This window comes from Magnolia sinica, chromosome 14 (assembly GCF_029962835.1).
Source record: "Magnolia sinica isolate HGM2019 chromosome 14, MsV1, whole genome shotgun sequence".
NCBI lineage: Eukaryota > Viridiplantae > Streptophyta > Magnoliopsida > Magnoliales > Magnoliaceae > Magnolia > Magnolia sinica.
The window spans coordinates 71403741-71547919 of record NC_080586.1 but is presented as its reverse complement, the minus strand read 5'-3'; the positions used below and the strand labels follow the sequence as shown (position 1 = coordinate 71547919).

Here is a 144179-nt window from a genome sequence, read left to right as displayed (position 1 = left end):
GTTCTCACATTGGCAAATAAATAGATGGAGACATGATGGTTAACTTGAGATATAGAATTTTCCTCTGTTCTTTGCCATCCATATACTACAAATAAATAGATTAGGGAGAAAACAAGTACAAATTCATTGGAAATCATGTGGCATTGGAGATTAGCATTAAGTCGACCGCAGATTAGCATCGAGTCGGACTAGGACTGATCCGAACATGCCTGACCCGACCTGAGTCTGGGTCTGGCCTAGACTAATCTGAACCGAGTCCAATCCGAACACAGGTAATGAGTCAAGTCGAGTTGGCACCGAGTCAAGTCAGGTGTAGCGGGTAGCCACCGGTTGAAATCACAGCCCAAAACCTGCGTGCGCCTGCTGGAATTGCAGCCTCTCCATCAACTATATGGCATCTCATATTTGAAACATTAAATCTGAGTTTTTTTAATCTTATATATATATATATATATATATATATATATATATATATATATATATATTGAAACAGATCAAAAGCTAAATTCGGGGTCCACATTCAAATCTCTAAGCCCTAAAATCCCTAATTTGTAAAATCCCTAATTTGTAAAATCAGAAAAACCCCAATTCAGGGTCCACATTCAAATCTTAAAATCCCCAAATCCCTAAATGAGGGTCCACATCAAATAAAAAATTCATAAATTACTAAATCCCCAAATTCATAAATCGGCATTGAGAGAGAGAGAGAGAGACTACCCATTGTTTTGAGGAGCTAGAGATCGTAGATGGTTCGCAGGATTTCCTCTCCTTCTTCTTCTTCTTCTTTTTTCAAGTGCTGGGATTTCAAAACCCTACCGAGAGAGAGAGAGAGAGGTGTTGGGAAACAGAGGGCCAAGCGCATTTGCTTGTGGGAGAGAGGTTGGAAAACCGTTGGCCGGGCGCGAGAGAGAGAGAGAGAGAGAGAGAGAGAGAGAGAGAGAGAGGGTTTGGGAGAGGGACGGGCGCGGGATTTGGGTTTTGAGGGATTTTGGTTTTGGGAGGGCCGGTTTTGAATTTTGGTTTTGGGAGGGGTTGGGTTTTAGGAAGCGGATTGCGTACTGAGTAACTCAGTACCCTTATTGTACTGAGTAAACTCCGTGGGGTCCACCTTGATTTATGTATTTTATCCATTCTGTCCATCCATTTTACCTGATAATTTTAGGGCTTGAACCAAAAAATGAAGTATATCCAAACCTCAATTGGACCACACCACAGGAAACAGTGTGAATTGAACATCTACCATTGAAAATTTCTTAGGGGCCACAGAAGTTTTGGATCAAGCTTGTTTTTGTGATTTCCCTTCATCCATGTTTTTGTGATCTGATGAATAGGTTGGATGAGAAATAAACATCATTGTGGACCCTATAAAGGTTTCAACGGTGGAAATCATTATTCCAACTGTTTCCTATGGTATGATCCACTTGATCTTTGGGTATGCTTAAATTTTTGTCTTAGCCCCTAAAATAAGATGGAAAAATGGATGGACGGCGTGGATAGACCAGAGACATTCACGGTGGGCGCAATAGAGTTTACTTAGTACGATAAGAGTGTACCGAGTAACTCAGTAGGCAATCCGATTTCTGTTTTTAAGTCTTGTGGGGCCCACCGTGATGTATGTTATTTATCCACTCCGTCCATTCATTTTAATGAATTATTTTAACCGTTGATCCAAAAAAGGAGTCAGATCCATGTGCCCCACCATGATGTATGTATTGTATCAACACTGTCCATTCATTTGGAGAGATCATTTTATGGGATGATCAAAAGAACGAGTCGGATCCAAATCTCAAGTGGCCCCACCACTGAAAACAGTGGGGACAGTGACACCCACCGTTGAGACTTTCCTAGGGCCACTATGATGTTTATTTGATATCTAACATGTTAATAAGTTTTTTTTTTTTTTTAAAAAAAAGACATGAATGAAGAGAAAAATCAAATATCAGCTTGATCCAAGACTTCTGTAGCTCTCTGAATTTTTTTTTTAGTTTGGGTCCGACATTGAATGGGTTGAGATCTATATATATGCCTTTGAACCCTGAAATCCAACCCAAATATCAGCTTGATCCAAGACATTGAATGCCCACCGTTGAAAACTGCCCGTGGACTGCTTTAATGTTTATTTACAATCAAACTATTGATATGGTCACACAAACCTGGAAGGGGAAACACGGATATAGGTTTGATTCAGAAATTTGTGGCCCACCATAAGTTTTTCATGGTTAATGAGCTTCATGTGATGTGGTCCACTTATGCTTCGATCTTATTTATTCATTCTAGAGATCATGCCCTATAATGAGCTGAAAAAACTGATGAACAAGATGGACATACAACATATACATCAAGGTGGGACCCAGGGAGCCTAACATCACCAAATTCTGTGGGTCCCTCCATTATGTATGTTTTGTACCCAAACCATCCATTCATTTGGAGAGACCATTTTAGGGTATCAGCCAAAGAATGAGTTAGATCCAAAGATCAAGTCACCCCATCACAGAAAATAGTGGAGAGAGTGACATCCACCATTAAAACTTTCTAAGCGCCATAAAAGTTTTAGATCAAGCTGATAATTGTGTTTTACTTTATTTAATATCTATTTTAGCTCATGAACAGGTCAGATCTCAAATAAACATCACGGTGACCTTAGAAAGGTTTCAACGGTGGGCCTCACTCTCTCCACTGTTTCTATGGTGGGGTCCACTAAATATTTTGATTTGCCTCATTATTTGGATCCTACTGTGAATTTATCTCTCCAATATAACACATTCATCATGATGAGACCCACCTGGATATAACACATTCATCATGATTCCCTTTTTCCTGTGGTGTGGTCCACTTGAACTTTAAATCTGGCTCATTTTTTGGCTCATGCCCTAAATTTCGGTCGGGATCTGGTATGGCTCTGTGGACCCCACCATGATGCGTGTAAAACATCTACCCCATCAGTCAGATGCACCATCCCATGGTGGGCCAGACCACATACAAAAGTTTAGAGGGGTTGCCCTCCATTAAAACATTCATAATTATTTTTTGGGCCCACATAGATGTGGTTCACAAATCCAGCGCATCCATTATGTGTGTGCCCCTTGGATGAGGGGTCATACCAAGTTTCAGACGCATCTAAATTTCAGGTGGGGCCCCACCAAGTGCACGGTTGATTTTTGGGATATTCCATAATTTAAAGGGGACCCATCAAATCCACGGTGTTGATGTTTGACACACATCATGGTGGGGCCAACACAGCTCGACCTCATGGGGAGTTCCCATGAGCTCCTCAAACAGGGTTGAACCAGACCCACTGATCATTCCACGAGCATACTCGTCAACTTTTGCAGCTAGTTCATGCATCGTCCCGCCAATCTGTTTTGTAACTCCCTGTAGAAGTTCCAGACACATCAAATTGTTAGTTGTACTTGTACCCAACCCCTGCAGGAGAGAGACTCAACAATGAGGTATAGCAGAAAATGAATCCCTGAATGAAAATGGAATCATTCGTAGTTGTCATGCATGACCGACAGAACCAGTTTCTGAATCCTTAACAATTCCCATCGTACATCAAAGCTCCATGGTCCACCATGTTTTTGTGCTACACCAGTGTCCATCAAGAACACCACATCCAAGTTGTTCATCAGGTGGGCCTTATCGGGACCTGAATTTTGGATCATACTAGTTTTTGGGGGTGGTGAACATGAGGGCCTGATGATCGGAGTGGATAGCACATGCTTTGTGGGCCTTACAAAGTTGGGGTGTTTTACTGGCTGCAAACAGCATGTCTTGATGGTAGCCGATTTGATCAGGTCTATGTAACACGTACTTCCATTAAGCCATGACTTGGGGCCATCTTGATGCATCTGTTGTATGTTGAAGCCTGTTAATCTATTTTGCCAGCTTATATTAAGTTATGGGTCCATAAATGAAATAGATCCAAAATTGTGAAGTGAACTGCATCACATGAACAATGATGATTGACCATTAAAAATTATTTCTTGTAGACCACGAAAGTTTTGCATTAAGCTGATTTTTATTTTTATTTTTCCTTTATCTCGTATAACCTTATCAATATGTTAAGTGGCAAATGAACATTTCAGTGAACCTTAGAAAGTTTTTAATAGTGAGAGTTTCATATGGTATGGTCTACTTGAGATTTGAATCTACTTTATTTTTAAGCTCATACACTTAAAATAAGCTGGCAAAACGTATAGACAACATATACATACATCAACGTGGGCCCCACAATCACAGTCAGAACTCACAGATACCTAACGGAATCCGTTCGTCTTTGATAAGACTATGGGCCATTAAATGAATAAGATTTTGAAAGTATCTATGAAATATTAATGATGGATATCCAAGGTTAAGGTTTTCATGTGGTGTGGTCCACCTAATATTTATATACCTATCATTTTTGGGCCCCACTATGATGTATGTTGTAAATCCACACCTTCCATCTACTTGGAGAGATCATTTTAGGACAATATCGAAAGATAAATCCAAAGCTCCAGTGGACCCAACACAAAAAACGGTGGGGACAGTGACACCCACCATTAAAAACTTCTAAAGGCCATGAAAGTTTTAGATCAAGTTTATATTTGTGTTTTACCTTATTTCATGTCTTTTTTAACTTTTGAATAGGTTGGATTTCAAAAAAAAAATTATGGTCATCCTTAGGATAGTTTCAACGGTGGGAATCACTTTCCCCAATGTGTTATGTGGTGAGGTCCACTACATCTTCTCATCTGCGTCATTCTCTGCCTCATGCCCTAAAATAATATCTCAAAATGGATGGACAATGTGGATACAACACATACATCATAGTGTTATGTGGTGACGTCACTTCAGTAGCCAACTCGCTACTCAACCTGGTAATAAGCCGCGCCCGCGCCCGTGAGAGAGCTGAGAACACACACACACACACACTCTCTCTCTCTCTGTGTGTGTGTGTGTGTCTCACACCCTCCCCCTCCTCTCGCTCTCTATCTTTCTCTGATCTCTCCACCCTGTCCTCTCAGTCTCTCTCGCAGCCTCTCTCTCTCTCTCTCTCTCTCTCTCTCTCTCTCTCTCTCGCACCCTCCCCCTCCTTTCGCTCTCTATCTCTCTCTGATCTCTCCGCCTTGTCCTCTCAGTCTCTCTCGTAGCCTCTCTCTCTCTCTCAACCTCTCTCAGTCTCTCACTCTCGCGCACCCTCTCTCTCTCTCTCAGTCCCTCCCTCTGTCTCTCTCTATCTCTCTTAGTGTTCTCTCTCTCACACATCCTCTCTCTCTATGTCTCTCTTGGTGGACCGTGATCGGGGCTCCAACTCAAACAGGTATCTCTCTCTCTCTCTCTCTCTCTCTCTCTCTCTCTCTCTCTCTCTCTCTCTCTCTCTCTCTCAATCTCAACACCGATTGAAACGATTTGGGGATTTAGGGATTTGGGGATTTGGGGATTTGGGGATTTAGGGATTTGGGGATTTAGGGATTTGGGGATTTATGTGGGCATTTCTATCTCCACTTTTTCATGCAGCCCACCTTGATGTATGTGTTGTATATCCATGCCATCTTTGTTTTGCCAGCCCATTTTAGGTATTGGCCCTGAAAATGAAGCCCATTGCACTATAGGAAACAGTGGAGATTGAATCCCCACAAATGAGAACTTCCTGCGGGCCACAGGAGTTTTGGATGGGAATCGGATTGTGTACTGAGTAATCTCTGTGGGGTCCACCTTGATTTATGTATTTTATCATCCCTGTCCATCCATTTTACAAGATAATTTTATGGCTTAAGCCCAAAAATGAAGCATATTCAAAGCTCAAGTGGACCACACCACAGGTAACAGTGTGAAATGATCCTCTACTGTTGAAAAACTTCCTGTAGAAGTCTTGGATCAAGCTGATATGCGTGTTTTCCTTTATTCATGTCTTTGTGATAATATGAATGGTTTGGATGATAAGCAAACTTCTCCGTGGGTCCTGGAAATGTTTCTAGAAAGTGAATATTGTCATTTTCACTGATTCTTGTGGCGTGGGATTTTAGGGTGGATTGTCCATTTATGTTTTTATAAAAGTGGTATCATATATGATTCAAATTGTTGGAGTCCATAACCAAAACAAAATTATTCAAATGATTAACAAGTTAAAAATCCCATTGTAAATGATTTTAAAATAAAAAAAATAAAAATCCCACAACTACAAACAGGTCCGTTATATGAACAGCTTGGATCATTGAAATATGACCTTGGATTCAATTTGTCAGTTAAGATTTGGATTTGACTCATCTTTTGGCTGATGCTATGAACCGAGCTGGAAAAATGGATGGACATTGTGGATATAAATTAGATACATCATGATGAAATTGGGGTCTTTTGGCTCATGCTATAGACTTAGTTGGAAAATTTTGGATGGACATTGTGGATATAAATCAGATACATCATGATGGAATTGGGGTCTTTTGGCTCATGCTATAAACTTGCTGGAAAAATGGATGGATAGTGTGGATATAAATTAGATTCATCATGATGGAATTGGGGTCACTAGCTAAACCATGTCCACTTTTGGAAGGTTGAGATAGTAAGTGAATTAGGTGGTGTTGCCAACACCATACTCAAAGGTAGTGTGTTAATGTCTTGGGCAATTTTGGGCTAAGGTGATGTATCTAACATCCACAACATCCACCTATTTTTTCAGCTCAAAGAAGCAGATTTGAAGCTCAAGAGTTGAAACCTTATATAGGGCCGTGAACATCATTATCACCATTACTTCCTATCCACAAAAGGCTGTGGAGGCTTTTGGTGCATTCTCTATCCATGAAAGACTCAGAAAATCAGCATTATACTTTTGCCAACATCATTATATAGGGCTGTACGAAGTGGCCCACAACGTGGCAAACGACAAGTCATTATACTTTTGTGGCTCCATGGAATATCTTTCTATGAAATTTTGTTCCAAACACCAACCACAACCGAAAGTTCTTGAAAAGGAAAATTCAAGGAAACCATACTTCATTGACTACCACTGGCTAAACCTTTATTTGGGAAAGAGAGTTTCATTGAGGCCTATTTTCTCTTCCTTCCTTACATTTCCTTGCAACAAATCCCAAAATCATGGAAATTTATTAGAGTGCACCCAAAAGTATTGCAATATGATTCATAGGGACCTTAGCCATTGGAATGTGGTGCCAAAAAAATGCACATGTCTAACTGTAGATGGGGAACACCCAAAAAGAAATGCCGATATGTTTTTATAAAACTAGGCCAGTTGCTTCCAACAATTTGAATCATATATGATCTAGCTCTATAAATGAGTTGTTATCAACATATGCTTCTACATGGTTAATTGCTTTGATTCTACATGGTTAGATTTTGAATTATGTTTATCTAAACATGGCAGCTTTAATCTCCCCCCAACAACAAATACATACTCGTCCACCATGAAAATTTCTTTCCATTCTTGTGGCTAGCAAGTAGGAAGAGGATTCTAACCCTCGACAATCTTCAAAAAAGAGGCATGATTCTTCCCACAACAACAACAACAACACCAGCAACAACAACAATGAAAACAACCACATAAAATGCCACAGCAAAAACGACAACAACAACAACAACAACTTATGACCTTGATGTTTATATGTCATCCAAACTATTTACGAGGTCATTACCACAGGGATAAAGTGAAAATACAAAAAATTTAGCCTGAAATTGCATGGCCATAGGAATGTTTCAACGGTTCTCACTGAATCCCTACTATTTCCAGTCGTGTGGCCCACTTGAGTTTTGGATCATCTCATTTTTGGCCAATTGTACAAAAATGAGCTCTTTAAACAGGTGAACGAAGTATATTTCCCACAAACATGGTGGTGGCCCCACCTAACATCCTTGCGCGAGAACTTCCTGCCAAAGCCGTTCGCAGGAAATCCACGGCCAGCTTAAGTAGACCATATCACGAGAAATAGTTGAGAAACAATTCTCACCGTTGAATCCTAGGGCCAACCATGATGTTTATTTGAAGGGAAAAATTTCGAGTCATGCATGCATTGGATGTACAAATATTGAATGCTTAATAACTAACTTAGCATTTGCATTTGACATGAGATATGTTTTCTAATGCCGACTTGTGACGTAGTTCGAAATTGATTCTTTAATTTGACTAATATGGATTTGCCTTGCATCTAAATTTGAATTTACATTATTTTTTTATTAGGCTATTGTTGATATGAAGAATGTATTTCTTGTAGCAAAATATTTGTAGGATAAGTTATTCATATATCATTTTCTTATCATAAATTATTCATATTACAGTTTCTTATCTTTAAGATTTAATTGTATTAGCTTGGAATTGATGGAGCAGACCTGGATGTGTGTCGAAGCTATCCGGATGACCGGGGGTCCCTGAAAGGTGGGAACCGCTGTTATGACCATGATGAAGCTGTCTATTTCCTATGGACAACATTGGAGTAGCCTGGCCATTTGGACAGGCCGTGTTTATATATTTGCTCAAAATTAATGGAGCAGACCCGGATGTGCGTCGGAGCTATCCAGATGAGCGGTGGTCCCTGGAAGGTGGGAACCACTGTTATGACCATGATGAAGCTGTCCATTTCCTATGGACAGCATTGGATTGGCCTGGCCATTTGGACAGGCCGTGTTTATGTATTTGCTTGAAATTAATGGAGCAGACCCGGATGTGCGTCGGAGCTATTTGGATGAGCGGGGGTCCCTCAAAGGTGGAAACTGCTGTTATGACCATGATGAAGCTATCAATTTCCTATGGACAGCATTGGAGGGACATGGCCAATTGGAGCAGGCCGTGTTTATATCTATATTTGCAGGGACCACACCCTTAACCTAAACCACACCCTAAACCTATAACCTAAACCTATTCTCAATTCCCTAAAGCTATAACCTATAACCTCAACCTAACCCTAAACCAAAACTTATAACCTAAACCTTAACATAAACATAAACCTAAACCTAAACCTATAACCTATAACCTATACTTATAACCTTAACCTAAACTATAACTTTAACCTATAACCTATACTTATAACCTTAACCTAAACTATAACCTTAACCTATAACCTATACTTATAACCTTAACCTAAATCTATTCTCAAATCCCAAAACCTATACTTATAATATAAACCTAGACCTAAACCTATAGCCTATAACCTAAACTTGAAAACCCAAACCTAAACAAGATCCCGAACCCGAACCCGTTTTCATAAACCTAAACCTATTCTCAAATTCCAAAACCTATACCTATGACCTAAACCTAGACCTTAACCTAAACATAAACATATACTTATAACTTATAACCTAAACCTAAACCTATAACCTATAAACTATAACCTATAACCTTAACCTAAACTTATAACCTTAATCTAAACCTATTCTCAAATCCCAAAACCTATACTTATAGCCGAAACCTAAACCTTAACATTAACCTTAACCTATAACCTATACTTACAACCTTAACCTAAACTTACAACCTTAACCTAAACCTATTCTCAAATCTCAAATCTTATACTTATAACCTAAACCTATACCTTAACCTTAACCTATAACCTATACTTATAACATTAACCTAAACCTAGACCTTAACCTAAACCTATAACCTAAACTTAAACCTAAACTTACAACCTAAACCTATTCTCAAATCCCAAAACCTATAACCTAAACATAAACCTTAACCTATAACCCAACTTAAACCTATACTTATAACCTAAACCTATTCTCAAATCCCAAAACCCATAACCTAAACCTAAACCTTAACTTAAACCTATAACCTATAACCTAAACCGAAACCTATAAGCTAAACCCGAACCCGAATCCCTAAACCTTAACCTAAACATATAACCTATACCTATAACCTAAGCCTATACCTAAACCTAAAACTTAAACCTAAACATAAACCTATAACTTAAACCTAAACCTATTGCCTATAACCTAAACCCTAACCTAACCCTATAACCCATAACCTATAACCTAAACCTATAACCTAAACTCAAATCCCTAAACCTTAACCCATAACCCAACCTAAACCTATACTTATAACCTAAAACTATTCTCATATCCCAAAACTTATAACCTAAACCTAACCTTTCCCTAAACCTATAACATACACTTATAACCTAAACCTAAATCTATAACCTAAACCTAAACCTAAACCTAAAACCTAAACCTAAACCTAAAACCTAAATGTATTCTCAAATCCCTAAACCTTAACCTATAACCCAACCTAAACCTATACTTATAACCTAAACCTATTCTCAAATCCCAAAACCCATAACCTACACCTAAACCTTAACCTAAACCTCTAACCTATAACTTAAACCCGAACCCGAACCCGAATTCCTAAACCTTAACCTAAACATATAACCTATAACCTATAACCTAAGCCTATACCTAAACCTAAAACCTAAACCTAAACCTATAACTTAAACCTAAACCTATAACCTATTCTCAAATCCCTAAACCTTAACCAATAACCCAACCTAAACCTATACTTATAGCCTAAAACTATTCTCAAATCTCAAAACCTATAACCTAAACCTAACTTTTCCCTAAACCTATAACCTACACTTATAACCTAAACCTAAATCTATAACCTAAACCTAAACCTAAAACCTAAATGTATTCTCAAATCCCTAAACCTTAACCTATAATCCAACCTAAACCTATACTTATAACCTAAACCTATTCTCAAATCCCAAAACCCATAACCTACACCTAAACTGTAACCTAAAACTACAACCTATAACCTAAACCGAAACCTATAACCTAAACCCAAACCCAAACCCGAACCCGAACCCGAATTCCTAAACCTTAACCTAAACATATAACCTATAACCTAAGCCTATACGTAAACGTAAAACCTAAACCTAAACCTAAACCTAAACCTATAACTTAAACCTAAACCTATAACCTATTCTCAAATCCCTAAACATTAACCTATAACCCAACCTAAACCTATACTTATAACCTAAAACTATTCCTAAACCTATAACCTACACTTATAAACTCAACTCCCTAAACCTTAACCTATAACCTATATCCTATATAACCTAAACGCAATTCCCTAAACCTTAACCCATAACCTAACCTAAACCTAAACCTATAACCTACACTTATAACCTAACTATAATCTAAACTTAAAACATAAGCCTAAAACCCAAACGTAAACCCGATTCCGAACCCGAACCCGATTTCCTAAACTTAAACCTCAACGTATTCTCAAATCCCTAAACCTAAACCTATACCCAATCCTAATCTCAACTCCCTAACCTAAACCTATACCTAAACTTGAAAACCCAAACCTAAACCCGATCCTGAACCCGAACCCGAACCCGATTTCCTAAACCTAAACCTTAACCTATTTTCAATTCCCTAAAGCTATAACCTATAACCTATAACCTAAACATAAACCTAACCTAAACCTATAACCTTAACCTAAACCTAAACCTAAACCTATAACCTAAACATAAACCTAAAATCTAAATGTATTCTCAAATCCTTAAACCTAAACCTACACCTAATCCTAATCTCAACTCCCTAACCTAAACCTAAACCCAAACTTGAAAATCCAAACCTAAACCCGATCCCAAACCCAAACCCAATTTCCAAAACCTAAACCTTAACCTATTCTCAATTCCCTAAAGCTATAACTTATAACCTAAACCTAAACCTATAACCTAAAACCTATACCTAAACCTAAAACCTAAATGTATTCTCAAATCCATAAACCTCAACCTACACCTAATCCTAATCTCAACTCCCTAACCTAAACATAAACCGAAACTTGAAAACTCAAACCTAAACACTATCCCAAACCCGAACCCGATTTCCTAAACCTTAACCTTAACCTATTCTCAATTCCCTAAAGCTATAACCTATAACCTAAACCTAAACCTATAACCTAAACCTATGACCTTAACCTAAACCTAAAACATAAACATAAACCTAAAACCTAAATGTATTCTCAAATCCCTAAACCTAAACCTACACCTAATCCTAATCTCAACTTCTTAGCCTAAACATAAACTTCAAAACCCAAACCTAAACTGGAACCCGAACCTGATTTCTTAAACCTAAACGTTAACCTATTTTTAATTCCCTAAAGCTATAACCTATAACCTATAACCTAAACCTAACCTAAACCAATAACCTAAACCTATAACATTAACTTAAACCTAAAACCTAAACCTAAACCTAAACCAAAACCTATAACCTTAACCTAAACCAAAACCTATAACCTAAATCTTAACCTATAACCTATAACCTATGACCCAATAACCTAAACTTATAATCTAAAACCTAAACCTATAACCTAAACCTATAAACTAAAACCTAAACCTAAACCTAAACCTAAAACCTAAATGTATTCTCAAATCCTAAAACCTAAACCTACACCTAATCCTAATCTCAACTCCCTAACCTAAACCTAAACCTAAACCTAAACTTGAAAACCCAAACCTAAACCCGATCCCGAACCCGAACCCGATTTCCTAAAACTAAACCTTAACCTATTCTCAATTTCCTAAAGTTATAACCTATAACCTATAACCTATAACCTAAACCTATAACCATAACCTAAACCTAAACGTAAAACCTAAATGTATTCTCAAATCTCCAAACCTAAACCTACACCTACTCCTAATCTCAACTCCCTAACCTAAACCTAAACCTAAACTTGAAAAACCAAACCTAAACCCGAACCCGATTTCCTAAACCTAAACCATAACCTATTCTCAATTCCCTAAAGCTATAACCTATAACCTAACTTAAACCTAAACCTATAACCAACACTTATAACTTAAACCTAAACCTATAACCTAAACCTAAAACCTAAATGTATTCTCAAATCCCTAAACCTACACCTAAACCTAATCCTAATCTCAACTCCTTAACCTAAACCTAAACTTGAAACCTCAAACCTAAACCCGAACCCGAACCGGATTTCCTAAACCTAAACCTTAACCTATTCTCAATTCCCTAAACCTTAACCTATAATCTAACTTAAACCTAAACCTATAACCTACACTTATAACCTAAACCTAAACCTATAACCTAAATGTAATCTCAAATCCCTAAACCTAAACTTACACCTAATCCTAATCTCAACTCCCTAACCTAAACCTAAACTTAAACTTTAAAACCAAAACCTAAACCCGATACCGAACCCGAATCAGAACTTGATTTCTTAAACCTAAACCTTAACCTATTCTCAATTCCCTAAAGCTATCACCTATAACCTAAACCTAAACCTATAACCTTAACCTAAACCAAAACCTATAACCTAAACATTAACCTATAACCTATAACATATAACCCATAACCTATAACCTAAACTTATAACCTATAGCCTAACCTTAATCTAAACCTAAAACCTAAACCTAAACCTATAAGTGTAGGTTATAGGTTTAGGTTTAGGTTAATGTTGTTTTTCTTTTCATTTGTCTAAATCACCTCTCATATGTTCTCTCTCTTTTCATTTATTTTTTTTTCCATACGATTGTTTGTGTTTGGATAGATGCAGTTTATGTTTGGATGAATGTAGTTTATGTCTGGATGAATTTACGTGGTTTGGGTTTAGATGGATGTGAATGTGAATATGATGAAATATATTATATAACAGGTGTATATCAGGAAGAATATGATGAATTATATTCTAACAGATGTATATCAGGAAGAATATGATGAATTATATTCTAAAAGGAAATTTAAGATGGAATATTTTAAAAAAATAAATGAGACGTTTTTTTAGCTACGAAAAGTTTCGTAGCTAAAAGTAAACTTTTATATTTTTTTAAAAAATTGTTTACAGCCATTAGCGGCGAAACTTTTCGTAGCCAAAAGTCTCTTCCACGTTTTTTAGCTACGAACATTTTCATAGCTAAAAGTATGAAAATTGTTTAACCCCTTTAGCGACAAAACTGTTCGTAGCTAAAAGTCAAGTAAACGGGCTATTATAACCTTTAGCAACGAACTATTTCGTTGCAAAAAGTATCATCAAAATTTTTCTTAAAAAATTGTTTACAGTCTTTAGCGATGAATATTTTCATCACTAAAAGTTTCATCCATGCTTTTTAGCTACGAAAATTTTCGTAGCTAAAAGTAAACCTTTCGATTTTCTTAAAAAATTGTTTACAGCATCTAGCGACGAAAATTTTCGTCGCTAAAAGCGATTTTTAGCTATGAATTTACAGTTTCGTCACTAAAAGTAAACTTTTAGCGACGAAACTTTTTTTCGTTGCTAAAAGTCACTTTTCGCAACGAAAAAAAAAATTGTCACTAAAAACCCTCTTTCTTGTAGTGCCTTCTATGCAGCTCGATACTCGATGCACCTCAAGCAGCACAATAGAGGGATTGGCTAGGGTTGTACATTGAGCCGAGTCGAGTTGAGGTGGACCAAGCTCGGCTTGGCTCGTCCATGCTATACTCGAGTTCGAGCTCGCCCTCGAGCTCAACATTGAAGCTTAGCTTGTTTGCCAAAGCTTTCGAGTCAAGCTAGTGGTTCGAGTCGAGTTGAGTTGAGTTTACCTCAATAGGGTAAGGGAAAGAAAAAGAGGGAATGGGGACGGGTAGGGTTTTTTAGTAAAAACTTTTAAGTTTTAACTTCTTTTTTTTAAAACTTTTATATATATATATATATATATAAAATATTTTTAATATTAATATAATATAATATATATATTATTAAAATATATTACTTGAGTCGAGTCGAGTCGAGTCAAGTTGAAATACACCATAGTCAAACTTGGCTTGAACTCAACTCAAGCTTTAGTAAACAAGCTTGACTCGCCTTGAGTCGGCCTTTCAAGCCGAGTCGAGCGAGCTTTTCGAGCTAGCTTGACTCGTGTACAGCCCGAGGATTGGCTACTCCTCCTTCCACCAGCCAATGGTGAATAGATGGTGCTTTGTGGACCCCATCATGATGTCTTTATTTCATCCATGTTGTCCATCTATTTTTCTAGATCATTTTATGATATTAAAGTAAAAAGAGGTATATCCCAATCTCGAGTGGACAACATTACATTAAATAGTGTTGAATGAACATTGTGTGGATCTAGTCGGATCGGATTGGTTTGGATTGACCACGATCAAAACTCGATTCGAAAACTGTCGGATCTGAATGGCCCTACTCGATATGCACCGATCCAGGCCATTGGTTCAGTTCAGAACGGGTCGGAACGGGTCTGGTCGAGTTGGATCTACCAGATCAGGTCAGACATGCCCAGCTCTAATCACAACAGATGATTCTGGCTATCCATTAGGCTAGGGCTAGTAGTGCCCGGCCCAAGTAATGTTATCCTAACCTGGCATGCTTGGCTTAATGTGTCTATGAATATCTAGTATATGGTTTGGGTGGAACCCAACTGTTGGGTCAACTGTGATATATGTGCTTTACATCTACACCGCACGTCCATCCATTTTGAAAGCTCATTTTAGGGCATGATGCCAAACATGAAGTAGATCCAAATCTTAGATGCAACAGTAGTGATTGAATCCCCATCATTAAAAACTTCATAGAGGCCACTATGGGCCATTGGAATGTTTATTTGTCATCCAACCTGTTGATAAGGTCACAAAGACCTAATGAAGAGACCACACAGATATCATTGATCCAAAACTTTGACCTAATGAAGAGACCACACTGATATCATTGATCCAAAACTTTGACCTAATGAAGAGACCACACAGATATCATTGATCCAAAACTTTTGTAGCCTATGAGAAGTTTTTAATGGTTGATTATCCCTATTTCCTATATTATGGTCCACTTTAGATTTGTATCTGCTTCATTTTTTGAATCATACCTTAAAATGAATTTTCAAGATGAATGAACTGGCTTGCTCTCTTCATCAACCCAATAATGCATTGCATAGCTTGGCCTCGCTTGTATATCAGAATTGCAACTCTTTCACCACTTGTTCCGGCACAAAATTGTCAGAATTTCTGCTGTCCACTATAATGTTAGACATCTCTCCTTGCAGTGAGCATTCAAGCATTGGCTGATTTATTTCTTTGACGTTATAGCTATAAAAGCTAGGGGTTATGGCATGTGCAACACAAGTGGAGAGAGTATGGCAAGAAAACAGAGAGAAGGATTTCAAGGTGGGCTACCATACACGCTTTTTATGTGATAGGACCCACTCGAGCTTTGGCCTCGCTTTTGGACCCACATCCTGACATGGGCCTGCACAACAAATGTATAGTATGGACGTCACAGATTCATTACTGTGCACCCGCACAGAGCCTTTAGCATATGTGCTCCCTGATGTCATGCCTTCCATGTGGCTACATGCTAGAAGAGAAGTATGGGCTACTCCCAAGAAGGAATTGAAAAGACAAATGCCCTCTGGTCGAAGGGCTACATGAAAGAAAAACTGAAGCTAGTTTTCCCTCGCAAAAATGTCCAAAAGTTGCAGCAATATAGGAAAAGGTTCTATGCGTCGAGCTCATGGGAACTTCCCATGAGCTTGAGCTGTGTGGGCCCCACTGTGATGTATGTCGAACATCAACACCGTGCATTTGATGGGTTCCCTTTAAATTATGGGATATCCCAAAAATCACCCGTATATGGAACTCAGGTGGGCCATACCATCTAAAATCATGTGAAGACATCCTAAAACATATAAAAGCACTTGGTGGGGCCCACATGAAATTTTGATGCATCTAAAACTTGGTCTAACCCCTCATCCAAGTGGGACACACATAATGGATGGGCTAGATTTGTGAACCACATCTCAGTGGGCCCAACAAATGATTATGAATGTTTTAATGGAGGGTAGCCCCTCTCAAATTTTGTATGTGGTGTGGCCCACACAAGTCACGGATTTACTTGATTTTTAAGCCCTAGGCCCACCATGGAATGGTGCATCCGATGATGGGGTAGATGTTCGACACGCATCACAGTGGGCCCACACAACTCAACCACACACACATATAAGATCCTTAATGTGAAATAGATGATCAATGGTAAAGCCCTGTAGCCTTTCAAAAATGTTGCCCACAACTATATTCATGCCAGAACTGATATTTTCTAGGATGGGGTGCTAATGTGAACCCGTTGCTGACGTTATGATTATGCGTAGTCTACAAACAGCTCGAATGACCAGTCCCTGCTCCTGCTCTTGTATTCCTTCACTTCTATTCACTGGGCCTATGGATTTAAGTAATGGTATTGGCGTGCGGTTCGCCTGGGAACGTAAACATATGCAACTCGCTCAAACTCTATCTTATTTGGTCACGTATCAATGTGGTGACCCGTTTAGTTTCGGACCAAAACCATAAGACTTGGATGATTCTGATTTTTAAAACCATGGTCTATATCGTTCTCTTACTATATTATTGTGTAGATCCCTTTGTTGGGCCCAGGTTATCCCACATGCCCAGGCAAAAGAGAAGAAAAAGAAAGAAAAATCTCTGCCTTTGGATTCTTTCATTGTTTGAATAGTTAGATGACCATCTTTATCTATCATGGTTCTTCATTGTGGCTTTTTGTGGCCCATTTCAAACTGAAATTTGTGAAAGAATCTAGATCATTGATTTGCTACTCAAATCATTCAGTTGGTGAAAGCTCCATTCACCTTTGCTTTTGGATTGTTTTCTACTAACCGTTGGAACGGAAGCCCTATTAGTCACAACCTTGAAGCAGTCTCCATAATATGGCTGGTGTAATGTGATTGGATCGCTTTAGGTTTTGTGCCCCACTATAATGGGCCTCGAGCCAAAAGACCGAACATGTCTTACGGTCCCAGCGATTTATCCCAATCATTCAATCAAGGGACCCATGATGCTTAATGTCATCTGTTGGCAACTTGATTCAAACATCCATTTGATTCGCAATAGCATGTACAAATCGGATGCTTGGCCCAATCCATCCATCATGGGTACAAATGAGTCATGACAGATGGTGATATTGATGGGCAAACGAACTATTGCCCTGGAAAGGGCTTGAGAGGTTACATAACAGAAGAGACCTCTGAGAGCTTTTTTTTGGAAAACCTCCTATAGATATCATTGCCAAAAACATTGTTGAACAAGAGGCAGAGGATGACCCCACAAAAAGACCGGGGCACCCAGCAAAGAACCGCATTCGGGCAGCACCCTGCGGCAAAATACAGGTCCGCCTATCATATCTATACAAAATTAAACTACCCAAAAAAACAAAACTACCGCCTGGGCGTGCCCAGCCCCATTTTGTCCAGACAAATGAGGCCCTTCACCTCTCGAGGAACGGAGTTAACGTTGGGAAAAAACGTGTAAGAGTGAGAAGCACTCCCGCATTTGGCCAACCTGTCAGCCGGTTCGTTGCCCTCACGCAGAATGTGCTAGAAGACTACCTCCCCCAACTGCCATCAACCCATGGATCCTGCCTATCCAATATTTCCATTTCCAACGAGGGAAGATATTATTGGTTCGGAATTGAATCGCCATCTTGGAGTCAGATTCAACAATCACTTTAGAAAAGCCCCACTCAAAACAGAGGAGAAGGCCGTCGAAAATGGCCCTGATTTCAGCCCGGGTGTTGGAAGCCATCCCGTACCCAGAACAGAAACCGAAGATGAACTCACACTTCAGGCCTCTGCAAAGACCACCTCCACCCACTAAACCCGGGTTACCCCGGGCCGATCCGTCGACATTCAACTTCACCCAATCCGACGGCGGGCTTCTCCACCTGACAATTCGAGAGTGCTGAGATGTAGCTTACGGTCCGATCGTCCGTATTCCCAAAAGATCCATAGCCCTGCTGTGCGTACCCTGAGGAGGGGAGGGAGTTGCCCATTTTTCTGAAATGATGTGAGCCCATCCTTTGATCCTTGCCACTTGTGTTTGGATAGAAGGGCAAGAACCTTCAAATTTCCTTGTTTCCTACCTCTCCAAAGCTCCCATATGATAAAAGCTGGGAGTAAATTACAAACGGTCCCAGCCTAGCCCCTAGGAGAGGGACTGCCCCACCAGTCTGTGAGCCTCTGAAGAACCGAGGAACCCCCCCAGCGAGGATTTTCCGAAAATAGCACCAAAAAGGTTCCAAACCGCTTTTGCCCAAGGGCAAAGAAGGAAGATATGAGCCACAGATTCCGACGCAGGGCCCTGTGGGGATATTTTGTCACAACAAACGCACCGAGATGCCAAATGAATGCCTTTACCTTGAACTGTATTGTCGACCAGGACCGCGCCCCTGATTGCTTTCCAGAGCAGCAAGGAGATCTTGGGGGGGAGATAAGCAGACCATACTCTTCTATGCCAGCTCACCCGAGGCCTAGGTATTCTATAGGAGAGCCAAGCCGATCTGATGGAGAAATTCCCATTGGCCTCCAATGGCCAACAGGGGGCCTCCGGGCCCTCAGATGTGCAAAATCCCCCGTGAAACGTGTAATCAATGAGATCCTGGGGGAGGAAGGAAAAAACAGCCTAAGGTGGGAGAGGCCCAACCTGTCCTAAACAGTCGCTAACTGCAAGGTCGGTAAGCCTGTTGCATTGAGTATACTGTTAGACATCTCTCCTTGCCCAGCCTGGCCCCACTAATGGGCCTACACCTGTTGCACCATCGGTTCCTGAGTAGAACCGTGTGTCTACCTCGATACCTTACGCTCCTCAATCTGCTCCTACAGATAGGTTGGAGCAGATGATACTACTGATGCAGCAGCAGCAACAGTTTTTGGCCACCATCGCAGGGGTCTTTGCCCAAAGCATGGGTGTGGCTCCGCCTGTGCAGCCTGCAAGCAATACAAGTGCTAGCGGCCTTTTTGAGCGATTCTAGTGCTTGTGGCCTCCCACCTTTGCGGGTACTCACCGACCCGAGGAGGTCGAGTATTTGCTTGACGACATCTCTAAGATGTTGAAGCAGCTGCACTGTACTGAGGCAGAGTAGGTTGAGCTAGTTACCTTCATGTTTGAGAAGGAGGACAATTTATGGTGGGACAACGTTCTCCGCACTGTTGTTGTCGGATACGTGTGGACGTGGGAGGCCTTCGAGATGCACTTCCACGAGAAATATTTTCCCCTCACGTACCACCATGAGAAGGAGAGTGAGTTCCTTCACTTCGACATGGAGGTATGATAGTGGCAGAGTACGAGAACAGGTTCACAGAGCTGGCTAGGTATGCATTGAGTATACTGTTAGACATCTCTCTTCATCACCGGCCCCACCGTCTGTCAGATTCGACCCTCCTCTGTTCGATCCGGCTCCTCCTCCGTCAGATCCAGCCCTACCCTGTCAAATCCAGCCCTCCCCACGCTCGTCCAATCTTCCCCAAGCCTGTCCGCACGTCCCTGCTACACCTGCGCACGTCCCCGCGCACGTCCGATCCCTGCTACGCCTGCATCCGCACCTACACACGTCTCTGCGCACGTCCGATCCCTGCTGCTTTCGATCCTTGCTGCACTGCTGTATCCGATCCTGCTGCATGATCTCCTGCTACAGCCGATCCCTGCTGCATTATCTCCTGCTCCATCCGATCTCTACTGCAACATCTACTACTACACCTACTGTTGCACGTCTTGCTCTGTTGATCTGTTGCTCTTTTGCTACATCTGATCCCTTTTGTTCTTTTGCTGGTTGATGTTCTGATCTTCAGCTGCAAGGTACTTTCTTCTTCAGCATCTTTTTTTTTTAAAATCTCGTCCTATCTATGGATAAAGACTCCTGTACAGAGGCCCCATGTAGTTTCGATGGCACCAACTACAATCTATGAGCCATCCACTTTCAAAGTTTTCTCAAGGGTCATGGTTTGTGAGGACTGATTGATAGATCTGTTACTGTCCCCGCTTCCACCGATGTCGACGGAATGGCTGATTGGGAAATGAAAAATGGACAGATTATTACCTGGTTTCTTGATTCCACCGATCAATCAATAGCTGTTGGCCTCACGCCACATCGTACTGGTAAGGCTATGTGGGAGCATCTCCAGACAATATATCAACAGAGTAATGCGGCTAGGTTATACCGCCTGGAACAAGATCTGGTTCACCTTACTCAGGGTGACAAAAGTATTCAATCTTTCTACTCTTCAAGGGTTACAATTTGGACAGAGATAGCTATGATGGATCTCGACTTTCCAAATGACTTTAAAATATTTCACACAATGTGCGAGAGTGCGCAAGTTCGACAGTTTCTTATGAAACTGCGTCCGAAATTTGAGCATTACAAGGCTGCTCTCCTGAACCATAGCCCAACTCTTTCAATGAATTTGGTTATTAATGATTTATTAACTGAGGAACAATGACTGCAGTTCTCTCAAGGGACATTTCAGGAACCATCTGACCTGGTACTTACTGTATCCACCTTTGCACCAAACCGTGGTTCCACTCCTTTAACTTGTTGCAGCTATAACAAAGTGGGACATATCGTCGCTCAATGCAAAGATTGGTGCGCGTATTATCGAAGGACTGGTCATGGTCTTCAAGACTGTCATTCACATGCCTACGCATCCTCATTCGGCCATGGACGTGGTGGTCGAGGTCGTGGTCATGCTCTTTCTGCTACTTCTGTGACTACTTCTTCCGAACATTCTGTTAGTGATACTGCATCCACTGGTTTTGTTGAAGGTCTTTCCTCACCTTTAACTCTTGCGATGCTCCAGCAGATCGTGCAGGCCCTTTCTGTGGCCGTATGTCAGGTATAACCATATCTTCTCCATGGTTCTTCGATTCTGGTGCTTCAAATTATATGACTGGTGATGTATCCCATCTTCACAATATTCGTCCCTACACTGGCAATCAAGCTATTTCTATTGCAGATGACACTAAACTACCAATTCAGTTCGTTGGTTCTTTAACTTTCTCTCCTTTTGACCATCGTCAGTTTACCCTTCGTAATGTGTTTCATGTTCTTAAACTCTCATCAAATTTAATTTATGTTGCTTAACTTACATCCAATGACTGCTTAGTCATATTTCTTCTAAATTATTATTTTGTGTAGGATCTGGCAACGGGGAAGGTACTTGGGAAGGGTAGGTGGCATGGATATTTGTACGTATTGGACTTTTACCCATCCGTTACTCTAGCTCGTTGTTTCTTCTCTCCCTCTTCCTCGGATATTTGTTCGGCAAATAAAATGTGGGAACTCTAGTACTTTCACCTAGGTCATCCACATTCTAATCGTTTGATTCAGCTCTTTTCTTCTGGCATGTTAGGGAATATTTCTCTTAATAAAAGTGATTTGGATTATTCTTGTTCTTTTTATTGCCTTTCAAAATGTAAGTGTATTCCCTTTCCTCTAAATACTACAAAATCATCATTTATGTTTGAACTAGTGCATACGAACGTTTGGGGCCCTTCCCCAATTATTTCTCTCTCTGGACTACAATATTATGTTATATTCATTGATGATTTCACCCATTACACCTAGATTTACTTTCTGCACTTATGTCACAGGTGTTTGAAAAATTCAAAATATTTCATTCAATGGTGAACACATAATTTCAAGTAAAAATTCAAACTCTCCGCTCTGACTCAGGGGGAGAGTATCTCTCCACAACTTTTTGTACATATCTTCAGGGTCATGAGATTATTCATCAGACCACCTGTTCTAATACTTCACAATAGAATGGGGTGGCTGAACGAAAAAATCGTCATATTATTGAAACTGTCAATACCTTAATGACAGCTATGAGGGTTCCTCGTTCCTTTTGGGCGGAAGCTATGATGCATTCAGTTTACTTGATTAATCGGTTGCCAACCACAGTCCTGAATAGTAAATCTCCCTACTTTGTTCTCACCGATTCTCTTCCTATATATTCCACATTTCGTATTTTTAGTTATGTATGTTATGTTCATCTGGCATCACGTGAACGTAACAAATTTTTTTCAAAATCAGTCAAATTTATGTACTTGGGATTTGGAGAAACTCAGAAGGGTTTTCGTTGCTATGATCCGGTCTCTCGTCATGTATGGGTATCACGACATATTATTTTTCTTGAGCATATTGTCATCCATTCATCTGTTCCTCCTTCGCCCACACTAGACTCTCCTGGTCTTACTATTTTTCCTAACATTTCGGTTGCCTCGAGTACCCCTCCTTGTCTATTGCAGGTTTATTCACGACGACCACGTACAGATCCATCACCTACTACTCTCCCTACTGTACCCGTAACTGATCCGGATCCTATCTTGGTACGTCGTTCCACTCGTGTACATCGACAGCCTGATCGCTTGATATACTCTATGTCTGCTATGAATACTACCTTGGATACTATATCTATTCCTACTTCATACCATCAGGCAGCCAGTCATGATTGCTGAAAGAAGGCTATGGCAGAAGAACTTGCAGCATTAAATAATAACCATACGTGGGACATTGTTACTCGACCTACTGGCCAACAATTAATTGATAGTAAATGGATTTATTCTGTGAAGCTCAAGTCTGACGGATCATTAGATCGATACAAAGCTCGGCTTGTCGCTCAGGGATACAAACTAAAACACAGAATTAATTATGATGAGACATTCGCTCCTGTGGCCAAAATGAAAATTGTTCGCACTCTTCTGGCAGTATCATCAATTCGCTCTTGGCCACTCACTCAGATGGACGTGAAAAATACTTTTCTTCATGGAGACCTCCAAAAAACAGTCTATTTGAAACCTCCTCCTGGATCTTTAATCTCTGCCAATAAAGTCTGTCGCCTGAAGAAAGCTCTATACGGTCTCAAACAAGCCCCTCGGGCATGATTCCAACATTTTCATAATGTTATTACAGGAGCTAGCTTTACTCAAAGTGGTCATGACACTACAAGAAATCCCTACTTTACAAATTTTCGTAGCTAAAAAGTATTAGCGACGAAAATTTTCGTCGCTAAAAAACCAACACAAAAGGTTTTTATCGACGAAAAATTTTAATCGTCGACAAAAGCAAGCTTTTTAGCAATGAATTTTTTCGTCACTAAAAAAACTTTTATCGATGAATTATTTCATCGCCAAAAAACTTTTACAAAACTTTTAGCGACAAATATTTTCGTCGCTAAAAAATAAATGTTAAACTTTTAGCGACGATAGATTTCGTTGCCAAAAAAAATTACAAAACTTTTGGCGACGAACATTTTCGTGGCTAAAAAATAAATGTTAAACTTTTATAGACAATAGTTTTCGTCGCTAAAAAATAAATGTTAAACTTTTAGCGATGATAGTTTTCGTCACTAAAAATAATTCCAAAATTTTCGTTGCTAAAAAAATACATAAAAAACTTTTATCGACGAAAATTTTCTTAAGTAAAAATATTTACAAAACTTTTACCTACGAAACTTTTCGTAGGTAAAAGTCTCTTTTTTAAAATTATAATCCAACACAAAATTCCTGATATACACCTGTTACAATAAATTTTATCATATTCATCCTGATATACACATGTTATATAATATATTTCATCATATTCACATTCACATCCATCTAAACCCAAACTAGTAAATCCATCCAAACATAAACTACATTCATCCAAACACAAACAATCTTATCTACATCACATTCATTCACGCATAAATACATATATATAAGCTTAACATCATAAACAAAAATACCCTAAACCTAAACCTTAACTTAAACCTAAAACCTAAAACCTATAACCTATAACCTAAACCTAAAACCTAAACCTTAACCTAAACCTAATCTATAACCTGTAAGTTTAGGTTTAGGAAATTGGGTTTGGGTTCGGGATCGGGTTTAGGTTTGGGTTTTCAAGTTTAGGTTTAGGTTAGGGAGTTGAGATTAGAATTAGGTATAGGTTTAGGTTTAGTGATTTGAGAATACGTTAAGGCTTAGGTTTAGGAAATCGGGTTCAAGTTATAGGTTTAGGTTTAGGTTAGGTTAGAGGTTAAGGTTTAGGAAATTGAGTTTAGGTTATAGGTTTAGGTTATAAGTTAAGGTTATAGGTTAAGGTTTAGGTTATAGGTTAAGTTTTAGGTTTAGGTTAAGGTTATATAGGTTTAGGTTATAGGTTTTGAGATTTGAGAATAGGTTTAGGTTAAGGTTATAAGTTTAGGTTTAAAAAATCGGTTTCGGGTTCGGGATCGGATTTAGGTTTGGGTTTTAGGTTAAGGTTATAAGTTTAGGTTTAGGAAATCGGGTTCGGGTTCGGGATCAGGTTTAGGTTTGGGTTTTCAAGTTTAGGTTTAGGTTTAGGTTTGGGAGTTGAGATTAGGATTAGGTGTAGGTTTAGGTTTAGGGATTTGAGAATACGTTAATTAAGGTTTAGGTTTAGCAAATCAGGTTCGGGTTATAGGTTTAGGTTTAGGTGTAATTTAGCTTTAGGGATTTGAGAATACGTTAATTAAGGTTTAAGTTTGGGAAATCAGGTTCGGGTTATAGGTTTAGGTTTAGGTTTGGTTATAGGTTAAGGTTTAGGAAATTGAGTTTAGGTTATAAGTTAAGGTTATTGGTTAAGGTTTAGGTTATAGGTTAAGTTTTAAGTTTAGGTTAAGGTTATATAGGTTTAGGTTATAGGTTTTTAGATTTGAGAATAGGTTTAGGTTAAGGTTATAAGTATAGGTTTAGGAAATCAGGTTCGGGTTCGGGTTTGAGATCGGGTTTAGATTTAGGTTTTAGGTTAAGGTTATAAGTTTAGGTTTAGGAAATCGGGTTCAGGTTCGAAATCGGGTTTAAGTTTGGGTTTTCAAGTTTAGGTTTAGGTTTAGGTTAGGGAGTTGAGATTAGGATTAGGTGTAGGTTTAGGTTTAGGGATTTGAGAATACGTTAAGATTTAGGTTTAGGAAATCGGGTTCAGGTTATAGGTTTAGGTTTAGGTTAGGTTATAGGTTAACGTTTAGGAAATTGAATTTAGGTTATAGGTTTAGGTTATAAGTTAAGGTTATAGGCTAAGGTTTGGGTTATAGGTTAAGTTTTAGGTTTAGGTTATGGTTATATAGGTTTAGGTTATAGGTTTTGAGATTTGAGAATAGGTTTGGGTTAAGGTTATAAGTTTAAGTTTAGGAAATTAGGTTCGGGTTCAGGATCGGGTTTAAGTTTGGGTTTTAGGTTAAGGTTATAAGTTTAGGTTTAGGAAATCGAGTTCGGGTTCGGGATCCGGTTTAGGTTTGGGTTTTCAAGTTTAGGTTTAGGTTTAGGTTAGGGAGTTGAGATTAGGATTAGGTGTAGGTTTCGGTTTAGGGATTTGAGAATACGTTGAGGTTTAGGTTTAGGAAGTCGGGTTCGGGTTATAAGTTTAGGTTTAGGTTAGGTTATAGGTTAAGGTTTAGGAAATTGAGTTTAGGTTATAAGTTTAGGTTATAAGTTAAGGTTATAGGTTAAGGTTTAGGTTATAGGTTAAGTTTTAGGTTTAGGTTAAGGTTATATAGGCTTAGGTTATAGGTTTTGAGATTTGAGATTAGGTTTAGGTTAAGGTTATAAGTTTAGGTTTAGGAAATCGAGTTCGGATTCGGGATCGGGTTTAGGTTTGGGTTTTAGGTTAAGGTTGTAAGTTTAGGTTTAGGAAATCGGGTTCGGGTTCGGGATCGGGTATAGGTTTGGGTTTTCAAGTTTAGGTTTAGGTTTAGGTTAGGGAGTTGAGATTAGGATTAGGTGTAGGTTTAAGTTTAGGGATTTAAGAATAAGTTAAGGTTTAGGTTTAAGAAATCGGGTTCGGGTTATAGGTTTAGGTTTAGGTTAGGTTATAGGTTAAGGTTTAGGAAATTGAGTTTAGGTTATAGGTTTAGGTTATTAGTTAAGGTTATAGGTTAAGGTTTAGGTTATAGGTTAAGTTTTAGGTTTAGGTTAAGGTTATTGGTTTAGGTTATAGGTTTTGGGATTTGAGAATAGGTTTAGGTTAAGGTTATAAGTTTAGGTTTAAGAAATTGGGTTCAGGTTCGAGATCAGGTTTAGGTTTGGGTTTTCAAGTTTAGGTTTAAGTTTAGGTTTAGGTTAAGGAGTTGAGATTAGGATTAGGTGTAGGTTTAGGTTTAGGGATTTGAGAATACGTTAATGTTTAGGTTTAGAAAATCGGGTTTGGGTTCGAGATCGGGTTTATGTTTGGGTTTTAGGTTTAGATTTAGGCTATAGGTTTATGTTATAGGTTATAAGTGTTGGTTTAGGTTTAGGTTTTAGGTTTAGGTTATAGCTTATAGGTTTAGGTTTAGGTTAAGGTTTAGGTTTAGGTTATAGTTTTTGGGATTTGAGAATAGGTCTAGGTTATAAGTATAGGTTTAGGTTTAGGTTTAGGTTTAGGTTTTATGTTTAGGTTAAGGTTATAGGTTTAGGTTATAGGTTTAGGTTTAGGTTATAAGTGTAGGTTATAAGTTTAGGTTTAGGTTAGGTTATAGGTTACGGTTTAGGGAATTGAGTTTAGGTTATATGTTAAGGTTTAGGTTTAGGTTATAGGTTTTGGGATTTGAGAATAGGTTTAGGTTAAGGTTATAAGTTTAGGTTTAGGAAATCAGGTTCGGGTTCGGGATCGGGTTTAGGTTTGGGTTTTCAAGTTTAGATTTAGGTTTAGGTTAGGGAGTTGAGATAAGGATTAGGTGTAAGTTTAGGCTTAGGTTTAGGTTTATGGATTTGAGAATACATTAAGGTTTAGGTTTAGGAAATCGGGTTCGGGTTCGAGATCGGGTTTACGTTTGGGTTTTAGGTTTAGGTTTAGGCTATAGGTTTAGGTTATAGGTTATAAGTGTAGGTTTAGGTTTAGGTTTTAGGTTATAGGTTATAAGTGTAGGTTTAGGTTTAGGTTTTAGGTTATAAGTGTTAGGTTATAGGTTTAGGTTTAGGTTAAGGTTTAGGTTTAGGTTATAGGTTTTGGGATTTGAGAATAGGTTTAGGTTATAAGTATAGGTTTATGTTAAGGTTAAGGTTATAGGTTTAGGTTTAGGTTAGGTTATAGGTTAAGGTTTAGTGAATTGAGTTTAGGTTTAGGTTAGGTTATAGGTTAAGGTTTAGGGAATTGAGTTTATGATTAGGTGTAGGTTAGAGAGTTGAGATTAGGATTAGGCGTAGGTTTAGGTTTAGGGACTTGAGAATACGTTAAGGTTTAGGTTTAGGAAATCGAGTTCGGGTTATAGGTTTAGGTTTAGGTTAGGTTATAGGTTAAGGTTTAGGAAATTAAGTTTAGGTTATATGTTAAGGTTTAGGTTTAGGTTTAGGTTTAGGTTTAGGTTATAGGTTTTGGGATTTGAGAATAGATTTAGGTTAAGGTTATAAGTTTAGGTTTAGGAAATCGGGTTCAGGTTCGGGATCGGGTTTAAGTTTGGGTTTTTAAGTTTAGGTTTAGGTTTAGGTTAGGGAGTTGAAATTAGTATTAGGTGTATGTTTAGGTTTAGGGATTTGAGAATACGTTAAGGTTTAGGTTTAGGAAATCGGGTTCGGGTTATAGGTTTAGGTTTAGGTTAGGTTATAGGTTAAGGTTTAGGAAATTGAGTTTAGGTTATAGGTTTAGGTTATAAGTTAAGGTTATAGGTTAAGGTTTAGGTTATAGGTTAAGTTTTAGGTTTAGGTTTAGGTTTAGGTTTAGGTTTAGGTTTAGGTTATAGGTTTTGGGATTTAAGAATAGGTTTAGGTTAGGTTGTAGGTTAGAGTTTAGGGAATTGAGTTTAGGGTATAGGTTTAGGTTTGGTTATATGTTTTGAGATTTGAGAATAGGTTCAGGTTATAAGTATAGGTTTAGGTTAGGTTGTAGGTTAGAGTTTAGGGAATTGAGTTTAGGTTATAGGTTTAGGTTATAGGTTTAGATTGTAGTTATAGGTTTTGAGATTTGAGAATAAGTTTAGGTTATAGGTTAAGGGTGTAGTCCCTGCAAATACAAATATAAACACGGCCTGTCCAAATGGTCAGGCCACTCCAATGTTGTCCATAGAAAATGGACAGCTTCATCATGGTCATAATAGCGATTCCCACGTTCTAGGGACCCCCGCTCAACATCCGGATAGCTCTGACACATATCCAGGTCTGCTCCATCAATTTCGAGCAAATACAGATATAAACACGGCCCGTCCAAATGGTCAGGCCACTCCAATGTTGTCCATAGGAAATGGACAGCTTCATCATGGTCATAACAGCGGTTCCCACCTTCCAGGGACCCCCGCTCAACATCCGGATGACTCTGACACACATCCGGGTCTGCTCCAACAAATTTGAGCTAATACATAAACACGGCCTATCTAAATGGCCAGGCCACTCCAATGCTGTCTATAGGAAATGGACAGCTTCATCATGGTCATAACAGCGGTTCCCACCTTCCAGGGACCCCCGCTCAACATCCGGATAGCTCCGACGCACATCTAGGTCTGTTCATTTAAATAAAATGGATTATCAAGATTATTTAAATAAAATCAGGTCCAATCAACAATTTGACCTGGAGGATTCTATTAGCATTGTTGATGACGACTCGAACCTTGTTTAAATCCAGGTTGCAATCTATGGCCACTGATACTATTTGTCTTTCTGTAAAGTTGGCGACGATTTCTGCATCAAACCCGGCCAAAGCAGCCCTAATGATAAAGAACATTTCTTTCCATGAATTCATTATCTCTCTCTCTTTTAATTTTTTAACTTTCCATTACAATAATAACTACCTGAAATCATGGCATTTTCCCAAGATAGAAGTCCAATCCATCCCACCTTGTGCACCTGTTAGGACAAGCAATTCAAACAACATCCTGCAACACATTTAAATGCCTAATCAGTCTCACTCCAGTCTTATATATTGAATGCCTAATGTATAGTCTCTTGAGTTGGGATCCTCCAATCTAGGAGATCTCTGCATTTGTGCTAGTTAACTATATGTTTGTTCGATCCCAAATGGCAATGATGCCAAAACGGATCCTTTTTTTTTTTTCTTTCTTTTCCTTCTATTTTTATTGGTAGTATAAGCATCTCATTAGCACCAAGCAAAAAGGATTTAGACCACAAAGCATAACAAGAAAGGGATGCCCCTTCTTGAAATTAATAAACAACACAACTTGACCCCAATCTAGGAATTGAAAGTTAACAAGAAAATACAACGGCAGACCACATTCAGTTGAAAAGCATCCAAAGTGTTAGTTGGGATCTTCCAATCTCAGAGGATCTCTGAATTTGTGCTAGCTAACTATTTATTTTTTGGATTCCAAATGGCAATAATGCCAAAACAGATCCTTTTTTTTTCTTTTCCTTTAATTTATTTATTTATTTTTATTGGCAGTATAAGCATCTCATTAGCACCAAACAAAAAGGAATTAAAAGGTAAAGCAACTGTACCATAAAGGCCTGTTTGGATTGAATGTAAACTAGAGGAATGCAAGGAAAGAAAACTTCATTGAGCAATACAACATTATTTAAACAAACATAGGGAATTCAAGTTCACAAAAAACTTCCCACCGTCCAAATCTTTTTAGTAAAAGACGTCTTTACTACAACTGAATATCAGATAAATGAAATGATGAATGTAGAGAGTTTCTTCTTCTTCTTTTCTTCTGCATTGAAGGAATTTCAGTTTAAGCCAAAGCTTGAATCCAAGGTTACTTCAAATATGAGGAATTTGAATTCACAAAAATATTGTTGCTTTGTGATTTTCTAAGTTGTGAATCAAATCTTTCTTAGTACAAGACTTCTTTAATACAATGGAATATCAAAGAAGTGAAAAGAAGAATGTATCCAATCAAGTTTCAAGCCAACTAGGAGCAGTCCCCTTATCAAGTTTAAATTGGGGTTTAACCATAATCCTTCGGGAACTAAATGAACGTAGTTGGACAAATGGTATGAAGATTACTGAAATAGTAAAACTTTTTGCTTTTTTTAATCCTGTAAATATGCCGACTGAAATACATACACCAGCACTTACCCAACTATCAGCAAAACCACTGCAATAACAAGATGGATGGACTAAATAAATGCAGCTAAAATCCCATGAATGGTGCAATCACTGCATGAAAACAATGCAATGATTGTACTCAATACTCACCTTGTTGGAATAGTATTGTACTCAATAGTCAATACCACTTTGTTCCACTCAAGGGCTCCTAACTTCTATAATGTGCAATGAAGTTAAATCAGAACATCAATTTCATCTCAAAACATGAAAGTTAGAAGCACTTTGTTGTTGCTAGAATTCAATTACGCTGGTTCATTGTAAGTGGTTCTCTAAAATGCACGAATGATTTTTGGGATATCCCACCTGAGTTCCGTATATGACCCATCAAATGCACAGTGTTGATGTTCACACAAATCACGGTGGGGCCCCCACAGCTCAACCTCGTGGGAAGTTCCCATGAGGTCGACCTCATAATACCATTTCCCATATATACCTATACATATATATAAGCACAATTTTGAAATGCTATCACTGTTGAAATTCATCCATATCCAGTGTAATATACTCTTTCTCCATTTACAGTAAGGATAAATTTAGGTACATTGAAGTGGAAGTTTAATAAGGCACGTACCTTGCAAATAGCATAAATTTCATCAAAAATGATAACATGCAGATCACTTTGATCACCTAAAACAAGGAAAGAAAGGAATACAAATTAGACTATCAAAACAAGCATGTATGGCATAGCCATCACTATAAAACATGACATTTCTCTAAGCAAAGCTGCTCACCCGGAGTCCGTTGGTCATTCTCAGCATCAGCAAACAGGTCCCTTACATTCTTTTCAGTCTTTCCAACATATTTACTTAGGACTTAAGGCCCATTAAACAAAAGGCTAACGGTTTGTTGAAAAAGGCCCATAGGATATTTTTCATTTTTAACTGTCCAAAAATATTCATACCCCTCCGGCGCTGGCAGCCCTTTCTGGAACAATCAAAACTTTAGCCTTCCTCAGAACATCAATTGCTTGCGGCGTACAGGGCATATTTGAACCTGGCACCCAGACAAGTATGTATTATTGGTAGAAAAGACAATTAAAAAAACACACACACACCGTGAGGCATTGATGGGTTTTAATGGAAAAGTCATGTACGTTTATAGATATCTGTTTTCAATCTCATTTGGAGTTTTGATGAGTTTTAGAATTTTATGATATTTAATAAAATCTGGTGCAACCAAACACACCGTAAGGCATTGAAAGGGGCACTCAGAAAATGACGTTTTGAATACTATTTTCATTCAGTAGAAAGAAGGACCAAACAGGATATTCCTATATCTCCACCATATATAATTTCTGACAGGAAAAATTAGCTGCAATTAGTCATTGAACACCACTAAATCATGCAACACAAAAGGAGATGAAAATGGTTTTAAGTAATGATTTTAGTCCAAAATAAATGATACAAAAAAAAAGCCTATGATACATCTAAATAGGTGCAATTTTGAACGATAATTTCAGCAGTTTAATTTGACTTCTAAATGCAACTTCTAAGTAATTTTTAAGAGACTGTGTATCATCCATCACACACTACCAGAGTATCAAAGTCTCTCTTTTTACCCAAACACCCTTTCCAAGAGCCTGTATTCCCACTATAATCCACAAATGTTGACAAAAGAGACACCCAAAGTCAAAAAAAGTGTGTGCGCATAAAAAATAGGGTGTAAATATCATTTTCCAAAAGTAAAAAAAAAGAGAGAAAAAGAAAAAGAAAAAATTCCCACCTTGCATTCCCATTTATCTGATTTCATGGCAGAGAGATTCTGCTGCTAGATTCTGACCGCCTTATGCCAGCAGCTCCCGTCGCGGGATTCCACGCCAGCCCCCAAACCCTATCAGTGTGGCCTTCCAGGTTCCGTATCTCCTTTGGTTCCATCACTCGGTTGAGGAACTCCATGAACGGCTCTTCTCTCAGGGATGGAATCGGATCGATTCCGCTCTTTCCGAGTTGATTCGATCATGAAAACGATAATGGATGACACTTCAAGCAAATAAACATATGTCGAAATATTTATGGAGAGAAATTAAAAACAAAAAAACATAAACACGACAAGCATTTATGATACAAAATCCTCAAATATCGTCATCTTTGTTTCACAAGAGAGATTGAAACAGCAAATCCCTAAATCCCCAAATCCCCAAATCGTATTGAGATTGAGAGAGATTGAGAGAGAGAGAGAGAGATACCTCACGGTCAATGACTGCAGAGGGCTACGGGATTCGGTGCGCCCCAGAGCTTGAGGATGCCGTAGATGTCGACAGGGTTATCGGAAGCTGCCGTGCTTGGGCCAGCACTCGCCCACGCCCACGGATCGGAGGACGGAGACGAGGGTCGGGAGGTTAGGATCGACGGATGAGAGCTCGCCACGTAGGAACGGGCGGGCTGCTGAGTGAGGGATTGGAGGTGTTTCTCCGAAGAAGGCATTCTCTTTTCTTGGAGGAGAAGCTGTGGATGAGACACGGGAAGAATGGGGATTTTTTTTTCCTTCTAGGAAAGGTTTGTCAGAAGAAGTGATTGTTTTCTGGAAAAGAGAGAGAGGCGAGGGAGTAGGACTGCCATTTGCGGAAACGGATTGGCTACTCCCCCCGCCACCAGCCAATGGCTGGTGGTCGGTGCTTTGTAGGCCCCACCATGATGTATATTTTTCATTCATGCCGTCCATCTATTTTTCTAGATCATTTTATTGCATAAAAGAAAAAAATGAGATATATCCCAATCTCAAGTGGACCACATTACAGGAAACAGTGTTGAATGAATTTCGACCATTAAAAACTTTTTAGGGGCATTAAAAGTTTTGGATCAAGCTGATTTTTGTTTTTTCCCTTCATATGGGCCTGTATGACCTAATCAACAGATTGGATGTCAAATAAAAAGTACAGTCAGCCTTAAGAGGGTTTTAATGGTGGATATCCAATCACTATTGTTTTCATGTGGTGTGGTCCACCTGAGATTTATATCCCTCTCATTTTTGGTATCAAGCCCTAATATGATATGTAAAAATGGATGGATGACATGGATGAAACACAGACATCATGGTGGGACCCATAGAGCATCGACCACTAGCCACGGGTATGGTGTCAGGGGGAGTAGCCAATCCGTTTTCCTCTTGGACATCATACGGTGACGACACCAAGTTTCGTGGGCCCCACTATGATGTATTTGTTATATCCACACCATCCATCCATTTTGAGATATCATTTTAAGTCATGAGCCAAAGAATGAGGCAAATAAAAATCAGTAGTGGACCCCACCATAGAAATCTCAGGTGCACTACACCACATGAAAATAATAGTAATTGGATATCCATCATTAAAATCCTCCTGAGGCTCACTATACTGTTTATTTCACATCCAATATGTTGATTAGGTCATACAAGGCCAGATGAAGGAAAAAAACAAAAATCAGCTTGATCCAAAATTTTTGTGGCCCCAAAATGGTATGACATTCAATATTGTACTGTTTATATTTTTTTAGATGTCTTCACATAGTTTTAGATGGTATGGCCCACCTGAGTTTCGTATACGGATGATTTTTGAGATATTTCATAACCTAAAGGGGAGACAACAAATGCACGGTGTTGATGTTCGACACACATCATGATAGGCCCCACAAAAATTACAGTAATTCTTAGGTTCTCGGGGTGTCAATAAGTTGGGTCACAATTTTGACCAGAATATTTGACCCGTTTTACATGTCTGGTCTATTCACTCTATTTTATTGATCATTACCCTCAATTTGACTAGTTACTCGCCTCGATCATGCTACAAATAAGAAAGATATTGGGCAAACAAGATTGATCAACAATTTAAGTGAATTCTGATTTAAACATCTAAGTTATTTACTCTTCAATCTGAACTGATTAGATTGTTTAAAAATGATTAAAGGTTCAATTAGTGGATGTGCCTAATAATTTAGTAATTTTATTTTTTGTCTCATGCCATAAGATAACCTTTAAAATAAATGGACGGCATGGATTAAACACATACATCATGGTGGGGCCCACACAGCACCAACCACCAGCCATTGGATAGTGTAGGGGGAGGAGTCGATCTGTTCCCCTTATTTGTGGTGTGGTCCATTTAATCTTTGGATATGATTCATTTTTTGGATAATTCTATAAAATGATCTCGAAAAATGGATGAACGGTGTGGGTTTATCCCAAATTTTTGGTAATGATTTCCACCGTTGATACCTTCCTTGGGCCCACAGTAATGTTTATTTGTCATCCAACATGTTCATAATATCAAAAAGATATGAATGAAAGGAAAACACAAACATCATCCTAAATTTGGGTCACACCACATAATATAATGGAGAGGGGTTTCCTTAAAACATTCATAATCATATATTGGGCCTGCCCAAATGTGATTCACATAACCAACCCACTCGTTATGTGTGTCCCACTTGGTTGAGGGGTTAGACCAAGTTTCAACCGCATCCAAAACTTATGTGGGCCCCACCAAGTGCTTTTATATTTTTTAGGATGTCTTCAATTAGTTTTATATGGTGTGGCCCACTTGAGTTTCATTTACCGATGATTTTTGAGATATCTCATAACCTAAAGGGGACATATCAAATCCACGGTGTTGATGTTCGACACACAGCATGATGAGGCCCACAAAACTTACTAACATCAATTCTTAGGTTCTCACGAGGTCAATAAGTTGGGTCACAATTTTGACCAGAATATTTGACCCATTTTACATGTCTGGTCCATTTACTCTATTTTACTGATCATTACCCTTAATTTGACTAGTTACTCGCCCCGATCATGCTACATATGAGAAATATATTGGGCAAACAAAATTGATCAACAATTTGAGTGAATTTTGATTTAAACATCTGAAGTTATTTACTCTTCAATCTAGACTGATCAGATTGTCCAAATCAATTAAAGGTTCAATTAGTGGATGTGCATAATAATTTGGTAATTTTATTTTTCACAGATAAATTTCAATTTCCTTTTAAAAATAACATTTTTTTTTTCAAAATGTATATTTTTTCTCTTTTAACAAAATATCATTTTTATGAAAAAATATTTCAAAAAATATTTAAAATACAAATTCTGAACTTTTATCTTCAAAATCTCAAAAATTTTCTCATATTTTAATTTTTTTCTCAAAAATTTCAAATTGCCGATTTTTTTCTTCAAAAGCATCATTTTATTCTCAAAATTTTTCTCAAACATTATTAAAATTTATAAACTTCTCAATATTCTTTTTCATGTGATATTACAAATCGTTTAAATATTACCTTTTAATTATATACACACACACACACACACACACACACACACACACACACACACACACACACACATTTTTACCCACAAAAATTTTTAAAAATTAACACATTTTTTCATTATTACCGACGGTTTTCAGCCGTCGGGAAAAACATATAAGAAACACTTTTACCAACGAAAATTTTCATCGGTAAAAGTCTTACCACGAACATTTCCTGGACAACATGAAATTTGTTTGGTTAAACTTCAAAACACCCTTTAGCAACGAAGATTTTTGTCGCTAAAGGTGGCTTTTAGCTACGAAATTTATTTCGTCGCTTAAAGGAAACTTCTCAATTTTTTTGTTTTTTTCAAAAATTCAAAACACCTTTTAGCGACAAAAATTTTCGTTGCTAAATGTGGCTTTTAGCTACAAAATTAATTTTGTCGCTAAAAGGAAACTTCTCGACTTTTGTCTTTTCAAAAATTCAAAACTCCCTTTAGCAACGAAAAGTTACGTCGCTAAAGGTGACTTTTAGCTACGAAATTTATTTCGTCGCTAAAAGGAAAACTTCTCGACTTTTTTGTTTTTTTTTTCAAAAATTCAAACACCCTTAAGCGACGAAAATTTTCTTCGCTAAATGTGGCTTTTTGCTAGAAATTAATTTTGTCGCTAGGAAACTTCTCGACTTTTTTGTTTTTTCAAAAATTCAAACACCCTTTAGCGACAAAAATTTCGTCGCTAAAGGTGACTTTTAGCTACGAAATTAATTTTATCGCTAAAAGGAAACTTCTCGATTTTTTTATTTTTTGAAAAATTTCAAACACCCTTTAGCGATGAAAATTTGTCACTAAAAGCCACCTTTAACTACGAAATTAATTTCGTTGCTAAAAGGAAACTTCTTGACTTTGTTTTTTCAAAAATTCTAAACACCCTTTAGCGACAAAAAGTTTCGTCGCTAAAGGTGGCTTTTAGCTACGAAATTAATTTCATCGCTAAAAGGAAACTTCTCAATTTTTTTATTTTTTTGAAAAATTCCAAACACCCTTTAGCGACGCAAATTTTCGTCGCTAAAGGTGGCTTTTAGCTATGAAATTAATTTCATCACTAAAAGGAAACTTCTCGATTTTTTATTTTTTTGAAAAATTTCAAACACCCTTTAGCGATGAAAATTTTCATCGCTAAAAGCCACCTTTAGCTACGAAATTAATTTCGTCGCTAAAAAGAAACTTCTCGACTTTTTGTTTTTTCAAAAATTCAAAACACCCTTTAACGATAAAAACTTTCGTCGCTAAACGTCAAAAAATTTCGTCGCTAAAAGTTTCGTCGGTAAAAACCCTCTTTTTTGTAATGTGATCTATCATTATTCTTGCGCATCTCTGAATATGGAATCGTCATTGTTCTCGTATATGTTGATGACCTACCTCTGAATGGTAGCGATGATATTGGCATCTCAGCTTTAAAGGAAGTTCTAAAGTCATCCTTCAAGATGAAGGACCTGGGTCATCTGACATACTTTCTTGGACTTGAATTTTCACGTTCTATACATGGAATCCTGGTCAGCTAACATAAATATACCAAGGATCTTCTCGCCTTGGCCTCCTTAACGGATCAGAAGACAATTCAGACTCCCCTGGAACTTGACGTTCAATATGGCCGTGACGATGGTGAACTCTTTGCAGATCCCACCTTATACCACCGTTTGGTTGAGAGTCTGGTTTACTTAAAATGACTCGTCCTGATATTGCCTACACTGTCCAAGTTGTCAGCCAATTTGTTTCTGCTCCTCGAACTCTTCATATGACTGCAGTATTGCGCATTTTACGGTATCTACGTGAAACTCTGGATCGATCTCTGTTCTTCTCATCCACGGCTCCTCTGGATCTTCGTGCTTATTCAAATGCTGACTGGGCCGGTTGTACTCTCACACAGATCTACCACTGGCTACTGTGTTTTTCTCGGTACTTCTCTCATCTCTTGGAAGTGTAAGAAGTAGGCCACTGTTTCCAAATCAAGCATGGAAGCCAAGTATAGAGCAATGTCAGCAGCTTGTAGTGAGATTATCTGGTTACGTGGATTCACTACAAGAAATGCCACCTTTAGTGACGAATATTTTTGTTGCTAAAAGACAAATTTTCGTAGCTAAAAGGTTTTAGCGATGAAAATTTTCGTCGCTACGTTCGTCACTAAAAAACCAACGCAAGAGGTTTTTATCGACGAAAATTTTAAATCATCGGCAAAGGCAAGTTTTTAGCGATGATTTTTTTCGTCACTAAAAATACTTGTAGCGACGAATTTTTTCGTCGCTAAACACTTCTACCGATGAAATCTTATTCGTAGGTAAAAATACTTACACAACTTTTAGCGGCAATAGTTTTCGTTGCTAATATTTATTACAAAACTTTTAACGACGAATATTTTCATCGCTAAAAATATGCACAAAACTTTTAGCGATGAATATTTTCGTCGCTAAAAAATAACATAAAACCTTTTAGCGACGATAGTTTTCGTCGCTAAAAGTAATTTAAAAACCTTTTAGTGACGATAGTTTTCGTTGCTGATATTTATTGCAAAACTTTTATCAATGATAGTTTTCGTTGCTAAAAATAATCACAAAACTTGTAGCGACAAAAATATTCGTTGTTAAAAAATTCATCAAACTTTTAGCGAAGAATATTTTCGTCGTTAAAAAATATGTAAAACCTTACAGAACTTTTACCTACGAAAAGTTTCATCGGTAAAAGTCTCTTTTAAAAAAAAATATTCCAGCACAAAATTCCGCACAAAATTCCTGATATACACCTGTTACAATATATTTCATCATATTCATCATGATATACACCTGTTATATAATATATTTCATCATATTCACATTCACATCCATCTAAACCCAAACTAGTAAATCCATCCAAACATAAACTGCATTCATCCAAACACAAACAATCTTATCCACAAAGATGAAGGCGGAGGTGGTAGGGCATCGGTGGGTAAGCATGCAGCGAGAGCATGAAACATCTTTGTAATCCTTCACTCATGCTCCACCCGCATCTCCTCCATCCTCCTCTCCTGCTCCTCCCTCTGCCTCGCCAGCTCCTCAATCATCTTCCTCTCCTGCTCCTCCCTCTGTTTGTTCAGCTCCTCCATCATCTTCCTCTCCTGCTCCTCCTTCTGCCTGTCCATCTCCTCTCTAATGTCATGGACGACGACCCATAGCTACTGAATCTCTCTCTCTGCAATATCAGCTCGGCGTACGGCGCTATCGCCAATGACAATGGACCGGCTGGAGGCAGCTCTAGCGAGTGCCATTAACTTGGTACCATGGCCAAGCCTATGCACATATCCAGAACGGGTGCCAAGCACCTGACTCAGGATCTCTGCCTCAGTCCGCTGAGTACCATTGGAAGTGGGCTGACTGTGTAAGGTGTACATCTCTTCCTGTAATGAAAACATATGAATTTTCATAATAAATGACATTATTATAATTCAATACAATTAAATTTTACAATGTAAGAATTTTTACCCAAATCTCGCTGGCTCTAGGATGTACCCAAGATCTCGTCGTCTGCCGACAGTGAGTCCCTCTGTACAAGTCTACTGGTCCGGGCTCGTGGCCAGTGACGGAATCTTGCTGCGCAATCGAAAGGACAATATAGTTAATATAAATGCATGGAAAGAATATATAAACGTAATAATTACCAGTAATTTCTTACCATATCGTGACGAAGTCGTACAAATGACTTCAAACCAGCTACGTGTTGTCAGAATTTATTTTGCTCCTCTTCTGAACACATTATTCATAATACATTGTTATTAATTGTAAATTTAATTATTACGTTAAGATATCGTAAATATGTAAATATTACCTGAAAAAAATCAGACGAAAATCTATCGCAGAGTATCTGCCAGTCCTCATGGGTCACATGCGGCGGTGCTGACTGTGTGGCTTCCTCGTGGTTCGCGCACCGCTTGTACCGCTGGTGTAACTTATTGCAATAATCCTTGAACTGCTCCTTGATCATGTCCATGCAAATACAGATACCGCAATATAAACACGACCTGTCCAAATGGCCAGGCCACTCCAATGCTGTCTATAGGAAATGACAGCTTCATCATGGTCACAAAGCGGTTCCCACCTTCCAGGGACCTCCGCTCATCTGGATAGCTCCGACGCACATCCGGGTATGCTCCATTAATTTCGAGCAAATACATAAACATGGCTTGTCCAAATGGTCAGGCCACTCCAATGTTGTTTATAGGAAATGACAGCTTCATCATGGTCATAACAGCGGTTCCCACCTTCTAGGGACCTCCGCTCATCCGAATAGCTCTGACGCACATTCGGGTTTGCTCCATTAATTCTAAGCTAATACAATTAAATCCTAAATTAGTTACTCATTCAAGGTTGGATGGATTGTAATACTTTCATATTTCCATTTAAACATTCACGCTGAAAATCCAGCAGCATCTCCCCATGCCTCTCTAGATAAGTTGATCTTACGTTACATTCTGATGCTAAAAATCTTTACATTACAATGTAAAGATATTTGGCATTGGATACAGAATGGAAGAAACATATCCAGAGAGAAACAAGGAGATAGACCGCGGATCAGGCATGAACATTTAAATAGATTATATGAAAGCATACTATCCATCTAACCTTGAACTATCCAAAATGGGACAATTTGAGCAATTTCTATGCCACCAAAAACACACCATATCTAGCCCCATAGAAATCCTCAAACGAGTAACTGATTATCTAACTTACAAATCACAATTACAAGTCACATGTATAAACTAATTAATCACAATAATAATTTAAGACAAAAATGTAATATCTTAAACTCAAATAAAAGACTTCAATTTGGAGGAGTGCATATATCACTATAGATCACTACTTTAGTCAAACACACCATTTCTAACAAGCTATGATGATAGTGATACAACGACAATGCTAATGAATGTGAATCTCTACTATATTTTTCTTTCGAGATCATCTAGTGTATATTTGGAGGAGTGCATAGATCACACCCATATGTAAATAATATCTAACATAAACTAGATTTTGACCCAACTACAACACAAACACTTTATGTCATCACTAGGGCAAAGGGTTGTGCCTCTAATACTTCTCATTATATTGAATCTCCTAGCTTTCTCTCTCTGTTTGTTTGTTTGTTGAATCTAACATAACCTATAATGTTTGTTTGTTTGTTGATGTATCTAACATAAACTTTTTAAGGTCCGCTATAATGTTTATTCACCTGATGAGGTCACACGTACGTGAATGATAGGAAAACAACAATATTAGCTTGTTCCAAAGTTTTTGTGGCTTAAGATACGTTTTAAATGATCAATCACCACTGTTTCTTATGGTGCAGTGCACTTGATATTTTAATAGGCTTAGATGGGATTAAGTGGGATGGAGTTTCATTTAGTCCCATGCAAATTTTATTAGGCATTTGGGGAGTATGGGAAGGGTTGGAATTAGGTGAGATGGAATTGCATTTGGTCAGTCAATCTGGAATAGCATTTCAGTTGTTTACCACAAATCGCGTGGCAATTTGTATGGCTTATCAGTGCATTCTAATGGTGTCAACATCAAATAAACTAAGGTCCCATAGAGACCAAAACCATGCTCCGTTCGGATGCACAAGCAAACTGGATTGTGCAGTTGCACTTTAGTCAAGAGGAAAGCACAGAAGGTAATGATGTTTCCTAGCATTTGAAATGAGGAAGTAGGCCACAAATTGTAGTAACGTTTCTTTCAAGTACAACTTGAAAATAGCATAAATGCAATTTGGAGCCCAGATCCTTGATTTTAATGTTAGGGAAATTCAATTGTTGGACCATAGTGACAAATCTCATTCTCAGAAAGCTCACAAGAGATTTCCAAAATTAGAAGTTTATCTTGGGACAAAATCGTAAAAATCTCACAAAAAAATAAAAAATAAAAGTATTTATTATTAGTTAGTAAATAATTTTAATTTTTTAATATAATTATATATAATGAACAATTAAATTTACAAACATTTTTCATGTTAACATTGGGTTAATTTTTTGAAAATTTAATACTTTTCAACTTGGAAAATCTCACGACATCATGGCAATAATATCATTAAAATTTTCATGTGCACAAATGGCAATGGATTTACAAAATCTCGACAGTATTTATCACAGGGTGCTAGACTATACTTGCAATTCAATTCAATTGTAATACAAACACACCCACAACAAATATATTCATTGATACAATCTAAATTGTAAAATCTGAGTTCTTAGAGCCGCCGAAAAAAAACCCATCAAAAAAGACAGTTAAGCTACTTCTTCTAACCAGTAATTAAAGAAAACTAAGAAATTTCAACTGCTGATGTAATGCACCTTCTATTTCAAACATTACGAAACATAATGTTTATAAAATTCTATTACATAATGGACAAAACACAACATTAAGACAAATGCATATGGAAATGGAGTTTTCTAAAAACAAATAAGCGCATCAGAGATCGTCTTGTTGAATTGGACTAGGTCAATTGCCATTCACAACCACACAAATGGCTGTACATTCAGTGAATCTGGACCTTCTATGTGGTGGGTACTACGTTGGATGGTTGGAAGTATAAAAACAACACTGATCTCAAAACCCCTGCATTCCAGTCAATGTCTTTTTACTTAACTATCAGTTTAAACACCAGAAACTGAACATTTGCATTTCCTTAACAATGATTTGGATATACTTCAAATTTTTTTCCAGATCATGCCCTAAAATGAGTTTTCAAAATAGATGGATGGTATGGGCATAAGGCACATACATCAAGATGGGCCTCACAACCAAGGATCCCACCCACCTCAGTGGATCCTCTATATATCCTCAGATCTCCAAAATCCTAAAATCCTCAAATTCCTAATTTATAAAATCAGAAAAACCCCAATTCGGGGTCCACATTCAAATCTGTAAGCCCTAAAATCCCTAATTTGTAAAATCCCTAATTTATAAAATCAGAAATCCCTAATTTGTAAAATCAAAAATCCCTAATTCTGGTTGGATCCTCAGATCCCCAAAATCCTCAAATCCTTAATTTGTAAAATCAGAAAAACCCCAATTCGGGGTCCACATTCAAATCTGTAAGCCTTAAAATCCCCAAATCCCTAAATGAGGGTCCACATCAAATCAAAAATCCATAAATTACTAAATCCCCAAATTCCTAAATCGGCATTGAGAGAGAGAGCGAGAGAGAGAGAGAGAGAGAGAGAGAGAGAGAGAGGATTAGGGCGAGAGAAAGAGGAGAGGGGGACGCGGATTAGCCACTGACAGATTTAGAGAGAGAGAGAGAGAGAGAGAGAGAGAGAGAGAGAGAGGATTAGGGCGAGAGAGGGAGGAGAGGGGGACACAGATTAGCTGCTGACGAGAGAGAGAGAGAGAGAGAGAGAGAGAGAGAGGATTAGGGCGAGAGAGAGAGAGTAGAGGCTCCCTGCCGGATGCGGATTACATACAGGGTTGAGTAGCGAGTTGGCTACTGAAGTGATGTCACCAAGTTCTGTGGGCCCCACGATGATGTATGTGTTGTATCCACACCGTCCATCCGTTTTGAGGTATTATTTTAGGGCATGACCCAAAGAATGAGGCAGATAAAAACATGTAGGGGACCTCACCACAGAAAACAGTGGAGAGAGTGATTCCCACCATTCAAACTATCCTAAGGCCCACCATAATTTTTATTTGAAATCCAACTTGTTCCAAAGTTAAAAAAGTCATGAAATAAGGTAAAACACAAATATCAGCTTGATCGAAAACTTTCGTGGCCCTTAGAAGTTTTTAATGGTGGGTGTCACTGTGATCCCCAACGTTTTCTGTGCTGGGGTCCACTGGATCTTTGGATTTAACTTTGGATATTGCCCTAAAATGATCTCTCCAGATAGATGGAAGGTGTGATATAAAACATACATCATGGTGGGGCCCAAAAATGAGAGGTATATAAATATCAGGTTGTCACGCCCCGAACTCGGAAACCGGGCTCACAAAATTTCCGATCGCCGAATCCGGCGCCGACAGCCTCCGTAGAACCCCATTTTCGGATCCCGGCACCCATTCACCAGGTTCCGATCCTGGAATACTACAAGGAGGATTTCAAGTCATCAGTCTGATTCATAATGAGCATAACAAAAGCATAACCCACAAACAATAACCACAAGAACACCACCACAAAATCCACTAAGATCAAAAACTTTTGAGTACAATGCGATAGAAAAGGAAAATACAATGTGATAAAAGAAACAAAACTCCAGAAGCTCGTCTGCACGGTCCAACTACGGCGAGACTATGGCTGCGACTGCGTCCTGGCGTCACCTGCACGCATCAATCGTGCATAAGCTTATGGAAAGCTTAGAGGGTGGTGTAAGTGTGTGCGCAATATAAACGTGCTCAAAATGCAAGGTCAGAGTGATGCGGAATCATGATGATGAGCACATAAATACAATCAGCCGTAGCAAGGCTATGCGGTGCAAGATATGAATGCTATCGGCCATAACACGGCCATGCGATGCAAGATGCAACTCAAGCATGCCAATCCTCAACATGTATCGGTACAGTTCTCATAATCATCAGGGTTCAATACACTCCAAATGGCACTTTCGCTCTGATAGTGACAGTCCAAATGAGCGTAAGAAACCTCACTATCCGCGACCAATAGTCGCCAATACCTATCCGCACGTCGATAGCGGACCCATTCGCGAGTGGTCAAACTCGGCCTAGTATTGCCCCTACCCTCGGGCGAGTAAGGCCACACTCCTTTCCAACCGACCACGACACGGTGGGAGACGCGGCCTCTGGTATTCGGCCCTCGTGCGCTCATATATCCACTCGGTCTCGACATTGGAGTCATCCTCTGGTACCATCGGGTTTAGGGATTTTCACCCGGGGACATCTATGGCGTCGCGATACTAGAATCAAATATTTTCGGTCTCCAATCCTGCCATCCACGATGTATCTGTGGAGGCCATGGCCCTGATGTCGCTAGGGCATATAGTAACTATAATCACACAAATGCAAGTGCATGAGTCACATTATCAATCATGCAACAGTCTGTATGTACCATGCACTTATATGGGGCAACTCCGCCTATCAGGGAGCCCATAAACAGTCTGCCCAAAGGCATATGCTATGATCGGTCACTCCTCACGTCAGGCATACATATGATGCGAATGATCATGAACCATGGATCTATACTAAACATGCATATAGGGATGGGCTCTGCGTATCACAGAAATGGGCCTAGACGGCCTGCAGAGTATAAGTATGGACCTATCAGTGGCCTTAAGGAGTGTGACAATGCGGACATTTAACCAACATTGTCCTTACAATGTGGACGTCAAACCAACATTGTTCCCAAGGCATAGCCCGCCCGTCAGTACCACTACACAACCATAGGAAATCACACATTGCAATGGACTAATATACATCTCATTGGGCCTCGACCCATAGTTCTCAGATACATCAAATGGGCCATCTCATATGGGCCTTATATAAATCAAGTGGGCCGCATTAGTGGGCCTTATGTACATTGCAATGGGTCATACTCCATGAGCCTTTGAAAACATCACAATGGGTCTCGTAACATGGCCCTTATATATATCAGAGTGGGCCTCGACAACGGGCCACCAATACGTCGAATGGGCCTAACCTCATGGGCCTTATATATATATCAAGGTGGGCCTCCCCAACGGCCAGAAATACATCAATATAGCTCCATCACATGGACCTAGGGCCCACCATAATATTTATTTGAAATCCAACCTATTCATAAGGTCACTTGAACCTTGGGTAAGGCCCATTTGAAATCCAACCTATTCATAAGGTCACTTGAACCTTGGGTAAGGCCCACTGAAATGTTCATTTGAAATCCAACTTATTCATAAGGTCACACGGGCCAGGGAGGAGGGGAACAACAATTTTCAGCTGATGTGGGCCGCCCTGGATTGGCCTGATTTTTGAGGGGGGGTCCATGTCAAATAGTGGCCCACCAAATGGGCGGCGTGGATACAAAATATACATCATGGTGGGGCCCACGGATGGAGCCGTGGGTCCCTGCCTCTTGGCCGCCCGCCCGTCAGAGCAGCAGCAGCAGCGCTGCTGCTTTAAAATTTATTTATTTATTTTTTTTTTTTTTTTTTTTGTTTTGGGGCCCACCGAGATGTGATTCACAATCCAGCCCGTCCATTATGAGGGTACAGACCAAGTGTCAGCTGCATCCAAATTTCAGGTAGGCCCCACCAAGTGCTTTTATATGTTTAGACATGTCTTCATATGATTTTAGATGGTGTGGCCCCCACGAGTTCCGTATAAGGCTGATTTTGAGAATATCCCATAATTTAAACCGTCAAACACAGTGTTGATGGTCGAAAGGAACCAATGTGGGGTCCACAACAGGGCCGTGAGCCCAGCCGCCGTCCGTCCGTCGATGTGGCGAGCCAGCCTGCGTCTGTCGTCGTGGCGGCTCTGCTTCTTTCTTTTTTTTTTTTTTGAAAAAGCAGGGATGAGATATATGTTAGGTGGGGCCCGCTTCAGTACAATCCACTCCATCCATTGGTTTCTGTGGCTTGATACCAACCCATAGAGTCCAATATTGAGCTTTTTCAGATGTACAGGAGCATCAGGGAGCAAATCAAAGGTAGGGACACTGTTTCCTATGGTACGGCCCGCCAGAAAATGGGATCCACTTCATTTTTCGACTCAACGCCTAAAATGAGTTGAGGAACAACATGGACGGCTCGGATCTTACATATACATCAAGGTGGGGCCTGCATGAGTGGCCCACCACTCCTTTCTTCTTCTTTTTTTTTTTTAAAAAAAAAAGCCCATTGTGGCAACGTCCAGCGTCCAGGGACGCTGGACGTTACATAATCACGTCATTGTGGTGGGCCCCACGTGGACGTGGCCCACCAAATATATATATATATATATATATATATATATATATATATATATATATATATATATATATATATATATATATATACATATACATTTAATATTTATCTTATATTGTATATATATATAAGTACATATTATATTATATATTATATACATATATTATATAATATATAACATACATATATATATATATACATATAAAAAGATGCATTGGACCCATCCCAACAGTAGGGGGGTGTGGATCATCACCTATAATAGAGTGGGCCACACCGTCTGATGTAGATGGACGGGGGAGATGTAATACATATCGGTGGGATCCACAACATTACAAGGAAAGAATGAGAGAGAGATAAAGAGAGAGATACACGGTGAGATAGAGGAACCCCGCCACTATGGGCCCTCTTGATTAAATCACATACATCCAAATGGGTCCCACCAACAAGTGGGCCCTAAAATTTAAATTAATGGAAAAACACCCACCTTATCTTCCTTCTCCTAGCTCCCTTGGACTCCTTAGCTCCTTACCTTCACTTTTAATGGAGATTGATGAAGGATGAATGGTTGAGATTGGAGATGAGAGGGTGGGCCACACTTGAAGTTGAGAGGGAGTGTTGGATGAGTGAAATTTCTCATGGGATTTGGAAAAATTGCTAGAGAATGAGAGGGAGAGATAGAAATAATGGATGGAGGGATGGGTGGAGTGATGGTTGTAAGAAAGAAGTGATGAGAGGTATGGTTTAGTTTGAAATTGGTGGAGAAGAGGGATGGTTGAGGTTGAAAATGAGAAAAGAGGAATGGTGAGGTGGAAAGATGGTGGACTTTTGGAAAAAGAGGGAATGGGTGAAGTACTTTGAGGTATGGTTGCATTTATGGTTAATTAGTGGGACTAATTGTGTAGAGATTCCCTCGAAATCCGTAACGCGCGGTGTTTCTTCGGAATAAACGCTAATCGGCATCTTCTTACCTGGGTATCGGTTCGGTGCGCAAGTCACGGCGTTGGAACCGCGGCGACGACGCGATCGTCAAGACATAAGTTTCAGATCGAGCCGACGTCGGTGCGCGGGACCTGGCTTAGGATCATGCGCAAACACCGAATTCAGTGCGAAGGTTACCGGAATTTGACCGGAAGGACCGCGGAAGCTAACAGAATGGTACGGATTAGGACACGGGTCTTACACAGGTGGACCACACCACATGAAAACAATAGTGATTGGATATCCATCATTAAATCCTCATAATGCCCATTGTACTGTTTATTTGGCATCCAATCTGTTTATTAGGTCATACAGGCCTAGATGAGGAGGAAAAACAAAAATCATCTCGATCTAAAACTTTTATGGCCCCCAGAATGTTTTAAATGGTTGACGCTCATTCAACACTATTTCCTGTAATGTGGTCCATTTCAGATTATGATATGCCTCATTTTTTGTCTCATGCAATAAGATGATCTTTAAAAATAGATGGGACGACATGGATTAAACACATACATCATGGTGGGGCCCACGCAGCACCAACCACCAGCCAATTGATGGTGTAGGGGGAGTAGCCAATCCGTTCCCCTTATTTGTGGTGTGGTCCATTTAATCTTTGGATATTATTCATTTTTTGGATAATTCTATAAAATGATCTCGAAAAATGGATGAACGGTGTGGGTTGATCCCAAATTTTCGGTAAATCCAAAACTCAAGTGGACCATGCCACACAAAACAGTGTGGAATAATGATTTCCACTGTTGATACCTTCCTTCGGCCCACAGTAATGTTTATTTGTCATCCAATATGTTCATAATATCAAAAAGATATGAATGAAGGGAAAACACAAAGATCAACTTGAGCAAAAACTTCTATGAATGTTATTTTTATTGGTGGATGTTCAATCCCCACTTTGTAGTCCACTTAAGCCTTAGACCCGCCCCATTTTTTAGTTAATATCTTAAAATGATCTGAGAAAAGTGTTGAATGGTGTGAAGAATGTCAATCCATGACTTGGGTGGGCCAAGAGCTTAAAAATAAAGTCAATCCATGACTTGGGTGGGCCACACCATATAATATAGTGGAGAGGGGTTTCCTTAAAACTTTCATAATCATATTTTGGGCCTACCTAAATGTGATTCACATATCTAACCCACTCATTATGTGTGTCCCACTTGGATGAGGGGTCAGACCTAGTTTCAGCCGCATTCAAAACTCATGTGGGGCCCGCCAAGTGCTTTTATTTTTTTTAGATGTCTTCACATAGTTTTAGATGGTATGGCCCACCTGAGTTTCATATACGGATGATTTTTGAGATATCTCATAAGCTAAAGGGGACACATCAAATGCACGGTGTTGATGTTCGACACACATCATGATGGGCCCCACAAAACTTACTAACATTAATTCTTAGGTTCTCAGGGTGTCAATAAGTTGGGTCACAATTTTGACCAGAATATTTGACCCATTTTACATGTCTGGTCCATTCACTCTATTTTACTGATCATTACCCTCAATTTGACTAGTTACTCGCCCCGATCATGCTACATATGAGAAAGATATTGGGCAAACAAGATTGATCAACAATTTGAGTGAATTCTGATTTAAACATCTGTTGCTATTTACTCTTCAATCTGGACTGATCAAATTGTCCAAAAATGGTTAAAGTTTGTTCATAATATCAAAAATATATGAATGAATAGAAAACACAAACATCAGCTTGATCCAAAACTTCTATGATCTCAAAGAAATTTTAAATGGTAGAGGTTCAATCAAACTATTTCCCATGGTGTGGTCCACTTGAGCTTTGGATATGCTTCCTTTTTGTTCTTTAGACCTCAAATTATCTGTTAACATGGATGAATGGAGTGGATAAAATACATAAATAATAGTGGACCCCACAGAGTTTACTCTGGTAAGGGTAACAAGTAACTCACCTAAATGTAGTGGAGAAGGGTTTCCTTAAAACATTCAGAATCATATATTGGGTCTGCCTAAATGTGATTCACATATCCAACCCACTCACTATGTGTGTCCCACTTGGATGAGGGGTCAGACCAAGTTTCAACTACATCCAAAACTCATGTGGGCCCCACCAAATGCTTTTATATTTTTTATGATGTCTTCACATAGTTTTAAATGTTATGGCACACTTGAGTTTCTTATACAAATGATTTTTGAGATATCTTATAACCTAAAGGGGACACATCAAATCTACGGTGTTGATGTTCGACACACATCATGATGGGGCCCACAAAACTTACTAACATCAATTCTTTGGTTCTCACAAGGTCAGTAAGTTGGGTCACAATTTTGACCAAAATATTTGGCCCATTTTACATGTCTGGTCCATTCACTCTATTTTACTGATCAATACTCTCAATTTGAGTAGTTACTCGCCTCAATCAAGCTACATATGAGAAAGATATTGGGCATACAATATCTCCGGACTTTATATCGAAAGTTCAGCTCGATTGACAGGACTGTCTAAGCAATCAGATGCAACTAAGAGTATTATAACTTTCAATGCTCCCAAAGCATATTGGAGGATTTTCTACTAGGCATATTACGATTATCAAAAGATTAAAATTAAAAAATAAAATAAAATAAAAATAAAAAAATTTAGAAAGAAAAATATTTGGGTGGTAAAGGGCCGGGTCTGGACCTGTCGGAGCCGATCCAAACAGAAAAACGGCTCAACCCGGTTTTGGATTTTGGACTGGTTCTTTTGTTGTAAGCCCGATGAAATCCAACGGGCCAACCTAGTCTGTTTCCACTGCTAAAAATTCATACCTGGTGAAGGAGACATTATCCTCACAGATGGCTGAGGATGAAGCACACGAATAACACAACCTTCACCAAAGAGCTTCTCTCCCTATGAAGGGGTGGAGAGTTTTCTGCCAAGCGTCGTATTTATAGAAGGTTGGTTGAAAAATAATCTCATGGGCTAGAAGTCTATGGTAATCTATGCATGCACATACTTTAATTTGTACTCGCTAAGGTATTGATCATCTATCAGGACTGTACATCCGTCCAAGTCCGTTCATGAGATAACTTGGACTTTAACATGAGGTTCTCTCACAAGCAATTACCTCTTGAAAGCAATGCTAAAAATGGTTCTCTCATAAGCAATTACCTCTTGAAAGCAATGCAAAAAATGGAGTCCACTAATTTTATAAAACATAAGAAAATTATAGTTTCAGTGACCAAGTGTCAATCTAAAGAAGATTACAAGAATAGAGCCTTCAAACACATGAAGTGATTTCTTAGTTTTGATGGCCACAAGGACAGGAAGTGGGATCAATCATTTAGAATGATTTCTTAGTGGTGAAAAACACATAATGGGCCCCACTACCTAGAAGGTTCTGATCGAGGAACACTAATGTCATGTTTATAATGGATATTCGCATGGATGATAATACTAATACTTTGGCAACAGATCAAATAAATCCTTTCAAAATATATTTTTACTAATGCTATTTGGCGCCGGTTTTGATTCGGCTAGTATTTTTGCATTTTGCTCCCTTTTTTTTGTTTAAATCGTACCAAATTAGTGCCAATAGGTGAGAAATGCTCGATTCTTCTTGTTTTTCCACCAAAATCAAGGATTTCAACCTTTGATTTCAAATTTTGAGGGCAAGTGATCCAATTTGGGAGAAATTGGTGAATTTGATTTTAACATCTGAAGTTATTTACTCTTCAATCTGAACAGATTAAATTGTCTAAAAAAAAGTTGATTAAAGTTTTAATTAGTGGATGTCCCTAATAATTTAGTAATTTTATTTTTCACAGATAAATTTCAATTTTCATTTAAAAATAACATTTTTTAAAATGTATATTTTTTTACTCTTTTAACAAAATATCATTTTTATTATATATTTCAAAAAAAATTAAAATACAAATTTTGAATTTTTATTTTCAAAATCTCAAAAAATATCTCATATTTTAATTTTTTTCTCAAAAATTTCAAAATTCCGATTTTTTTCTTCGAAAGCATCATTTTGTTTTCAAAATTTTTCTCAAAAAGTTAAAATTTCTAAACTTTTCAATATTCCTTTTCATATGATATTTTAAATCATTTAAATATTACCTTTTAATTATATATATAAAAAAATTTCAAGGTAGCAAGAAAATAATTTAGGTTAAAATACAACACTTTTGGCAACGAAACTTTTCGTTGCTAAAAATATTATTGCCGACGGTTTTAGTTCGTCGATGAAACTCGGCGCGAATATTTTCACACTAGTGGGGAAATTTGGCGCGGTAATACTACACTTTTGGCGACGAAATGTTTCGTCGCTAAAAATATTATTGCCGACAGTTTTGGTTCGCCAGTAAAAGTCATGACGAAAATTTTCAAGGCAGCGGGAAAATTTTCTAAATATACGCTTTTGGTGATGAAACTTTTCGTTGCTAAAAATATTATTGCCAATGATTTTGGTTCGTCGGTAAAACTCAACGCGAATATTTTCACGCCAGCGGAAAAATTTTCTAAGTTGATAATACAACACTTTTGGCGACGAAATGTTTCGTCGCTAAAAATATTATTATCGATGGTTTTGGTTCGTCGGTAAAAGTCATGGCGGAAATTTTCAAGGCAGCGGGAAAATTTTCAGTTAAAAATACACACTTTTGGCGACGAAACTTTTTGTCACTAAAAATATTGTTGCCAACGATTTTGTTTCGTTGGTAAAACTCAACGCGAAAATTTTCAAGCCAACGGGAAAATTCTCTTAGGTAAAAATAGAACACTTTTGGTGACGAAAATTGTCGTCGCTAAAAATATTATTACCGACAGTTTTGGTTCGTCGGTAAAAGTCAAGGCGAAAAATTGACATGAATAAACAACACTTTTGGCGACGAACAAGTTCATCGCTAAAATTAGATCTCTGTTTTTTAGCGATGAAATTGTTTGTCAGGAAAGCAACACTTTTGGCGACAAACAAGTTTGTCGCTAAAATTAGATCTCTGTTTTTTAGTGATGAAATTGTTTGTCAGGAAAGCTGTGTAAAATTTTGTTAGTTGAAAATACAACACTTTTGGCTACGAACGTTTTCATCGCTAAAAATATTGTTGCTGACGGTTTTGGTTCGTCGGTAAAAGTCATGGCGAAAACTGTGAAATAAATACACTTTTAGCGACGAATATCTACGTTGCTAAAATTACATGTCTGTTTTTTAGCGACGAAACTATTCGTCTGTAAAACTCTTTGAAATTTTCTATAAGTTAAAAATACAACACTTTTGGCGACGATCGTTTTCGTCGAGAAAAATATTATTGCCGACGGTTTTGGTTTGTCGATGAAAGTCGTGGCGAAAACTTTACGAAAGAAATACACAGCACTTTTAGCGACGAACATCTTCGTCACTAAAATTAGATGTCTGTTTTTTAGCGATGAAACTATTCATCAGTAAAACTCTTTGTGAAAAATTCTGTAAGTTAAAAATACAACACTTTTGGCGACGATTAGGTTTGGCGCGAAAATATTATTGCCAACGGTTTGGATCGTCGGTAAAAGTCTTAGCGAAACCTTTACGAAATAAATACACCACTTTTATCGACGAATGTCTTTGTCGTTAAAATTAGATCTCTATTCGTTAGCAACGAAACTATTCGTCGATAAAACTCCTTGTGCAAAATTGTCTACGTTAAAAATACAACACTTTGGCGATAAGGCTTCTTCACAAAAAATATTATTGCCGACAGTTTTGGTTCGTCGGTAAAAGTCATGGCGGACACTTAATGAAATAAATACACCACTTTTAGCGATGAACGTCTTCGTCGCTAAAACAATGTAAAAAATACAACACTTTTGGCGACGAAAGTTTTCGTTGCTAAAAATATTATTGCTGACGGTTTTGGTTCGTTAGTAAAAGTCATGATGATCGTTGGTAAAAGTCATGATGAAAATTTTGTGAACACTTTTGGCGACGAAAATTTTTGTCGGTAAAACAGTACTTTTAGCGACGAAATTTTTATCTAACTAGCTTATATAAAAATCAACCACCTTTGCAATAATCCTTTCTGAACTATACTCTTGAATCAGGTCTTGAAATGTCTGTAAATTTAAACCCTCAAGACTTAGTGCAATACTTGGCTTTATACATTCCAAGCATAACTCAACTTGCTCTTTTTCTTCTTTCGTCGGTAAAAAGTTCGTTGCTAAAAACGCCATTTCTTGTAGTGACTTCTTTCTGACTTGGGCGTTCATCTACAAGATCCTACTCCACTCCATGTAGATAATCTGAGTGCCGTTCAGATTGCCTCAAATCCGGTTTTTCATGAACGGACAAAGCATATTGAAGTTGACTGTCACTTCATCCGCGAGAAGTTTCAGTCTCAGATCATTTCGCTATCACATGTCGCATCCCATATCAGATTGCCGACATTCTCACGAAGTCCCTCAATTATGCACGACACTCATTTCTGGTCAGTAAACTATTACTTGTTGATGACAAGCATTAGTTTGAGGGAGAATGTTAGACAGGCCACATTCCTTGTATAGAAGATTTTGTATTTATCATCTTATCTTGTATAGTCGTTGTAAAACTCTATATATTCAACCATTTAGGGTTGTCTCAAACATGGAAAAGAAAAGGAGAATCATTATCCCTAAAGCCTTCATTGTTTTTGGTTTGTTTACATGTTCAGCTTCCCCCAGATGGCATCGACATCGATATTCTTCATGATGCTACACGGAGAGAAGCTCGTGGTGGTTGATGTCCCATCTTTGCCCTCTTTCAGCTCTCAAAAGAGAAGAAAAAGAAAGAAAAATCTCCGCCTTTGGATTCTTTCATTGTATGAATAGTTACATGACCATCTTTATCTATCATGGTTCTTCATTGTGGCTTTTTGTGGCCCATTTCAAACTAAAATTTGTGAAAGAATCTAGATCATTGATTTTCTACTCAAATCATTCGGTCGGTGAAAGCTCCATTCATCTTCGCTTTGGATTGTTTTCTACTAACCGTTGCGGGGGAGCCCTGTTAGTCACAAGCTTGAACTAGTCTCCATAATATGGCTGGCATACGGTGATTGGATCACTTTAGGATTTGTGCCCCACTGTAACGGGCCTCGAGCCAAAAGACTGAACATGTCTTGCGGTCCCAACAACTTATCCCGATTGTTCAATCAAGGAATCCATGATGCTGAATGTAGACTGTCGGCAACTTGATTCAACCATCCATTTGATTCACAACAGCATGTACAATCAGGTGCGTAGCCCAATCCATCTATCATGGGTACAAATCAGCCACAGCGGATCACCTTCCGATCAAGATAAGACAGTTTTAGGATAATCGTGTTCCGGTGATTAGAGCTGTCATCAGACCCATTATGCTGGGCCAAGACTTACAGCCTGTAGATGATATGGCTAGCAGGGCTGGGAATGATTTCTCTTGTTTATCAGGCCCACTGCGTGGGTTGGACCTACCTTGATCCAAACAATCCATTATCATTGGCGGGAACTAGGTTTGTTTTAGGATTGGGTGGGCCAGGCAATGTCATGGGCTGGCCATCAGTTATCGGGTGAGATCACACCTTATTTTTCAGAATTTTGTAGAGTTTTATGCAGTATTCGAAATGTGGTCATAATGGAAGATCATCGGCCATATTTTTTCTACAGTCCATTTGGAGGTCTGATTGATCAAAGATCAGACTGTTAGGATAGCCAGGTAAGACGGGCCCTGTATTTTAAACCTAAACATTCCAAGTACCGTCTAGATGGAGATAATGATGGGGCTTAAGAGGTCACATAACGGAAGATATGAGCATGGTCCATTCGCAGAAAGACCCATGAAATCAATGGTCTGGAAACCATACCACGTTTGGGGAGACATCATCATATTTAGAGGAGCTGCTTCGTTTTTACATATGAGCAGTGTATGGCATGAATCGTGGACGAACCGAAAGGGAACCATGTAAATCTGTGTTGTGGTTTGTATCTTTTTTTCTTTTCTTTTTCATCTTTTGATCGTTATTGTTGTGTGTGGTCAAGAAGGAATCCTTCTCCCAACAAAACCCTGACTCAACTCAGGGCCAAACAAGTCGGCTCGAGTCACCCAGCCATTTAACCATGGTCCCACCTATAAAATCAAGAAAATAGATCATACACAAAACTGCATTACAAGCCACAGGATTTTCAGTTTGTACAAGTGGGACCCACTTGACACCCCCCACCAGCTGAGTTTCAAGTCGAGTAACTGGGAGACTTGGTACTTGAAGTGACTCAAAGCCAACTCATGCAATGCAATCTAAGTTTTTTTTTTTTTTTTTCAAACAGTAACTACAAAAGCAAGAATCTCCATAAACAGAGAATATACTGTGCTCAGCGCAGATTGATGTTTTTATTATTATATGCCATACAAACTATTTGAAATATTTATTACTCTTCCAAATATTTCTAATTTATAATAATTAAATATCCATTCGATTGGAGTCCAAATCTTCGACTCAATTGAACCCACCTGAACATAAAGTCAAGCCGAGTTTTCGGGTTCTTAAACTATGATATGATGGTGCATGCAGGAGTGTTCTAGCGATCGAATGACGTTAGCTAGGCCACGAACATGTAAGAAGGCCCATCTACTCACCATGGGTCCAACCGGGTCGATGCCTCTATCCCGACGGACCCAACCCTGCGCAACCTAAGACCCAATGGGTACTTCACAGGGTTTGGATCCAGGTCTGCAAATATGGTACCTGGACCCAAAATGTAGCCTTCTTCAAGCAGGATCTGGGTATGGCACGCAAGGGACCGACCTGTGGACAGCTGTATGATTTATGATTTATAATAGATATTTGTAAAGTAATATCCAAACCTGACAAACACCTTGACTACGGCGTCCAAAGACTCATCAGAATCACTCACCAAGTCCCACTAATAATACAGACAGAAGCAGATTATACACACAACTCATGCTAGAGCTATCGTATCAAATGTTGTTCTTAATCATATGATGTGGAGTATCATCTCTTACTTGACATATTTTGTGAACCAGTCCAACATGTGCTGATGCGATTCTTCCGCCTTCTTCACAGCTGGTTCATCGTCAACATCATACCTCACTGTCCATCCATGTTCTGTCCCTGGGAAGATCTTCATGAAAGCACCCACCTGTCAAAAGGCCAGCAGTTCTCAGCTGTTGATTGAAGTAAACACATTTGAACACAATTTCTGGAAGTGGGAATGTTCATGAATGCAGTGATTGATATCAAGCTAATATTACACTTGTAGATTCATTATTTCAAGATCAGGTCGGGACACTAGTCAGATGGGCCACATTTAAATTAACAAATGCACAATTGTTAAAAACTGGAGGAAGTTTTCTAATCCATCTACTTGTTTCTAATATCATGGCATGCGTACCAAGTGGACCACCTCTATCCTCGGGCAGCAACATCTACATGGTGAGTTCCACCTGATGAATGGCTTGGATATTTCATGTCTGCCGCACTAGCACATGTGGTGGCGTGTGCATTAGCTGACTTGCACGCTCATGTGGATTTAGCAAAGCTCATATAAACTAACGGTGTTTAAGCAAATTGAGATTCAAAAGAGGCAGATGAATTGATTTTGCACATTTGGAGCTGTTTTGTATGAGAAATCTTTGAAACTACTTCGAGGAAAGAAACCAGCATACTAGGCTTAGATGTCAAAGCACATATGGTACCATTTAGAAGAGGGTACTGATTCTACAAACAAGCAAATTTGTGCACATGGTGATGGATCTAAATGTAGCCAGAATGGTTGAAAACTTTAACCCGTGTCCCATCCATAAGGTCTTGGTAGAGAGAGAGAGAGAGAGAGAGAGAGAGAGAGAGAGGGAGGGAGAGAGGGAGGGAGAGAGGGTCAAACTGACCTTAAGAAGATCCAACCCAAAACCTTACCTGACCTGAATTCCTCTCTACTTGACCTCAAACCACCCAACCTGACCCAAATACGCCTGATTATTCCCAACCCGATCTAACCCGACCGAATTTGCTCAACCTGAACACAACCCAGTTTCAAATTCGGTTAAGAGTTTTCAAACCCTACCCCAATCCAACCTGGCTCGAACTCGAACCCAAGTAGCAGCTCTAATAAGGTGGCATATCAAATCATTGGTCTGGATTTATCAACAGATTGCCAATGTGCACCGATTGCAGCCTTGAACAAAAACCTGACGAGACTTGGTAAAACTTCTCACAGAGTTGTGTTTCAATTATATGGAGAACACAGTATCAAGTTAATAGTGACCAATTGTGCATGTGTAAGGACTCTTGCCTTTACATCTCTGGATTTGGGACTTCTTCCGAACCACACCTGATCAAGGTTATTTGATTGTGGGACACTCCAGTATGTGGTACGGAAACTGGTAGAGGGTATGCTACTTCCTCCGACGCCGCGTATGCTAGGGGTAGGATCATGTGGGTCACTCCCAACACATCGACGAAGAATATGCAATATAGTTTTATACATGAATTGATGTAGTAATCTATATATGAAATGATGTTGTTATTATAGATTTGGCGTGCATTCTATTATTTTATTGCACAAATCAAATTACAAACCTCTACACCCTAAATATAAATTTAGGTTTCATCTTAATCAAACACTTAGAGAGATCCATAATTTCGGGTCGACAACAATAGCAATCCGGATTGCAAATGACCCACAATCAGGATTACAAAATTCAGAAGGGAAAACATAGGGTGTTTGGCTACTTAGGTAACACTGCTTCCAATCAAGTTCCTTGTGTGGGTAAAATGGTAACAGACTGAATGGGAGAGATCTGCAGTATTGTGGGCCCAGACTTTCTTTCTAGGAAAGGTGGTTTTTGGGAAATTCATACAGAAAGGGAATGCTGAATAGTATCTTCATTAAATCCCTCAAAAACCTTTGAAGCACCAGTGTCAGATGAGAGTCATGTGACACAACATGGGATCCATGTCATACATAAGCTTAGCAGTTTCAGGGTTTTGGTTTAGTGTCCATTTTAGCGGATATTCAGACCGTTGTTATAAATACTATGACACTTGGATCCCCTTCAAATCCCTCAAAGCAATGTTTAGACATGAAAAGGCATGTAGCTTGGCAATAACCAATATTCTGTCAAAAAATAGTTTAGTGATTATATATTTAAAAATTAATAAAATATGCTATAAATATTTTAATAATACATACATAGATGTGTTGTCATACTAGACCCATGCAGAGCACCCGTACCAGAGTAAAATAGGCGACATATACTGATGGCGGATAATATAGCATGCCAACTTCCATTCATCTGTAATTGATATTAGAAATGGTTCCAATCTATATAAAGGGGCTCGGTCATATCCACTGAGTTTCACCAAAACACATGATCAAACATAAGAGAAAAAAAAATGCTCAGCCTGCAATTGTAATTCTAAAAGCTTGGAGATCCCTTACCTCAGCTTTCACAGATAAAGCCTCCTCATACTGTTTCACCAGCTCTGGTGGAGTATTACTTTCATCAATCTCGGCAAGAAGTATGGCAATGTGAGTTTTAACCTCTGAAAACATACAAATCATTATTTATAACATATAAAAGGTAACAGATTAAAATAAAAAGAAAACCTCTAGTGAATCAGGATTCAACAGAAGCATAGGAGCTTAATGAAATTTACAAATGCTTTGAAGAGATATTATAAGTGAGTTTGTACAAGTGGGGCCCATCGTCTGGTGATCCAGACAATTATCTGACAGGCCACATAGACCACTCACCAAAAATCTCCCAGGCCCATCAGATCAGTGATCTAATCATGAACCCCACAGGCACAGCCTCAAGACGCAAAATGTACAACAACCATGATCATATGATTCCTCTGATTCGAAAGTGTTTGAGCAACTAGACACTTGCCTTTAATATCATCAACAGTGACCAAGGCAGGATGACAAAGCACTGCTGCATTGATGAGACTGTGCTTCCCTAATTCCACAACTACCTTTGCTGAGAAAAAGATGTAGGAAGTTGAATGTTAGCCATGACTAACAGTACTACTTGGAAAATAAAATACTAATAGTATTTTTAATGGGACATCTTTTTCTTTTTTGAAAAGTAATAGAGTTTATTAAGAGAGACTAGAGGCCAAGAAAAACAAAGAAACAAGCGGCAAACCAAGAAACAAGCGGCAAAATCAGGGCACCCACTCGGCCAATCCCTAATGAACATTTTAGCCCAATCAATAGTTCCCAAGAGAGCCGCTTCTACTCTGGAAACAATGATTATTCCTTTCACCCCACAGGGTGCAAAGAATGGCAAGCACAGTCACTCTCCACCTCAACCTTCCCTTCTTCCCGAATCCTACAACATGACATGAATGGAAGAGCCCCTCTATAGAGTTCGGCATCACCCAGAGAAAATTAAAATAAACCAGAATTCCAAACCAAACACCCCTAGCAAAGGGCAATGGATGAATACATGATCCACCAATTCCACATCTTTTTTGCACAGGAGGTAGATATTTGAAAGCGCCATAGCCCTTTTGCAAAGGTTGTCAACAGTAAGGATCCTGTTTCTGCCAACAAGCCAAGCGAAAGCTGCAACCTTGGGAGAGACTCCCTGATCCAGACATCTTCCCAATTGTTCCCCGTCCCCAACTGAGAATCCCACGCCCTTGAACACTTTGCTAGCCAAATAAGCGACAGCCTTCGAGAGGTTCAACGCACAATACAGGGAAGAATCCTTGGTCCACCATCCCTTGGAAGAGGTACCATATTTTCCACCAATGATGATTCTCCAAAGGCTGTCCTCTTCCACCCCAAATCTCCACACCCACTTCCCCAATAAGACTGAATTAACATTGTCCAGCCTTCTGATACCCGCACCTCCATTACTATAGCTCGTTGATGTGCTAAAATATTCCATAGAAGGAAGCTTGTATCAATGAAAGAGGCTACAAAAAAATCTCACCACCCCAGCAAAAGCCTACAGCCCCAATTGCAGATATTCCTTTACTTTTTAAAGCTGCAACAACTGCTTTTGCAGCTTCAGTTCCTTTATCCTGTAAGAATGTTATAAGGTGTTGGATGCTGAATTCTTATCATAATATTGCAATTAATTCATAGCAGAAGGATGCATCCTTGAAGGAATGAATACAGATAGCTGTGCCATGATAGGTGTACTTGAGTTACTGACACTGAAAAGCAAAATGCCTCTAGGTTAAAAAATAAATGAATCTTATCTTTTCTCTTAGCTAGACAATATTCAGATGGGGTTTTGAATAGCAAACTAATATTCAGATGATGGTTCCGCACATATCTAGTTTTTGTCTTTGTTTTTTTGTTTTTGTTTTTCCCGTAGTGCTATCACTTGAACACGCCTCAACCTAGAACGAACTCCAAAATATGTATGGAAGAAGGCTACAGTGACATCTTCAAATAGCAACGAATATCAACATGAGAAAAACCAAGGGACCATTTGGATAACTTCATGTCCAACACAGGCACTTCTAGAAAGAAAACCTTTGCATATCTGATGCATTAAAGGGATATATGAAAGTGAATGCTGCTATGACACATGGACATCATGGAGTTCAGGATATGCCACTGAGAAATCTCTGCCATACATATGACAATATTGAACAGTGATCAGGACTGTAGGTTTGGTAGACCATGGCTTGATGGCCCATCTGATCAGAGGCCTAGGAAAGGGGCCAAATCGCTCAAAATGGAGAAATGGTCCACATGCAATGGAAAAACTCGCAACAACTGAATGGTTATTATTGTCCCATTACTGCAATAATTGCCTCCAGCTGATCCAACAGGTAGCCCACTGGATGAACAGTCCTGATCACCACACTGTTGAAACGTCCAAACCAAATGGACGGTTCAGATGCTACCGTTTTCATGGCATTTGAAACAGCCACACGTTATGGCTATTTCCACATTTTCCACGTGTTGTGGCTGGTGGGTTTCCAAACATTTGAAACTGATAGAATTAATGTAGTTAAGGAGGGCATTTGTGTCTTTTCACATTGGTGGGAAAAGTCTATATAAGGAGTGCTTGTAGTCCGTTTGGAATCAACTCAGTGAGCTTGTAAGCAATATAAAAAATATATAGCAAAAGTTCCTCTTCTCTTCTCACGTGTCCAGTGAGTCTAAATCATAGGCTTTGTAAAGCCAAGAATAGTTCTGGCTAGTACAGCCAACAAATTGGTATCAAAGCAAGACGATCCTGTGGGACTAGGTATCATTTGAAGGTTCAGATCGTGTGATCAAGGTGTTGCCACTGCTACACCAAGAAAAAGGGTTGTTGAACCGTAGTGTGAAAAAGTGATGGCATCCATCCAGCCGCAGATTCCAAAGTTATCTAAGGATAACTATGAAAACCGGTGCATCTAGATGAAGGCTTTGTTCGGATCCCAAGATCTATGGGATATCGTCAGTGATGGGTATGTAGAACTCACAACGGAAGAAGAAGCTCTCTACACCGCTGATCAAATGGCGGTCCTCAAAGATCAAAGAAAGAAGGACAAGAAGGCTCTATTTCTTGTCTATCAAGGGTTGAATGAGTCCATCTTTGAACGAATTGCTGAAGCGACAACATATAAGCACGCATAGGAGATTATTAGCACAATCTTCAAAGGAGTTGATCGTGTGAAGAAGGTTCGTCTCCAAACTTTTAGAGCCGAATTCGAGACCTCACACATGAAGGAAGGTGAGACCATTTCTGATTTTTTTTTTCAACGTTACTTGTTATTGTTAACAACTTGAAAAGAAATGGTGAAAAGATCGAAGATGTACGGGTTGTTGAAAAAATACTTCGATTCCTCACGACCAAATTTGAACATGTGGTTGTTGCCATAGAAGAATCAAAGGACTTAGAAAATCTGTCCATTGAAGAATTGATGGGCTCGTTGCAAGTACATGAGCAACGAATGCAAAAGAATGCGAGTTCAATGCTTGAACATGCCTTAGAGTCTAAGTTGACTCTAAATGAACAAAAGAATGGTCATACACAACAAGGGGGTCATGGCACTAGCAATCGTGCAAGAGGCAGAGGGCGTGAATATTATCCAAGCCAATCACAAAATCAACAAAAGACTATCAATTTCTGTGGAAGAGGAAATGGTAGAGGTCGTTCCATGCATGGTCGTGGAAATACAAAAAATATTCAATGTTACAATTGCAACAAGTTCGGCCATTATGCTTCAGACTGTCGGAGCAAACCAGTAGATCAAGATGAGCATTCTAATTATGCAAAAGCATCAAATCATGAAAAAGAAGACTCCACACTTCTTCTTGCACAAGAAGAAGCATATGATCAACATGACGTGTGGTATCTCGACTCTGGTGCAAGTAACCACATGTGTGGAAAGAAGGAATTGTTCGTGGAACTAGCGAAAAATGATCGTGGCAATGTGAGTCTAGGAGACTCATCAAAAGTTCCTGTGAAAGGTAAAGGAAAATTTAAAATCTATCAAAAGAATGGTGTGCCGAATTTTATCTCCAATGTGTATTACGTACCAAACATGAAAAGTAACATCCTAAGTATCGGCCAACTCCTTGAGAAGGGGTATGTCATACACATGGAAAACCATTCTCTCTCTATAAGAGATGCACACGGGAGACTTGTGACTCAAGTCCAAATGGCAAAGAATCGCATGTTTCCGCTCCATATTAATACAAAGGCTGAGAAGTGTCTCTATGGACTCGTGAAGAATGATTCATGGAGATGACATCTTCGCTTTGGGCATCTCCATTTCAGTGGCCTTAAACTCTTATCCTCATCAAGTATGGTGCATGGCTTGCTGGCTATTGAAGCTCCAGAATATGTGTGTGAGGCGTGTACACTCGGCAAGCAACAAAGGAATTCTTTTCCGAGTGGAGTATCCCAAAGAGCAAGAGAACCATTGCAGTTGGTTCACACTGACATCTGTGGACCATTGGAGTCAATCTCTCTTGGAGGTAATAAATACTTTATTACCTTCATTGACGATTTCAGTAGAAAATTGTGGGTGTATGTAATCAAAGAAAAGTCTGCTGCTTTTACTATTTTTAAAAATTTTAAGACCCTTGTTGAAAAAGAAAGTGGTCTTAAAATCAAAACCCTTAGATCTGACAGAGGTGGAGAGTACACCTCAAATGTCTTTCGAGAGTATTGCAGGGATCAAGGAATCAAGCAACAACACACTGCAGCCTACACGCCACAGCAGAATGGCATTGCGGAACGTAAGAACCGCACCATCCTCGACATGACAAGAACCATGCTCAAAGAGAAAGGCATGCCAAAAAGCTTATGGGCAGAGGCAGTTGCATGTACTGCCTACTTACTCAATCGGTGTCCAACCAAGAGCATAAGAAACATGACACCACAGGAGGCATGGAGTGGCTACAAACTGAGCGTGGCGCACCTAAAGATCTTTGGGTGTGTCGCATATGCTCAAGTTCCAGAAGCGAGAAGGAAAAAGCTTGATGATCGTGGCGAGAAATGCATATTCATCGGCTACAGTGAAGTATCGAAGGCGTACAAGCTCTATAACCCACTAACTAACAAAGTGGTGGTGAGTAGAGATGTAGTATTCTGCGAGGAAGAAGCCTGGAAATGGAACGAGGAAAATTCAGCCAAAGAAAATCAAGTCACGGTTGAAGAACATGAAGAAGAGAAGCATGAGAACCAGGAGCAGACACCTGCAACACCCTCTTCCGCCGAAACGTCTGCACGCAGAAGTCCAGCGATACATTCCATCTCCTCTGGAAGTATTCCATCAAATCAAAATTCAGCCAGCACGTCATCATCCAGTTCTCCTTCACCCTTGACTCCTATCAAAATGAGGAGCCTAAACGATATCTATGCCGAAATTGAGGAAGTAAATTTGTTTTGCTTGTATGCGGACCACGAGCCTCTTACATTTGAGAAGGCCGTAGAAGAAGAATGTTGGAGGACGGCTATGGAAGATGAGATCCAGGCCATTGAGAAGAATCATACATGGGATCTTACTTTACTTCCTCAAGGCCAAAGAACTATTGGCGTCAAATGGGTGTACAAGATCAAGCGAAATGCTGATGGTGAAATAGATCGCTACAAGGCAAGGCTCGTAGCAAAGGGTTACAAACAGAAATATGGGGTGGATTATGAAGAAGTCTTCGCTCCTGTTGCTCGCCTTGACACTGTAAGGATGATTATCTCCCTTGCAACCCATCATAGTTAGATGATATACCAACTAGATGTGAAATCTGCATTCCTGAATGGAATTCTGGAAGAAGAGGTCTATGTTGACCAGCTTGAAGGTTTTGTTGTTCAAGGGGAGGAACACAAAGTGTATCGACTGAAGAAAGCCCTTTATGGGTTGAAGCAGGCTCCTTGTGCCTGGAATGCACACATCGACAATTATCTTCAAGAGAACGGCTTTACCCAATGTCCATATGAGCATGCGGTCTACATCAAGAAAAATGCTCATGGCGACATCCTCATAGCATGCCTATATGTTGATGATCTACTGTTCACAGGAAACAGTTAGGCGATGTTTGAAGAATTCAAGCATGCTATGTTCAACGAATTCAAGATGACTGATGGTGGATTGATGTCCTTCTTCTTGGGCATCGAAGTAAAACAACAAGTCCGCGGCATTTATATATCACAGAAAAAGTATGCCAAAGAGTTGCTTAAAAAGTTCAAGATGGCAGACTGTAATGCCGTGAACACGCCTGTAGCAATGGGCCTGAAGCTGACAAAAGAAGGAGAAGGAAGAAGCGTAGACTCGACTCTATTCAAGAGTTTGATTGGAAGCCTAAGGTATCTGACAATCACAAGGCCGGATATCGTCTACAGTGTTGGACTTCTAAGCAGGTACATGGAAGCTCCAAAAGAATTACATTGGCTAGCCGCAAAAAGAATCCTCAGGCATATCAAAGGAACAACGGAATTTGGTCTTTTTTATCCATACGAAGATGAAGCAATACTGTATGGATATTCAGACAGTGATCGGGCAGGTGACCAAGATGAAAGGAAAAGCACCACGGGATATGTTTTCTATCTTGGATCGACTGCTTTCACATGGAACTCAAAGAAGCAAAGTGTTTTTGCTTTGTCCACATGTGAAGCAGAGTACGTGGCAACATCGTCCACAGTCTGTGAAGCAATATGGTTGAAGAACATGCTAAAAAAGCTAAAACATCCACAGGGGGAATCCACCATTATATATGTGGATAACAAGTCGGCAATTGAACTTGCCAAAAATCCGGTGCAGCATGGAAGGAGCAAGCACATTGATACCAGGTATCATTTTCTCAGAGATCAAGTGAAGCAGAAAGTAGTGAAATTGGAGTACTGTCACACCACTAAACAGGTCGCGGACATATTCACCAAGGCATTACCGACTGATACTTTCAGACGACTAAGATCGATGCTTGGAATGAAGCCTAGTTTGGTTTGAAGGGGACTGTTGAAACGTCCAAACCAAATGGACGGTTCAGATGCTACCGTTTTCATGGCATTTGAAACAGCCACACGTTATGGCTATTTCCACATTTTCCACGTGTTGTGGCTGGTGGGTTTCCAAACGTTTGAAACTGATAGAATTAATGTAGTTAGTGAGGGCATTTGTGTCTTTTCAGATTGGTGGGAAAAGTCTATATCAGAAGTGCTTGTAGTCCGTTTGGAATCTACTCAGTGAGCTTGTAAGCAATATAAAAAATATATAGCAAAAGTTCCTCTTCTCTTCTCACGTGTCCAGTGAGTCTAAATCATAGGCTTTGTAAAGCCAAGAATAGTTCTGGCTAGTGCAGCCAACACACACATGTTCATCACACCCACATTTCTGAACAAAATTTTGAGAAGCTGGTGGTAGATGTGTAGGTATTCCCCTGATAACACTGGATAGTGGGAGATGTTTGGCAGATGGTGCCAGGTGCACCAGTCCACATATGTGACCTTTTCCCCTAGACATAACTTTTGCCGGTTCTATTAGAGAAACCAAGTGGAACGCAACCCTCATCTTTGCACAATATACATGGGTTTTCAATTCTAAAAAGTAGGCTCACGGTTCAGAAATCAGAAAATTGGTTTGTTGCATGCCACCTTCAGCGGAACATGCCTAAAAAGTAACCAGGTTGCAATATCCTAGCCACCAAGCCTGGACTTTTTTCAGTTGAATGCTGTGCGCCAAAAGGTGAAAGCATTCCATTTTGGTTGAACGAGCCCATCCATACAGAAGCAAAGGTCGATGAATTTGCTTGTATCATTGCAAGAATCTCTCCCATCCATATAATGCGCAAACAACCATGCAATAATACATGCACACATGAAGATAGATGTGCAAGTATGTTTTGTTAACCTTCTTAAGTATACATACCATATACAAACAGCCATGCAATCATGCATGTAGGCATGAACCGTACATTCATGTATGCTTCCCTAACCTACTACATGAAGAGACAAGCGGCCAGAAATAACCATATGGTCATGATGTACGTGCGTATACACAACATGTCTGCTTTGTTAACCTAAATAAATACTTACCGATTGAAAACAAAACACAAAAGCATAATGCTCCTCGTAATCAATCATCGATAAGTGACCTTTTGATTCAAAAATCAATAATAAACTCTAAACAAAGATATGAGAGAGAGAGAGAGATCAGAAACCAACCGTTCCATGATCTTTTAACCACTCCAAAACGGGTCTATTAGGATTATTGGTTTCGTATGGTTCCCCGTAGAAGAAGTCAGGGACCACCACATAGAACCCAGCCGCTGCAATTTTGTCTGCGAGCTTCCTTTATAGTAAAATGTAGGTAATATTAGCTTTCACAAAAAAAAATAAAAAAAATAAAAAAAATAAAAAAAGAAAGAGAAAAAAGAGAAAAAGAAGAAGAAGAAGAAAAGTTTCCTATGTACCAAGTAGTCATATAAGTATTCACAGAATGAAAGAGGAAGAGCACTTGTAGTAGAGGGAAGAGGTATTATATAATGCCACTTTGGGAAACAAGGAATGCATTTGAAGAACAGCCCCATTTTTCCCTCCCTCCCTCCCTCCCTCCCTGAGGAATCCAAGGTGAGGACGTGGAAAAATGTAATCATGATTTTCAAATCACGATAAATTCAGGGAAATTGTATTCTTGCAATCCAAACAATGGAAAACAGTAATTTTGATGAAAAGATAATCATGGTTTCTCTTCCAAGAGAAATCCACGGTAAATTCTACCGATGATTCCCGTGGGAAGTTAGAAAAGGTAATCATGATTTCACAAACCACAATAAATGCAGTCGAAATGGAGATGAGGTTTTTTCCCTCTAACAAAAAACAAATGAGGAAACACGGTCCTTCCCCACAATTTTTGGAAATAGGGTTTTCAAAAAAACACCATTTCCTCTCTCATGCTCTTCACAATCCAAACAAGCCTTAAGGAGTTCACCCCACTAGACACCTGCATCAAGGAAATTTTCTCACAACTAGCCATATCTTTAATCTCATTTACAACAGGCACTCCTTTCCACAAAACCAGGATATTACAAAGTAGGTACCCAAGAGATGGTTGCCTTCAAGTCTATTTCCACCATGACGAGCCCATTTAGAGATTTGAAGAAAAGTTGTAGTTCTTTGTTATAACCTGATGTAGTCCTTTGTTATAGCCCCGAATTCTATATATAGAAATGGATTCACCAATTCCACAGGACTGCCAAAACAAGCCGCACCAACCCAACAAGCTTTTTCTCTAATGACACCCTCAACTACCAAGTCACCCAGATCCCCCCTTGAACTTCCACATTCAATTTTCACAAGCCTAGGTACCAATCAGTCAATCTTCTAGGCATAATAAAAAATGACCAATTTCCAACTACCACCCAATTTTGAGACAATGGTACCTTAAAAGCTTCAGTGCTAATCCTTACTTATGATGAAGGGTTCAGTTCTTTCCTTCAGTACAAATATCAATGTCAAGATATTACCAAAGAAAAAAAAAAATTCATCTATTTTGTTCTTTCCATAATCCCCGCATAAGAGCTAAAAGGAGCAACCTCCATACAACTCACCAACTTAATTTGGGAGGACCATTTAAAAGATCCACGACCAACTTTGGAATGACGATGAATGTTGAGTAACTTAAAGAAGAAACCCCCAGACCTCCCTCACCATTTGTAGATCAAAAGCTTAAGAGAGGTCTCCTTTCTATAAATAAAATGGTACAAGCAAATACGTTAATAATCAAGGAGAGCTATATTGAAGATGCTTACGGAAATCACACAAGCGTTTGTAAATGAACGCACATGCAGCACAACTTTAACAAACAAACAAAATGACAAATAATATGATTTTAGATCATTTGGACCACAAACTTATTAAGTGCAAAAATTTAAATCTTGATCTTATCTTTTCACCAAAACACTAACAACTGGACCCTATAAACTCTAATATGTATAACCATAAGAGAAATATAAGGAAATCATTTTATCATCTCATGATATCAATCATAAAATTAAACAATTAGGTCAAGAATTGGTGATTTCAATGAATGATGGCATTGCCTTCAAAAAAAAAAATGGGTCAGGAACATAGATGGCCATACCTCAAGTTTGGTGCTTCATATCCTGTAAAATGTTCAAGTCAAACATGTAAAGGCATGATAATAAGCAGGTGCACATATGAAAATGATGACAATGGCAAACATTACAACACTATGATTATAACCTCAACAGCCATGGCAGCAATAAAAAAATTAAAAATAAAATTCAAGAAACAAAAATCCACGTGACGTAGGAAGGATAGATTTGATATTGTGGGAAGCAGAAAAGAAGAATTGATAATCACATGCTTTTCACACGATTCCATTAGGAAACATTTATGATTTTCACGTTTCAAAAAAAAAAATTTGATGTTTTTGGATTCTCTCTGGCCTCTGCAAGACTCTCTTCTATAAAATAACCTACTTTTCCTTTATTGATATTCCAAGCCATATGTCATCTTTAAAACCATGCATGTCTAGAAAGATATACAAACCTGAATTTAGTTTCAAACTCTGATAAATCTCAGCTGCAGTACTGCAGGGCATAATGTAGCATTTACTATAATGCAGTATGGTATCAAGTACTGTAGTGAGTTTTCTAGCTCATAATTATTTGTGGAAACTCTTTTAAAACTTCTAAAACCACAAAAACCAGACTTGATGCATGCATATAACAGGCAGCCCCCGTTGTATCCCCAAACAGGACCCACCATTGTAAAGGTGCACTTTCAGCTTTGCTAGAAACAGTACCCACCATCATGTTATGCCAAAACAGTTACATAACAGCTATGGGCCATTACATAATGGTAATGGTAACGGTTGCAACCATCATGCATTAAGGGGCGGAAATGGCCGTAACAGCTGTTGAGAAAGAAAAAAAAGTTCCATCACAGCCCTGTAATGGTCTCGTAACAGGTCCGAAACAGTTTTTTTTTTTCAAAAAAAAAAAACGAAAGAAAGAAAGAAAGAAAGACCGCAACAGCTGTAACGGCCCGCAATGTAACAGTAACATCGGTGGCCGTTACGGCCACCATTACCATTGTGGAATACCTTGCCCACCATTGTAAAGCTGCACTTTCAACTTTGCAAGAAACTTGTGATGTAGGCGCACCCATTGAGTTGCCATGATCTTTGAGGCACCCCATATTATTGTGCGTTGTTGCTTTCATTGTCAAATTCGATGTTGTCCTCCATCTCACTCTTGATTCTTGAATTGCCTATTTTGATCTTTGTAGAATGATTAATGTGTCATATATGCTTTGAAATACACCTCATCCAGTTCTGCCAATCTGTGCACATTCAATTTCCCCATGCATCCCCAAACAGGACCCACCATTGTAAAGATGCAGTTTCAGCTCTGCTAGAAACTTATGATGTAGGCCCACCTGTCGAGTTGCAATGATCTTTGAGGCACCCCATATTATTGTGCATTGTTACTTTCCTTCTCCTTTTGTGGACCAAATTCGATGTTGTGTCCTCCATCTCACTCTTGAAACTTGAACTGCCTATTCTGATCTTTGTGGAATGATGTGTCGTACATGCTTCAAAATACACCTCATTGACTTTTGCCAATCAGTCCATTGATCCATCTGCGATCCAGCCATCGACCAGCGTCTTTATCATCTTTCTTTGTGATGTAATTGTTGGATAATTCTTCTAATATGAGCCTTGGATTTGTGCTTTTTGAAATTCTTAGGCTCTTCGCTGGACCCAGGCATCTCAACTCTTACACCATAATTGCAGTCATGATCCTCCAATTGTTCATCTCTTCTATCACGAGGATGACCAACTAGAGCAGTGCTGCAATCACCAATACACAATTACACAATGCTAACATCTCTGCACAGGCAAGAAGCCTCTCCTTGATCTTGTGTCAACAGTGTCAACTTATCCAATCGAATTTAAATCTCTTCTACTTCCCTCAAATTGGTTATATATCCTTATTACTTCCTCCAGCATATTTCCTCAGTAGCCATTTATCAATGGATGGAACTTGCTCTGATACCAACTTGATGCCAAGTGGACGGATTTGAGAATGTAGGATGAAGAAAAGAAGAAATTAAATCACGTGCATTTCACAAAATTCAATAGAAAAGATTGATTTCTTAGGGTGTTCTCTGTTTGCAAGACAACCTGTTCTCTAAAAAACCTATTTTTTCTTAATGTCAATATTCCAAGCCATATGTCATTACAAAACCAATGAAATGATTATCCCTATTTAAAAAATTAAATTAAATAGCATACTGTAGCAGTACTGTAGCAGGTCCTATAGAGCGTGTTGTGCCATTATTGTAGGAAGTTACTGTAGTCTGTAACTAGTATTGGGCACACTCCTATTTATAGAATGTCCATTAAAAACTATTTAACCAACAAAAACATGCATATTGGCCCCCTTTTCAGAATTGACCAAATTGTAGATGGAGGTGAGCACAACCAAAAATTACACTGAGAGTATAATATTTTTCCCATGGAATTTATACTTAACCATCCTTTTGATAGCAACATTGGATAGATGGGACTTCTTTACCAGTGTGAATTTACATATATGCTCCACTCACAATGCCCCCTCCAAAAGTTCTGGAAGGTGTAGACTGCCAAACACAGTACCACATTTGAGGAGGATGAATCACCACCATTTTCAAAATGGTGGTGAACTATCATAGGAGGCTAGTGAAAAAAGTTGGAAGCCAGCGGAAGAGGCAATAGGCAAACAAGCAAGATAATTTATGATGATGCCAACACAACATCAAGGATGATGGTGAGGATGAGGATGAGGATGGAAGTGATCACAATTGCAAGCTGCAACAGCCACAATGATGACAATACTGATTCGCTATAAATGCTTTTTTTAAGGATAATTCGCTATAAATATATATGCCCACCCAAACAAGAAGAATTTATAGGAAAAAAAATCTCTGATTCGCTATAAATGCTTTTTTTAAAAGGATAATTCACTATAAATACATATGCCCACCCCAAACAAGAAGAATTTATAGGAAGAAAAAAATATCCAAAATGAAAATATCAAAATGTCACTAAAATTATCACAACACACAATCAAGTATGTCACATTAAGCATTCAAATTTCAAAGAAAGCACATCTACAACGAAAACGACACTGGCAACAACAACAAACACCCTTCTCACTGCTTAAAGTAGAAAAAGGTGTTTGTACCAAAAAGGGTAGTTGTAAGCACCAAAATGACAAATATTCAATACTCCACTATCAGACAACATGCAGACAAAAGTCTACATATTGCATAAATGAAAATAAAAGAACCATCTACATGGAAAAGGATAATTACGGTAAAGCACAGAAGAACCCAAATATGGTAGAGCCATCTCTCTACAGTACACTTGCAGGCTGATGCATCAAACAGAGCGTTCCATCTAGTGATGACTACAATGGATGGCCTACTTATCAAAAAAAAACAGGCATGCCAGCCTAATCATATCCATCAGCTTTCTTTACATTCAAGCAATGAATGCTGACCGTTAACTATTTTTGTTTACTAGAATCATTTCAAAGGCCACTGATCAGAAGTCTAGCATCATCTGATGGTTGTGAATTTTGTATCAGTTGCCATCCACGACACAGGAAATTAGATGGCTGAACTCAATCACCAGATTTAATACTTCATCCTGCAGCATGTACTTTGGAGAAATGGTACTGTGATATTCCAATTCATACACTCCACCATATCATCTTCCAATAGCAAAACAACAGAAGCCCACCAATATTGCCACAAACCAAGATCAAATAATCTCATGGCATACATAAAACAGCGTACCAAGTGAAAGAAAATTACATTTGAAAAAAAAAAAAAAAGGACACCCCACCATTATTTCCACAAACCAAGATCAAATGATCTCATGCAAGCACCAAAAGTAGGAAAAAAAAAAAAAAATCAAAACCCACATGTGAAATCCACTAAAAAATAATAACACTCAAACAAAGAACAACATGCTGCATGAAAGAAAATTTTAAACAAAGAATTCTAAAGAGAAACACCAAAAACCCACCAATATTTCCACAATTCAACATCAGATACTCTCATGCCATGCATCAAAAGTGACAAACAACCAAAACCCACATGCAAAAAGCCACTTAGGGGTCGTTTGGCAGCTTGGATTCGGGATTTGTGAAGATTTCAGTTTTTTGGGACATTAGGTAGCAAGGATTTCTAAGGATTTGGACTTTGATCCCTCCAAAGAGCCTTTTAGCATTCCCACCTCAAAGCTGATATGCAAAATCCTCTCAATTCCACAGGTATCAAAATCTACTGGAAGGATTTTTAATCCACACTTCCAAACGACCTTAAAAGAATAACACTCAAACAAAGGACAGTATACTACATGAAAGAACATTTTTTTAAAAAATCCAAAGGAAATAAATACTAGAAATCCACCAAATACCCCCAAAATCCAATATCGAACACACTCATATCAAGCATCCAAAATAAATAAATAAATAACAACAACAACAACAACAACAAACATCCAACATCGAACATCGAACATCAAACTACATGAAAGAACCAAAAATACCATCCCCATATCAATAGAAAAACAAAGAAAAAAAAAACAACATCGAATTCACACATACCAATCATCAAACACATCAAATTCTGAAAACCCAGATGAAAAAAAACACAAAGACAAAAAAAGAAAAAAAAAAATTGGTAGAAAATCTGCATAGTGCATGAAAGGAGGTGAAATCGACATGTACCGAAAACATCGGAAGCGAGGAGAACAGCAAGCTTGGAATCGGAATGGCCGGTGATGTAGGCCTTGAGGCCACCGACGTCTTCTACGCACCCCTGACCGCATGTAGAGCTCAACGTGTGAGGATTTTCACAGCACTGAGAGCTTGCCATTTTCACTGACACGAGAGAAAGAGAGAGCGGGAGAAATAAAACATGGGAGAGGATGTTTTTATAAAGGCAACGTCTATGCGGTAGACCGCGGACTGCCGAAGTAAATTCGTCCTCTGCTCGTTGACCTGCGCCATGAGCATGTCACTCCGAAACGGATTGCGTCCTACCCGCCGGACGATAATCCGTACGGGCAGGAATCTGTGTGGCCCACCGTGATGTAATGTTTTTATCCAATCCGTTCATCCATTTTATAAGACATTTTAAAGAAAATATAACAAAAATAAGCTAGGTTCACATTTTTACTGGACCACACCAAAGGAAGTAGCGTTGATAATGACACCCACCGTCTCCAGCTGGGAACGGGCAGGATCTTTGAGTGGCCGTCGTGATGTATGGGTCTTATCCACACCGTCCATCCATTTTTTAGTATCATTTTAGGATGTAGGTCCAAAAATGAGTTGGATCCAAGGCTCAATTGTACCACACCACATGAAGCAGCGGTGATAATGATTTTCACCGTTGAAACATTTCTAAGGCCTGCCTTAATGTTTATTTGTCATCCAACCTATTCATAAAGTTACATAGACCTGGATGAAGAGAAAACACAAATATCAACTCAATCCAAAATTTCTATGGCCCTCAAGAAGTTTTCAACATTAAGAGTTTAATCCCCCTTGTGTAGTCAACTTGAGCCTTACATCTGCCTAATTTTTGGGCTTATAACCTTAAATGATAGGAACAAATGGATGGACGGTGTGGATGAAACCCATACATCATGGTGGGCACTCAAAGCTCCGGCCCGCTCCCAGCCGGAGACGGGTAGGACGCAATCCGCGTCCATTTTTTTTGGAAGTGGATTGCGTATTGAGTAACTCAGTACTCTTGGCATACGGAGTAAACTGTGTGGGGTCCACTGTTATTTTTTTATTCTATCCACTCCGTTAATCCATGTTAACAAATAATTTTTATATTAGATTCTAAAATTGAAGCAAATTAAAATCTCAAGTGGACCACACTACAGGAAATAGTTTGATTAAACCTCTACCATTGAAAATTTTTTGGAGGCCAATGAAGTTTTGGATCAAGCTGACGTTTGTTTTTTCTCTTCATCCATGTCTTTGTGATCTTATGAACAGGTTTGATGACAAATAAAAATTAATCTGAACCCTAGGAAGGTTTCAACGGTGGAAATCATTATTCCACACTCTTTCCTGTGTAATGGTCCACTTGAGCTTTGGATTCACTTCAATTTTGATATCAACCCCTAAAATTATCAGTAAAAATGGATGGACAGTGTGGATAAACCAAATACATTAACAGTGGTCCCAACTGAGTTTACACAGTAGGATAAAAGCATACCTGAGTAACTCAGTACGCAATCCGATTTCTTTTGTTTTAACCATCCAAACTATTCATAAGGTCGTGTAGACCCGGAATTAGTGAAAACACAAATATCCGAAACTTTTGCAGCCCCGTGAAGTTTTTAATGGAGACCGTTAAATATCTCCTTTTGGTCCACTTAAGCCTTGTTTCTCCATCAATTTTGTATCTATATTCTAAAATGATCTCTAAATATAGATGGACGGTGTGGATAAAACCCTTACATCTCAGTGGACCCAACAGATCCCTGCCAGACGGATTATCGTGCCGGCGGGGCGCTTCCTTCATATACGTCTTTCAAAATGGGTAATAAAAATCAGGTGGAGGCGTGGAGCCCACTTTCGTGATGCCTATGATAAATCTGACCCGTCATATTTTTAAAATAAAGGCTGGTGGGTCCCACACATTTAGAAAAACCTTTAACGATCTACCCTTTCTTAGCTTGTGGCCCACTTGACCGCTGGATCGGATCGTCTTTCCATCCCACCGGTCAATTTACTTGGCCAAACTCGTGAATGGCGTGGATTTCTCTCAAACATGACACTGAGCTCCCACCATTTTGGAAGCCACCTCCATTGTATTCTCACACAGGAGACATCTAGTCACCTCGTTATCATTCAACCGTTGGATCTAGATGGGACCCACTTTTGTAATGCTTATGACAAATCTGATCCGTCCACCAATTTCTTCATTTCACAGGCCCAAAATCAAGGGTGATCTAACGTCCAATTTTTTTTGTTTTGTGGCTAACTTTAGATCTAGTTCATCGTCCAGGCAAACACAAATACTATTTTTGTGGTCTACTTGAGCGTTGGATCTGCCTCATCTTTGTGCACATAAAATAATATAAGAGAAGGGATGAACAGCGTAGATAAACAGATACATGAGGGTGGACCCACCTACGGAACTACCCATTCGTGGCTAGAGACGTGCGGGGGTAGGACGCAGTCCGCGTCTGAGGCGTCCCGCCGACCACGGTGCATCCGGGGATATTCTAAGGGCGCGGTGGAATGACTTCATTGATGATGTCAGCCGTGGAAGATGATGGATTGATTACTCGAGCTTTGGATTACTCAACCTGTCGGTAGCGAATCCGCGTTGAGGATGATGTGTTCCCGGATTAGTCACCCACAGGTTGAGTAGCTACGCTCGCTACCGAAGTGGCATTAACAGGTTATGCGGACCCACCGTGATGTATGTTTTGTATACGCACCGCATCACAGAAAATATGAGACATTGTCGCCCACAGTTAACAAGTTCTAAAGGCGATAAAAGTTTTCGATCAAGCTTATAAATGTGTTTTCCTTCTCTCATGTCTTCGTTAACACATGAAGAGGTTGGATCTTAAATAAAAATCGTAATACACCTTTGAAGGCTTCAACGGTGGGCGTCACTCTCCCCACTATTTTTGTGGTGGGGTCCACTCTAGCTTGGATCACCTTATTCCTTGGATAATATCTTAAAATAATCTCACCTATTGTGTGTACGATGTGGATACAAAACATACATCATGGGCCACAGAGCTTGGTGGCGTCACTTCAGTAGCCAGTCTCGCAGCTCAACTTGCCAGTAGCTAATCCGTCCGTGTTCCTGCAAATTGCCCGACTCTTCGCTACGTCTATTTACACCACGTGTCACATGCGCCTAGGGTTGTACACGAACCGGGCTAGCCCGGTTAACTCGCACAACTTGGTCTGAAAAAACTCGACTCGGCCCAACCCGAAACTGAGTTCAGTGCGGGACAGGCCATTTTTTTCAACTCGAAACTGAGTTTGGGCTGAGTTCGAACAGGTCCCAGTTCGGCCCAACTTGGTCGAAAACCCGACTCGACCTGGCCTGACTCAGCTATATATATATATATATATTCCTAAATTCCTAACCATTTACAGCAATCCAAGCCGTTCAAATCATGGGTCCCTTTGTAGATGGAGCAAAGTCCTAAAAATCTATGACAAATGCCCTTCCCAAAAATCAAGGTTGTTCAAGTTACCTGTCAAAGCCCTTCCCATAAAATAGATGGAGCAGAGTCAAAAAATCAAGGTCATCCAAATCGTGGGTCCGAAACTGGCCCGAACTCGCCCGATTGCTGACTAGGCCGAGTTTGGGCTGGACATGTTAGCCTGGTGACCGGGTCAGGCCGGGTTCGGACTGAGTTTGGCTGGTGACTGGGCGGGGCTGGGTTGAGCCTAGTTCAACTCGGTTCGGCTCGATGTACACCCCTACATGCCCCTCAAATGGAAACGGATTGGCTACTCCCCTGCAACTACCCAATGGCTAGTCGTTGGTGCTTTGTGGGCCCCACCATGTTGTATGTGTTTCATCCATGCTGTCCACCTATTTTTCTAGATAATTTTATGGTATTATCCTAAGATTATCCCAATCTCAAGTGGACTACATTATAGGAAATAGTGTTCAATGTCGACCATTAAAAATATTTTGGGGCCGTAAAAGTTTTGTATGAAGCTGCACTTTGTTTTTTCCCTTCACCTCATAAGTCAAATTAACAGTATGGTGGGCCTTAGAAGGATTTTAATGGTGAATATACAATCACTATTGTTTTCCTGTGGTGTGGTCCACCTGATATATTTATCCCTCTCATTTTTGGGATCAAGCCCTAAAATTATCTAGAAAAATAGATGGACGGCATGGATGAAACACATACATCATGGTGGGCCCACAGAGCACCGACCGCTAGCCACCGGGCTAGTGGCATGGGGAGTAGCCAATCCGTTTCCGCCTGGAATGAGCCACACCATCACGGGGCCTGCTGTCGCGGATTCCGGATCCACTGAAGTGGGGCACGCCCTGCAAAAGCCTTTTGCAGGCAAGGATGATCGGTGGGCCCCACCGAGATGTTTTTGAGAAATCTACTCTATTCATCCTTTTTGCCAGCTCATTTTAAGAGATGGGGCTAAAAATGATGTGGATCCAAAACTTAAGTGGATCACATGAGATGGAAAATAGGGAAATAAATACCTACTATTAAAAAATTTTTGGGCTACACCTTGATATTTATATGCCATCTAAACCGTTTATAATGTCATTCCCATTGGGATGAAGTGAAAAATAAAAATAAAAATTAGCCTCATATAAAAAATTTATAGCCATGAGAATGTTTCAATGGCGCTCACTAAATCTCCACTGTTTCTTCTTGTGTGTCACACTTGACTTTTGGATAATTTGTATCGCATATCATAAAATAAGCTCAAAAAACGGATGGACGGGATGGATTTCACACAAACATCTCGGTGGGCCCCACCGAGCATCATTACACATGAATTTCCTTATCTTTGGGAGGAAATCCGCGTCCCTGAGGTGGGTGGATTCCTGACCATGGGTCCTACTGTGATGTATGTACTTTAGTTCATTGACGACTCAGTTCTGAGCATGATCCTGAAAACGAAACAAATCTGAATTTCAGGTGGACCACACCGTAGGAAAAAATGGTGATTGACCATTAAAATCTTCTTGTGAGTCAAAAAGTTTTGGATTAGCCCTTAAAAAGTTTTCAACGGTCAACATTCAATCATTACTATTTCTTGTGGTGTGGTATGCCTGAAACTTGAATTAGCTTTATTTTTTAGATTATGCCCTCAAATGAGCTTTTTGAGACAGATGAACAGCATGGATATCAGGAATATGCATCACAACAGGCCCCACAGTCAAGGATCCACCTAAGCTGTGCCGTTTTAAAAATCACAACAGACGATTCTGGGCTATCCATTAGGCTAGGGCTGGCAATGGGCCCCGCCCAGCTTTGAACTAAGGACACATATTTGGATAAATTCTCAACCGGCCTCGAGCTCAGGTAATGTCATCCTAACCTGGCATGCTTGGCTTAACGTGACTATGAATATCTAGTGTATGGTTTGGGTGCAGCCCAAACTGTGGGGTTCAACTGTGATATATGTGCCTTACATCCACACTGTCCATCCATTTTGAAAGCTCATTTTAGGGCATGATACCAAACACGAAGTAGATTCAAATCTTAGGTGGACCATATCACAGGCAACGGTAGCGATTGAATCCCCATCATTAAAAACTTCGTGGAGGCCACTATGGGCCGCTGGAATGTTTATTTGTCATCCGACCTGTTGATAAGGTCACAAAGACCTAATGAGAAGTTTTTAATGGTTGATTATCACTATTTCTTGTATTATGGTCCACCTTAGATTTGGATCTGCTTCATTCATGGAATCATACTTTAAAATGAATTTTCAAGATGAATGAACGGCGTAGATATAATACATAGACATCATAGTGGGAACACATTCAAGGATCCCAGCGAGCTTGATCAATTTGGATCCAACTAAGTAGTGCGTGGGAATATCCTTTCAAATTAGGGTTATTAATTAAAATATCTCTCAGTTGTGATATCATAGAGGCGACATTAATATTTGAAGCTATTATTATTTTAGCCCTCTACACACTATTCGAAAATACCCACCTGCTAGCCATCCCCTAGTATAGCCATATATTTTGCCATATATTTTCACGGAAGTTGAGAGAACTTTTTGAGAATAGAAGTGTGAACCCCGCTAAATCAATGATTAGGGCCATGGTAATCTGATTCGTCCACTTTCATGGGACAACCGGGAACCCAAGTAGGGTTAATTTAAAAAATGGAGATGTTTGTGGTCCGCAACTACAATAACAATATGCGTTAATTCTAGATTATTTCCTCTAATGCAGTCCATCTGTGATGAGTTTTTTTTTCTCAAACTTTGGAAGATGGCATGAAATTAAAATCTCTTTCATGTGAATGACTTGAATTTACAACAAGACAATCATGTGGGCCTCACGTAGGGTATCATGGGAGTTCAAAATGTTTGGCCCATGCGTGAGAAGACCTTTTGGCCTTTTCTTATTTCTTCTTCATTTTTTTTTTTCACATGAGGGAGCACAGGAAAAGAAAAAACCTCTTCGATGGTTAATATTTATATAGGCGCACACTACACTCCCCGACGACGATGAAAAACTTTGACCAATCTCTAACGAAGCTTCAAGCGTAAAAACTATAGTTTTTCTTAAGTTCTCCGGCCACAATCTTTGACATAGAAGTTATGACGACCAAATGTGAGTTCTTTTGTGTCTTGTATTTGTTTTTATTGGTGGATATTAATAGTTTGAGTTTTTTATAGGGAGGAGGGTGTGACAGTTCTATTTGCAGTTGTTTTTTTTTTATATTTCGTTGGGTATAAATGGTAAGAATTTGTGAATGGGAGGATGACGTTGAAGAATGTTGTAATTGATGAATTTTTACAATTAAAGAATGTTATAATAGATAAATTTTGTAATGGAAGATTGTTGTCATGAATGAATGTAATAAATGTTCGAATAGATAAATATTATAATAGAAAATAAAATCCAAATGAGATAATTCCAAAGCCATTTGAAATTTTAGCAAGTTATCTTTCTAACAAGCACAATATGACCAAAATCATTGAAGTTATGACCGTTTTCATTGGATTGATGATCCACCATGCATATTGACAATTCACATTCCTTAATGAAATTTAGACATACTTTTATATAATTAAATAGTGTAAGAATGAGGTGATTCCAAATCTATTTGAAAGTTAATCAAATTATCTTTTCAACGAGTACAAGATCACCTAAATCGGACATGTAACGAGAGAGTTATGACTGTTTTAGTGAGACCGATGAGTATGTACCAGCAATCCACAGTCCTTGATAAACTTTGGGCCCACTTTTGGGTAGTTATGTAACAACCCGTCCAGTCGGTACAGTGTCCTGGGGCGTACACGTCGGATTTTTCGCAGGACCGAGCGTTTAAAACATTCGTGGTGGGGGTGCCATGAGCTAATTAATCTAGGATTAGCCCATTTGAATATAAGGGATACGCCATGGCAAGACCAAGTGCGGGCCGCCAAGCCGGATGACCATTTACACTGAGCTACAGTCCGTCCGGGCTGTACCGCGACGCCGGAAGGTCAGAAAAATCTAAAAATTTAGGGGATCATAGGACTCACTGGGCTTGTGGACCATCACGGACCGCGGACCCAGCAGACACTCAGAAGTGGGATCTGGCACTGACTTAATGCACCCCACCCTCGCCAGGACCAAAATCTGGCGCTTGCGAATGAAATCGAGATTCCAGGCTATCCAACCATTGGATCTCTTCCATATTTATGGTGGAGGTCTAATGGATTTTCCTACACCCGTCCACCAACTCTGGGACCCGATCGTGGGTCGGTGACCGTCGATCACAAATCGGACCCGTACGACCAAACCCCAGGTCCGATCGTCCCCAAATTTTGCATGGCCCTTCATCGGGCCATGAAGCACCTAACCTAAAAATTTCATGGATCGGGCCATGAAGCATCCAACCTAGAAATTTCATGGCCAGAGGACCACCAGAATCACTCCAATCACCAGAATGGACCCCTCAGGGCCGTTTAAAGGCCAGAACCGTTGACTCAAACCCCACAACCGTCCATCCGTTAGTTCCCAAACTTTACCCGGACCCTAAACGGGCCATAGGGCACCTACCCACCAAATTTGGTGGCCAAAGGAGCATTAGGGCCACACCACCCCCAAAAATGATCCCTAGTAGGCTAATTTGGGAATTTGAGGAAACTTGGGGCCAAGGGGCCCAAGTCTAATGAATAAACCCTAGCTCCCATAACTCTCTCTCAATTCCTACAACCACCAAGGGAGAAAGAGAGTAAAGGAGAATGTAGAGGAGGGAAGAGAGAAGGAGGAGATCCAAGGTGGACCCTAGATCAAGGTGGGGCCCCAAGAAAAGCCAACCCTTTCAACTCTTTGCCTCTCTTGCAAGGAGAAAACTCCTCTCCTTATCTTCAACAACCGTCCGTGGGTTGCCTAGGTGAGGTTTTCACCCATCCTTCTTGAAATCCATGTAGTAAGGCGGGTTTGGTTTGGAATTCTAATATGCAATAGCTTGGTTTAGGAATTCCGACCGATCGACCCGAAAGCCCTCTTTCCTAAGCCATTTTCGAATCTCCAACGAACCATAGGTGCGGACTATTACTCCTAGGTGGTCTAGCACCAATTTCATTATGGGATTAATGATTTTGATTGCTTGGTTGAAGCATTTAGAGAATATAGAGAAGAAACTAGGATTTTATGCTTATTGGAGTGGTGTGGAATTATATGATTTATTTGATTTCCTCACATGATTTTTGTTCTCGTTTCTTACATGACTTGTTGTAAAATTTGTTGATTTCTTGTTGATGTCTTGTCGGATTGCTTTTATGATGTTGCCCTATAGTATGCATGCCTTAATTATTTCCGGTGCAAATTGTTTTCCATGAGTTGTGGGAAGTGAGCAACTTCCTCACTAACACACACAACACACATGCACCATTACTCATAAATCGTGATATCTTGCTTAGTAGATAAATTTGAATTATATGTTTGTGTGAGAATGTGATAATGATTTTGCTAGTTGATAACCCTGTCCGTTGACATGTTGTGGACCGCCATTTGAACCCTAGGGTTGGTAAGAAAACAAGGAAAGTTGAGGCGGTCCCGTTGGTAGGACCACCTTGAGGCTAAACCCGCGGATTTGGGCGAGTGCGTGTGGGCGACAGTAGTTGGACTACATGGGTTGGTCGCACCCGATGTCGTACCGCCATGTACTCGCCTGGACTCATGCGGTCTAGCCTACTGTCTGACCAACCATGATTGTTAACCCTGTTTGCTCACAACTGTATGGAACCTGTGACACCCTACAACCGAGGTAGCCCATCAATAATCCACTGAGAAATGGTCCACAGCCTCGTGAGCCGGGCATGGTGGAATGGGACACTGTGTTCGAGCTGTCGGCCTACGCTGGGGTGACGCGCCTCCCCGTAGTGACTGCGAGCGACCCCACATTCAGCACCCCCATGTACTTGAAGTCGGGGATGGGGGAAACCCGACGGGGTCAAGGACCGCGGGGTCTCGGCCTCACGCATTGGGGGGCCTTGGCCTCGCAACTAGTTCAGGGCATTTGATATGTGGGGTGTGACATATTCCCAAACCTGCTGGATGAATGGACTTAACTAATAACTCAGCTAACACGATCGCATCGCATCGCACTAGTTAAGGTAGCGACTTGGCAGTCGAGGTCGCATTGAGGGAGTGTTGGCATTGGCGATCGTTAGATGTTGTCGCACGAGGGAGCGTTGTTGTGAGGGCATGCATCATATCATGTTGCATATATGCGCATTAATAAGATTACTTAGATGTATGTGATTGTGTGCTTTTCATTAAGACCATATTAAAATTGATGCATATGATAACTTGAGATTAATAGCCCCCACTGAGTTGATCACTCACTCCCACTCTGGGACGGTGTTTTAAAACACCAACCAGACCCTCTTATAGATGCAGGTGACCCGGGACTGGAGGAGCCTGGCGAGGCGAGCTTGGACGAGGAGGACGAGCTATCGTACTTCCAGTTGATGGAGGGTTCTCCGCCTGCTTGATCGGCGGGATTGGGATGGCCGGGCTTGGGCTTGGCCTCATTTTTTTGGATCATAGTATTCTTTTGTAGTTGGTTGGGCAACGCCTTGTGCGACCCATTTTTGTTTGGACTTGTATTTATATATATATGACAGCCCTCTTTCATTTCAGCCGCATTGCGTGTTCATGTTTCATGTTCAGGGAGTTTCCGGCTGCGCTACTCAAACAGATTTAATGCACATTAATGGAAACCTGATAATAGTGACTCCCGGAAACTCGGGAGTTGAGCGGATGCACGACCCCCGATTTTCAGGGCGTTACAAATTAAATGGTGTCAAATGAGGTGATTTCAAAGTCATTCGAAATTTCATCAAATTACATTTCCAACAAGTACAGTATCACATAAATCGAATATGTAACAAGAGAGTTATGACTATTTTTGTCAAATCAATGATTCAGAGCGAGTATCGATGATCCATAGTGAGTATTAGTGATGCATAGTGCTCTGGCCACAATCTTTGACATAGAAGTTATAATGGCCAAATATGAGTTCTTTTGTGTGTTGTATTTGTTTTTATTGGTGGGTATTAATAGTTTGAGTTTTTTATAGGGAGGAGGGTGTGACAGTTCGATTTGCAATTGTTTTTTTTTTTTTTTTTTGGTTGGGTATAAATGATAAGAATTTGTGAATAGGAGGATGACGTTGAAGAATGTTGTAATTGATGAATTTTTACAATTAAAGAATGTTATAATAGATAAATTTTGTAATGGAAGAATGTTGTAATGAATGAATGTAATAAATGTTCGAATAGATAAATATTATAATAGAAAATAAAATCCAAATGAGATAATTCCAAAGCCATTTGAAATTTTAGCAAGTTATCTTTCTAACGAGCACAATATGACCAAAATCATTGAAGTTATGACCGTTTTCATTGGATTGACGATCCACCATGCGTATTGACAATTCACATTCCTTAATGAAATTTAGACATACTTTTAGATAATTAAATAGTGTAAGAATGAGGTGATTCCAAATCTATTTGAAAGTTAATCAAACTATCTTTTCAACGAGTACAAGATCACCTAAATCGGATATGTAACGAGGGAGTTATGACTGTTTTAGTGGGACCAATAAGTGTGTACCAGCAATCCACAATCATTGATAAAATTTGGGCCCACTTTTGGGTAATTAAATGGTGTCGAATGAGGTGATTTCAAAGCCATTCGAAATTTCATCAAATTACATTTCCAACAAGTACAGTATCACACAAATCGAATATGTAACAAGAGAGTTATGACTATTTTTGTCAAATTAATGATTCAGAGCGAGTATCGATGATCCATAGTGAGTATTAGTGATGCATAGTGAATATCAGCAAACCATAATTAATATCAATGATCCTTACTGAATATTGGTGATTTATAGTGAACATTGACAATTTACAATTAATATTGGCGATCAATTTTAGATTGCCAATACGAACTGTGGATTGGTGATATGACGAAAACTGTCATAATCCCTCGTTACACATCCAATTTGGAGGTACTCATTGAAAAGGCAATTTAATGAACTTTCAAATGTTTTTACAATCACTTCATTTGAATACCATTTGATTGCTCAAAAATGAGCCCAAAGTTTATCAAGAACTGTGTATTGTCGATATGCATTGTAGATCATTAGTCCCACAAGAATTGTCATAACTCCCTCATTACATGTCCATCTTGTACTCATTGGAAAGATAAATTAATGAAATTTCAAATGAATTTGGGATCACCTCATTTGAACATAAATTTATTGCCCGAAGGTGGGCTCGAAGTTACCATGGGTCATCGATACTCATAGCAGATCATTGGGCCCACGAAAACGGTCATAACTCGCTCGTTAAATGTGGATTTAGGTGATATTTATACTTGTCGAAAAGGTAATCTCATGAACTTTAAAAAAAACTTTAGAATCACCTCATGTTTACACTATTTAATTACCCAAAGGTGGGCCTAAGGTTCAGCTATTTGATATCTCATTCGGTGATAAATGTCATGATTAACTTTGAGCCCAATTTTAGGCAACTAAATGGTGTCCAAATGAGGTGATTCCAAAGATATTTGAAACTTTATTAAATTGCCTTTTCAACAAGTACAAAATCAGCCAAATCAAACATGTAACGAGGGAGTTGGGACTATTTTTGTGGGACCGATGATCCGTAGTGAGTACCGGTAATCCATAGTGATTATTGGCGACCCACAGCAACTTTGGGCCCACTTTTGGTCAATCAAATGGTGTACAAATAAGATGATTTCAAATCTATTTGCAAGTTTATCAAATAAACTTTCAGAGGAGTATAAGATCACCCAAATTGAATATGTAATGAGAGAATCATATGACCATTTTCGTGGAATTTGCGACCCGCGGGGAATTATGATAGTTATGATCGATCATTCCTTTCGACATTCATCTATTAAAATATTCATCACGTTCATTCATTTCAAAATTTATCCATTATAACATTCTTCCATTATAAAATTCATCCCTTTTCACAAACTTCCACAATTCATACCCATAAAAAATAATTATAAAGGGAACTACTACACCCTCATGCCTTTCAGAAATTCCCACCATTGATACTCACTAACAAAACAAAAACAAAAGCAACATACAAAAGTCATTATTATCCTAACTTAAACATACATTTGATCGTCATAGTTTCTATGTTAGAGAGTGATAAAAAAATATTAAAAAATCACTTAGAAGCTCACTAGAATGGAGAGAATGACATCGGATGTATGCCGAAAGCTTGATGGAGTGGGTCGCATGAAGGTGGCAACGGTCTTAACGGCTAAATGATCCCCTCCTGTGAAAAAAAAAAAAAGAAGGGCCAAATGGCTTTTCCCATATAAGGGATTCACCTATTGAACCCATCTCATGTCTTATGTGGAGCCCATTGAATTATCTTAGAGCAGATCCAAGTTGTCCACATGAAAGGAGTTTTAATTTTATGACATTAGCTGAAGTTTGAAGAAAAAACTCATCACGTGTAGACCGCACTGGTGAAAACAGTATGAAATTAATGCATGACGCTAGTATAGTTGTAGGCCACGTACAACTTTAATTTTTTTTTTTTATATATAAAATAACCTTGTTATGGGTCCAGGATTGGTCGATTAAAGTGAACGGATCATATCCATGAAGGGGTAGCCCCAATTATTGATTTAGTGGGGCCCACGCCCCATCCTCATAAGGCTCTCTCAACTTCTGCAAAATGCTACTGCTGTATGAACATGATAGTGGTTATTCAATCACTACTGTTTCCTATGGTGTGGTCCACTTGATATTTGGATTTCCTCATTTTTTGGGCTCATACCCTAAAATAATTTGGCAAAATGGACGGATGACATAGATAATATACATAGATCATGGTTAGGCCCACAACACTAACCCGTACCCCCAACCTCGATTATGGAGGGTCACTACCAAACCCACGGGGCTCAAAACCTACTACATAGGCCAATTGTAGTGAGATAAACGCGGTTGATTTGGTCAATTAGTAAAAAGATGAAAAGAATTCTGTGTGGATTTGATACTCATGAGTGAGTCCAACTTACCTTCGATGGACCACCGTCTAGCATTGGAACATCGCACGTGGATGACGAAATGCAAAGTGGACCCACGAGTGTGCTAGCACACATGTTTGAGATTGGAGTCGTTCCTTAGATCTCTACTACCTACATGCCAATCTCTAGAAAATCAAACTGACATAAATAGAATCATTAAGTGGGCCACACATGTATTAACAGAAATCTTGGCCAAAATTCCCTGCACAGGTGGGGCCCACATGTGTAAATGAGCTCTCTCACATGCATATAGTTCAACGGGCTTTATTCCATCAATATAATCTATACTATATATTTATAAAGATCAAAGTTACTAAGAAAATAAACATAGAACAGACCCAACTCATTTTTTATTAGGTCAGAGACGGTGGGACTAACTGAATGAACTAGACCCAATTAATATAGATGAGAAATTTTTTTATTTTGATAATGTTGAGATGTGCATGTGACAATTGGTGTTTTTTCAATATGATGAATTTATTTGATAATTTTATTTAGAGTGTGGGAAAATTCAATGCTGCAGCTTTTCATTAGTCATCTCATATTTTCTCTCTGTGATAGATTGGATACTACACAACATAAATTTTAATGCCTAGAACTTCTTTAGGCACTATCATAGTTTATGCGTTAGATCCACGCCATCCATTAATTTTTTTATATCATTCTAGAGAAATAGAATGAAAAAATGAGTAACATCCAAAGCTCAAATGAACCACACCATAGGGGATTGAATGACTATGGTTAAAACTTTCTTAAGGTCCACGTGATGTTTATTTGCCATTTAACCTCTTCATAAGGTCACAAAGACTTGGATAAAGGAAAAAACAAATATCAGCTTGATTAGAGACTTCTGTGGCCTAAAAAAGTTTTCAATGGTAAGCATCCAATTCCCACCATTTCCTATAGTGCGGCCCTCTTGAGAGTGGTATTCACCTCATTTTTTCATTTCATGCACTAAAATGATATGGAAAAATAGATGGACGGTGTGGATCTGATACATACATTATGATGGCATATGAAAGTTTCACATGTCAACACTTTTGATTTTCTTCTCCAATGAATATGATGCATCACATAGTAAGCAACAAAAGTTCTTGACTTGTGAAATTTACGTGGGCCTCACCATGACCTATTTCTTAAGTCTACACTGTCCATTCATTTTTTAAAAAGATTATTCTAGGATATGAGACAAAAATAAGGCAAATTTAGCTCAAGTGGACCACGAAAGGCTCTTATCAAGTTGATATTTGTGTTTTCCCTTTATCTAGGTATGTGTGACCTTATGAACAGGTTAGATGACAAATAAATTGCATGGTTGGCCATAGGAAGTTTCAATGGTAGTTCGTTCAATCCCCATCACTTTTAGTTGTGTGGTCCAATTGGGCTTTGGAAGGCGCCTGGTTCATGCATTCTACAACACCATTATGCTTTGGTGTGCACTTCATTGTGTTCTGCTGAATAACATCTTCATCCTTGCAATACTATTCAAAATCTGTCAACATACATTCTCCATCGTTATCCATCCTTAAGACTTTTAATTTTTACCTAGTTTATTTTTCAACCATCGCTTTTGATTGCTTGAACATAACAAATACCTCAGATTTATGATTAAGTACATAAATCCACACATTTCTCAAAAAATCATCTATAAAAGAAAAAGTAAGATGATCTTCCTAGAGAAATAGCGAGCGACAAACTCCATACAACTGAACACGTAAAATCTAACAATCCCTATTGACATATTTTCCTGTATTAAACCTTAACTTTGATTGTTTCCTATATATGCAATATTCACATATATCTAAATTAGAACTTTTAAGATTTGGGATTAATTTTTGATCAAGAAGTACCTTCATACCCCGCTCACTCATGTGGCCTAAGCGCGCATGCCACAAATGTGTTGATGTATAGTCCGCCATAGATACCATAACTTTACCTGATATAATATTCTCAATCAATGTATAGAGGTTTCCCACTTGTTCAACCTTTATTATCATTATGATCCCCTTTTGAAACTTTCAAGACTTCGTCTTGACCAACAAATTTACATCCACTTGCATTAAGAGCGTCCGGAGAAACTAGATTCTTCTTCAAATTAGGAACATACCTCATATATATTAGAATATGCTTCACATGATCGTCAAACATCTTGATACGGACCGAACCAATTCCAACCATCTTACAAGCATAATCATTACTCGTAATAATTAGGCCATCATCATATTCATTATATAGTAAACCAACTCCGATGAAGACAAATATAGTAAGAAGCTCTTGTATCCAAGATCCACTTGTGATAGAAATTTCCGTCTTGGTCACGGGCAACAATCACAATCTTTAGTATCTTCACAAAACACAACTAAATTGGCATCTTTTAGGGGATGTTTGATTTTTAATTTTCCTGTGAATATAAGTTAAAAAGTAATTATGACTTACTCCACCTGTTTGAAATATGGGCAGTAATTACGTTTTGAAATTCAATCCATGATAACCATGTCATTACCTATTTACATATGTGGGCCCCGTCATGATATATGTGACTTATCCACACCATCCATCCTTTTTAACAGTAGATTTTAAGGGATGATGCCAAAAATGAAGCAAATCCAAAGCTCAAGTGGACCACACCTTAGGGAACAATGATCTTAAAGACATCAACGGTTGAAAGTTGTTTTCTCCCTAGGGCCCACATTGATGTTTATTTGTCATCCAACCTGTTCATAAGGTCACACAGTCATGAATAAAGGGGAAACAAAAATATCAGCTTGATCCAAAACTCCTAGGGTCCTCAAGAAGCTTTCAATGATAGGAGTTCAATTCCCATTGTTTCCTGTGATGTGGTCCACTTGAGCTTTGGATCTGCCCCATTTATCTGCTCATGCCCTAAAATGAGATGTTTAAAGGGATGGACGGTGTGGATAAGACACACACATCATGGAGGGCCCCACGATTTAACTTTTTTTCCACTCTGGTGACATAAGAAGGGTTGTAAATGACGGTGGCTGTCAACATCACATTGGAAATTCAACCGGAAAAACAGAGGTAAATAATTATTGCCCATTTACCTGGAATTACGGCTGTAATTAGAAAATCAAACAGCCCCTTAGTGAATCATCATATTTCTCATCTTTCTTAACATTTGGAGATTTGTAATCATTCTTAAGGTGTCCAATCTCCCTACGATTCCAACAAATCAACTTTCCTTTATTCTTGGATTTGGACCTTGATTTTAATTTTCCATTCTCTCACTCAAATATTCCTTCCTCTAGCCACCAACGGATTCATAGAAGTACGTTCACAAATATTTTATTGTTGCAACTCATTTGACTAAAGATCTATAATCATAGTTTAAATGTCCAAGGTATTTCTACTGTAGCACATAGTATCGGCTAGATACTTATAAGACTTAGGAAGAGACATCAACAAAATCAAGGCTTTATCCTCCTCCTCGATCTTAACTTCAACAATTGTCAATTTGCAACAAGCTTGTTGAACGTGTTAATATGCTCCAACAAATTTGACCCTTCAACCATCTTAAACGTTTAAATTTGTCTCTTCAAAAACATGTGATTCATTAGAAACTTCATCATATAGATACTCTTCAACTTTGTGTACAGTCCTGACATAGTCGTCTCACCAATGACATTAAAAAGAACTTCATTAGTTAATTACAACTGCATTGTGTTAATCACCCTTTGATCCAAATCATCCCATTCTCCTTCGTTTTATTGATTCCTTCCACTGTGATTTCTTAAGGAATGCGTGCTGCAGACCTTTTTTCATCGCATACGATACAGGCTCCACAATGTATTTTTATGCAAAGGCAAAATTGGGGACTTTCTTCTCATGTTTTTCTAAAAGAAACTCTCAATGCAAAAATGAGAGAGGGAGCCATCCTTATCACTTCCTTAAAATTAGGATAATATCTTTAAAAAAAAAGAAATAAAATCTAACAACCTCTTGCGTACCTATTTTTGCTTAGCACACTAACATTCTATGTCATAAATTGAGCTGCAACAAACCGCAACAACATACCCATCATTGGACACCTCCTCTTCGCTAAGGCTTCTACACCTCTCTCACATAGGAGGGGAAGAGAAATGTCATTTCAATTTCAACTATTTGATATGATACTCCTTAAGTGCACGGAATGACATATACACCACACCTCTATGATCCCCACCTGATGTATATCCGATTAATCCAAACTATCTATTCAATTGCCTATTGAGGCAATTCCATGTGCGTCTAGAACATCATTAAGAGAGTAAATGATTACCCCTACTCCACTTCCCTTAAGATAAGTCTTCTTAATTGTTGAGTATCTTGTCTCGTAGTCTGTGAATCTCATGGTCAAATAGTAAATTACTTGCTCTTTCCTATTAGTGTCGCTATGCTGGCAAGGATGCCTCCAGTCATGCTTGCTGAAACTGAGATGTAGAGTAGCAGTGGCCTTTCAGGGATAAGCGACACTAGCATTGGTAGATTCAGTAGGTAATTCTTGATCTTGTCGAAAGCTACCTGATAGTCAACGTTCTTTTTCTTTGAATTCTTTCAAAGCAATTTAAGACGGGCTCATAATTAGGTGTTGGCTAGGTAATAAAGCGATCAATGCATTGGATTATGCTTAGAAAGCTGCAAATTTCTTTCTCGATCTACGGAGGTGGTATATTGATGATAGCTTTGGTCTTGGTTTTATCGACACATGATACTTTCCTTACTGGCAATAAAGTCGAGTAGCTTGCCCTTGGATGCATCAAAGACACTACTGCTAGTTGAGACACAGCTTAAATTTTTTCTAAACAGTCGAAGAGTGTGTTGAAGTCTTCAAAATGCCCTTTGACGGTTCAAGAAAAAACAATTGTGTCGTCTACGCATACTTCCATTTTTTTATTCATTATGTCATGGAATAAGGTTGTCATAACTTGTTGATATATAGCTCCGGCATTCGTCAACTCAAAATTTATTCATCATGCATTGGCATGTGCACTCCACCATCTTTATCCATCATGGTAATGTGGGTTTTTGTAGCCCATTTCGGACCTAAAATTGTGATTTTTAGGGTTTATTTTGTAATGGGCCCTGGCCCAAGACACTGAACATGTCTAATGGTCCAAAGGATTTATCTTGACCATTCAATCAAGGGACCCATGATGCTGAATGTGATCTGTTAGCAACTTGATTCAACCATCCATTTAGTTCACAACAGCACCTACAAATCAGGTGGGGCCCAGTCCATTCAACATGTGTACAAGTGAGTCATGGCACATCACCGTCCAATCAAGATCGAAGGGTTTTGGGATCCTTGTATTCCTGTGATTAGAACTGTCATCAGGTCCATTATGCTGGGACGAAACTTCAACGCCCGACGATGAAGCGGCTGGCAGCGACCTCAAGCTCGAGGATGATTTTTCTCTTGTACATCAGGCCCACTAGGCGGGTGCTACGTACCTTGATCAAAACAAGCTGTTGGTGCCTGGACACCCAACTTGCCATTGGCAGTAATAAGGCCTGTGTTTTAGGACTGGGTGGGCCAGGCCTTTTACGACACTCGGATCAAGTCCTATTTAGAGTTGTCATGGGCTGGATATCAGGCCACTGGGTGGGCCCAGACCTTATTTTTCAGCTTGTGATGGAAGATGGTTGGCTATATCCTTTTCTACCGTCCATTTGGAGGTCTAAATGATCAGAGATTAGAATGCTAGGATAGCCAAATAAGTGTGGGGCCCACATTTTAAAGTGTCCACCAATAGGCCATAGGCATCTCAAGGACTGTCTAAATGGGACTAACACCATGATATTGATGGTCTAACGAACTATTCCTCTGCTTGTAATCATCACGGAAGATGACTTTTGTGAGCATGGTCCATACAGAGGGAGGCCCAAGAAATCAATGGTCTGGATACCATACTACAGGCCCCACTCGTAGAAAATTAAGACCCTTAAGGCACCATAAGCCCTAGGTCCAAAGATATATTATAATTCCTCAAGGCTGAGATGATTCATCTATGATCATATCACTGGGTCCCACCCATCGTTTTAAGGCTCAGATGAGTCTGATGCAATTCGTTCTCAGTAGGATCTGATCCGGTTCAATACCACATCCATGAGTCAATGCCCGAGTTCACCCCGAGTCGACTCAGAACAAGACAAGTCAGTCCGAGTCACCCAGTCTTTTAACCATGGTCCCACCAATTAAAAAGAAGAACATGCACAAAGCCACATCCCATTTGGGTTTTTCAGTTTGTACAAGAGGGACCTTGATCCAAGCCTCTACTTCCCCTGACAATCCAGGCCACTGATATGGCAGCCTCACCATGGATGGCCCATGACCCAAAAAATCCCAAGTGTGATGGATCCTAGCTCTTCAAACCTGGCCTGACCTGCTGCTGCATTGTTTTAACCATCTATTTGTGGACCACCTATTTCAGGGATTAGAACTCTTCCAACTAACAGCAATTTGGGTCAATGGAGCATCCATAGTAGGGCTCACAATATCAACTGCATGAGTCATTGGATGATGGGCCCACTCACCCCCACCTGTGCCAGTACAACCTTTCTGCCTGAGTAATGTCTAAAACCCCTCTGATATAAAACAAGACCTGAATTACCTTCTCCATGTGCTTGTTGATCATGGTTCCAAGATTCAAGCATGCACTCAACATTCAATAAAAAACACACATTCTCTACAGAACCCGACAAGAAAATAATGGTCCACATCCAACTTAATAGGACAGTCTACCCAGATCAGCAGGTACTTGGGTTAGCAACCAGTCCAATTTCTGAACCTTTTCTTTAATTTGGATCAACCATGTTGGCCCCAGTAAAATATCAGCAGTGTCAGCCGACTTTCAAGTAGAGACACTGGGAGACTCGGTACTACACGTTTTTGGGTTCTTAAACTAGACTGAATGGCAGTGTGTTTGACTGAGTCAGTACTTTCCGTGACTCGACGTTTTTGGGTTCTTAAACTATGATTGAATGACGGTGCATTCGGGAGTGTTCTAGCGATTGAATGATGTGGCCACAATGGTGTAAGAAGACCCATCTACACACCATGGGGGCAACCAGGTGGATGCCCCCTATCCAGACAAATCCAACCCAACCCAACCCAGAACAACCTAAACCTGACCGGATTTGGGTCCAGGTCTTCAAATATGAAACCAAGACCCAAATGCAGTGGTTCTTCTTTTCTTCAGGCATATCTAGACTTCTAATAATAGATATTTGGCAAGTAATATCCAAAACCCGACAAACAATCTACTTGATTATGGCATCCAGAATCATCGGAATCACTCACCGAGTTCCACTAATAACACAGAGAGAAGCAGGTTATACATACAACTCTTACTTGCACTATCAAACATTGTTTTTAATCATATACAAAGTATCTTCTCTTACTTGACATACTTAGTGAAACAGCCCAACAAGTCCTGATGCGATTCTTCTGCCTTCTTCACAGCTGCTTCATCATCATCACTGTACCTCACCGTCCATCCATGTTCCACCCCCGGGAAGATCTTCACAAAAGAATCCACCTGTGGAAAGGCCAGCAGTCCTCAGCCATTGATCGAAGTCGAATTGTATGAATGCAATTTCTGGCTAACACTACAGATGTATATTCACTATTTCAAGATCAGGTCGGGACACTAGTCAGGTAGGCCACATTTAACTGAAAAAAAATGCAAGACCATCCACTTATTTTTAGTGTCATGGCACACCTACTGAGTGAACCTCCTATATCATTGGAGGGCAACATCTACACCATGAGTTCCACCTGATGAACGGCCTGGATGGTTCACATCTGCCATGCTGGCACATCTGGTGGCATGTGCATTAGCTTACTTGGACAATCATGTAGACTTCACAAAGCTCATATAGACTAATGGTATTTAAGCAAATTGAGATTGAAAGCAAGTGGATGGATTGATTTTGCACATATGGAGCTGTTTTGTACGAGAAATCTTTGAAACTAGTTAAGATGAAAGAAATCAGCATCTAAGGCTTAGGCGCCAAAGCACATAAGGTACATTTTGTAGAGGGTGCTGATCATTCAAACAAGCAAATTTGTGTGGATGGTGACGGAACTCAGACTTTCAATCAGTGGATATCTCTAGATGGTTCACATCTGCCATGCTGGCACATCTGGTGGCATGTGCATTAGCTGACTTGGAAAATCATGTAGACTTCACAAAGCTCATATAGACTAATGGTATTTAAGCAAATTGAGATTGAAAGCAAGTGGATGGATTGATTTTGCGCATATGGAGCTGTTTTGTACGAGAAATCTTCAAAACTAGTTAAGATGAAAGAAATCAGCATCTAAGGCTTAGGCGCCAAAGCACATAAGGTACATTTTGTAGCGCGTGCTGATCATTCAAACAAGCAAATTTGTGTGGATGGTGACGGAACTAAGACGTTCAATCAGTGGATATCTCTAGATGGTTCACATCTGCCATGCTGGCACATCTGGTGGCATGTGCATTAGCTTACTTGGACAATCATGTAGACTTCACAAAGCTCATATAGACTAATGGTATTTAAGCAAATTGAGATTGAAAGCAAGTGGATGGATTGATTTTGCGCATATGGAGCTGTTTTGTACGAGAAATCTTTGAAACTAGTTAAGATGAAAGAAATCAGCATCTAAGGCTTAGGCGCCAAAGCACATAAGGTACATTTTGTAGAGGGTGCTGATCATTCAAACAAGCAAATTTGTGTGGATGGTGACGGAACTCAGACTTTCAATCAGTGGATATCTCTAGATGGTTCACATCTGCCATGCTGGCACATCTGGTGGCATGTGCATTAGCTTACTTGGACAATCATGTAGACTTCACAAAGCTCATATAGACTAATGGTATTTAAGCAAATTGAGATTGAAAGCAAGTGGATGGATTGATTTTGCGCATATGGAGCTGTTTTGTACGAGAAATCTTTGAAACTAGTTAAGATGAAAGAAATCAGCATCTAAGGCTTAGGCGCCAAAGCACATAAGGTACATTTTGTAGAGGGTGCTGATCATTCAAACAAGCAAATTTGTGTGGATGGTGACGGAACTCAGACTTTCAATCAGTGGATATCTCTAGATGGTTCACATCTGCCATGCTGGCACATCTGGTGGCATGTGCATTAGCTGACTTGGAAAATCATGTAGACTTCACAAAGCTCATATAGACTAATGGTATTTAAGCAAATTGAGATTGAAAGCAAGTGGATGGATTGATTTTGCGCATATGGAGCTGTTTTGTACGAGAAATCTTCAAAACTAGTTAAGATGAAAGAAATCAGCATCTAAGGCTTAGGCGCCAAAGCACATAAGGTACATTTTGTAGCGCGTGCTGATCATTCAAACAAGCAAATTTGTGTGGATGGTGACGGAACTAAGACGTTCAATCAGTGGATATCTCTAGATGGTTCACATCTGCCATGCTGGCACATCTGGTGGCATGTGCATTAGCTTACTTGGACAATCATGTAGACTTCACAAAGCTCATATAGACTAATGGTATTTAAGCAAATTGAGATTGAAAGCAAGTGGATGGATTGATTTTGCACATATGGAGCTGTTTTGTACGAGAAATCTTTGAAACTAGTTAAGATGAAAGAAATCAGCATCTAAGGCTTAGGCGCCAAAGCACATAAGGTACATTTTGTAGAGGGTGCTGATCATTCAAACAAGCAAATTTGTGTGGATGGTGACGGAACTCAGACTTTCAATCAGTGGATATCTCTAGAATAAACTGTTAGAGTAATAAAGTCCCTTGATATACATTGATACACCACACTCTGACAGCTTAAGCTTTTAGGAGTAAATGGTTGTTTGACATGGTATCAGAGAGGAAGGTCCTATGTTCGAATCTCGAGAGCAACAAATATGCCTCGCTAATATTTTATTCTCCCACGGGGGGTCAGGAAAAATCAGGTCCGGCCCAGGGACCAGGAAATCAAGCCCGGCCTATTTATGGTGTGAGTGTCCCTCCACCCTTCTTAGTATGTTCGTGATAAAAAAGATTGTGAGGCTGAGGGCTGAGGAGGCGGAGGTAGCGGTTGGCTATAAGACGGAGTAGGAGTAGCCCATGGGACGATTGGGACGGAGGATGGCATTAATGGTAAGGGAAATTGAGCAGGTAGTGGATTTTGTCGAGGGAATAAGTTACACTTGCGGGGGGTGTTAGAGTAATAGTCCCTTGATATACATTGATACACCACACTCTGACAGCTTAAGCTTTTAGGAGTAAATGGTTGTTTGACATAAACCTCTAGCCCAAAATCTGCCTTTGGAAGTTCATAACAGTTTGATCTTATGACCAGTCTTCTGGAAGAATAAAAAATGTTCAAAGCAAATACCAGGGAAACAATAGGGCTGTACATGAGCCAAGCTAGCTCAATCTAGCTCGGCTTGACTTGACTCAAACGATGATTTGAGGCGAGCCAAGCTTCATATGACCCAGCTCGTTTTGAAAACAAGCTAAGTTCGAACATAGTAGAGCTTGACTCGACTCGACTCAAACCCGGCTTAGCTTGACTCGAATATATATTATATTATATATTATTACATTTAAAAATTTTAAAAAAATTTAAACTTAAACCATATCTTATCCGTCTGTCCCTTTTTTACCCTTTCCTTTCCTTTACCTAACTTGTCGCGCTCGAGCTCCTCTCTCTCTCTCTCTCTCTCTCTCTCTCTCTCTCTACCACTCTCCCAAGCACTCCTCTCTCTTTGCCACTCGCCCGAGGGCTCCTATCTCTCTCTCTCTCATCACCAAAATAATGTACCCTGTATGGCTCTATCTATAATATATATATATATATATATATATATATATATATATACTAATTGAATATTTGATTTGGGGGTTAGGTTAGTTGGGTTGAGTCAGGTGCAGGTTGGGTCGGGGTGGAAGTAGACTCGACGCGGGGTAAGCTCGCCTCGAGCTCGAACTCGAGGAAAGCACAGACGAGCCAAGCCAAGCTTGACCCACCTCGACTCAACTCGGCTTGACGTACAGCCCTAAGAAAGAATATGTAGACAGAATGACCTGTGTCCCATCCATAACGTATAGGGGGAGCAACTCGGGCCAGTTTGGTCATGTTGAGGGTCAACCCGAGCTGTAACTGACCGCAAGAGGACCCAACCTGCAACCTGACCTGACCCGAATTCTTCCATACTAAACCTTAAAACGCCTAACCCGATTTCAAACTCGGTTGGAGTTTTCCAACCCTATCCCAATCCAAGGACCCTCACAACCTGACCCAACCAAACTTGGACTCTTGGGTCAGTTGTTCAACCCAAACCCAAGTTACAGCCCTAACAAGGTAGGGTATCAAATCATTGCTCAGGATTGATTGACAGATTTGCCAATGTGCACTGGCTCTAGCCTTCAAGAAAATCCTGGTGAGTCCTAGTAAAACTTATGACAAGACATGTTTATTTGATAGCAGGTCACCACAGTCCAAAGACAAACTTATCAGAACCTGACAAATCGGACTTCTTCCGAACCACACCTGATCAAGGTTTGTTTGATCGTGGGTCACTCTAGTATGAGGCGGAAACTGGCAGTGGGTATGGTACTTCCTCCAACGCCTTGTATGCTAGGGCGGATCATGTGGGTCACTACCACACATCGATATAGTATATGTAATATAGTTTTAACACATGAATTGATATAGTAATCTATATATGAAATAATGTTATTATTATAGATCTGTCATGCATACTATTATCTTGTTGCACAAATCAAATTACAAACCTCTACACTCTAAATATAAGTTTAGGTTTGATCTTAATCAAACACTTAGAGATCCATAATTTCAGGTTGCCAACAATAGCAATACGGATTGCAAATGACCCACAATCAGGATTACAAAATTCAGAAGGGAAAAAGTAGAGTATTTGGCTATTTAGGTAACATAACTTCTGGTCAAGTTCCTTATGTGGGTAAAAGGGTAACAGACTGAATGGGAGAGATCTGCAGTATTGTGGGCCCAGACTTTCCTTTTAGGTAAAGGTGGTTTTTGGGAAATTCATACACAAAGGGAATGCTAGAGAGTATTTTCATTTCCACAAAGGGACCTATGAAAAAAAAAAACTTTCAAAACCCTCGAAGCACCAGTGTCAGATGCGAATCATGGGACACAACATGGGATCCATGCCATACATAAGCTCAGCAGTTCCAGGGCTTTGGTTTAGCATTCATTTTAGCAGATAATCAAACAATTGTTAAAAATGCACCTGGATACTTCAAATCCCTCAAAGCAATGTTTAGACAAGAAGAGGCATGGATATTGGGTACAGAATAAAAGTCAGATGTAGCTTGGCAGTAACCAATATTTTATGTTGAAAAATAGTAAATGATTATATATTTAAAACTTAATAAAACATGTTATAAATATTTTAGTAATACATACATAGACGCGTCTCCATACTATGACATGTGGAGCGAGTTTGACAACTAGACCCATATAGAGCACCCGTACAAGAGTAAAAGAGGAAAAATATGCTGATGGTGGATGGATGTAGCATGCTAACTTACACTTGTCTGTATTTGAGATTGGAAATGGTTCCAATCTATATGAAGGGGTTGAGCCCTTCTTTTTTTTTTCCACATGCACTCACACCCCACACAGACCCACACCGCAGTGGAATTTCACCACAATGGGTACTCGAACCCATGACCTCGTGTTGAAACTCTTGTGAGTCTACCACCGAGGCATGAGTAAGAACCCTTGAAGTAGCTGAGTCATATCCATGATGTTTCACCAAAACACATGATCATGCATAAGGGAAAATAATAAAAAATGCTTAGTCTGCAATTGTAGTTCTAAAAGCTTGGAGATTCCTTACCTCAGCTTTTGCAGATAAAGCCTCCTCAAACTGTTTCTCCAGCTCTGGTGGAGAAGCTCGGTCAATCTCGGCTCCAAGTATGGCCATGTGAGTTTTAACCTCTGAAAATGTATAAATCATTATTTATAAGATATAAATGGTAACAGATTAAAAGAAAAGAAAACCTCTAGTGAATCAGGATTCAACAGAAGCATAGGAGCTTAATGAAATTTACGAATGTTTTGAAGAGATATTATATACTGGAATATGAATACTATCCTCAGGTAATGAGTTTGATCATGTGGGGCCCTTCTTATGGGGATCCAGACAATTATCTGACAGGCCACACAGACCACGCACCAAAAATCCAGGCCCATCAGATCAGTGATCTAATCATGAGCCCCACAAGCACAATCTCAAGATGCAAAATGTACAAATATTGATACAACCATGATCATATGATTCCTCTGATTCAGAAGTGTTTGAGATACCACATGCTTGCCTTTAATATCATCAACAGTGACAAATGAAGGATGACACAACGCTGCAGCATTGATGAGACTCTGCTTCCCTAATTCCACAACTACCTTTGCTGAGAAAAAGATGTAGGAAGTTGAATGTTAGCCTTGTCTAACAGTGCTAACAAAATAAAATACTTTGACAGTATTTTTAATTGGGTACCATAGCTGGTTGATGTGCTAAAGTATTCCATAGAAGGAAGCTTGTCTCAGTGAAAGAGGACAAGAAATCTCACCACCCCAGCAAAAGCCCGCAGCCCCAATTGCAGATATTCCTTTACTTTTCAAAGCTGCAACAACTGCTTCCGCATCTTCAGTTCCTTTATCCTGTAAGAATGTTATAAGGAGTTGGATGCTGAATTCTTATCACAATATTGCAATTAATTCATAGCAAAAGGATGCATCATTGAAGGAATGAATACAGATAGCTGTGCAATGATAGGTGTATTGCTCCAGTTACTGACACCGAAAAGCAAAATGCCTCTAGGTTAACAAATAAATGACTCTTATCTTTTCTCTCAGCTAGCCAAGGCCTAAAATGGGATTTTGATTGGCAGACTAATATGCAGATGATGGTTCAAAAAATGCCTATTGCATGACACAGCACGCATCTAGTTTTTTTTTTTTTTTTCCCTAGTATGGAAGAATGCTATAGTGACGTCTTCAAATAGCAACCAATATCAGCATGAGAAAAATCAAGGGACCATTTGGATTACTTCAGGTCCAACACTAGCACTTTTAGAAAGAAAACCTTTGCATATCTGATGCATTAAAGGGTGATGAAAGTGAATGCTACTATGACACATGGACATCATGGAGTTCAGGATATGCATATTGAGACATCTCTGCCATACCTACGACATTTTTGAACAGTCATCAAGACTGTAGGTTAGGTGGACCATGGCTTGATGGCCCATCTAATCAAGAGGCTTGGGAAAGAGGGCAAGTCACTCGAAATCGAGAAATGGTCCACATGCAATGGAAAAACTCACAAAACTGAATGGTTATTATTGTCCCATTACTGCAATAATTGCCACTAGCTGATCCACCAGGTGGCCCACCAGTTCAACAGTCCCGATCACCACACATGCTCATCACACCCTATGCACATTTCTGACCGAAAATTGTGATGTGTAAGGATTCCACTTCTAATACCGGATAGTGGGAGATGTTTGGTACATGGTACCAGGTGCACCAATCCATGTATGTGACCTTTTCCCTAGACAACTTTTGCTGGTTTTATTAGATGAACCATATGGAACACGACCCTCAACTTTGCACAATATACATGGGTCTTCAATTCTAAAAAGTGGGACTATGGTTCAGCAATCAGACAACTAGTTTGTTGCATCCCCACCTCAGTGGATCATGCCTCAAAAGTAACCCAGGTTGCAAGATCCTAGCCACCAGGCCTGGACGTTTTTCAGTTGAATGCTGAGCACCAAAAGGCAAAAGCATTCCATTTTGGTTGAATGAGCCCATCCATACAGAAGCAAAGTTGGGTGAGTTTGCTTGTATCAGTGCAAGAATCTCTCCATCCATATAATGCATAAACAATCATACAACAATGCATGCACGCATGAAGATATATGTGCAAGTATGCTTTGTTAATCTACATAAGCATAGGTACCATACAAACAACCATGCAATCATGCGTGCAGGCATGAACTGTATGCTTCCCTAACCTACATAAAGAGATATGCGTCCAGAAATAACCATATGGTCATGATGTATGTGAGTATACACTACATGTGTGCTTTGTGAACATAAATAAATACTTACCTATTGAAAACAATACACGAAAGCATAATGCTCCTTGTAATCAGTCATCATTAAGTGACTTTTTGCTTCAAAAATCAATAATAAACTCTAAACAAAGATATTAGATAGATAGAGAGAGAGAGAGAAAGAGAGAGAGAGAGAGAGAGTGAGATCAGAAACCAACCGTTCCATGATCTTTTTTCCAATCCGCAATGGGTCTATTAGGATTATTGAGTTCGTATGGCTCCCCGTAAAAGAAGTCAGGAACCACCACATAGAACCCAGCCGCTGCAATTTTGTCTGCGAGCTTCCTTTATGGTAAAATGTAGGTAATATTAGCTTTCAATAAAAAAAGTTACTTATGTACTAAGTAATCATATAAGTATTCACATAATGAAAGAGGAAGAGCACTAGCAGTAAAGGGAAGAGGTATTATATAATGCAATTTTGGGAAACAAGGAGTGCATTTGAAGAACAGCCCCATTTTTCCCTCCCTCCCTCCCTGAGGAATCCAAGGTGAGGACATGGAAAAATGTAATCATGATTTTCAAATCAAATAAATTCAGGGAAATTGTATTCTTGCAATCCAAACAACGGAAAACAGTAATTTTGATGAAAAGGTAATCATGGTTTCTCTTCCAAGAGAAATCCACAATAAATTCTAGCAATGATTCCTCACCATTTCATGCGATCCAAACAGTGGGAAGTTAGAAAAGGTAATCATGACTTCCAAACCACCATAGATGCTGTCGAACTGGAATTGAGGATTCCTTGTGGAAAACAGTGATTTTCTCCTAAACGAATTCTTTTCCTGCAGATTCCTCTTATGTTTGGAGGGGAATCCAGAGTGTTATGATCCGTCCACAACCATGATGGGCATCTAAGAGAAACTGAAAGAATCTTTGAACTAGGACGTAGAAGGGGAGAGAAAATGTTTCATAAGGTAGGACAAGTGACCATCGCCACCTTCGTTGTGCACATTCTAAGGTGGAGTGTGATTGTTGTACATATTGAGACTCTCTCTCTCTCTCTAAAGGTGGAGTGTGCATGTTGCGCATAGTGAGACTCTCTTTCTCTTTCTAAACTGCACATAGCTGCATCATGAAGACAATATAGACTATATTTACCATAGGGTTTTAGGATCTTACCATTATCAAGAGAGCTTTTATATGGAAAATCAACATTACCCTTATAATTTATTATGTGGCCCATTATATAACCTATAAAATTGTATCATCATATCATTGATCACCCTTCTCTATCAAAATCTATCTCTTTTCACAAATTGCTTGTGAGGTGGCCTTTTCAAGTGATGACAGGGTTACTCGTTCTGTTTTGCTGCTAGGAATGCTCCCTTTTCGTGGTGGAAATTCAACTCTTTTCATGAATTGCTTGCGAAGTGGCCTTTTCAAGTGAAGACCGAATGAATAAAATCAAATGGTCGAATCCAATAATATAGTTTGAAGGTTCCTTGAGTGACAGTCAAATTACAAGTTTTGCGGTCATGATTCGAGGTCCTACAAAACAGTGGGTCTGATTCAAGGTCCTATAAAACTGGGGGCCCAATTGATACACATGGATGACAAAAGACAACATGATATCCAATAATACTGGTGGTCTCCACAGGTTGTCCAATCAGATCGTCGCCCACACATGCACACTGTTCACATATGTGCCTGCCTTCCAAACCACAATAATACCTTTCAACCGTTATGGCCGATACCCGTATAGGTAATGGTGATGAGTCTGGTTTACAGCCACCGTTACCGATACAGAATACCTTGAAACAAGCTGCACCAACCCACCAAGCTTTTTCTCTAATGACACCCTCAACTACCAAGTCACCCAGTCCCCCCTTGAACTTCCATATTCAATTTTTACAAGCCAAAGTACCAATAAGTTAATATTCTCCCAATTCTTGACATAATAAAAAATGACCAATTTCCAACAACCGCCCAATTATGAGACAATGGTACCTTAAAAGCTTCAATACTAATTCTAACTTATGATGAAGTGTTCAATTCTTTCCTTCAGTACAAATAACAACGACAGGATATTACTAAAGAAAGTTCATCTATTTTGTTCTTTCCATAATCCCCACATAAGAGCTAAAAGGAGCAATCTCCATACAACTCACCAACTTGATTTGGGAGGATCCTACAATCCACCATTTAAAAGATCCACAATCGACTTTGGAATGATGATGAATGTTGAGTAACTTAAAGAAGAAACCCCCTGACCTCCCTCACCATGTATAGATCAAAAGCTTAAGAGAGGTCTCCATTCTATAAATAAAATGGTGCAAGCAAATATGTTAATAATGAACAAGAGCTATATTGAATATGCTGATTGAAATCACACAAGCGTTTGTAAACGAATGCACATGCAGCACAACTTTATCAAACAAACAAAAAAAAAAGGACAAATAATATGACTTTCAATCATTTGGGCCACAAACTTATTGAGTGCAAAATTTTAAATCCTGATATGATCTTTTCACCAAAACACTAACAACTGGACCCCATAAACTCTAATATGTATAACCATAAGGGAAATTTAAGGAAACCATGTTTATCATCTCATGATATCAATCATAAAATTAAACAATTAGGTCAAGAACATAGATGGCCATACCTCAAGTTGGGTGCTTCATATCCTGCAAAATGTTCAAGTCAAACATGTTAGGCATGAGAATAAGCAGGTGCCACATATGAAAATAATGACAATGACAAACATGACAACAATATGTTTATAACCTCAACAGCCATGGCAGCAATAAAAAAATTAAAAATAAAATTCAAGAAACCAAAAATCTGCATGACGTACGGAGGATAGATTTGATATTCTAGGAAGCAAAAACGAAGAATTGATAGGGATTAAATCACACACTTTTCACACAATTCCATTAGAAAACATTGATGATTTTCAGGTTTCAAAAAAAAATTTGATGTTTTTGGATTGATGTTTTTGGGTTCTCTCCCTGCAAAAGACTCTCTTCTATAAAATAACCTACTTTTCCTTTATTGATATTCCAAGCCATATGTCATCTACAAAACCATCCCTGTCTAGAAATATATACAAACCTGAATTTAGTTTCAAACTCAGATAAATCTCAGCTGCAGTACTGCAGGGTATAATGTAGCATTTACTATAATGCAGCACAGTATCAAGTACTGTAGTGAGTTTTGTAGCTCATAATTATTTGTAGAAACTCTTTTAAAAAATTCTAAAACCACAAAAACTAGACTCGATGCATGCATATAACAGGCAGCCCCCCGTTGTATCCCCAAACAGGACCCACCATTGTAAAAGTGCACTTCTGGCTTTGCTAGAAACATGAACCCACCATCATCTTATACGAAAACAGTTACATAACGGCTGTGGACTGTTTCGTAACGGAAATGGTAACGGTTGCAACCGTTATGTGTTAAGGGGCAGAAATGGCCATAATGGCTGTTACAGAAAACATGTCCTGTTACGGGTCCAAAACAGTTTTTTTTTTTTTTATTCCAAAAAAAAAAAAAAAAAAAAAAGAAAGAGAAAGAGAAAGAAAAAGAAAAAGAGAGGGACCATAACAGTTGTTACGGCCTGTAACGTAACAATAACGTCGGTGGTCCTTATGGCCACCATTACCATTATAGAATACCTTGCCCACCATTGTAAAGGTGCACTTTCAACTTTACTAGAAACTTGAGACGTAGGCCCACCTGTCAAGTTGCCGTGATCTTTGAGGCAACCCATATTATTGTGCGTTGTTGTTTTCATTGTCATTTCCTTGACCAAATTCAATGTTGCATCCTCCATTTCACTCTTGATTCTTGCATTGAGTATTTTGATCTTTGTAGAATGATTAATGTGTCATATATGCTTTGAAATGCACCTCGTCCAGCTCTGCCAATCTGTGCACTTTCAATTTCCGGATGCATCCCCAAACAGGACCCGCCATTGTAAAGGTGCAGTTTCAGCTTTTGCTAGAAACTTCTGATGTAGGCCCACCCGTCGAGTTGCCGTGATCTTTGAGGCATCCCATATTATTGTGCATTGTTGCTTTCCTTGTCCTTTTGTGGACCAAATTCAATGTTGTGTCCTCCATCTCACTCTTGAATCTTGAACTGCCTATTTTGATCTTTGTGGAATGATTAATGTGTCATACATAATTCAAAATATACCTCATCGACTTTTGCCAATTGGTCCGTTGATCCATATGCGATCCAGCCATCGACCAGCGTCTTTATCATCTTTGTTTGCGATGTAATTGTTGGATACTTCTAATATGAGCCTTGGATTGGTGCTTTTTGAAATTCTTAGGCTCTTCACTGGATGCAGGCATCTCAACTCTTACACCATATTTGCAGCCATGATCCTCCAATCGCTCGTCTCTTCTATCATAAGGATGACCATCTAGAACAGTGTTGCAATCACCAATACACAATTACATGATGATAACACCTCAGCGTGGACGTGAAGCCTCTCCTTGATCTTGTGTCAAGGGTGTCAACTTATCCAATCAACTTTAAATCTCTTATACTTCCCTCCAATTGGCTATATCTCCTTATCACTTCCTCCAACATATTTCCTAAGTAGCCATTTATCCATGGATGGAACTTGCTCCGATGCCAACTTGATGTGAGGTGGATGGATTTGAGAATGTGGGATGAAGAAAAGAAGAAATTAAATCACATGCCTTTCACACAATTCAATAGAAAAGATTGATTTCTTAGGGTTTTCTCTGTTTGCAAGAGAACCTGTTCTCTAAAAAACCTATTTTTTTCTTTATGTCAACATTCCAAGTCATATGTCATTACAAAAGCAATGAAATGATTATCCTTATTTTCATTTTTATTTTTAAAAAAGAGCATATTGTAGCAGTACTGTAGTAGGTCCTATAAAGCGTGTTGTGCCGTTATTGTAGGAAGTTACTGTAGTTTGTAGCTAGAATTGGAGCACACTCCTATTTATAGAATGTCCATTAAAAACTATTTAACCAGCAAAAGCCTGCATATTGGCCCCCTTTTCAGAATTGACCAAATTGTGGATGGAGCACAACAAAAAATTACACTGAGAAGATAATATTTTTCTCATGGAATATGGACTACTCAATGTTATACTTATAACCATCCTTCCGATAGCAATCACTGGATAGATGGGGCTTCTTTACCAGTGTGAATTTACACATGCTCCACCCCAAATGCCCCCTCCAAAAGTTTTGGAAGGCGTAGACAGCCACACACAGAGTACCACATTTGAGGAGGATGAATCGCCACCATTTTCAAAATGGTGGTGAACTATCATACGAGGCTAGCGAAAAAAGTCGGAAGCCAACAGAAAAGCGATAGTCAGACAAGCAAGTGAAATTATGATGATGCCAACACAACAATGAGGCTGATGATGAAGATGAGGATGGAAGTGATGGTGATTGCAAGTTGCAATAGCCACAATGATGACAACACCAATTCACTATGAATAATTTTTTTAAGGATAATTCGCTATAAATACATATGCCCGCCTCAAACAAAAAGAATTTATTACCAAAAAAAATCCAAAAGGAAAATATCAAAAAGCTACTAATATCATCCCAACAAACAATCAAGTATGTCACATTAAGCATTCAGATTTCAAAGAAGGCATGAGAAACTACTGTGACAACAAAAAGGACATTGGCAACTGTTGTTGATGTTTCAAATCTTTCAGCAACAGGGTCTGTCAATGCAATCGACAAACGGATCGATGTCATTGACAGCTGCTCGATGCCATCAGAAAAATCCAGAAATCTCATGATTTGTTGTTGGACACTTTTGGTGTCTTACTCGATGACATCGAAATGGGTTCGATGCCATCGACGAGCCGTCGATGACATTGAAGTCCCCAAAGTGCCATTGAGAAAATCCGGAAAATAGTTGTTTAGCTGCTGGAACATTTTGGTGTTTAGTTCGATGACATCGGAGATGTTCGATGCCATCGAAGTGTCATCGAACGATCATGCAGAGTTACATAGAATTGTGTAAGTGCGGGATTTGTTTCTTATTTCAATTGTGATTCACCTAGAGGCTATATATATGGGTGTAATCGAGAATAGGGGATATTAAGAGCTTTCTAATTCGTTCCTAGGGTTTCAAGGGTGTAGCTTGGGTGATTCGTTGCTTATTTGAATCGGGTAATCTCTATCTCTTGTAATTTTTTCCTTTCATAGTGCATATCTGTTGCTTTGTGCCATGGTTTTTTTCCGAAAGGATTTTTTCACTTTAAATTCGGAGTCTTTGTGATTAGGCTTGATTGTGCTATTGGAATACTTTCCTTGATTCATCTCTATGTGCTTCCGCGGTCCCCCAACAAGTGGCATCAGAGCTTAACATTGGGGTGCAGATTGAATCTGAAAGCATAGTATCAATGACTTCTAATCCTAAGTTCGATGTTGAGAAATATTATGGGAAAAATAATTTTATAACTTTGGAAGGTCAAAATGACTGATCTCCTAATTCAGCAAGGATTGATGATGCAATCCTTGAGAAGTGATCGGAAATTATAATATATAATGAATGGAACAAGATGGATAAGAAAGCGAGAACCTTTATCCAATTGTGCCTAACAGATGAAGTCCTCTATAATGTTATGAGAGAGAAAACTGCAACAAGTACATGGGCGAAATTACAGGACATCTACTTGAAGAAATCTCTTAAGAATCGCTTGTACTTGAAGCTTCAGTTGTTCAATTTAAAGATGGCAGAGGCAGGTGATGTTGCGGCCCACATAAGTAACTTTAACAAGATGATTTGCAAATCCCTGGATGTTGAGGAAACGATGAGGGTGAGGATTAGGCATACATCCTATCGAATTCTCTCCCGACTTCGTATGAGTCATTCAAGGACTCGTTGTGCACTGGTAAATCGACCCTTGGCGTCGATACCGTTATCTCAGCCCTTTATGGAAAGGAGATGGGAAAGAAAAGCGACGACGTGGACGCCTCTACTGATGCACTGGTTACAAGGGGACAATTTTGAGCGGGACAATGGATATTTTTGATCAAGATCCAAATCCAAGGGCAAGGGCAAAGGAAAGTTGAAGTGTTGGAATTGTGGTATGTCTAGGCACATGAAGAAAAATTGTACAAATCCTAAGGCAAGAAAAAATAACTCAAAGGCTTCTTCCAGGGAAGCCAACATTACTGAATCTGATGAAGGTAAGAGTGGAGGTGATGTGTTGTCAGTGTCCATGGTCGGACACTTATATGATGATCGGAAGGATGAGTGGATTTTGGATACTGGGGTATCATATCACATGACTCTACATTGGAATTGGTTCACCAGTTACAGAGAGTGCAATGGTGGCTAAGTATTTATGGGCAATGATAATGCCTGTAATGTGGTGTGTTGGATTAGTGCACATCAATATGTTTGATGGCATGGAGCGTATATTAACCGAGGCGAGACACGTTCCTGATATGAGGAAGAGCTTGATATCTCTTGGTGCTCTCGAGGAGCTTGGGTGCAAATTCACTAGTTTTGATAATGTCCTTAAAGTTTCAAATGGGGCACTCGTTGTCATGAAGGCACGGAGGAACGGAAATCTTTACAGGTTGATTGGGAGCACTTTATCGGGCGGAGTTGCAGCGTTTGTAGCGGATTTCACGTCTGCACGTATGCGGCATGCACGTCTGGGTCATATGAGCGAGCGAGGCATGAAGGCACTTTCTAACCGTTGTTTAATTCCAGCTTTTAAAAGTTTTTAATTTAAGTACATGCGAGCATTGTATACATGGTAAACATTTAAGGTTATCTTTTAAATCTGGAAAACATATATGTAATGGTGTTCTTGATTATGTGCGTTCTGATTTATGGGAGCCGATATCCGTGGTTTCCCTCTGAAGGGTCATCATTGTTCGTTACATTCATTGACGACTACTCCAGGAAAGTATGGGTTTATTTTATGAAAAATAAATCCGATATTTTCACCAACTTCAAGCAGTGGAGGGCGATGGTGGAAAAATAGTCAAGGCGAAAGATGAAGGTACTAAGGACAAATAATGGTGGAGAATTTACTTCAGGTAAATTTAATTAATACTGTAAGAATGAAGAGATCATGAGGCACAACACAATGTGCTACACACTAGAGAAAAACGGTGTAGCTAAGCGGATGAATCGGACTCTCTTGGAGAGAGCCTAATGCATGATTAGTAATGCTAGGTTGGGCAAAGAATTGTGGATTGAGGCCATTAATACGACTTGTTACTTGGTAAATCGGTCCCCTTTTACGGCCATTGATTGCAAAATTTTAGAGGAAGTATGGAATGGTCAACAAGTAGATTACTTGGGATTGCGTGTGTTTGGCTGTGAAGCTTACTCTCATGTACCATCAGCTGAAAGGGATAAGCTACACCGAAGAGTCCAAAAGTACATCTTTGTTAGCTATGGTAGTGGTGTGAAGGGGTACGAATTGTATGACCGGGTTACACGAAAAATTATCAATAGTCGTGGCGTTAAATTCGACACAGGATCCTTGTTTCGTAAGAATGAGCACAAGGAACCAGAAAAGTTGGTTATGGATGTTCAGGTAGACACAGATGATACACATGTTGATACTGATACGCAAACAGGGGCACAGGAGCAAGTGGAGCAGCCACTGGTCAGAAGGAATCCGTTGTGGGATCGCAGGAACTGAACTCCTTTTATAAGTGAAAAGCAGCGATGGATGTTGAGATCAATGTTGTCAAATCGCATATGCGATTGCATGCGATCAGCATATGCGATCGCACAATCGCATATGCCATGGCATATTTTTTCAAAAAAAAAAAAATTTCTAAAATTTCTAAAAATTCTATAAAAAAAAAAAAAAATTTAAGAGGGAAAAACTCATCTAATTAGTACACATGATTGGATTGGGTTATTTTACTTATTTCATTATAGTTTGAGTGTTTAAGTGATATGGTTAATTACTTATATTATATTATATAAATTTTAACAAAACAATCAACAAGCTACATTAAAATATAACTAATTATTATAAACTTTGAACAAAGAAATTTTAATGATAAATGGATAACTTGAAACAACTTACAAGTTATAACTTACAACTTAATTTACAAAAAGTAAGCACAACTTATAAAATACAAAAAATAAACATAATTGAAATAATTGTAGAGAGATTAGAGTAAGAAAGAAAGAGGTGTAAGAGAGAAAGAGTAAGAGATTTAGAGCTTTGGAGTAAAGAATAGTGAAAATGGAGGGGATATGAGTGCCTAATTATAGGCAAAAGTTCTTCAATTTGAAAATAAAAAATAAAAAAATAAAAAAATCTTCTGCTCTTGGCTATTGGGAAATATCCAATTGCATATGCAGTATGCGATCGCATACTCGCATATGCGATCGCATATTTATCGCATATAAAAGTATGTCATGGCATACTTGCCAGGATCGCATATGCCATCATGGCATATGCGATTTGATCAATAGTATGCACATATGCGATCGCATTTGATAACAATAGTTGAGATGAACTCCTTATATAAGAACAAAACGTGGGAGCTGGTGGAGCTTCCCAATGGTTGAAAAGCAATCGGGTGCAAGTGGACTTTCAAGAAGAAACAATAAAGGTATAAGGCAAGGTTGGTAGCGAAGGGATAATGCTTAGAGAGAAGGTGTCGACTTCACTGAGATATCTGCACCGGTGGTGAAGATTGCCTTCCTGTGATAGATACTTCCTTCACCACATGTGCGAATATTTCAGTGAAATCAACACCTTCTATCTAAGCATATCAGAAGCAACCAAAAGGCTTCGAAATAAAAGAGGCAGAGAACAAGGTTTGCAGGTTAAAAAGATCGTTATACGGCCTAAAACAGTCGCTTAGGCAGTGGTACAAAAAGTTTGATTCTTTCATGGTGAGTCAAATGTTTACCAAAAGTCAATATGATCACTATGTCTATAACAAGACACTAAGTAATGGGAAATTCATCATCCCGGTATTATATGTTGATGACATGTTGATCGCCAGCCATAGCATGTCTAAGATCGACTTACTGAAGACTCAGTTATTAAAGACATTCAATATGAAAAATCTGTGGGCTGCAAAGAGGGTTCTCAACATTGATATACTTAGAGATAGGAAAACGAGCAGGCTTTGGTTATCTTAGAAGGAATACCTTAAGAAGGTATTGGTGAAGTATAGGATGAACAGGGCACAACTGGTCAACGCTCCTCACGCGGCTCATTGTAAGCTTTCTTCTGAACATTGTCTTAAAATAGATGAAGAAAAGTAAGAGATGTCTCATGTGCCTTATTCGAATGCGATTGGCAGCTTTATGTATGACATGGTCTGTACTAGACCAAACATATTACATGCGGTTGGTGTTGTTAGCAGATATATGTCTAACCCCGGAAAGCAATATTAAGAGGCAATGAAATGGCTATTTCGATACATTTAAGGTACACAGGGCCAATGTTTTAAATACCTTTATCGCGTAATGTATTGCGCCCTTAGGATATGGATAAATATCGGTTATCGAATGGGATATATCAGTTGTATCGCGTAATGTATCGTTGTTGTTAGGAAACATGGGAACATTGGGAAATTGGTCGAATTTTTCAATGAAACTTCAGGGATTGTTGAAAAAAGACATCAATACACGCTTAGAAATCAAAATATTATAAATTTAAAAAAAAAATTAAAAAGTGCACATAATAGGGGTTTCCTTTCTATGGGGTTCTAATATATGTGTTTTTCAACTAGACTGATGCAAGTATATTCAAAGTTTATTCATATAATTTATAAATGTAAGAAGACATGTATAGAAACACAAGCAATACATTCAAAAGCAAAAGAAGAAACACTAGATCAGGTTACATACATGTTTAATTTTGTATTTGGATACAAAGATTGCAACTGATTTGTGAGAAATTGACAAATTTTGATTTTTCTCAATTTTTCGCAACTTGACCCATCTCTCCAAAATCTCAAAATCGAAGTTCCAAATCCATAAATTTTCATGGAAAACATGAAGAATCGTAGATTTGTAACCATTTGACTCTGGTTTAACGTGACTTACAACAAAAGCATTAATCAAAAATTGAAAATGCTTACTAGATCGAATAGGGATATACCGGCACTACCTGTGCATTTTTCATCGCACAGGTGGGAGACAAGATATATCGTGGGATATATCAGTTGATATCGTCGATATTTAAAACATTGCATAGGACTATGTCTTATCTTTTGAGAAATCAAGGGCCAAGTTAATAGGATATGTGGATTCTAATTACATGGGAAGTGTGGACAGTAGAAGGTTGACTTTCGGTTACTCGTTTATGCAAGCGGGTAGAGCGATCGGTTGGATGTCGAAGCTTCAGTCTGTGGTGGCTCTTTCCGCGATTGAAGCTGAGTATATGGCAATGACGGAGGCATTCAAGGAAGGTGTTTGATTGAGGGGGATAATAAATCAGTTGGGACTTCAGTAGGGGGTCGTGCCGGTTATTTGTGACAATGAAAGCGTGATAAATTTAGCTAAAAATTCTGTTTATCACTCACGTACTAAACACATTGATGTTTGTCATCATTTTATCCAATAAGTGCTTAAGGAAGGAGGTGTGACATTCACACAAGCGTGAATTCGGTGAACATGCTCACTAAGGTGGTTCTCTCAGAAAATTTCAAGTTTTGTGCAACTTCTCTGTGCTTGGTGAAGGCATAAAAGGAAGATGGAGGATGTACGAGAAGCAACGGTGGAGCTATGATGCAAGGAAGAATTAGAGAAGATGACAAAAAGCTACAAAGAATAAAGATTGAAGACATGATGGAGATTGTTGTTGATGTTTTAAATCTTTCAGTAACAAGGTCTGTCGATGCCATCGACAAACAGTTCAATGCCATCGAGAGCTGTTGGATACCATCGACAGTTGCTCGATGCCAATGGAAAAATCCAGAAATCACATGATTTGTTGTTGGACACTTTTGGTGTCTTGCTCGATGCCATTGAAATGGGTTTGATGCCATCGACGAGCTGTCAATGACATCGAAGTCCCATTGAAGTGTCATCGATAAAATCCAGAAAATACATGTTTACTCGCCGGAACGTTTGGTGTTTAGTTCGATGACATTGAAGATGTTCGATGCCATCGAAGTGTCATCGAAGGTGTCATCGAACAATCGCGCAAAGTTACGCAAAATTGCGTAAGTGCGGGATTTGTTTGCTATTTTGATTGTGATTCACCTAGAGGCTATATATATGGGTGTAATCGGGAATAGGGGGTATCAAGAGCTTTCTAATTCGTTCATAGGGTTTCAAGGGTGTAGCTTGGGTGATTCGAGGCTTGTTCAAATCGGGTAATCTCGATCTCTTGTAATTTTTTACTTTCATAGTGCATATATGTTGCTTTGTGCTATGATTTTTTCCCAAAAGGGTGTTTCTACCTTAAATTCGGAGTCCTTGTGATTGGGCTTGATTGTCCTATTGGAATACTTTACTTGATTCATCTCTGTGTGCTTCCGCAGTCCCCCAACAGCAACAACAACAAACACTCTTTTTTCAGAGAGGATAACAAATAACCTTCTCTCTGCTTGAAGTAGAAAAAGGTGTTTGCATCAAAAAGGGTAGTTGTAGGCACCAAAATGACAAATATCCAATACTCTACCATCAGACAACATGCAGACAAAAGCCTACATATTGCATGAATGAAAATAAAAAGACCATCTATATGGAAAAGGACAATTACAGTGAAACCTGGAAGAACCCAAATATGGTAGAGCAATCTCTCTACAGTACACTCACAGGGTGATGCATCAAACAGAGCCTTCCATCTAGTGATGACTACCATGGATGGCCTACTTATCAAAAATCAGACATGCCGGCCTAATCGTATCCATCAGCTTTCTTTTCTTTCCAGCAATGAATGCTGACCGTTAACTATTTTTGTTGACTAGCATCATTTCAATGGCCAGTGATCAGACGTCTAGCACCATCCGATGGATGAGAATTTTGAATCAGTTGCCACCCACAATACAGAAAATTAGATGGCTGAACTTGATCAATAGATTCAATACTTCACCTGCAGCATGTACTGTGGAGAGATGACTCTATGATATTCCAACTCATCCGCTCCACCATTCATCTTCCAATTAAAAAACAAGAAAAGCCCACCAATATTCACAGAAACCAAGATCAAATACCCAAGCATCAAAAAGTGAAAAATAAAAAATAAAAAACCCCACATGTGAAACCCACTAAAAGAAGAAACCCAAAAAAAAAAAAAGAAGCATACTACATGAAAGAAAAAAAAAAAAAATTTAAATCTAAAGAAAAATTAAAAAACTAGAAACCCACCAATATTTGCACAAATCAAGATCAAATGCTCTCATGCCAAGCATCAAACGTGAAAAACAATCAAAATTCACATGTGAAATCTACTTAAAGAATAACACCCCAACAAAGAACAACATACTACATGAAAGAAATTTTTTAAAAAAAATAAAAATCTAAAGAAAAATATCAAAAACCCACCAATATTTCCACAATTCAATATCAAATACTCTCACCTAGTGAAACAAAAGTGACAAACAACCAAAGCGCACATGCGAAAAGCCAGTTAGGGGTACCAAAGAACAGAAAACTACATGAAAGAACCAAAAATATCATCCACATATCAATAGAAAACAAAGAAAACACAACAATATTTCATCAAACTAAGATCAAATTCGCACATAACAATCATCAAACACATCAAATTCTCAAAACCCAGATTTAAAAAAAGAAGAAGAAGAAGAAGAAAGAAACAAAAATAGAACTAAGAGTGGTTGAAATCTGCATAGTGCAAGAAAGGAGTCGAAATCGACAAGTACCGAAAACATCGGAAACGAGGAGAACAGCAAGCTTAGAATCGGAAGGGCCGGTAATATAGGCCTTGAGGCCACCGACGTCTTCTACGCACCCCTGCCCGCAGGTAGAGCTCAACGTTGGAGGATTTTCACAGCACTGCGAGCTTGCCATTTTCACTGCTTTCTCTTGCCACTTCCCAAGAAGAGATGGAGTGGGACAGCGGGAGAAATGGAGGGGGGCCAGTGTTTTTATACAGTGGCAGTCGATGCTGTGGCCCGCGGACTACTTAAGTAAATTCGTACCCCGGTGATCGTTGACCTGGGCCATGTGCATGGATAGTTGGAACTGTTGAAGGGGTGGATTTTTGGACATTAAATCATGAAATCGTCAATGGTTTAGATTTAATTTCATTTTTGAATGGTTGGGATCGTCTTCAGTGAGCCGACTTACATGGCCCATTGAATGGTTTAGATTCAATTCCATTCTTTTTGAATGGTTAGTGAGAGGGAGGCCATTGGCCGTGGATTGTCCTTGGTGGACCTACCCGGGGTGACTTGCATGACCCATATTGGATTTGTTAAGGGTTGGTAGGCCCATGTCTGGGAAGGATTTAGCGGCTCAGGTGAGCTCCATCATGATTCTCATTTGTAATCCACCCTGACCATCGGGTGCATCACCTCCTGCTAAGTCTAGGATTCAAAACTCAGATGGTTCCATGATTCAGGTGGACCACACGATTGGAAGAAGTGCATATGGCAATGTTTACACTCCAAACAGTTTCCTCTAATATGTAACACATGAATCATTGTGGGCCATATTAGACTATAGTTAAATTTTGGTGTGGCATCCAACGACTGGAGTGATTTTTATATAATCATGGTGGTGGGCCATGTAAAAATTAAAGATGGACGTCTCTTTCTGAGACCTCTCTTTCCTAACTATTCGTTTGGTGTGGCCCACCTGAATCTCATTTCAATTTTGGCATGGAATATAACTTGAGATCACATACCTAATAGTTAGAGTGTATTTCATATACGCATTACATAGAATTGTAAAAAAAAACAATGGATCCCAATGATATATTAAACAAAATCATAAGATGCCATACTTAATTTTTTTAACCCATTACGTGAGATCCACTCTGTCCATCATTTGTGTTGATGCAAAAATCTGGTTCGTCCTCTTAGACCTTCATATACCTGCACAGAAAGAGGACAAAGGAGACCCTGGCTTGAGCAGAGGACCCTCCGATGCCAAAGTCAGGCCTGGATTCTGAGTCTAAATGTATTGAGGGGTATTGAGAAAGAATTTTTTACGTACCTCCCAAGACGATGGAGGTTCCTCTTTTATATCTGATGGAGCCTTTAATCGTACGAGGATTCTCCTCCCGATATCGTGTGCGGGATCCTCTCCTGGTATCACGGAGATTTGATTCCAATTCAATTTTGGAATCCAGCCGATCCTGATCCCGGATCTTTTTACTTGATTTTCGGGATGACGTTTCATTCTACACCGTTCCTTCCTTCTTCAGGCCTGGTCGACTCAATTGATAGACGAGTCTCGGCTGGCTTATTGAAGATTTGAGCTACTTGCCCTCTGTCGGATAAGACGAGATTGATCCATAACCAATGCGGTCTTGACCCGATTGCCGACACTGTAACCAAGCTCAAGTTGGGTCGGTTTTATAGTCGGTCGTGGGGCTCTTGAGCTTTGAGCCTCAGTTGGTCTCTTTGGATGTAACCGCCTCGTTTGCCGAGCCAACTCCGTGCACTTTATAGATGCTGCCTTTTGTCTCAGGACTCTGTAAGTCTCGGCCAAGATTAGTCTCTCATGATCCGAGCCAAGTCTCTCCTTTTGACACTCTTGCCTCGGTCAGGCTTCTTGACTCGGAACTCCGGGCTGTGTCGATAGAGTTGGTCCATTCCATAGCCGAGTCTCCAGACTTGAACTATTTTTTCACCAACAGTAAGCCCCCTTACTCCATGTGTTTCATATGACACTTAGGAGTAGCGAGTTTTGAGTCGGTTCATAACTTAATCCGAGACAATAAGTAGTCACTTAATGCACTCTGTGTCGCCTTTGACGGGAGACGGTTCAGTTTCTGACATCGCGTGCGCCGACAGCCGTCAAATCACTCACCCCGCCAACGAGGTTTGGACACGTAGCAAGGGCATTATTGTCGTCAGTCGACGTGCGCCACGTGTCGAGTGGGGGAATCGATGTAGGCGTCGAATCATTTCCCCATTAATTGCTTCCGCCACATGGCAATCTTATAAAATGGGGGGGGGGGTCCCGCATTTCGAACTTCTACTGCCATTCCCACTTTGCATTTCCTTTGGAGCTTTTTCGGTCTTTCATCTTCTTCCTTTCCTTTTTCTTGACTGTCAGCGGCTCCTTTCGCCATTTCCGTTTTTCTTCCTCCCTCCGGTGAGTCTCCCCTTCCTCTTTATTTAGTGATAATGGCGGCTAGAGGTTCTCGAAGTCCCCAGGAGGGAGTTTCCGGAGATGAAGGCGAAGCGCAACGTTTTTGGAATGTTGCGGAATCGCCTTCCTTACTGACAGAGATGGCAGTTGATGCGAACGCTGCTTTTCTTTCTGAGAGGGTCACTGAAGCTCCGGCGGAGCGCCCTGCTTCCGTTGATCCTTCTCGTGGTGGGTCGTCTTTAATAACCCGCCCGGGAAGGCCTAATTGTCCAAGGGGTATGGAGGAAGAAGAGGAAGAGGAAGAGAAAATATTGATTGCCGAGGGAACCTCTGGGTCGGTTCCTGTTGACGAGTCGGCACACGCCGAGTCTGAAGGAGAAGGATCGGGGGATGATCTAAGCGACCCGGTTCCTTCAGTTTTAACTGAGGCAGATTTAGACAGAATCTGAATCGGGTATCACATCCCCGAATCGGTTATCACTTATCTCCCCCGTCCGAATGACTTGCCAGATCATCCTCCTGCTGGGGCAGTTGCGATCTAGCAAGTCTCGATGCAATGCGGCTTGCGTCTGCCCCTTCAGGCCATTATCCGGGGAGTTTTATCTCGTATTCAGATTGCCCCGGGGCAAATAGTTCCGAATGGGTGGAGGAACTTATTCGGGTGTGCGGTGTTGTGAGCTGAGATGGAACAGCCACCGCTAACAATCGACGAATTTCTCCACTTATACCAAGTGCGCGTGAATCCGAACTACCCCGGCTTTTATGTCTTCGCTGTTTGGCGGGGCGGAGGTGGCTCCCTAATAACCGACTCTCCCACTTCCAACAAACATTGGAGAGAACGTTGGTTTTGGGCCTATGGTCGCTGGGAGACGGCTGAGTTCGGGTCCTGCGAGGCTCGTGTTCCTCGGGCGTTCTAGAGAGCAGGTGACTTGGGTCTTCTCTCTTGCCCTTCTTTATTTTTGTAATATTCAGAGTCTGACGGGCTTGTGTCTGACAGATATTCCAAAGAAGCGGCAAAAGCTCGGCTCCAGTGCTTCAGCTCGGATCAAAGAGTTGAGGGCGTTGGATCCGACAGATAGGTCCTGGAAGGTGCTCTTACAGCCGGAGCGTCTTCATCTCGCAGGTCTTGACTCGGCCGTCACAGGTAATTGAAAATGTATCTTCATGTATCTTCTGAATTTTTCCTGACTTACTTCGTTTTTTTTCTATTATTACTTTTAGATTTGCCCGAAGCTCGACCCCATCTCAGGATTGTTTTCGAATCGGCCCCCTCGGAAATGACTGGAGCTCGTCCTCCTCTTAGGACGGTTACGAAGTTAAAGGCTCCTCCGCGATCAGTTCTTCTGTCGGAGCCTCGGCCGCCGAAGAGACAGAGTGGTGCAGAAGGAGAAGGAGCCCGCGAGTTCTTCTGCCCCTGTTGTCGTCGTAATTTCTGACCCGGAAGAAAGGGTGGAAGCGACGGTGGCCGCAGCCTCGGAACCTCAGGCGGCACCCGACTCGGGACACGTTGCGACGGATGTTCCGAGACAGGAGGAAGAGACTAAGGCCGCGTCTTCCAGAGGGGAAGAAGAGACGAGGACTGCATCCTCCAGAGGGGAGGAAACGAACCAAGAAGGGCCGTCCGTCCTGCAGAAGGTGGTGTCGGGGATGGTTCCCTGGGCCTTAGCCCATGGGGGCGAAAAAGAGTTCATCAGTCTCTACAACGCTCCTTCATCGCAAACCGTCGGCCATGCAGCAAGGGTGCTTTTTAAACTCGCTCCTTGCTTGATTAAGGCCAGCAAGGAGTTATCTTCGACTCATCGGATGCAGACTCTTCTGTCGGAAGCCGAAGGGCGACGCGAGGAAGCCGAAATTCGGGTCGGCGTTCTGACAGGAGAGGCGGCCCTTGCCCGGAAAGCTGCCGAAGACGCAAAGGCAGAGGCGGCTCTCTCCAGGAGAGCCCTTGATGAAGCGCAAGCCGAGGTTACTCGGGTATTGGCTCTCCTTTCCAGAGCTGAAGAAGAGAACTGACGAGTTCTAGCAGTCCATGCTTATTGTGCAGATGACTTGGCTTGGGCTAAGCTTGAGGCGGCGGGGCTTGTTCAGCAGGCCAACGAGAAGACTCGGGAGGCTGAGAAGGCGAGGGACAAGCCGTCCAAGCTTTTCTTGAGTCAGCGGAGTTCGAGGATGAGAGGGATCGCTTGTTCCAAAGCGGATTTCTGGAATGTATCAAAGACATAAAGAAATCCTTTCCTGACCTCGATCTCTCAGAAATCGAGGGTGGAGGAGCCTCGGAATCCGAGAATCCGGACGCCGCTACTGGGGATGAGGCCGGGACATGCGAGGATGCTTCGGGTACCGGCCCTACCGGAGGACAGTAACCAAGGCCCTTTTTTTGTGATGTATTCACATGTTGTACCCGCATGTGGCCGATGAATGAAAGAAAATGCTTAGTTTTATTCATTTGACTTAGCTTTAATCTTTCTTAGTTCAGAGTCTTTAAACATTGAGTATCGAGCTAAGGATAGTAAACCTTGAGGTGCTCAGCGTTCCAAGGATGAGGCAATGATTGTCCGTTTAGATCTTCTAACCGATACGTTCCTGGTCGGATGGTGCCCGAGACGATATAGGGTCCTTCCCAATTGGGTCCCAACGTACCCGACCCAAATTCCTTGGTGTTGGAAAAAACTTTTCGGAGAACCATATCTCCGATTCGAAACTTCCTGGTCTTAACTCGGGTATAGTAGAACCGAGCCACTTGTCGTTGCCGTGCCTCCGTGCGTAACCGCGCCACTTCCCTTTGTTCGTCCAGAAGGTCGAGCCCGAGTGTAAGGAGTTCTTCATTTTCTTCCGCATTGAACGAAGTGACTCGAGCCGAAGGTAATCCGATTTCAACAGGAGTGACGGCTTTCGAGCCATACGCGAGTGAAAAGGGAGTTTCTCCCATGGCGGTTCGAGCTGTAGTTCGGTAAGCCCAAAGAATTTTCGGGAGCTCTTCGGCCCATGCTCCTTTGGCTCGGTCAAGCTTGGTCCGAAGATGTTGCTTGATAATCTTGTTAACCGCCTCAACTTGTCCGTTAGTCTGAGGATGATGAGGTGAAGAATAGACGTTTCTGATTCCGAGGTTGTCGCACATCTCGCGAAAGCTCCTATTATCAAATTGCCTTCCATTATCTGTAATAATGGCACGGGGTACTCCGAATCGGCAGATAATGTTTTTCCATACAAACTCGGTGATCTTCTGCTCGGTTATTTTAGCTAATGGCTCTGCTTCGGCCCACTTCGTGAAATAATCCACTGCTACCACAGCAAATTTGGTCTGACCTTTTCCCATAGAGAGTGGACCTATGATCTCGACACCCCACTGTGCGAAGGGCCAGGGACCAGTCATCGGCGTCAGTGTCTCGGGGGCTTGCCTCGGAATTGCCGCGAACCGTTGACATTTGTCGCATTTTTGGACGAGCTTGCGAGCGTCGTGTTGGATAGTGGGCCAGTAATATCCCTGTCGTAGGACCTTGTGGGCGAGAGATCGCCCTCCAGAGTGGTTTCCGCAGATTCCTTCATGGATTTCACGTAATACATAGTTCGCCTCACTGGGTTTGAGGCACCGCAGCAACGGAGCGTAGTAACCTTTCTTATAGAGGGTTCCGTTGAGTATGGTGTAACGGGAGGCTCGGATCTTAACTCGTCGAGCCTCAGCACGATCTTCAGGTAGCTTTCCCTTGTCAAGGTATTGGCGGATTGGATCGATCCAGGATGGTTCCGAGTCGATTGTATTGATGGCCTCGCTAATTGGTTCATTTATACTCGGTTTATCGACGTATTCGACAGGGACGGACCTGGGTATATCATCCTCATCGGGGGAGGCGAGCTTTGCTAATAGATCGGCTTTGCCGTTTTCTGTACGAGGGATTCGAGTGACACGACAGAGTTGAAATCCATTGATAAGTTCTTTCGCTTTCTCCACGTATGTTCTTAACTGGTCTTTCCGTGTCTGGTATACACCGGTAACTTGATTAACAACCAACTGAGAATCGCTGAAAACACTTAGGTGGGTGACTCACATGCTAGCGGCGAGTCGGAGGCCGAGTAACAACGCTTCATATTCTGCCGTATTGTTCGACGCTTGGAATCCAAGTCGTAAGGCATACTGTATATAGGTATGATCGGGGGTTTCCAGCACAACCCAAGCCCCACTTGCCTTCGAGTTGGAAGAGCCGTCGACAAACAGTGTCCAGGGGATAGGGCAGGGTGGGATCGGGGAAGCGGTTGTTGTTGGAATTGCAACGTCCTTTGGCATATCGCTGACCGGGAGTTCGGTTGGTGGTGTTCCCTCGGCAATAAAATCAGCTACGGCTTGTCCTTTGATTGCTACCTTCGGTCTGTATTGAATGTCAAACTCACTCAGTTCGATAGCCCACTTCGTGAGTCGGCCAGAAGCTTCTGGTTTCTGCAATACCTGGCGAAGCGGAAGATCGGTCATCACGATGATGGTATGGGCATGGAAATACGGCCTAAGTCGGCGAGAGGAAGTTATTAGAGCCAAGGCCACTTTTTTCAAGCTTGGGTATCTCGTTTCTGCTGGCAATAACGCTTTGCTGACGTAATAAACCGGCAGTTGCTTTCCTTCGGATTCTCGTATTAAAGCCGAGCTAACCGCTGCCTCGGATACTGCTAGGTAAAGGAGCAGGGACTCCCCTGATTTGGGTTTTGATAAGAGAGGTGGAGAACCGAGATATGATTTTAATGGTTAGAATGCCGCTTCACATTCTTCCGTCCAACCCATTGTTTGTCTTTCTTTTAACTGTTTGAAGAAGGGGAGACATTTATCCGTGGCTCTGGACAGGAACCGATTAAGTGCTGCAACTCGTCCAGTTAACCTTTGGATGTCCTTAATGGTTTTAGGGGATTCCATATCAATCAAAGCCTTTATCTTCTCAGGGTTTGCCTCTATTCCTCGCTGACTAATCAAGAAACTGAGGAACTTTCCAGAGCCCACCCCAAAAGCACATTTACTCGGATTCAGCTTCATCCGAAACTTCCGTAGGATGAGAAACATTTCTTCCAAATCATTCACATGATCTGTCGCGTGTATACTTTTGACGAGCATGTCGTCAATGTATACTTCCATGGTTCGACCTATAAGCCGAGCAAAGATTTTGTTAACTAATCTTTGATAAGTTGCGCCGGCATTCTTCAGACCAAATGGCATCACTCGGTAACAATAAAGGCCTTTGTCGGTGACAAAGGTAGTTTTTGATTTATCCGTCTGATGCATTACAATTTGATTATACCCTGAATATGCATCCATGAAGCTAAGGAGCTCATGTCCGGCGGTACTATCTACTAGCTGGTCTATCCTCGGAAGCGGAAAGCTATCCTTCGGGCAGGCTTTATTTAAGTTAGTATAGTCAATACAGACTCGCCACTTCCCGTTGGATTTCTTTACCAGCACGACATTCGCGACCCATTCTGGATAGTGTATTTCTTCTATGAAATTAGCCTGGAGGAGTTTGTTGACTTCTTCTTCAATGATGGCGTATCGTTCAGGGCCGAGCGGTCGTCGCTTCTGTCGGATCGGTCGATATGACGGATCGATGTTGAGTCGGTGAGTCATCACAGAGGGGTCGATCCGAGGCATTACTGCATCCGAGGCATCGTGGAGCTCCATATAGGTTCTGAAGCATTCGATATGCTCCGTCGGGTCGGTCTTGCCGGTGAAAGGAGTGATTTGAGGTAATCGAAACCTCTCGGGCAGCCGAGCCTTCATTACCGAGTCCACAAAGGGGGACGCCTTTGCTTCGGATCTGGTTGAATACATATTCCGGCTATGCTTCATGTCCGCTATCTGTTTCGCCATTTCTTCCCGCACTTCTCTTTTGAAGTTTTGAATATCGGCTTTCCAAGGTTCACTGCTCTCTGCCGTGCCTTCCATGGAAGGGCGGTTGCGCCTTCTTCGCTCTATCTCGTGTCGAAGATCAGTCGGGGGCAGGGAAGCGTTGGCCGACTGCGCTGGAGATGGTTCTGATTCGCCTTGGGGTTGGCTCGGCCGAAAAGACCGCGGCGCGGAAGGTTGAGGATCAACCGCCGCAGTTGGTACGTGCGCTGTCTCCCCTTGAGGATGCGGGAGTGACTGCATTTGCTGCTGATACATTCATTCCAGCATCTGTTTCATCATATTCATGTCAGACCGGATTTCTTGAACCTCCTGGTCCAACCGCCCATCGTTGCGACCCCGCTGATTGTTGCTTGTTCTGGTCGCTCCTCGTTGGCGGTTGTTAGGTGGGTTCTGGGCTGCGGGGACCGCGACTGGACCCGCTGGCCCTGTAATCGCAATCTCGTTCAAATCTTCTTTTAGGACCGTCCTTCTAGTCATCACCATGGAATTCAATATAAAAATATGAGATGGCTTTTTTGTCCGTTTCCCACAGACGGCGCCAAGCTGTTGATGCAAAAATCTGGTTCGTCCTCTTAGACCTTCATATACCTGCACAGAAAGAGGACAAAGGAGACCCTGGCTTGAGCAGGGGACCCTCCGATGCCAAAGTCAGGCCTGGATTCTGGGTCTAAATGTATTGAGGGGTATTGAGAAAGAATTTTTTGCGTACCTCTCAAGACGATGGAGGTTCCTCTTTTATATCTGATGGAGCCTTTAATCGTACGAGGATTCTCCTCCCGATATCGTGTGCGGGATCCTCTCCTGGTATCACGGAGATTTGATTCCAATTCAATTTTGGAATCCAGCCGATCCTGATCTTCGGGATCGGGGATCTTTTTACTTGATTTTCGGGATGGTGTTTCATTCTACACCGTTCCTTCCTTCTTCGGGCCTGGCCGACTCAATTGACAGACGAGTCTCGGCTGGCTTATAGAAGATTTGAGCTACTTGCCCTCTGTCGGATAAGACGAGATTGATCCATAACCAATGCGGTCTTGATCCGATTGCCAACACTATAACCGACCTCAAGTTGGGTCGGTTTTATAGTCGGTCGTGGGGCTTTTGAGCTTTGAGCCTCAGTTGGTCTCTTTGGATGTAGCCGCCTCGTTTGCCGAGCCAACTCCGTGCACTTTATAGATGCTGCCTTTTGTCTCAGGACTCTGTAAGTCTCGGCCAAGATTAGTCTCTCATGATCCGAGCCAAGTCTCTCCTTTTGACACTCTTGCCTCGGTCAGGCTTCTTGACTCAGAACTCCGGGCTGTGTCGATAGAGTTGGTCCATTCCATAGCCGAGTCTCCAGACTTGAACTATTTTTTCACCAACAATTTGTATAATCCAATGATAGACACATGGCTAAAAAATCAAAATGGCCTATATTCATGTGGGTCATTTCAAAGGAAAATATCAGGAGAGAGACTTAACTTTTATTTGTATGGAGCTCATCATGATGATCATATGACATCCACTCCAACCAATAAATGACACACAAATTTGGACATGAGCACAGAAATAGGCTCATCCGTTATCCATGTGGGTAACAATGAGGGAAATAGTTTGGGTGAGGTTCCTAGTGTAGTATATCTTTTATAATCATGTGGTCCACTTGAATCACTAATGGAGCTGGGTTTTAGGCCATGGTCCTAACAAGGGATGACACACCTGGTTGAGTGAATTTCACATAAACATCGCCCACCCAAGCCGTTGACCCTTTGCTGGCAGTGGTAATCCATTTGCAAGTAAGAAATCTAAAGAGAAAGCATGGAGCAGGTAAATTTCTATAAACTTTCTTTTTAAACTCACAGTAATGTACATTCCATATCAAGCAGGTAGTTTTCTAGAAAGTTTATTTATTTTTTTAAAAAAAGATTTTTTACAGCAAGATTATTAGCTAATTCAGATTTTACTAAATAATGCTCCCATGGTCGATAATTACTCAGCCCAGGTTTGAAATTATCAAATAATCTCAAAAATTTTCTTTAGAAAGTGTCAAATAAGAGAATTGTGGGGTCCAATAGGCATGTATATATATGACATCCATGGTGTCCAGTGGATGCACTCCACCATGATCATCAGATGAACAAAAATACAGAAAATTTTATTGGATTAGTCACATCATAAAAAATAATTTACACCACTTAAAACATCCAAATTCACTTGTAACCCACCCAATGATATGATTGGCCTTATTATTATTATTATTATTATTATTATTATTATATGATTATCTCGTTTGGAGTGCATATGAAAGGGTAAGATGTTATACAGAAACCTCATGGATCCTTTAGTTCTCGACTTTATTGTTTTTTTTTAAAAGAAAAAGCTAAGGGAGTGCATTTGGGAAATTCTCTTTTGATCCGCTAAATCATTAATGCATAAAAGATTTAAAAAAAAAGAAAAAAAAAAATCCATAAAAATCTCTTTAAAATAAAATTATATTCACCCTCTGGCATCAAAGATTTTATTTTTTGGTAACCTTTTGCAACTGAAATGTTTATTTATTTATTTATTTTTATTTTTTTTTGTGATCTTTTCAATATTAAAAAGATTTTTTTAGAGCAATCTTAACACCTAATTTCAGGAGGGGTTGATAAAATCTTGAACTTGATTAATTGTAAAAATGTTATGGAAATTTACAATATCCACTGAATATTTTAAACGAAATTTGTTGAATTTTGATACCAAATTTATTGAATCATAGACTAAAAAAGAAAATTTCTCATGTGGCCGCCTGCTGTTTGAGCATTGGACCAAAAACTTCTTATTTTAAATTATTTTCTGAAACCAGCCTACTAGCTAATTCCATATACGACTTGCAGCTAGTTACATTGGCTTTGACTGATAAATCTTTATAGGAAGTGGCCAGTAACTGCTGAAAAGACACTCTGCCATTGGTGGATGATAGATATCATTAATTTACCTCTTTGTATGATTTTACATTTGCCAAATGATAGTCATACCCTTCTTTTCCAAATGGAAGTTGGTGATGAAGGCTGTAGGTAGAGATATATAGTTTGAAAGCTATGTGGGGCTCACCGTAATGTTCCTAAGAAATCCACCTTGTTTATCTGTTTTGCCCGCTCATTCTATGTCATCAGCCCACAAAAGTGGCACCAATCCAACACTGGAGTGGGAAACACCCACCATTGAAATGTTTGTTGGGCTACCGGCAATTTTTAAGAATTCATGGTGTCTATCTATTCTGCCAAATCATTTTAGGACATATCTCAAAAACGAGACAAATATGAAGCTCAGTTGGGCCACAGGCACATGAACTATTGGGGCTAAGCGTCAACTGTTCAAACATTTACTAGGCCAAAGACATTTTGTGCCAAATCTAGAATGTGGGTTAGATGATAGAATGCCGTGGAGATTGTACGTCCACCGTTAAAACAATCATAGGGTCATAAAAGCTTTGAATTGGACTAATATTTTTGTGCTTTACACTTACCCAACTCGGAATGATCTTATGAACGGTTGATGTGTTGTGAATAGGTGGATGGCATATAAATATTACGGTGGACCCCAAGTAGCAGGCAACTTCTTTTCCATTGTTTCCTGAGATTCACCTCATTTTTATCTCACATTCTAACATGAGATAGCAAAGTGGATGGATGAGGGTGGCTTTCTCACAAATATCTAGTGGTAGAGAGATGTGGGACTGTCAATAGACTGAGGTTGGAAGCTAAATGGGGCCAACCATGATGTTTGTGAAAATCCACCATCCATTTATTTTGTAAGCTCATTTTAGGGCATGAGCCCCAAAATGATGTAAATCCAATGGTCAAGTGGGGCCACACAACAAGGAAATGGTAGGGACTAAACGCCCATAGTTGAAACATTCACTGGGCCATATACAATTTATGAGAAATATATGATGTCCATCTATTTTGTTAAATTATTTTTGGGTAAAATGAAACAGATAGAAAGCTTAAATAGGCCACATGACACAAAATAGTTGGGATTGAATGCCTACCGACACTGCAGATAGCAACATGGTGACTGGACAATGCTTTGTGGGCTCACCATGATGTATGTGTTTTATTTATACTATTTATCTATCCTTCTATATTATTTCACGACATGATCCCAAAAGTGAAATAGATGAAAATCTCAAGTAGACTGCACCACAAAAAAATAGTGGAGATTGAATGCCTACCATTAAAAACTTTCTAAGCCCTACTGTAATGTTTATTTACTATCAAAATTGTTCATTAGGTCATATAGGCTTAGAAATTTCAGTTTTATTCAAAACTTGTGGCCCTGAGAGGCTTTTAATGGTGAGCCTTCAATCACCAACATTTGTTGTGGTGCAGTCCACATGAGATTTGGATGTATCTCATTTTTGGGCTCATGCCCTAGATTGATCGAAAAAATGGATGAATAGTGTGGATAAAATACACACATCATGGTGACTCAGAGAGCACCATTCATAAGCAATTGACTAATAAGTCAATGGGCAATCCGATTCTCATTGATTGACTTTGGAATGGCAGTTCATGATGCATGTGGAATATACAAGCGTGAATATATTAATAACCTACTAAAGTTTTCATAATTCATCATAAAAACATGTTATTCTTGCTTTAGGGAAAAAAAGAAAAAAGAAAAAGTAACTTCTACTATAAAATTCCTCACCAATTTTTAAATTACCAAAGAGCTCGCTTACAAATCAAAGTACTTTAGTAGTGCTTCTTTGAGGAGTGAAGTTACTAAACAACCCTCGTATGTTATTTTTATTTAAAATTAAAGAAAGTAAGAAAATTTTAGGGCCCACATGTACAGCTTCGAAACCATCCAACACTGATAAGGATTTGAACCAAAAATCTTCTAATCAGATCACTAGATGGGCTTACATATAAATTTTAATGTTTTTTAGTGTATGTGTTATTCTCATGGTGCGGCCCACCTTATGTTTAGATCAACCAGAATTTTTGTTCCTATGAAAGATATTGGGTTGGATATCATACAAATACCCCCATAGGCCTTACAATTTTCCACTTTACCGCTTTTTAAAAAAAAATTAAAAAAAATTACCATATTAACCAAGTCAGTTTGCGTACTGAGTTACACTATTATCATACTGAGTAAACTCTGTTGGACCATAGTGAAGGTATGTGGTTTATCCACACTATTAATCTATTTTTTCAGCTCATTTTAGGGTTTGAACCGAAAATTGAAGCTTATCCAAAGCTCAAGCGGACCATACCATAGGAAACAGTGGAAATAATGATTTTCACCAATGAAACCTTGCTAGGCCTCATAGTGATGTTTATTTGTCTTCCAACATTCTCATGAGATTAAAAAAATAAAAATAAAAATAGATGAATAGAAAATACAAATATAAGCTTGATCCAAAACTTCAATAGCCCCCAAGAAATTTTCAACAGTGGACATTCAATACACACTTTTTCATGTGGTGTGATCCATTTTAGCTTTTTATTTGCTTCATTTTTGGCATAATGCCTTAAAATTATCGGGTGTAAAATGTATAGACGGATGAGATAAAATACATAAATTACAGCGATACCCAGTTACTCAATACGCAATCCACCTCCCATAATAACCCCCTTCTTCCTGAGCATATCCAATGTAAGAGGCATTACTTGGTAAAGTAGAACTGTGTGACGTGGCACAATAGGAGCTGTTAAAGTGGAGCCATCAATTTTCATAAGCTGAGCAGACCTTTATCTTACAAGCATATGTATGCGAATATATAATATGCGGCCACATCAAAGATAACACCTTGGTCGGTCGTACCAAGGTAACACTTAATCCGCACCCCCTTCCATCGTGGATAATGTAGTCTTGCGAATACCAACCCTAATGGTGGTGTGTTGATGTGCTGGATATTAAGGATCTTTTATATCCATGCCGTCCATTCATTGTTCTAGCTTAATTTAGGGTAATAAGTAATAAACGAAGTAAATCCGTAGAGCAAATAGACCACACCAGTAGTGATTGAATGTACACCATTAAAAACTTTTTAAGGTTTATAGAAGTTTTGGATCAATTTGATATTTGGGTTTTCCCTTCATTTAGATCTGAGGAACATTATTAACAGGTTGGATGATAATAAACATTACAGCGAGCCCTAGAAAGGTTTCCACAATCAATGTCACTATCCCTATTATTTATTATGGTGTGGTACATTTGATCTATGGATTTGTTTCATTTCTTGGTTTCAGGATTAAATTGAAATGTAAAATAGGATGGACGGAGTGGATAAAAAACATGTACTTCACGTCGGGCCCACAAGACCCACCACATCAACACCACGTAGTCTGCTTCCATCCATCCCATGGTACCACTTTTATACATTAATGCATGTTAGATAATTCATGACATTATTGATGATGTCAGCTGTGGAAGAATATGTTGGGGACTGGATTAGTCGTTACCCCGGTAACACCGAAATCGGATTGCGTACTGAGATACTCAGTACGCTGTTATCTTACTGAGTAAACTCAGTTGGGCCCACTGCGAATGCATGTGGTTTATCCACGCCGTCCATTTGTTTTTCCAAATTATTTTATGGGTTCAACCCAAAATTGATACATATACAAAGCTCAAGTGGACCATACCACTAGAAAAAGTGGAAGTATTGATTTCAACGGTTGAAAACTTTCTAAGGTCCCCAGTGATGTTTATTTGTCATCTAACCTGTTCATGAGATGAGAAAGACATGAGTGAAGGGAAAATAAAAATATCAGCTTGATCTAAAACTTCCGTTGCCCCTGAGAATTTTTCAACGGTGGATGTTCAATTCACACTGTTTCAGGTGTTGTGGTCCATTTGAGGTTTTTATATAATTCAATTTTGGGATAAAGCTCTAAAATTATGTGTTAAAAAAGATGGACGGAGAGGATACAATGTATGAATGACACTGGGCCACAGAGTTTACTCAGTACGCTTACCGTACTGAGTTACTCAGTAGCCAATCCGCTTCCGGTAACACCTCACGGATGATGTCAGCGAGAGGAATACGTGGGGAACCGATTAGATGTCACCAAACCCTTACCGTATGGTCCACCTTGATGATTTTTACATCCACGCCATCCATCTGTTTCTAAAGCTCATTTGAGGTAGTGATTTCAAAAACTAATTACATCCAAATCTCAGGTGTACCACATCACATGAAACAGTGGTGATTAAACGCTCGCCATTACAAACTACATGGGCCCACTGTACGAAGATCATTAATGTTTATTTTCCATTCAACTCCTTGGTAAGAACAACCAGAAAAGGATGAATATAAAATACAAATATCAACTTGATCGAAACTTTTGTAGCCTGCAGGATGTTTTTAATAGTAATTTACAACTTTTGTTTTTAATTGTAATTTACAACTTTTTCTAATGGTATGGTCCACGGGAGATTTCAATATGTTTTGGTTATGGATAGATCTCTAACTATGGGACCCACCATGATGTATGTGACATAAATTCACACCATCCATCCGTTTTGAAATATGTTTTTAGTGCAAAATCCAAAAAATGAAACTTATCCAAATCTCAATTGGACAGACCACATGAAGTAGTGGTGATTGAATGCCCACCATTAAAACTTTCTGGAGGCCACTGAGATATTTATTTTCCATCCAACCTGTTGATAGGGTCACAAAGATCTGGATGAAGGGACCACACAAATATCGGCCTGATACAAATCTTTCATGGCCCACAATAAGTTTTTAAATGGCAATCATCACTGTTTCCTGTGGTGTAGGCCACCTGAGATTTGGATCTACTTCAATTTTAATATCATGCTTGAAAATGAGCTGTCAAAATGGATGGACACCACGGATGTAAGTAAAATACATCACTGTGGGCCCCACAGTCAGGGATCCACCACACCGAAGCCATACGTCCTATATTTTAGCTCCCTATACTTGCACTACGTGGCACAAGTGTTTGACATGGGTCCCACCATCAAATGATCTGTAAAAACCCAATTTTTTTGTGGGAACTAACCCCACCGTCCATTTGCGTGTGGCCCACCTGAGTTTCAGATTAACCTCATTTTTTTGCCTTATATATTCTCTTGGCCAAGCCGGGATAATGGACGGAGTGGATTTAAATTATTGTTAGTGGGACCCACTATATCTTAAAAAATTAAAAGAAAATAAAAATGAAAGTTATATCTTCCGCGCGGCTAAACCACTTTCTCCACTTTCCTTCCGTTTTGTACGGTAATGGCTGCCGAACCCTCCCACGAAATGAAACTGCCCACATCTCCCACTCTTCCGCCTCTTTCCTCATATCCATTAAAAAGAAAGGAAAGATATAAACAAAGTTTCAATCGTATCATAAAGGGAGAGTAAACCGGATAGATCAAGAGAGAGGGGGAAAGAGAAAGCTCTGTAGATCAAGAGAAAGGGAGATTAGAGCGGAGGCGGATCGTCAAACTTTAAGGTAGGTGATCTTCCCTTGAGATTTAATATTTTCAGTTAATTATTATGTTTATTTTTTTGGAATATTATTATCAGTTGATTTTTTATGTAGGAAATCCTACTTATTCATGAATTTATATTTTATTTTTATTTTTATTATATATATATTCCTGATATTTAATGTTGAAATAATTATATATATATTTATATATATATAATAAAATAAATTTACCGAATGAAATAAACCAATTATCTAAGTTTATATTTTGATTTATATATTCTATATAAAAAATAAATTTGCAAAATAAATTTATATTTTGATTTATATTTGTGTTATCATATGCCTCATTTGCAATTTCAGAGTGTGTGCATGTCAATCGTCATACTCCACCAGAGTATCAAATAACTCCTCATGAAAAGTCAGGAGATGTACCATGAGAAACTACTTTAATGGAGAATGTTTCAAGTCCATCAAGCTGGACCACAAGTTACGGTCCACCTAGCAATAGATTTATGACATATTAAGTTCATTCAAAATCCAACCCTTTCAATTCGTTTAAAACAACATGAAGAACATTTATATGAAAATCAATCCTATATACTAGTCAGGATATCCACCAAAAATAGAAAATAACTTATAACTGTTGATAAATAGTATTATCCATTTAATGAGTGAATGTAAGTGTTTTCTTGTAAGTGATCCTAATAGTATAATAAACCTATTGAATGGGTTAGATTTTACTTGTAAATTAAAGGTTAGAAGTTATTTACTTGATGGCCGTAATGTTTCCAACTAGTTGAACTGAAGATCTTCTTATTATAATGGGACTTTGCTAGTGCGGGATAGGCGAGTATGACTACAATCTTACTCGTCTCCATATGCGGAACATAGCACACAACTGTAAGTCTGAGAAATCTACCATGCAATCCACATCTTCAACGTGCCCAGATAAATATAATAAATAAATAAATAAATAAAAGAGCACGGTCTGTCCATTTTCTTAGGCACTATGAATGAATGAAAGCTAACAACGTTCCTTATTCAACTTGCAAGTATGATCCACTTATTTAGTTTAACTGCTAAATTTTCAAGTAATGGGAACATAGAAAACATGACCTCTCAGATGAATGGAATAGATATCACACACGTGTCTTGTGTGGCACATGACCCACGAGTAGGATTCAAATCCTACTCGCGCGAGTAGCTTTCCCATTTTCCATGAAAAATTGAATGGTGGGGCATTGGAGTTGCTGCATGTATTCTAGAAATCAACCAACGGCTTTGGATTTGTGCAAGTGGTCATGACCTTTCCGGCTCTATAGTGTATACATTCATCATATACCTGCATTTTTAATTATTACTTTGGGATACACCATTTACTCGGTTTGTTGTATGGATTTATTTCCACAATCTGCCTCTTTATTAAATAACAATATCATGATAGTTTACTGCCATTTTTAATATGGTGGTGACTCCTCAACCGTCCACCATGAAATGTTGGTATGGTAATCAGGCCGTTCAAATTGCCGAACCAACTTTTGATGGTGGGCCACAAAATAAAATAAATAAATAAAAATATTTGAGCTGAGAATGCGAAAGTAACCATGAATTTTAGTAGGCCCAGCCACTCAATGTGAGATTTATTACTCAAGGGTGGAGCTCGTATAGAACTTGATATTTTAACAAATTTATGTACCTCATATAGAACTTGCATTATAGTGTAGAAATTGAATTTATTAAATTATTAATCATTTATTTTTGTTGATATTAGAATTGTTCATATTATTCATGCTTATCTATTGATTAGTTAAATTGTAAAAAAAAAAATGTATATATGGTTGTATTAGCAAGTAGGGCGATCGTGTCCCTTGGGTGAGAGACCCTAAAGTCAGCAAGTAGGGCAATCGTGTCCCTTGGGTGAAAGACCCTAGAACCCATTGGATCCTTTGGAGTCTCCTTTGTGTACGGCGTATGAGTACAATTGTGTGCGTGGACATACGTCAGGAGTACAACTGGAGCAGTAGTCTAACCAGCTAACGTATAAATGGGTCCCTCACCATGAAGTACCAGTGCGTGGGCGTTAATGCAACGTGACCATCCACTTGGATACGGTATTGTAAGAAATAATACAAATGTTAGGAGTATTCATGAAAATATCACATGTATTGCATTTTATAATTCTGTTGTTAAATTCCATTATCTGTTTTCGATTCCTTCTTTTAAAAATTGATATTATCTGAACATGTTAAATTTTGGGTAAGAAACGACCCTACTGGGCTGTTATGCTCATCCTACTAAAACAAATGCATAGGTGCAAAGCTGGAATATTATGAGCACGCGGGTCTCTACTATTAGCTTTACTTTTATTTTTTTTATTTTTATTTTTTTTATCAGGTTTAGTTTTAATTCAAATCATTTTGTTATTAGGTTTAGTTTATGTTCAAATTTCGATGTAGAAAGGGTTGAATTAAATAAACATTTCAGTTGTATTTCCTTTTAGATGATGTTGAGTGTTGATTGAATTTAATTAAATCAATTGGATTGTAATTAATGTATTATATTTAACTCATACCTTGAGATTCGGGTCCCGAAGACCTTATTCGGGTACTCAAATTTCGGGGCGTGACATGATCTGCTATCAGGATCGCCATAAAAAATCACAACAGATGATCCGAGCCAACACTTTTCTCTCTTTCTAGGAAAGCGAGGAAAAGCAATGGCTCGAAATACCTAAGGTATGATTTTCGAAAAATGGGCCACCCATCAGACTAGGGGTGCCAATGGGCCAGCCTAGCTTTGAACCAACGGCATAGATTTGGATGAAATCTCAGCCGGCCTTGAGATTAAGTAATTTTATCCTAACCTGTCATGCTTGGCTTAATGTGTATAGGAATATCCCTTCCGGCCTTGAGATTAAGCAAGGCAGCGGATTGCCGGATCCACCGAAGTTGGTGGATCCTTGACTGTGGGGCCCACCTTGATATGTGTGAATTAAATCCATGCCGTCCATTCATTTTAAAAGATTATTTTAGGAATGATGCAAAAATGAAGCAAGTACGAATCTTAGGTGGACCACACCACATGAAACAGTGGTGATTTACCGTTAAAAACTTCTTGTGGGCTACAAAAGTTTTGGATCAAGCTTATATTTTTGCGGTCCATTCATCTAGATGGTTATGGACTTATTAACGGGTTGGATGGAAAATCAACGTTCTGGTGTGGTGAATATTCAATCGCCGTTGGTTCCTGTTGTGTGGTCCACCTACGATTTATATCTGCTTCATTTCTGGGATCACGTCAGGAAATGAGATGCCTAAATGGAAGGTCGGCGTGGATGTAAGTCACATACATCAAGGTGGGCCCCGCAGTCAAGGATCCCCCTCTGGATTGCATAGGTGTTGTGTCCTGTTGGGAAACTCTGTGGGCCACCATAACATATGTGCTTTATCCACTCTGTCCATCTATTTTTACAGCGGATTTTAGAGTATGAGCCCAAAAATGAAGTAGATCCAAATCTCAGGTGGACCACATCATAGGAAATAGTGGTGATTGAACGCTCACTATTAAAATAATTTTTGCGTCTACAAAAGTTTTGGATCAAGCTGATATTTCTATTGTCCTTTCATGGGAGCCTCTGTAACCTAATCAACGCATTCGATGGAAAATAAGCATTACAGTGGCTCTAGGAAGTTTTTAATGTTGGGTATTCAATCCCCAATGTTTTTTTGTGGTGTGGTCCACCTAAGATTTGGATTACCTCATTTTTTTGGGCACATGCCCTAAAATGATCTGGAAAAATAGATAGACAGCATGGATAAAACACATACATCATGGTGGGCCCCACAGCACGGACAAGTACCTAGACCTCGGTTATGGAGGGGTCACAACCGAACCCAGGTCCATTGCAGGGTTCAAAGCCTACTACATGGGCTCAGTTGATTTGGTCAATTGGATGGAAGAGGTAAGGAATTCCGTGTGGATATGATAATCGTGAGTGGGTCCCACTCATCTTGGATGGGCCACATTCCACGAATGAAACATCTGGAGTGTCCACATGGATGACTAAATGAAAAGTGGACCAGTGTGCTGGCTCCTCACAAGTGGAGAGGAAGCACACACGTGTGTGAGATTGCAGTCGTTCCTCGGCCCATCTCCACTGCCTACATGACAATTTCTATAAAATCAAACTGATATAAATAGAATCATCAGGTGGGCCACACATGTATTAGCAGAAATCTGGATAAAAAATTCCATGCTCAGGTGGGGCCTAACAAAAGATGGCACACTTGATGATCAAGATGGATTTCACATAAATATCAGGGTGGATCACCCAAGCCACTGCCCCTTTTCTGGCACCATTGAGAATATAAAATGTAGATACTGGAATGATATATAATTACTTACATTAATGAGGTAGCTTTTTTATTTATATTTTTTTTTGAAAAGGCTTACATTTGTATATTAAGAATCTAGTTTTATGTAAAATCACCTTTTAAATATAGAAAAATTTACAGCAAAATTATTAGCTAATCTGATTTTACGAAATAATGCCTCTATGGTTGAAAGTTAAGATGCACCCCATCATCACGCTAGATGCACAAAAAATATGGTGGGTCATATCATAAAAAATAATTTACACTACCCCGAAACATTCAAATTCACTTGAAACCCATTCGCCAATTTGTATTTGGGTAATTATCTTGTTAGGGTGCATATGTTAGATGAGTCGAATGTCATATGCAAACGATGTGGACCTTTCAACTCTCGACTATTTGGTATTCAAAATTGAATGATATGGAATTTCATTAGATGGATTTAACACCACAATTGCACAATGATCGCATGTCTAGAAATACCATGGTATTTTGGCCGTAAGATTTGGGATCAAAATTTTCCTTTGGAAAAAAAAATAGTAATAAGTGAAACTTGCATTTGGTGGACCAGGAAAGTGTAATCAACTGACCAAGTTTCACAACCAATGCCAATCACGTATGCGCATATGCAACTCCAATGTCAAGTGTAAGGGGCACATTTAAATGAAAAATGTGGATAAAAGACATACATCAATGTAGGGCCCAAAGATGTAGTGAATTTTGAAATCCGCTAAAAATCCTACAATATCTACTATTGTGACCGGATAATATGATAACAAGATTAATTCAATTATTACTGTTGTTTTCAAACACTAGATGGAATTTGCATGGGATGTAATGCAATTCCATCCCACCTAATCTTATGCTCCATGGCTTTGGTTTTCAAAGAAAAACTAACCGAAGGCATTTCAGTAATTCTCTTCTAGCATCTGCTAGACTTTTCGATTCATAAAGACATTACCATAAGAAATCGAAACTTTTGAAAAAAAAAATCATTACAAATTTCTCAAAAATAAAAATATATTCACCCTTTAGCACTAAAGATTTTGTTTTCCGGTGACCTTTTGTCACCGAAGTGTTCAATTTTTTGTTTTTTGATCCTTTTGGTGTTAAAAGATTTTTTAAAAGAATTGAGCAATATTAATTAACACCTAACTCTTAATTGATGGCTTGATAAGATTTTAAACTTGTTAAAGTAAAAAAGCGTCTAGGTAATTTATGAAATCCTTTGAATATTTAGAGCCAAACTTGATGAATTTTGATAGTACTAAACTGTCAAAATAACAGACTAAAAGATGTTGAGGCACTTTGACAAGTGAGATTGAAAAGGCAGTCCATGATATATTATAGGATGTATACGTGGGAATTTCTTAATAAGCCATGACTAGTTTCCATAACTCATCACGACAGGGTATTATTATTGTTTTAAGAAAAAAGAATTTTTAAAAATTCATTGTGAATTTTGAATTTATCAAAGAATTTCTTTGCAAATCAAAATAGCTGGGTGGTGCTTCACGAGGACCTATGTTACTGACGCACCCTCGCACACTCATAAAATATATTTACTTAAAAAAGTAACAAAGTTTGAAATTTTTAGGACCGTGTACAAGTTATTCCATAATGGTAATGGTGGTTGTAATGGTGACCGCCATTACCCTTACGATACTGACTATAACATTTGTTATGATTATTTTTTTATCATTTTTTTTTAAAAATATTTGTGTCGGCCTCGTAATACACCTTTATAGAGCTTTTATGACATTTACAGAGGGCATAATAGCCCGTTGTATGGCCGTTACGACCCCATAGCAATATGGCCGTTACGACCCCATTGCATATAATAGTTGTCGCAATTATCTTTACGGCTTTTATGACCTTTATGACACACTATGGCTGTATGACTTCCAACCTATCTAACACATGCACCCCACTATGATAATTACACACAAAAAAAATCTTTTTAATCAGATCACCAAACGGGTTGCATGTAAATTTTTTATGTTTTTAAGTGTGTGCATTATTTTTATGGGGTGGCCAACCTTATGTTTAGATCGATCAAATTTTTTATTCTTCTAACCATCACGTGGATTACATATCTTGGATGAGTTGTATATGATAAAAGTAACACATGGCTCATAATTCTCAACTTTACAAATTTTAAAAGAAAAAGAAGTAGAAGGTGAGATTATGACAATAATCCCCCTCTCAAAAATGCACTTTCTGGCATTTCTGCAGGTAGAGTCATTATATGACAAGCTCATAACTTGTGAAGAATTTTTCCGTCAAAATCATTTAATAGAGGAGTGTGATACTTTGTGTGGTTACCCGTGGTAGACTCACAAAAGTTTCAACACGAGGTCATGGGTTCAAGTACCCATTCACTTAAAATCCCACTATGGTGTGAGTGTGTGTGGGGTGTGAGCGCATGCGTAAAAATAAAATAATTTTTTTTTTAAAAAAAGAGCACAAGACTCATACATGCATTTGCTCACCATAATGTTTCGGCCTACAAAAATCTTTTAATGGTCATTTACTACTCTTTCCACTGGTATGGTTCGCCTGAGATTTGATAGTAACCCCCCTAAAAAAAGTATAGGATGGGATTATGATAATGCGCCTAATGCGCCCACACCCTTTCTTATGTTTATATCGATCAAACTTTTTATTCTTTTGGCCATCAGGTGGATTACATATATTAGATGGGTTTGATATCATAAAAGTACCACGTAGGCCTACCGTTCTCAACTTTACAAATTTTAAAAGAAAAAGAAGTATAGGTTGTGCTTATGATGATAATACCCCACTCAAAAATGCAATGTTCCCGCATTTCTGCAGGTAAAAGCATTATATGATAAGATCGTAACTTTGGAAGAATTTTACAGTCGAAATTACTTATTAAAGGAGCGTACTCATCCATGCATTTGTATTGACTTGGGTATTTTGTCCATTACACGGGAGTGTACTAAGGTGTTACCCTTATTGTGAGACCCACCTTAATGACATATTGTACATCCATGCCGTCCATCCATTTTTCTATCCCACTTTAGAGCATGGTCTAAAAATTGAAGCAGACCCAAATATCAGGTGGACCACACCATTGGAAAAAGTGGTAATTGAGCACGCAGCATTAAAAAATTCATACGGCCATAATAATGCCCACTCTGATGTTTCCTTTCCATCCAACCTTTTGATAAGATAAAACAGACAATCTTGATCTATAACTTTTGTGGCCTAGAAAAATCTTTTAATGGTCATCAACTACTCTTTCCAATGATATCGTCCACCAGATATTTGGATCTACTTGATTTTTGTCGTCACATTATAAAAGAAGTTTAAAAAACGGATGGATGGTATCGATATATAAAAAATTCATCAAGGTGGGCTCGACATAGTAAGGGTGACACCCACTAATTGTCACCTGAGTAACACCTAATCCGCTCCATTATTTCACCTCTCAAAAGCCATTTCCCTCCACCACCCTACTAAGCTTTGTTTTCTTCACTAGTGAAGAGAAAGAAAAAGAAAAGAAAAAGTAAAAAGCTAAAGGCAATAGATAGAAAGAAAAGGAAGAAGAAAGAGCAAGTATGAATAATTTGTAATTTCATTAAATTTTTTATTTTACTTTATTAATTTTCATGCTTTTTGTTTACCAATTTCTTTATAATAGTTCTTGTTTTGTTATTCATTTGTTTTTGTTTTTATTTATAAATAAAAGGGAAAGAAAAAAAAAAGTATAGGTTGGGAGGAAGAGAGCCATTAGCATTAGAGCTATTACAATACATGAGGGGCACTGAACTATATCTATTACCTGTCATAGAAAAGGTGTAGGACCCCGAATAGCGCCCAAGTGACAACAAGAAGACGCCACCAAGTTGGCATAAGGTGTCTTCCAGCAGGACAAGAACATGACTCCATGGATGCTAGTCATTAACATTGGAGTGAGGCCTGATGTGGCTGTTGCAAGTCAGTTTCTCTGACTGGAAGAGCGAGATCCTGATGTTCGAAATGCATCTCCACTTGATTAATTTTCATAAGAAGAGCGCAATAGAGCAGCCTCTCGATCAATAGACTGGTACGATCATGAAGTATGGCTGAAAGTTGGGCGAGTTCAACCCGACCGACCCGGCATTGGGTTGGGCTTGGGCTGGATGTATCGAGGGTCTTGGGCTTGGGCTATACAAACACCAACCTGATAAAACTTGGGTCGGGCTTGAGTTGAGGTCTCGGGTTGCTTGACCTAACCCAAACCCAATCGATATATAAGTTACTTATAAATTATAATTAAGTGAGGATCGTCTGTGTTGAAGGCACAAGAAATTCTAGTGCCATTAGGTCTCATTGGTCCTCGTCATTTCCGATGACTCAAGTTAACAAGATACGACTTTCAAAGAAGTATTGTCCTATATTTTAGCTTGTTTGTTTAGAAAAAATGAAATTCTTTACAGTAAATAACTACATATATAATTAATAAAATTATAAATACAAAAAATAAGTTAGGCATTCAATATGATAGACTAATGTAATAACGAAAATATTAGCATATATCCACCCGACCAACTCAACCAAGCCCGCTCGGGTTGGGTTAGGGTTGAGGTATAGGAACCTTGGGTTGGGCTAGGGTTGAGCACCAACCCGACCCGACCCGACCCAACCCAACCCAACCCGCCCAACTTTCAACCCTATCATGAAGTGTACAAGGATTGGTGCACACAGAGCGTGAACTATATGTTTGACTTCCTTGCGCATCACTTCCTCATATGACATGACCCTCAAGCTTTGGAGACATCGGAAAGAGCGCGACTTATATACCATGACAAAGGTGCCATGTTCACACCTGTTAATGAAGAAGAGCGAGCTCTGATATCAACAATAACACTTCATTGCAGAATATATAATGATTCTTTGCCCGAGAATATGGAGATCGATCCTGAAAATGACTCTGCAATAAGGTATGTATAGACAAATAGAATCAGCCCTCCCCACGAACAAAGCGACCTATCATCGGCCACACTCTTCCAAGGATGATTGGACTGATTTCTAGTCATGCTCTTCATGGACAATCGGACCAATTGCTATGGGATGGCGACTCAGCCCGTGTGCTTTTTTTTTTTTTTTGTCCAAACAGGACCCATGAAGAAAAATGCAGGCTCAATAAAGGAAAATTCACTATTGATCTTTTCCAATCAAGACACCCTTTCTTTAAAAGATTCTACTCATAGTTGGAGATCACCACAGCCATTGGACGACAACCCCGGAGTTATCAAAATTGCGGCCAAAGTTATTGGATTATGGCGATGAGTGAGATATAAGTTTAATAGAGAATTCACAGATATGATAATGGTGTTGTTTCCAAGCACTACTATTATTAGCGGCAACACCTACTGTAGGCATTTACGAGGCTTGAGGAAGGAAGAAAAGAGAGAGATGAGGCCAGATTCAGACATGATAGATGGCCTGGTTGGTGATGCTTGCGTCTTTCACTCCTCACTACCTATCGATGAGGCTTTTGCTTTGATTTGAACCGATGAAGGGAGAAGGACTAAAGCGATGTTTATATTATCCGATTGGTAATAGAGTCCTACTCATCATTAGACTCCTCTGTAAGAGCTCTATGAAGTGGGCCTTATTGATCAATGGTTTGGATTGTCCTAGGGTTGGATAATGTGATCAGGTGTACCAGTGGGCCTTACTGAGTTGTGATACATCCAGAAATTCGTGTAATGGGTGGAGTGCTACAACTGTGATATGCACACACAGTGTTTTAGAGTAATTAGGATTATAAATTCGTGTGGAGCCTTGGGGAGAGGAGTTTTGATGGGTTTCAAACTCCTCACCCCTCTAGCGTATCCCCAATCCAAAACCAACGATAGAAGCTTGAGCCCCATTGTATCTTTTATAAAGGGTGTAAGGAGAGGAAGACTCTAGCATCAGACGTACAACATTGGCATCCCAATAAGATAAGCCATCTATCTCTTTTGATCTTTATATCTGAAACACAACAAGGTCCTGTTGGCATTCCGCATATAGTACTTACATCCTCCCCATCACTAATACTTTTGCGCCTCTCCCACATAGGAGGAGAATATAAATCCCATTTCAATTTCAATTCATTGATATGGTACTCCTTAACTGCATGGAATGACGTATACACTACACCTCTGTGGGCCCCACTTGATATATATATATATATATATATATATATATATATATATATATATATATATATATATATATATATATATATATATATATATATATATATATATAAAATTGATCCAAACAGTCTATTTAAGTATTGATTTAGGCAATTCCACGTGTAACTAAATCTAACATCGTTAAGGGAGTAGAGGATTGCCCTGCAGCACTTCTCTTCAAGTTAGTTATATTGTCGAAGTATAAAGCCCACTCCCCTGTCTTCTTTGATTCTTCTCCTTTGATGAAGAGAATGTTTTTTTCAAGGAAAAATGTCTTTAATATATAACTAGTAGTTTACAGTGGATTGCGATGATAGATGATTAGCCAATGCTTACCTTTTGATCACTTTTTGGGCCTTATACATTATGTCGA

General features: G+C 39.5%; 3 protein-coding genes across 3 annotated transcripts; all 3 read right to left on the bottom strand.

Annotated features, from left to right (window-relative positions):
* Positions 1-28624: 28624 nt before the first annotated feature.
* On the bottom strand, positions 28625-32811 carry LOC131225524 (uncharacterized). Its single transcript, XM_058221063.1, has 5 exons — positions 32459-32811; positions 31468-31729; positions 31308-31363; positions 29460-29543; positions 28625-29375 (listed from the first exon to the last, which is right to left on the bottom strand). The coding sequence occupies exons 2-5, from the start codon at positions 31492-31494 to the stop codon at positions 29207-29209; spliced, it is 336 nt and encodes a 111-aa protein (XP_058077046.1). The 5' UTR covers positions 31495-31729; positions 32459-32811; the 3' UTR covers positions 28625-29206.
* A 23819-nt stretch (positions 32812-56630) lies between these two features.
* On the bottom strand, positions 56631-74229 carry LOC131226130 (endo-1,3;1,4-beta-D-glucanase-like). The gene is made up of 7 exons (XM_058221842.1): positions 74035-74229; positions 69369-69390; positions 67451-67577; positions 60773-60863; positions 59720-59809; positions 59269-59372; positions 56631-56970 (listed from the first exon to the last, which is right to left on the bottom strand). The coding sequence occupies exons 1-7, from the start codon at positions 74180-74182 to the stop codon at positions 56830-56832; spliced, it is 723 nt and encodes a 240-aa protein (XP_058077825.1). The 5' UTR covers positions 74183-74229; the 3' UTR covers positions 56631-56829.
* Positions 74230-94847: 20618 nt separating this feature from the next.
* On the bottom strand, positions 94848-116712 carry LOC131226132 (endo-1,3;1,4-beta-D-glucanase-like). Its single transcript, XM_058221844.1, has 7 exons — positions 116535-116712; positions 105347-105368; positions 102897-103023; positions 101188-101278; positions 100936-101025; positions 100455-100555; positions 94848-95145 (listed from the first exon to the last, which is right to left on the bottom strand). Exons 1-7 carry the CDS (start codon positions 116680-116682, stop codon positions 95005-95007), a joined length of 720 nt encoding a protein of 239 aa, XP_058077827.1. The 5' UTR covers positions 116683-116712; the 3' UTR covers positions 94848-95004.
* Positions 116713-144179: the final 27467 nt, after the last annotated feature.

What these genes read in the sequence shown, in the direction of transcription:
- LOC131225524 (XM_058221063.1), bottom strand. Translation starts at nt 31,494, where the DNA reads ATGCTGAGAATGACCAACGGACTCCGG. An exon ending in GAATGACCAACGGACTCCGG is followed by an intron (nt 31,364 to 31,467) that starts GTGAGCAGCTTT and finishes TCCTTGTTTTAG; the next exon opens with GTGATCAAAGTGATCTGCAT. An exon ending in AAATTTATGCTATTTGCAAG is followed by an intron (nt 29,544 to 31,307) that starts GTACGTGCCTTA and finishes AATGTGTTGCAG; the next exon opens with GATGTTGTTTGAATTGCTTG.
- LOC131226130 (XM_058221842.1), bottom strand. Translation starts at nt 74,182, where the DNA reads ATGGCAAGCTCTCAGTGCTGTGAAAATCCTCACACGTTGAGCTCTACA. An exon ending in GGTTAAAAGATCATGGAACG is followed by an intron (nt 60,864 to 67,450) that starts GTTGGTTTCTGA and finishes ACATTCTTACAG; the next exon opens with GATAAAGGAACTGAAGCTGC. An exon ending in CTTTATCTGTGAAAGCTGAG is followed by an intron (nt 56,971 to 59,268) that starts GTAAGGGATCTC and finishes GCCTTTTGACAG; the next exon opens with GTGGGTGCTTTCATGAAGAT.
- LOC131226132 (XM_058221844.1), bottom strand. Translation starts at nt 116,682, where the DNA reads ATGGCAAGCTCGCAGTGCTGTGAAAATCCTCCAACGTTGAGCTCTACC. An exon ending in TATGAAGCACCCAACTTGAG is followed by an intron (nt 103,024 to 105,346) that starts GTATGGCCATCT and finishes TTTACCATAAAG; the next exon opens with GAAGCTCGCAGACAAAATTG. An exon ending in CTTTATCTGCAAAAGCTGAG is followed by an intron (nt 95,146 to 100,454) that starts GTAAGGAATCTC and finishes GCCTTTCCACAG; the next exon opens with GTGGATTCTTTTGTGAAGAT.